Genomic DNA, 140883 nt, shown 5'->3' with positions numbered 1-140883 from the left:
GTTCCATGTCGGGCTCCCTGCATGGAGCCTGCTTCTCCCTTTGCCTGTGTCTCTGCCTCCCTCTCTCTCTCTCTCTCTCTCTCTCTCTGTGTGTGTATGTGCATCTCTCATTAATAAATATATAAAATCTTAAAAAAAAACCACTTAGAATGATTGGCCCACAGAAATACCTTAACTGTTAAGAGTGTTATTTTACAGACGAGAGAAACGAGGGGGAGTTGGATCCCATACCGGGTTCTCGCAGTTGGTGGCGTAGCTGGGACAAGAGCTGGGTTCAGAAACCTCATTCTCCGACCCCCGTCTGACCAGGTAAGGAAGCGTGGGTGCCCCTTCACGAAGTTCTTAGTGACATTTTTTTTTTTAAGGATGGCTAAAGAGATCAGAAAGGACGGCTCAGAGAGCCGGGGTTCCCACTCATGCCGCCCTCGGATCACTTTCCAGGCCCACGAATTAAAAACAAATGGACGTTTTCCCTCTTGTGACCCTAACGCCAAACGCTCTGGATGGCGGTATTTCACCAACTGTGCATTGTGACTTCAGAGCAAAGAATAATGACCAGCAGGTTTTTTAATGGAAAGATTAGAATGGGATAGAATGGAATGGAACCAGAACAGAAGAGAGAGAAGATACCAGAATTCCTGTGCGCAGTACAAATAGTCTCTTGGGAAACTTTTATTTGAGGGATGTGTGCATAGACGTGTGTGTATGTTGTGGGTTCCCCCATAAGGTACTAAAAGATGTGGTTGACATTTAAAAGAAAACCCACTGTCGTAGAAAGATTCTCTCACGCTGTTTGGTGTGGCATCGGGCTAGAAAACAGGGAGCCGATGAGGAATGATACCCTCCTGAGTACTTTTGGAATAAATGGGCTGCGTGGCAAAGGCCCCTTCTGCTCATTCCTTGGCCTGCGTGCCCGCCAATGCTGGCAGAGCCGGGGACACCGGAAGAAGGCAGGAGTGGGCTGCAGAGGGGCTGCTCCTTGTGTCCGTCCTCTGGGAGCCCACCGCAGGCCGGCCCGGCCTTGACCCGACCCTGGACTCTGACCCCAGCCCCCGACCCCAACACAGGCCCCGGTTCCGACCGCGACCCCCACCCCAGACCCGACCCCGAACCTCGGTCCCCAACCCCGACCCATACCCCGGCCCTGGCCCCTGACCCCAGACCCCGACCCCAACCCCGGCCCCCAACCCCAACCCTGACCCCTGGCTCCAACCTCGAACACCGACCCCAGTCCCCAACCTCAGCCCCGGCCCCCAACTCCAACCCCGGCCCCCGACCCTACCCCCCACCCCCAACCCCGACCCACACCCGGGCCCCCAACCCCGACCCTGACCCCTGGCCACGACCCCCAACACCGACCCCAGCCCCCGACCTCAGCCCCAGCCCCAACCCTGACCCCGGCCCCCGACCCCAATCCCTACACCTGGCCCCGACCCCGGACCCTGACCCCAACCCCTGGCCCCCAACCCCGACCTCTACCCTGGCCCCGACCCCCAGCCCCCAACCCTGACCCCTACCCTGGCCTCGGCCCCCAACCCTGACCCCGACCCTGACCCCGACCCCAGACCCTAACCCCTACCCTGGCCCTGGCCCCAGACCCCGACCCCAGTCCCCAAGCCCGACACTGACCCCTGGCCCCGACCCCCGACACCGACCCCAGCCCCCGACCTCAGCCCTGGCCCCCAACTCCAACCCCGACCCCAACCCCCGACCCCTACTCCAATCCCCACCCTTGGCCCCGACCCCAACCCTGGTCCCCGACCCCGGCCCCAACCCCGGCCCCAACCCCGCCCCCGGCTCCCATCCCCAACCCCGACCCCGACCCCGACCCCTAGCCCCCAACCCTGACCCCTACCCTGGCCCCGGCCCCCAACCCCAACCCCAACCCTCAACCCCGACCCCTGGCCCTGACCCCAGCCGCCCGGTGTCCACCAGGACAGGCTGCTCTGGCCACATAGGCCAGGGCCGAAACAGGTGGAACGCACGGCCCAGGTGCAAGAAGGACTAAAGGCTGGGGTCGGTGTCTCCAGGACAGAGGCCCCACGGGAGGCCCTTGAACCAGCTGACGCTCCCTAAGCAGCCGTCTCTGCAAAACCTGTCAAGTGACGTCTGTGGAAGGCCTAGTGCCACCTGCCAGAGTTACCTGGCACAAGTCACCCGCGTTCATCCCCGACCAGCACCGCCCCGTGCTTGTCTTTGTCGCGTGGCTGGAGGTCCAAGAACAGAACAAGACAGAGCAAAACGGGCCAGTGAATTCCAGCTGCCACCATGTCCCCGTGAACAGCCCTGCGTGGCGACTGCTCAGTGTGATTCACCCGAGGCTCCTGGATAGAACCCAGGCGCGTAGGAAGCAGACTCAACCTTATTCCTCCCCCTTCTCCCTCGCTCCCGTCAAATCACAGTTTTGAAATTTCTGGATTTAGAAATACTCAGCCCAGGGCCCCCTTGTCCTCCCGGGACACTAGCGGGCTTCAGAACTGAGCGGTTGAGTATTTATTTATTTATCTTGTGATTCAACAGTTTTTCATTTAAATTCAATTCATTAACATATAACGTATTAGTGGTTTCAGAGGTAGAGGCCAGTGACTCCGCCGTCCTGTGCCCCGGGCCCACCGCATCGCGGGCCCTCCCTGATGTCCCCACCCAGGTACCTCACCCCCCCCTCCCCGCCCACCCCCTCTAGCGACCCTCAGTTTGTTTCCTGTGATTAAGGGTCTCTCGTGGTTTGCCTCCCTCTCTAATTTCATCTTATTTTATTTTCCCCCTATGAGGAGGAAAGGAATTTAAAAGCCCGTGGGAAGCCCCCGTGGAGGGTCTGAGAGATGGGGCGGGACTCCCCACCAGCATCTGGGAGTCAGTGCACCTGCCGTACAGGGCGTCCTTCCCCGCTTTCTCTCACTCCGATACCCTATTTATGCTGAATTCTCCTTGTCCTCCGGCCTCCTGGGATGGTCTCTTGCCTTGCGTATCACCCTTGACCCCGGCTTTCCCAGTGGCTGCCAGGGCTGCCAGGCTGTGCAGGGAAGTCAGTCGGCCACGCGGCCCGGAAGGCGACATGAAGGGCAACACCAGGTGCCTTTGTTCTCCCCGGGTGGACTTTGGGGTCACCCGGAGACCCTCCCGCTGGCCATCTCCACTCGCCGCCCCCTCCCCCTTTCCCCGGATCCCACGTTAGAGCATATGGATCAGCTCACCGCCTGTTTCTGCCCTCCCTGGTGGCGGGGGACGTGGGTGCAGCCTGAGGGTCAACCGCGGCCCGGCCTCCTGCACGGAGCAGCCCGCACACGCGCAGCAGGCGCGTGGGTTTGCTTCCAACCAGACCACATTCCTTGAGCCGGGTGAGGCTTCCTTACCCCGACCTGGCCGCGCGACCCAATCTTTCAAAGCAGAAGCGATACGGCTTTTGCAAGAATTGGCTCCCAACCGCATTTTTCCCCTCCCTGCTATGATGCAACGAGAGGAGCACATCTTCTGTGTTCAGTTTTCTTGACCCAGAAACCGAGCTTCAAAACACGTGACGCTTAGAGTTTGTGCAAACCGACCGCGTTGGGGGGGTGGTTCTGAGCGAGGAAGGACGTGTGCCGACGTGCAGGACCCGCACGGCCCTGGGGCGGGGTGCACAGCCATGGGGGGCAGGCCAGCCCGGTGGGCGGGAGGAGGCTCCCCGAAGTCTCTCCTCACTGTGGGCCGTGTCCCACCTGCGAGCCTCGGCTGCTTGGGGTCAAGCCCTTAGGGCCCCGTCGCTCCAGGCTCTGTGACCTGGTAACGCAGCCGTGCAGCCCTGCGGCTGGCCTGCGCTCACGGCGCCTGGTGCCTACATGGCATGTAACCAATACGCGTGGAGGGAGCACAGGCACCATTCGGGATGGGACCTTGGGACGAGGAGCCTCCTTTAGGCCTCGATAGGTTCACTTCCCATCTTCCGGGGACACCGTTTACACCCCAGTCCTCACCCATGCTACAGCCATGACCTTTATTACATGGACTTTTCTCCCACAAGACAACAAACAGCCCCAGGGCAAAGGGCCACACTGACTTTATCTCCCTGTGGGACACCTTGGGGTACTTTGGGGGACCCGGGGGCAAACGGCTGTAACTCGCTCAGTGATGAATACACAGAGTCTGAATCACTAATACTTTTTCTAAGTTCTATTTTAACTCTAGTTAGTTAACACACAGCGTGATAGTAGTTTCAGGTGCACCCTGGGGCTCACCACGACAGGTGCACTGCTTACGATATACATGTTTTTTAAAATGTGGGGTTTTTTTTATTATTATTTTCAAAACCATAACCATTACCGGTGTTTCCAGCTGAATGCCTGGCTGAGACCATCTTTTATGGCCCCATGAGACTCATTTAAACCTTCAGTGTATTTACACACAACAACAACACAAGCCATGGATTAAAAGCTTGGATCGCGAGCTCCCACCCCCCACCCCAAAATCTTCTCTATAGTTTCACTCGCTTCCCAAACGCTTTCCCCATAAGCCTCCTGTGGCTCGGGCCTGATTCAAAAAGGTGACAAAGTCCCCGTGGAAGGCCCAGGTGGCCGTAAACCATCCCCTATGATGGGCTCCTGGCTGATGGAAGCTCTGGGACCAATAAGGGACCGAGGGTGGCCTGGTGGGAGCTGTGGTTCTACCGAGTGAGAAGGGGGATCAGTCACTTGTTTTATTTATTTATTTTTTTAAAGATTTTTTAATTTATATATTCATGGTAGACAGAGAGAGAGAGAGGCAGAGACACAGGCAGAGGGAGAAGCAGGCTCCATGCAGGGAGCTGGATGCAGGATTTGATCCCAGAACCCCAGGGTCACGGCCTGGGCCCAAGGCAGGCGCTAAACCACTGAGCTCTCCGGGGATCCGCGGCCACTTGGTTTTAGGATAAGTGACGTGCAGGGCCTGGAAGGGCTGCCCCGGGACGTGAGCTGGAGGCCTTCCCACTGCGCACGGTCCCTTACGCGGTGCAGCGTGTCCCTTAGAGTGTCGTCCAAGGGGAAGCCCTCTCCATCCCGCAGAGCGGGCCAGGCTCCTCCGCCCAAGATGTAGGCGTTACCCCAAGCTCGGAATTCCTGGTCCCCTGGAGACCATTAAACTGGAGTTGAGACCTTGGTCACTCTTGTTGAGACAGGGCAGAAAGGAGCTGAGGAGCTTCTGGCCTCCTGGATGGCTGGGGCCGGCCACCTAAAGTCCCGGCAAACCTAAAGTCCTGGCAAACTGCCAACAACTGGCTCTAAAGGACCCGGCTTTGTTTTACCAGGACACACCAGTCGGGTTCTCACTGGGATGGGTGACCCAGGTATTGGGAGAGCGCCTTGAGGTTTCGGCGGCGGGGGGGGGGGGGGGGGGGGGGGGGGGGGGGGGTAGGGGGGGTGGGAGGGGGAAGGAGATGGGGAGACACCATGAGAGCGCAGCGTCTAGGACTGGGTGTGGGGAGGCGGCGCCCCCTGAGGGACCAGGGCGGGCAGCTGCACCTGCACCTGTACCACCTGCCCCGTAGGCACAGCTGCCCCCAGTTCTACCCTCAGGTGCTATAAAAGGATTTTGTTTTTTTTAAGATGTTATTTATTTATCCATGAGACACAGAGAGAGGCAGAGACACAGGCAGAGGGAGAAGCAGGCTCCATGTGGGGAGCCCGATGAGGGACTCAATCCCAGGACCCAGGGTCATGACCTGGGCCAAAGGCAGATGCCCCACCCGAGCCCCCAGGGATGCTCACACTTACTATTCCACTGGATCCTCCCACGTGCTGCCTCCCTTCCTCAGCCATCTTGGAGCTGCACAGACCTCCGTCTGCTGTGACCCTCCCGCCCTTCACCCTGCGCCAGGCTTCCCCAGATGCCCCAGGGAGAGCCCAGGCCCCTTGAGCATCCCAAGGCCTGTCAGGTCTGGTGCCCCACCCCTCCCCCGCCGGTGGATCCCCCTCCTCGCCTCTGGGGTGGGTGCCGCTCCTCCCATGGGCCCCAGGTCCCTGACTGCTGTCCTGTCGCCTGGGCCCAGACCCCTCACCCCCTGCAGGCCATCCACCTTGTGGGATTTCTCCCCCAGGGCTGTCCCCCTCCCTCCTGGAAATCCTGCCTCTACCATTTAGGCAAGAAGAGCCAGTAAACGCCTGCATTTCCTGCGCACCTGCTGCCGCCGTGACCTCCATCGTGTCACCTTACTCTGCACCGAGGTATGTGCTCCATCGTCACCGGCTTCCAGACATTCCCGGGATGACGTGTCTAGCTGGGGAGGCTGGAGAGGCCAAGGAGGCCGGGGAGGCAGAGGCGGCTGGGGAGGCAGAGGAGGCAGAGGAGGCTGGGGAGGCCGGGGAGGCTGCCTTGACTGGAGCCCGCGCCGCAACCCCCAGTCCGAGGCCCCCGGCCCCGCATCCCACACCCTGCACCTGCACCCTGCACCCTGTGCGGGCTCCCGCTCTCCTCTGCCGTGCGCGGGCTGCTGGGCCCAGGCCCACACCTGCCTCCCTCCTAAGCGCTCCCTGCTCAACCCCGAGCTGCGTTGCCCCTGCCCGGGAAGCTGGCCAGGGGCCTGGAGCGGCCGCTGCTTGTGCCCCCGCGTGGCCCAGACCCAGCGCCCGACACTATCCAGTGTGCTCTTCCCTCCCCACCAGCCTGTCCGCTCTCCCCACCTGGGCCTTGATGACAGCAATTCATCCTCCTCTATTAAAACTAACAAAATCCAACAAAATTTAATGCTCTATGCTACCCTTGCTTTACAATCCGCCCAGAATCCTAGGGTTCGCATGTTTTCACTGTTCAGTGGGTTACCGATACCCAATATTAAGCCTTCCGTGTCTTCTGTGTAGACCTGTCCCCCAGGGAGGATTGAGCTTGTCTCCGGGCGTAGGGCGTGCCCACGATCATTTTTTAAATTCTCAAAAACCCTCTTTTCTCTCCAAAGTATCTGTAATCACCGGTCACCGTCCTGACAGACGCCTGACGTCCTACTTCAACAGCCTCCGGGTGACGCTCTTCCCCCACACCGCTCAAGCCCTGGGAAGGGACGAGGAACATCCGACGCCTTTCCATCTGGTCATACGGTGCTGCCGATCGGCTTGGCCGCCCTTTCCAACAGGAAGCCTTGCTGCCTTCCTGTGTTTAGCGGGCTGGAGGAGAGTGCGGAGCGGATGTGGCAGTCCCTGGTCACAGAGTGACAGGGGCAGGGGCAGGGGCGGGGGCAGGAGTGGCTGCAGAGGAAGGCGCACTGGGAAGCAAGAGAGGCAGGAAGTAGTGACTAAAGCGAGGTTGCAACGACTTCACCTGTCCACAGACAAGATCCCAAGGGATCGATGGATTGATGAAGTCACCAGCTCAGCTACCTGAAGTGTCCGGGGTTCCAAGAGGCAAAGGACTGGTGATAGGTGCATAGACAGCCATGATCATCCCTTTACTCCGGTCCCTGCTTCCCTTACAAATGACAGAGGCATGTTGGCCCATGTTATCAGAACTGCTCCCAGACCCTTCCTGCTTCTCCAGCTCCTCTGACCCCCGCCCCCTGCCTTCTCGGCATCACGACACCCGTTCTGGACCCCGCGCCGTGTTTCTTGCTCAGAACCCTGGCCTGGCTCTGCGGGCCCAGCCCAGCTCCCCACTCCTCACAAAGAGACCCACAGCTGTGTCTCTTTTCCGCAGCCTGATGCGTCACTTTGAGACGTGTGCTCGACCTGGTGAGAGCTGGTCCAGCCTCCTGGCCCTCCCCAACTGCGCTGTGCAGCTCTGGTCAGAGGAGGTGGCGGAGGGATAAATCCCAGCACTCTCCGACGGAAGGCCATTGGCTAGATGTGCAGCGGATCTGCTGCCACCTTGCAGCTCAGAGCAACCTCCAGGCTCTCTCAAGGTCATGGTCATCTCCCCCCACAACAGGGTCACATACGGGAGAATCTGAAACTGACTGTGATGATTCCGCTTATACACACACGCGTGCACACACACGTCTTCAGACTCTCGTGGCTGTTCCAGGGTAACACGCTTCTAAGCCTGTGCGGCCCACACATAGGCACACGTTGTGCTTATGGGTTAGCCTCTGACACTTGGGTGCAGGGTTAGGCACCCACAGACAACACGGGCTTGGTGGCTCCCAAGTGAAAACGTAGCCAGGTGCTTGTTTTCTTTCCAGATGCCCAGCACGGAGAACTGAGCTCACATCCGCTAAGACCTGTAAGCGGGGGCCAGGGATGAGACCCCTCTGCTGGCCTTCCTCCATGGGGGCATCAGAGTCTGACCCTGGCTTGCATGGCCCCTGAAGAGCAAGCCAGGAGGGATGCCCCGACCCCGGTTGGTTCTTAACCCTGGACGTACATGAGGATCACCAGGGAGAGTTAATAACATCCCATCACTCAGGGCGCCTCAGTAGCTCAGGGGTTGAGTGTCCACCTTCGGCCCAGAGCATGACCCCAGGGTCCTGGGATCGAGTCCCCCATTGGGCTCCCTGCATGGAGCCTGCTTCTCCCTCTGCCTGTGTCTCTGCCTCTCTCTTTGCATCTCTCATGAATAAATAAGTAAAATCTTTAAAAAAAAAAATCCCATCCCCCAGGCTGCCCTCCAAACCATTTAGTCCGAATCTTTGGGAGTGAAATCCAGGTACTTTCTAAGCTTCCCAGATGATTCCAATATGTGACCTAGCAGCACGAAAGTGCTGCTCTAAAGAAAGCTGTGGTTCAAGTGATCACCGTCACTGCTAACATCATCGTCGTCGTTGTCTCCACCCTCGTTGTTGAACTTCTTGCCCAATCTTTTCCCAAAGCTACATATTTTGACATAATAGAAAAATCACTTGGCTGGGAATAGGGCAACTAGGGACTTTTAAGATTCCAGAACTAACTAGCTGTGCAATCCCTAACTAATACCACAATTGCTAATGTCACAGGTGATGATGATGACGGTGTAACTGCTTATATTTATCGCACCTTTCCTGTGCGCCAGAAACTGTGCTAAGAGCTTTACGTACTTTATTTCCCTGAACCATGCAACCACCCAGTAAAGGAAGGCGTTAGTTTACAGAAGAAGAAACTGAGGTTCAGGGAGGTAAAGGCAATTGTCCAAGATCATAGAATGAGTAGCAGAAACACGATTTAAACTCAAGCTGTCAGACCTAGAGGCCTGTGCTCTTACCCACTCTTCAGTACCACCTCTCTCAATAACTTGCCCTGATCGTAGAACCGATGAAGGAGAGAATACAAGACTCCCTTCCACGCCTGCCCAACCTCAAAGATCACCCTCAGAGGTTGTGTTGCCCTTGTCATCGCCACAAAGTTAAATCAGGTTGGTATCTCTCCTCCTGACTTACTCACTTTCCAGAAAGAAACGTGGATGACCTCGGCGGGGGGGAAAAAATGCTCTCGGCTGGAGGGATTTCAACAATCTAGTCCGGTGAAAGGGGTCTCTGTGTTGAACTGCAATTCAAGAGACAAGCAAGTGAGTCCTTTATTTGAATGTTCGGGGATTTCCATCCGTAAGAAGAAAAACACAATCCGTAGGCAAGATTTAAGACCAGAAACTGCAGGTTTGCAGGCTGGTAAATTTTTCTCGCACTCTGGTCCATATGGCAATAGCAAACGGAGTCTCTGATTTCCTCCATTTCTTTGGAGACCCTGAAAAAGTATACCTTTGCAAAATCAGTATGTGTTTCCTCTTCTGCCATTTCAGATGATAGACAAGCACAGGCCCGGTCTCATAATAGAAATTACGTCGTGCTTTTAGGTCGCCCCAGATATACGCACGTAGCAATGTCCAAACTCATCAGGCAGTTTCATTTCAGAGCGCTCTGGTGTCCAGGGCCGGAGCTCGTGGGAACGCACATTCACATGGTTCCTGGGAAGCTTCGAGGACATCTAGGCAACGTCTGACGTTGATTTGAACACTATATTCCAGGAGAAACGTCCCACAGGACCTTCCTGGAGTAGAGGGTCAGCAAGATGGGATGAGCCCCGGGGAGCCCACAGTAACACAGCTGGCAGCGGGACCGGCTGGTGGCATCGGGCCAGAGGCCCACAGTCAGCCCAGAGGTGCTATCGAGAGATCCGGGTGGGCGAAGAGAGCTTTCAAAGGCCGTGTGCCCGGGAAATTGCATGACACTTGTTCTGAGCAGAGAGAGAGAGAGGAGAGGCAGGAGGGGTCCCTCCGCAGATCCAAACCCCAGGGTCCTGGAGCACATCGGCCAGACCAGAATGAGAGGGGGGCAGGTAGGAAAGCACAAGGGCGGAGAGGTCTGCTACTGGGGCGCTGGAAAGGCCCCCTGGTGCCATGGAAAAGACACATTAAGGCTGTTCTCCCCTGAGGCGGGGACTCAACCTCGGGCTCTGCGCTTGGTTCATTTACACGTCGCCTGGTTTGGAGATTCAGCAGCCAACAGAAGGCGCTGCCCCGTGAAGCCCACAGCCCACGGACGGGGATTCACAGCAAACCCCACTCACCTGGGCCGGCAGGAGGAGACGGGTGTTACGCGATCCGACCAACGGGGAGCAGGGCGGCCCAGAAGGCAGGGGCCTTAGCAGGTGCATCCTCAGGGTGCACCTTCTGAGCTGAGCCCTGGACCCAGTGAGGGAGGGAGGCCGCTGGGGCACGGCAGCCTTGCACAAGCATGCGCTCGGCATGTTGGAGAACACGAGAGACACGGAAGCGGGCACTGCAGGGGAGGTGGAGGGCCAGCTGGTGACAGCCGTGCACCTGGATGTGATCCCAGGCTCTGCTGCGGCTTCTCACCACCGCATCGACGCCGCCCCGATACCCTGGGTACCACCCTGCTCCGCCGACCGCCGCGTCCGAGAGGGTTCCACGGCACAGAAGCATGAGGGACTGCTGCCGGGACCGATGGCCAGCCCGTGAATGTGCACCGCCAGGTCGCGCTGCTTCAGACCCTCTGCACGCTACCCGTCTGCTGCATGTATGCGTTACACACGGTACAGGCCTGCATCGCATGTATGGCGTGGATGCTACGTATGTTTAAAAAGTGCTGAAGGTAGCTAATTCTTGAATTTTAAAGCTAAATTAAAAATCAAAAAGTTACAAATGTTTGACATACCTACACCTGCTCGATAACTTTCAATGCCATTTACTTAAGCAAATTGTGATGTATAAAATCACATACGTGAGTCAGTGACTTATATAAATATATGATAATAATAGCAATGTCATCAAAAAATTTTTTTGATTACTCAATTTTTCAAGAGTCAAGAAAATTATTTTTCAGCAAAAGAAACAATGGGGAAATTAATTTCTTTTTAAAAAAAGATTTTATGTATTTATTTCTTTTAGAGACAGGAAAAGTGAGAGCAGGAGGAGGAACAGAGAAAGAATTTTTTTTAAAATATTTTATTTATTTATTCATGAGAGATACAGAGAGAGAGAGGCAGAGACCCAGGCAGAGGGAGAAGCAGGCTCCATGCAGGGAGCCCGACGAGGGACTTGATCCCGGGTCTCCAGGGTCACGCCCTGGGCCAAAGGCAGGCGTTCAACCGCTGAGCCACCCGGGGATCCCCCAGGGAGAAAGAATCTTAAGCAGACTCCATGAGTGGAGCCTGGAGGCTGATGTGGGGCTCCGTCCCACAACCCAGAGATCGTGACCTAAGCCAAAACTCAGAGTCAGACGCTGAACCAACTGAGCCACTCAGGCACCCCAGGACGTCAAATTAATTTCTCAAAAATTATTTTTGGGGACCCTAAGTTTTCATTTTAATTCAATCTGAGAAAATAATTGTTGCTTTAACTAGCTGCTAGATATATTCATCTGATGTTGTGGACATTTTTTTTTCTCTCCAGCACTGACATAATTTTTTGTGGAATCACTTTTGTAGAGTTTGACGTAAACATGCTTTTATTCACCCAGTTATTTATTCGTTAACATTTTACTTAATTCTTAAAGATAGAGGCTCTGAGGAGTAAACACAAACAGCATTCATGGAGCAGCTGCTGTCAGCCACCACCCAACATGGGACTCTGAGACTGCACGGTCAGCGGGGACACAGACCTCCGAACACACCTGTTCGCCATGGTTTTGCAGCATTTTGTGTAGTTTCCATGAACTTAATGTCAGTGGTGAAATTATTGATGATGGTACAATTTAGGGCAAGACCGCGGGAGTAGGTGGCTAACTGGGCTGCAGGAAAAGTCAGAGGAAGTGATGAAGTCAAGGGATGGGGGTCAGGGCGTTGGGGGAATCGTGTGTGTGGATGCCGAAGCCTCCAAGCGTGGTGACAGGAGTGAAGAAGTGAAGCTCCTTCAGAGCTGCTCGGAGCCAGCCTGTTTGTGCCTTAGTGTGTGTGTGTGTGTGTGTGTGTGTGTGTGTGTGTGTGTGTGGTTCCGGTGATGTTCAGGCTTCTTCATGACAGGAATCCTCATTTCTGGAGCTGCACACAGAGAGTTTCCATTCCTTGTCACCATAAAGCCACGATCAGAGTTCCTAGGAGGCCCTCCTATTTTCTCGTTCAAAAATCAAGTTTCTGTTTTATTTCCACTGAACTCTAGTGAAAGACCCTGGGAGCCGGCACGAGAGATGAGATGAGGTTGGGGGGTTAAGAAGAGGGAAGGCTGCATGTATTTCAGCTGGTTTCTTTTTGGCGGTAGACTGGCCCGGTTTCTCTAACACTGCCCGAGACTCTGCTCCTACATGGTATGTGACATCTCCTCGTTCGCACACTCCAGCCACGGAGGGTACAGGCCATGCTCCACACGGGCAAGTCGGCCCCGCTGCACTTGGTCAATTCTACCTTTAAACTTTGATCCAGGGTGACGGGCACTGAGGTGGACACTTGACGGGATGAGCACTGGGTGTTTTTCTGTATGTTGGTAAATTGAACACCAATAAAAGTTAATTAAAAAAAAAAAAAAACTTTGATCCATGTCCCAGACTCCTAAACATCTTTTTTTTTTTTTTTTAAGATTTTTATTTATTTATTCATGAGAGACCCAGAGAGAGAGGCAGAGACACAGGCAGAGGGAGAAGCAGGCTCCATGCAGGGAGCCCGACGCGGGACTCGATCCTGGGACCCCGGGATCACGCCCTGGGCTGAAGGCGGTGCTAAACCCCTGGGGGGGTCCCCCTAAACATCATCTTTTTGCAGAGAAAGGACCAAGATTTTCAGTCAGATCATGTGTTTTGCTGGACTTTCTTGACTCCAAGACATGATTTATGGTGAGTTAAAACTCAGCTCAATCACCTAGAAAGATTCATTTTCAAAAGAAAGAAAGAACAGAAGGAGGAAGGAAGGAAGGAAGGAAGGAAGGAAGGAAGGAAGGAAGGAAGAAAGAAAGAAAGAAAGAAAGAAAGAAAGAAAGAAAGAAGAAAGAAAGAAAGAAAGAAAGAAAGAAAGAAAGAAAGAAAGAAAGAAAGAAAGAGGGATCCCTGGGTGGCGCAGCGGTTTGGCGCCTGCCTTTGGACCAGGGCGCGATCCTGGAAACCCGGGATCGAATCCCACATCGGGCTCCCGGTGCATGGAGCCTGCTTCTCCCTCTGCCTGTGTCTCTGCCTCTCTCTCTCTCTCTCTCTCTGTGACTATCATAAATAAATAATAATAAAAAAAAATAAATAAAAAAAATAAAATAAAAATTTAAAGAAAGAAAGAAAGAAAGAAAGAAAGAAAGAAAGAAAGAAAGAAAGAAAGAAAGAAAGAAAGAGGGATCCCTGGGTGGCGCAGCGGTTTGGCGCCTGCCTTTGGACCAGGGCGCGATCCTGGAAACCCGGGATCGAATCCCACATCGGGCTCCCGGTGCATGGAGCCTGCTTCTCCCTCTGCCTGTGTCTCTGCCTCTCTCTCTCTCTCTCTCTCTGTGACTATCATAAATAAATAATAATAAAAAAAAATAAATAAAAAAAATAAAATAAAAATTTTAAAAAGAAAGAAAGAAAGAAAGAAAGAAAGAAAGAAAGAAAGAAAGAAGAAAAAGAAGGGAGGGAGGAAGGAAGGAAGGAAGGAACAAATGAAAAAATACCCGAATGGCGTCATTGGACGGATCCTGCAGTCCGGAGACTCCGGCCCACCCCGACAGTGACTGGAGCTTCCCAGGTCCTGGGCTGCCCTCGGGACCACGCGAGCCACCTGGGGACACGGCTGTCCCATCCTACTAAAATGAAGAAACCCCGTTCTCAGAGCGAGGCCCCCCACATGCCTGATGCGTGGCGGATGTGCCCCATCACTGCCCCCCACCCCGTTCCTCCGCAGGACAGCCACGTGGCACCAAGGGCCACAGCAGGTGTATCATCACTGACGTCCTCCAGCTGCCTGCGTGTCCCCACAGGTCGGCCCAGGTAACTCGGAAACCGTTAGGACACGGGGACCAGCGGGACACAAGGAAGAGACCGTGGCCTCAGGGATCCCCAGTTGGCCCATCATGACCATCAGAGGGCCCTTGGCCAGTGGGATTCCTAGTCCCCCCACCATGTGGCAGCAACACCAGGGAGCCGGAGGGGACCCCGGGGCTCCCGTGTGGCATCGCCCTCCCCGAGGAGCCCAGGGCGAACCCGGCCGGGGTCTTCGGTCGGCTGGGGATTCTTGCAGGCCGTGGCTTCATGCCGTGCCGGGTGCGCACACCTGCACTAAGTTCCACGAGGTCCTGAGACTGTGGAGCAGGGAGGAAGGCAAGAAGACCACCGTCCCTCCCTGGGCGAGAAAGACACGAAGCCACGTCCCCGAAGCCCTCAGAGGTCAGCTGGCACCTGGCGGGAGCTCCTGGAGCGCAGCTGGGTCTCCCCTCCCAACCCTCCAGCCTCTGCCACCAACACACCTGCACGTCTGAGGAACGTTTGTTGGAATTAGGTGTGTCATACCTGCGACCCCCCAGGCACCCACCCACACGCTCTTGCGTGACCCTGGAACCACCCCGTTAGACAGAGGTTGCTGCCCCCATTTCACAGACGGGACCAAGGGCTCCAAGAGGGTCGGCGACTGTGCCCAGCTCGCACAGAGTGCACAGAACAGCTTGTAAAGCCAGGTCTGACTCCCCATGTGAGCCGCCTTTGTGATTGTAAATTACTGGCCTCACCCCCCCGCCCCGGCCCCTGCCCGCACCCCCAGCCCGGCTTAATGCAAGCCTTGATGGCAGGACTTCCACAGGGGCTCCTCTGCCATCTTGGCAGCCGGAACCGGGGCTGCATGAGGGCAGGGACGGGCGCAGGCCGTACTTGTAGAAGAGGACACCCTACGCGGGCTGGCGTCTTACCGCCTTTTCCCGGGGGTCTGGCTCAAGCCTGGCGTATCATAGGTCAGCAGGAGAGTAAGAGACCCTAAGTGAGTCCAGAGGCAAATGGAGGGTCAGCCTAAACCACCCACGCGGAGACAACCCTTGCCCCAACGGCCTTCAGGAGCGCCCCGCACGGTGCATGACGGTGGGACTCCCACCGTCGGGGTGCTTCGGCCTCTGGCCCTCCAACAGCGGATCGCGGTGTAGCCATGACTGCAAGGAAGCAGACTCCCTTTGGGGCCCTTGTCAACCTCTCCAGCCCCATCTGCCCAGCTGGCGGCCACCTACTTTGCCATCCTAGATGCCCCCAAGGACCTATGCCCTCTGCCCCCAGCCCCACAAAACCACCACCCCATCTCCCACCTCTTTACCTGTACTTATGATTGCCCCGGATTCCTCCTCCCACTCTTTCCCCGCCTACCCACCCCAACCTCCAGTTGGTATCTTATGACTCCACTTAGATGCCGCCTTGATTTGCCCCCCCCCCCCCCCCCCCCCCCCCCCCCCCCCCCTCCCCTGATCCCCCAGCCCACCGCTGCCGCCTCCGCGTATCTCCGGGGTCACCACATGCCCGCCTCCCACTAGCTGTGGGTTTCTCAAGGACGGAAACCGTATCCTTCATCTTTATGTCGTCATTTCCACGGGAGCTTGGGGAAGGGCAGGGGGAGAGGGGGAGAGGGGCTTCCCACAGATGGCGAGGTTGGGGCAGCAGAAGGCAAGGGAAGATGGTAGCAGTTCCCCAAGCCGGGGACGGCCTCAGGAAAGACTCAGTTGCAAATATTGGAGATAAAGGATATAATTGCAATGGGAGGCGCAGAGGGGGAAAAGCAGGCGAGGGCACAGCGGACTTGGTCCTCGCTGCCGCAGCCAGGGGACAGGCCCCAGCGGGAGCAATTGGATTCTCTAGGTCGGTTGCTGGGGCTTCTCTTTTCACTACATAAGCGATTCGGACGGTACGTGCTGGCCTCTCCCAAGCTCGTACGGCTGCGCCAACTGTGCATAGTGCACATATTCCGGCGAGATGGAATGTTTATGCTGAGCCCCTTGCACAAATACACAACCCGATGAAGTTTCTTCCCACCAAAGCTATCACGCTGAAAGAAACGTCGAACCCACGGTACGCGGGGGTTTGCTGAATGTTCATCCCGGGGCTGTGCCAACGTGGGACTCGCAGTCATTCCGCATCTATCAGGAGGTTAAAAGGCGGTTGCATAAAATCATCACCAGGTATCGTTTTCATAGGGCCCCAGTTCACTCTCACCAAGTAATTCTAGAGGTAGGAACCTTTCCAAAGAATTCCTGCAGAGCTGTCCCGGGATAAAATCTGGCGCATTGTGAATATTAAAATGGCAATTTTATTTAAAGAGTCGTAGCTCCTTGGATCCCTTCTGGCTGACTCGAATGCTGCTCCTTGTCTATGTACTTTGGACACATTTTCACTTTCCCCTAAAAAGAGCTTTACTGCGCTATCATCTTCCTCTTGCCACCCCTCCCGCCAGGGAGCTCCGTGCTGGAACCGACTGCCTGTCGGTGACTCTCAGCACATGTCCCCAAGGCTGGCACGCTGAGCCATGCGCCATTGTCCCAGCCCTAAGACGCAGCCGACGAGTCCTAACACCTCCGGTTTCTTAGCTGCAGAGGGTTGCACGGCTGTCCTACGGTTTCTCCGCCAGCGGGCCTAACAACTTCCAGGGGAAAAGGGCTGCTCTTCGACAAATGTTCCACCCGCATCACTTCTCTGGCAAGCGGGGGGCTGGAAGATGGATGTGGCCTGGAGCAGCTTTAGTAGTTTTGTGCAAGTATTTCGAGTTTACGGCCGTAAAACCGAGCCGACTGTGCAAAGGCCAAACCATCTCACCATCAGACGTGGCAGCATGACTTTGAGCCTCACCCGACGATAGATTACGATTTACTGTTTGATTAGAGGAGGGCACAGATGGATGGATGAAGCCGAGCATTCTTCGGTGTGTAGTATGTGCTTCAGGCGTGCTGAAGCATGTGGAGGCTGTGGGTTGCTCGGTTGGTTAGGTTTTTTTTTTTTTTTTTGGCCCTAGTGGTGGGAATGCACTTGAATGCTGGGCATTGTACTATAAATAAGATTAAATAAGATTTTTAAAAATCTTATTAAAATATTAAATCTTATTAAATCTTATTAAATCTTATTAAAATAAGATTTTTAAAAATAATTTAAAAAAAATTTTTAAAGGAGTGAAACATGAAATGCTTGCAGTCTGCACTGAAGCAGTCTCCGTGGCAGTGGTGCTGGCGTGGGTGCTTCTCAGTGCCCGACAGGATCTGAGCGAGGGCTCTGGCCTGGTTCCCTCTGCCTGGACCACCTGGCGTGGCCACGACTTTGTGCTTTTCTCTACCAACCCTGTGGCCAGAGTGAAGGACCAAAGCACCTCGGTGGGAGGGAGCGACACCCACGGTGGGTGGGGCGCATCACCAGCTGCACCAGCCTCAGCTGAGCTTGCGCCCTTCCCTATCATCTATCCTACAGATTCCCCTCAAGTTATCAGTTTTCCTTCCCTTTGCAGCCAAATGTCTTGAAACAGGAACCCATCTTTGCTGCCTTATTATTTTTTTATAGCTTTGACCCCCCTCCGGTGAGCCCTCAGGGCCGCTCACGCTGAAGACCCACTTGCCTTACCATCCAAAGGGCTTTCCCAGCTTCCGTGGGCGCACCCCAACCAGCGGTGTCTCTCCTCTAAGGAGACGTGTGGCAAGACAGTTAACGCCTGTTGGGAACCTAACAGGTGCCAGGCATCGGCCTAACTGCGCAATAACTCACTCCGCTCTCACAGCCGTGGCGGATCGAGGCAACCATTAGCCCAGTTGACAGATGAGCAAACTAAAGAGGTGGAGTGACTGGCCCAAGGTCACCTGTCTCAGGGAGAAGCCGGAAACTGGGCCCGGAGAGACCTGATTCGCCCGGAGCCGTCAGCACCTGCTGCGTCCCCTGACTTTCCCAGAGGCCCTTGCTCCTCCCCATGTCCCACCTTAGCAGGTGGCTCAGCGCAAGAGGACACGTGGGCATTCCCGGGGATGGGCCCCTCCTTGTAGCTGTCAGGTGGACGGAGGCCTGCTGCCCAGCCCCAGGCAGAGGCCTAGGCACGGTCCAGAGGAGCCAGCCGGGGCCCCGGGGATGCCAGCAGCCGCAGTCCTGTCGCCAGGCCCGGCCCACGGACCCTGGACGTGCCAGAAGGGCCTTCTTCGGGCGGAGGAGACAAGGTGCATCTTTGGATTAATCTCAGCAGGTCCCACTGTCTTCCCCCCCCCACCCCGTGAGCTCCCCACCTTCACCACCACTTCCTGGGAGAGCCCAGCTGCCGTTCCGAGAGCTGCTTGGGCCCCGTGGGCCTTCCACGTGCTGAGCCCGGGCCCTGCAGCTGGCACGCGGCTGGGCTGTCCCACGCAGGGCTCCACGCCCCTGTGCGCGCTGTTCCTGGGTACACAGAGTTCATCTGAGCATCGGCGTCAGGTGCCCCTGGGGGACTCGCTGCAGCCGCAAGCCTAGCTGCCATCTGTCCCCGTCACACCTCGTGTTTTGTTTCATGATCTCAGCAGATGCTCATCCCCTCCAGGCCCAACATCCGTCCCGGCACCCCGCGGAGGCTGAGCCAGGTGGGGGTGCTGGGCTGGGTTCCTGGCTCCGGGGGCCCCATCCTAACGCCAACCCCTGCCCGCTTGCTGGGGCTCTGCACCCTGCAGCGTAGTGATGACACTTGCCCCGGCCCAGCCCTGGAGCTACCGGGGCACGCCTGTCCCCCTCGCCGCCTGGCCCTGCTATCCCTCCAGCCTCACCTCTTCCACTGCCACCCTTTCTACTGCTCCGTCCACACTGACCTCTCACCCGTTTCTCCTCCAAGCACGTTCCCTCCAGGAGCCTTGCAGTTTCTGGGAACTGGCCTGATCCCTCGCACCCTTCGGTCTGCTTCTCTGGGGTCACCTCCGCAGATGGGTGCCCCCAAACACACTGGCAGTCCAGCCCGCATTCTCCAGGGCCCTGGCGCCTGCCTGGCCGACGCCATCGACCTCTCACATGCATGATGACTGTCACGGGACACGTGGCAAGCCCTCGGCTGGCTGCTGAGTGGATGACGCCCCGAGCGACTGGGAGGCCCTCAGGAGCCAGGATGCGTCATTCTTCAAGTCCAGCATCTGGGAGCCATGGAAATAGGACAGAACAGGAGCTCGTTACTTGCTCTACGATGCAAGTGGGAGGTGCGCGCAGGAAGAGAACCGCGGCCCCCGGGGGCCACGCGCCGTCCTTGCGACTCCCGGCGTGGCTGCCACGGCCCCCACGTGAGATGGACGAGACTCGGCGTCACGGGCCCAGGGGCCTTGTCCTGAGGTGCGGCTGGTGTAGGGCAGATTGGGATTCGAGTCTCGGCGTCCCACCAGCTGCCTCTGCGGAGACCCCACCGCCCCGCCCCGTAAACAAGCGGACATTTGGTTCAGGCCACATCCTACGATCAGGACATGCATCTAGGTAGGGAATTTAGAACAGAAAGCTTTCTTCTAAGTAATCACTTTCCGTGATCCTTACGTACACTTTCCCCTAGGTCGGTGATACCTCCAGGGTCCCCCCCAGCGGAGGGAGAAGGGATAATAAACACCACAGGCACCCAATCCCGTGGTGGATGCGAAGGGCCAGGCGAAGCGCAGCAATTAGGAAGCCACGGCCAAGGTCACCCCCAGCTTTCGGACCAGCCGTGTCTCTGTCGGGAAGACGAGGTCGTGTGACATTCGTGAACTTTTCACTTAGAGGAAAACAGTGACAAGGAGGATTTGCAGGTACAGCCCGCAGCCTGCAGGCGGCCGGGCACCAGGCGTGGCTCCCGTTCACCACATTCAGGGAGGGCTGTTTGGAGACCGGCGGGCCTTGCCAGAGAACTGAAGCCTGGGCTCATTGTATAAAATTACTGATTTTTAAATATTTTGCGTTTTCGTCAGCCTGGAGCCGGTGCAGGCGCCAGATGACGCCATTCCCCGGGTGGCTGTGCTCCACGGAGTCAGTCCAGGGCACACGGGGGCCAGAGGCCTGAGTGGACACGGCTGGGGCGGTGGCAGCCAAGGCCACCCGGAGCCAGGCGGCACCTGCCGTCCCCGCAGCCGCGCTCCCCGCCCCCCTGCGGCCCCTGTGCGGCCCCCTTCTCAGCCAGCCTGACCCTCACGCCCACTCGGTGTGTCTGTCCACTGTCCAGCAGGCGTCGGGGGGCGACACAGCCCCAGGGAGCACGTGCCATGGAGCCCGCAGCCCAACCCAGGGACACCGGTTCCTCCTGAACGAGGTGGGGCTGCGTTGTCCAGGGTCACCCTGCAGCGGGCCTCGTAGTGCTCCCAGGTGAGCCCAGCCCTTCGAGGGGCACTCAGCCCCCATCGCCTTTGGGGCCTCTGGAGCAGAGCACCTGGATCCCCGCGGCTGACGGCACCAGGGAGGCACTGGCCCGCTGCTCCGGAGGCTGGCAGTGGAGGTGGAGGTTCAGGCGGCTGCCGACCCTCCAGAGGCCCTGGGACAGCATGCCCCGGCCTGCCCTGGCCTCCCCCCAGCCTGCACCCCGGCCTGAGCCCTGGCCTGACCCCCGGCCTGCCCCCCACCTACCCCGGCCTGAGCCCTGGCCTGCCCCACCACCTGACCTGGCCTGCACCCCCGCCTGTCCCAGCCTGCACCCCTGGCCTGACCCCCAGCCTGTGCCCCAACCTCCCCCTCACCCCCACCTGCCCCAGCCTAACCCCCAGCCTACACCCCAGTTTCCCCCCGGCCTGTGCCCCTGCCTGCCCCAGCCTGTGCCCCTGGCCTGCCCCCGGCCTGCCCCTCACCCGCACCTGCCCCCCCCCGCCCCTCGCTGGCCTCCCCCTGCCTCCCCCGGCCTCTCCCAGCCTCCAGTGCTGCTGGCTGCAGCTTGGGAGCATCTCTCTGCCCTGCCTTCCCACCTTCTCCATGCGCCTGCCTTCCGACAGTATGTGTGGCTGTGTTTAGAGACTCCCTGGGTGATGGGAGGGAGGGTCCACCCCCACACCCCCACACCCCCACGCGTGTTTCCGCCGCAGGACATTATACCGACCACTGCGTGGTCTAAGGGAAGCTTTGCACGTTCCAGGGCTGAAGGTGGACACACGCACTTTAGGGGCTGCCTTCAATCACAGGCCAACCCACCTGCCCCGGCCACCTGTTGGGCCTCACCTCCTGCTCCTCTGACCCTTGCTCTCACTTCCCTGGCTTCCCTGCTGTGCCTCATGTGCACCACGCTCAGTCCTGCCCCAGGGCCTTTGCAGCTGCTGCTTCCCCTGCTGCTCCTCCTTCAGGTCTGGCCTGACTCCCATCCACCTCCTCAGTGAGGCTCTCCCGTGGCCGTGTTCACAACCTCAGCTCGCCCTGCGTCTCAGGTACCCCTTCCCTGCGATACTCTCCTCCTTAGTGCTTACGTCAGACATCCTACCGCTTCGCCAAACAAGCTGCAGCTTTCCCATAAGTGCAGAAGGCAAGCTACCGGAGGGCAGGGCCATTTGTCTGATTCCCTGAAATGTCCCCAGCACCTGGAACGATGCCGGGCCCATCGTCTTTCAGTATTTGTTGAAGAAACAAAGGCGTGGAGCAGTTGGCTCCCTGCAGGCCCCGTGCAAGGGTCCTATGGTCGCTGCCTCACTTTAATGCTTGCGACGATCCAGGTGCAGACCGTTATTCCCGTTTTGCAGGGGGGGAAACTGAGGCTGCCAGGTTGGCTAAATCGCCCAAGGCCACACGGCCAGAAATAAGTGCAGCCCCACTGCCTGCCCCATGCCTGTGTCCACCGTCGTCACAGGTCCCCGTCGTACTGGTCAGCTGGTGCTGTGATGATAAAGCCCCACTGACGGCTTGGGAGGGGGGCGCCTGGAATGACAGACATCTGTTACGCTGTAGTCCCAACGCCTGCAAGTCAAGCCAGAGGCCCACGTGCTGGCCTCCGGAGCCTCTGCTCAGCCGGGAGGCCTTCATACCGGCTCCACGGGGCCTTCCTGCTGGGCGCGCTGACCACCCCAGCCTTGCAAAGATGGCGGCCCTACACCTGGGAGCCTCCCCCGTGACTCACCTGCCCTCACGGTCTCTCTGAAGGCTGGTGGCCGGAGCTCCCGGGACAGGAGGTCCACGCGCGCAAGGCACAGTCAGCCCAGGATGCTATCTCATCGGACAGCAGACAGAGGGGAGAAGGACCCCGTTAAATCGCTGGTCCCTAGCTCACCTTCCCGTCTTCAGTGGCTCCTTCTCTTTGGCCCCACAAACTCAATGATAAACAGAAATCTGTCCAATTAAAACAAACCCCACAGGCTTCCCCCCGGGGGTTCGGGTCGGCTCCCTCTCCTTTCGCCCGGATCCTACAGGGCCGCTCCTGCTCTCGCTCCCTCGCTTGAGACCATCCTCTCCTCCCCACGTCCGCTCGCATCATTTCCAAAACTCCCAAGGCCAAGGCCGTGGCTCCCCACTGCCGTCACCGTCCACCCTCCTGATGTCACCCCACACCCGGGCCTCCTCCGACAACTCTGAAGCTCTTGGCTCGACAAAGGGAGGAAGGAAGCCAGTGGGTGGTTTCGCAGTTGGTGTAAGAACCCGGGTGTCTGTGTAGGGCCTCGGTACCTGAGGCTGGTATGTGGGGTGGCTGGGGAAAACACGGGCTACCGGGCACTACTTGGGCCCTGCTTACACGGAAACAGTCCTCATCGTTTATCTGAAATTCAAACTTAATTGAGCGTCTTCTGCTGCTAAACCTGGCAACCCCGCACGTATCTGGTCTAGGTGAATGGATTCTCTGAGCCCTGAAGCTCCAGTAACGTCTGCTACCCCCAGTCGGTGCTGGTTTGGGGAGTAAGGGGACTAAGAGTTCTGAAGAGGCTAGGGGGTGAGGAGGGGAGGACACCCACAAGACCCTAAATGTAGAGAGCAGAGGAGAGAGGTAAGCCGGGAGACCCCAGAGATGTAGGGAAGGAATATGAGGTAGCCGCCCTACGTGCAAAAATGAAGGAACGTTCAAGCCAACTGATTTCAACATCAAAGGAACGTTCAAACGTGTTTTTTTCAACAGGAAGGCCATTCATTTTGTCTGTGATGTGGCTTAGAACAGGTCGGTGTAGACCCGGGCGACCCTGCTAGACCTAGACTGCAGGGCACCCTCGGAAGGAGACAGCACACGCCCTAGACAGCTGCCGCCCACCTCGACGCCCCAGTGGGTTCTAAGGGAGCGTCAGGGGTGTTCCGAGAATACCCTACAGTGGAAGCGCGTGGGGCCAAGCGGTGGGGACCCGCGGCAAACTTCGGTGGGCACTCTGCATGGCCCGGATGGGGGATGGGGGAGTCCAGCACCTGGGCCCCTTGCAGAGGCCTACAGCGCTCACCCTGTCGGTGAAGGTCGCATTCCAGTCCTGGGGGGAGGGGACAACCCAACGCGTGGTACTGGGACCTGGGCGGTGACCTCGGCGCACGTCCACATGGCCCAGCTCGAGCACCAGGGAAGAGCACGGGCTGTCCCACGGGGCTGCACTCAGGAGAGTGGAGGACGGGGACAGTGGGAGGCAGGCTTTGTAGTACCAGGGGCGGTGGCCCGGGCTCCCCTGGACCGGGAGGGGCCGCAGGGGAAGGTGGGCGGAGCCCCGGCTTCTGCTCCTGGAGGGAGTTGGTCGTGGGAGAGACGGACCAGGGGACCAGCGGGGCGTGGCCACAGCTTGCCGCTGGCTCCTCCGGCGCTGCACACCTGACGCCAGGGGGACCGGTGGGTCAGCTGCATTTAAATAAAGGCTGTGTTTTCTCTTAAAGGGGGAACATCGAATGCGCAGCCTCGCGGGGCTCCAGGACTTCCCGGCACCTGCAGGTGGGGCTGTCTGGCCGCCCGGCCCGCGGACACCCTGGCGGAGCGCCCCGCGGAGCCCGGGCTTCTTCCTACGTCTGGTCCTCGCCGCTGCTCGGGCCCGCGGGCACCTGCGCGAGGCCACAGCGGCCCCGGGTGCCCCGAGGGGAACGCAAGCCCCCCGGGACCTACGCGGCTCACCGTCCCCGGCGGGTCTGCTCCCGGGCTCGAGTCTCGGCTCTGCGGATGGGCCCCCGGGGAGCGCGGGGTCCCGGTCGTCTGTGGGGCTCCGGGCTCCCCCCGACCCCCGCGGGCACCGCCACGTGCTGCCCCGTCACAGGCGCGAGGGTCACGGTGCAAGGCCTCCAGGGCTGAGGCCGACGGCCGCGCACGCACAGTAGGTCTTCACACCTCCGTCCCTACCTGGGCGCTCCTGGTCACGCACCTGCCGGCACCTGACTCAGGCCCCGCCCTCTCGCTCCTCCCAGGGCGCTGCCTCCGCCCGACTCCATCCCAACTGGCCAGGGGAGCCCATCGCAGTTCCTGGGGCGGAAGCAGGTTCATCAGGTGCCCCGAGCTTGCACCCCGGAGGCACCGCCTTAGCATCTCGCTAGTCGCCGCGCAGGGGCCCCTTGACCTAGGCGGTCGCCGCAGACAGCGGAGCTTCGCACTGCGGTGACCTTCGCCCTCTGCCTTTATTTTTTATTTGTTTAAAGATTTTATGTATTTATTCATGAGACACACAGAGAGAGAGAGAGAGGCAGAGACCCAGGTGGAGGGAGAAGCAGGCTCCCCGCAGGGAGCCGACGAGGGGCTCGATCTGGGGACCCCGGGGTCACGCCCTGGGCCGAAGGCGGCGCCAGACAGCTGGGCCCCCAGGGCGCCCGATGCCGCTGTCGCTGTTTAGACGCGTTCCCCGCCGTGAAATCGTTGGCGGAACGCGTAGGAAGCGCTCACGGGGTGCCAGCCGCCGACCTACGTCACCCAGTGATCTCACGTGACCGCCATCCCGGCGGTTCTTCAGGCGCAGGCGCGGGAGCAGAGGCCCAGAGGCCGAGCAGCTGCCCCGGGGGCATGGAGTGTGACGTCAGAGCCCTGACTTGAGCCCCTCCCACGTGGGCCCGCCCCTCCCGTGTGGCCCCGCCCCTCCCGCGTGGCCCCGCCTCTCCCATGTGGCCCCTCCCGCGTGGCCCCGCCCCTGTGGCCCCGCCCCTCCCGCGTGGCCCCCCGCGTGGCCACGCCCCTGTGGCCCCGCCCTCCCGCGTGGCCCCGCCCCCAAGTGGACGCAGGTGGCCGCGGCCCAGCGTCCAGGACGCATCTCCTCGCGGCGGTCTGCAGAGCTAAAGGGCCGAGGAGGGAACCCGCGGAGGGAACCCCCCTCCCCAGCGGCTCGGGGCGGGCAGCACGGCAGGGACGTGCTCTCGGGCAGGCGGGCCTGCGGGGATGAGCCTCGGGGTGGGGGCGCTGAGCCAGCGGCCGGAGCCCGGGCGCACCTGCGGGCCCTTCGGGGCGGCGGCCAAGCCGAGGATGTGCAGCGGCCGCGTGGCCACGGCCTCGTGTGCTCGTGCGCACCGGTGGAGGGCGGAGGGGACGAGCCAGCCCCGCATCTTCGCACCAGGCCCGGGATCCGCCACCGCCGCAGCCTCCGTCCCCAGTACCTTCGGGATGCTCTGACTGCAGAGGCCGTCGCGCCAGGGCGTCGGCGGGGAGCTGGGAGGACGCCCGCCCGCCTTCGTCCCTGGCCAGTGCCTTCTCTAAGGCTCACGGCGCCGTGGAAAACCACAGAGGCCCGCAGAAGCCTGTGCGCCTGGACCAAGCCAGGGCCTGGTTGGTTGGTTGGTTGGTTGTTGGGGTGTTTTTCTAAAGATTTTACTTATTTATTCATGAGAGACACACAGAGAGAGGCAGAGACACAGGCAGAGGGAGAAGCAGGCTCCATGCAGGGAGCCTGGTGCAGGACTCGATCCCAGGACCCCGGGGTCACCACCTGGGCCGAAGGCACACGCTCACTCCTTGAACCCTTAGGGCCCCCCAAGCTCAGAGGTGTAATTGCCCTTCGGTTCCCAAAGGGCTTACTTAGTGTCACGGTGTCACGAGGGCAGACAGCTTGCCTGCCTTGCTCATCACCTGCACCCATCGGCTGTCACCTGCAGCTCAGCTGCTTCCCGAAGGTAAGGCTCTGGTTTCTCTAGATCCCCATGAGACTGACCAGCGTGTGTTGACTCACTGCAGAGATGGGCTCACTTTGTACGATGCCCAACAGTTTCAAAATTCAAAGAAGGTGAAGGTGCGAGAGGAAAGGAAATTGTGGGTCGGGATTAATCTAAAGAACTCCCAGAGTCTGGGAGGGATGCCTCCACCGCTGTTGAACCCGGGCACAAGCCCTGTGCGAAGACCCAGGCTTGCTTGTCCAGTGACAGGTTCCCTTCAGACCCTTGCACGGCTGCCTTCCTGGGTCCCTGCACTCGCACCCCCACCTTAAACCTCCGCTCCAGAGTCCACAGAGCCCTCTCTCCCGAGAACGACGGAGTTACAGTCCGAGGTCGTAAACTCCGTCAAGCCCCGACACCAAGTTCCAACTTGCAGTGTGAAGATGTTGATATTTTGCTTTCTCACGTCAAACTCATAATTTGAAACAGTTGTTCATCAGCAAGTCGGTTTTCCTACTTTCCCTTGCGACCTCCAGATAACAGTCTCAACAGCTAAAAGACGGTTCCGCGTGGGGCAGCAAGCTAAGTGATGTTCTCAGCACTCAGCGCTAACTTACTACATCTTATACCAACGTTTCAATAAGGATTGGAAAGAACAGCACTTTGGGGAGTAAAAAAGAAGGAAATTGAGCCACTGCCCAAAAATGTGTGTTCCTTCTTCTGGCTCGCCCGTTTGTGCTGTAAATATTTGAGTAAGGTAAGGACGCGAGGCACCCTCTCTAGCCCCAGGGACAGAGTCCAGCAAATGGATCAGCATGTTCTTTGCTTGCTCATTCCGTTTCCAGGAGGCAGCTCATCCCCAGGAGGGGCAAAAGCATCTGACTATGTTGCTTATTTATACAAAGTTTTTGTCACCAAGTAAGTGAGTCTTGCAGTTTTCTAACTAAGGATGTTAGGATTTGACCCTCGCTCTGGAGGGCAACTTAGGACTGAGTCTTTATTGCCTTTTTTTTTTTTTTTTTAAGATTTTATTTATTTATTTATTCCTGAGAGACAGAGAGAGAGAGAGAGGGGGGCAGAGACACAGGCAGAGGGAGAAGCAGGCTCCCTGCAGGGAGCCCGACGTGGGACTTGATCCCAGGTCTCCAGGGTCAGGCCCTAGGCTGAAGGCAGGTGCTAAACCGCTGAGCCACCCAGGGATCCCCAGGACTGAGTCTCTCTGCTGCCCACAAACTGCAGCCAGAATGCAAGGATGGGCTGGTGGCTGGTATCTAACATGATTCAAACAGTGGCGAGGCAGCGGCGGCCTGTGGTCCTGGAGGCTCTGCCACATGTTCAACCCACGACACCTTCTAGGTGATGTCGGGGTCACAAGACACATGACAGGTGGGGCATTTCCAGGGAAGAGGTTACCTGGTGCTTCCGGGTAAGATGCATCTATGAAGAAGAGAAAGAGGTAAGAAGGGAGGAGGAGAAGCCTGAAACATCAGCACGTATCTTAGGGAGAAATGGAGAGAGAGGGACAGGGCATCCGTGCTTAGGGAGGTTGGAACTTGCTTTTCCACAGGAGAAACACATACACGTTTGGAATTGGGGATTCTCAGCCGGGAGCACCCACATGATTCCAACGTTTTTTGTTTTTTGTTTTTTGTTTTTAAATTTTCTGCATCCCAGGTCGGGATCTCCAGGGTGGGGAGCATTCTAGAAAAGGCTCCCTGGGAGGTTCTAACACCCGCCCCTAAGAAAATGTGTGCTGTGTACATATTTTTCCTTTTATATTTTCTCCTGATACCACAGCTTACTTTTTCAATGCCATTAATTTTTTTAAATGCTCATAAACACAATTCGCGAAAATCTGAAAAAGTACACCTGAAAAGGCCGAAATCATCTCTAAACTGACGAGCCAAACGTACCGTTTTTTAGTCCAGAGAGTCTACCTCTAGAAGCCCTGGATGGATCTCAAGGGGCCCGAGGCCTCAACCTCTGGAAACTTACAGAAAATTACTGTTGCCTTTTCCCCCTCTTAAAATATTAGGATCGTATGTTTTGTTTTGACAAGACGTGTCTTTAATCTCCTGTCCTCAAGTACTCTGAGCGCGCCGCCTTTGATGGGTGACTATATTGCCGCACCTGGCCCCACAGTTGACCGTAAAATCACCCGTGTGTGTGCACAATAAACCGCATCCTTATACCAAAACCTGCGCATGATTCCTTGTTCCCATCCTGAGCTGCAGAGCTACTGGATCAAATGGTATGTCCTTTGGCGGGCTTTTGGCATCTGTCGCTTTTGAGAAACCTCTTGCCAATCCGCACACCCACCAGGAGTCCATTAAAGCAAGAGATTGGGGGCTTTGGGGGGCTCCAGGGTTGAGCGTCTGCCCTGGGCTCAGGTCGTGGTCCCGGGGCCCTGGGGTCATGTCCCCCATCCGGCTCCCTGCTCAGTGGGGAGCTGCTTCTCCCTCTCCCTCTGCCGCTCCCCCTGCTTGTGCTCTTTTCCTTCCCTCTCTTGGTGTCAAATAAATAAAAATCTTTTTAAAAATAAAAATACTAAAGCAAGAAATGCTAAGGGTTTGTCTGTATGCTTTTAGAACATACTGTGTGTCTCTGATTCCTTTCCAGGTACCTTTTATTAGTATTTGTATTAATCCCCTTTCTTTGGGAAAATGATACCCTGGTCAGGGCCCAGGTGTCCTTACCTGACTGAGCTGCTCTAGCAGCCGTCTCCAGGCCACCAGCCCAAGCAGCTCCGTCCAGGATGACGCCCTGGTGGCTGATTCCTCCCGGGGTGTAGACAGGCTCCTGGGCGGCGGCAGGAGGGCAGCCTCCACTGTGAGTCCCGGGGAAGGTGATGGGCTGCCTCTTGGTGCCAGAGCCTCAGGGGCAGGCTGGCCTCTCGCAGCGGTGAGCCCGGGGTGCCTGAACCGGGTTCCCATGCAGGGCGGCTGCAGATCAGGGTCGTGGGCACAGCGCAGGTGCGGGCGGAGCTGAGAAGCAGGGCCAGCAGGTGTGTCCCTGCCTGGAGGCCTCCCTCTGGCCTTCCGCGGAGGCTGAGTGGCAGCGTCCATCCCCACAGATGCCCTTGGCGGAGTCCTTGGCACCTGCGGCCATGGCCCCTCCTACGGCAGAAGGCACTTAGGCAGGAGTCCGGAGACGGGGGCCGATCCCCATCATCCGGTGGGGCCTGGGCAGGGGCTGACGGGGAGGCAGGGGCCGGGCCCGCAGTGAGCCATCAGAGGGCAGAGGCGCGGCCACACGCCAGGCCGGGCAGCAGCTGGAGGACAATGGAGGGGACCCTCCTGGAGCCTCCAGCACAGAGCAGCCTTGATGACACCTGACTGCTGTTCCCTGACACTTCCTAGGGTTCCTGAACCCTGGGCGATAAACGCGCCTGGGTTCACGCGACCTCCAGGTGATGGGTTCCAGCGACACCGTGGTGTCCTCCCGACTCGGACGACTGCCGACTGCAGCCACGGTCTATTCTGGTGCAGATTAGGTACCGAATGTCGCTCCCTCCACCCCCCGCCCTGGGACTGGCGGGTCCCTACCTTCCATGGGCCCTCCCCACAGACACCGGCTGCCTCCAAGTCCTGACTGCGTGTTCCGGGCTGTCTCCAGGCTCAGCGGTGACAAGGAGCCGGTGACAATTGAGCGCGGCTTGTCTTTGGAACTCAGCACACCTCGCACAGTGTGGAACTAGATATTAGTTAAATGAACACATTAAAACCTATTTGCAGGGAGCACCTGGGGGTCTCAGCGGTTGGGTGTCTGCCTTCCGCTCAGGTCCTGGGATCTAGTCCCACATAGGGCCTGCTTCTCCTGCTTCTCCTGCAGGGAGCCTGCTTCTCCTGCTTCTGCCTCTCTCTCTCTCTCTCTGTGTGTGTCTCACGAACACATAAAATCTTAAAAAAAAAAAAACCTATTTGGACACAAACACATACACAAAAGGTGGAAATGACTTAAGAAATAAAAAAACGTTCTGAGTAGATGTGGAAATGTTTACATGAGGTACCTTTTCTTTAGACCATGGTAATTATTAAAACAACAAACAGTTCACCAATCGACCTTCAAGGAAAAGCCTGCCCTGATTTATGACAGGATTTTAAAGAGCTGACTTTTATGTGGATGTAAAATATGAAACACGCAACGTGTCACCTACATCGCTTGGGGAGAGTGGAAAGCAGAGCAAATGCAACCAATTCACGGCATCATGAAGACCTAAGGGGAGGTGGACCGTCCGTCCCGGCAACGCAGGGCGTGTCCTGTTGCTCACATGTCGGTGTTCCTGGGGGCACCCCAGCGGTGGGCGCTCGGCTGAAGCTGGCTGTGTCCACCCTTGTGGGACACGCACTTGAGCCCCCTGGGCTGAAAAGATCGCTCTCCCCTGCATAGAGGTGGGTTTTCAGGGATTTTCTCCCCGCCCTGCCCACCAGGTCCGAGGTCTAAATTTGTTAAGCCCTTGGAGTCTATCCTACAAAAGTGTGAGAGCGCCAGGGCTGTGGGACGCTGGCCGCAGCTGTCGGCACCAGCGCCGTTGGGCCGCGAGGGCCACAGAGCTCTGCTGCCTCTGGGGAATGAGGGACCTGTGCACACACCGCTTGCAGCCAAATCACACTCCCCTGCTCCCCTTAGCATCCCCGGGCTGCCTGTCGCAGTGACCTAGAACCCCAACACCTTCCCTGGGTCTAACATGTTCCTGCCCGGTGGCCGTGTCTCCTGCTCCTACTTGGGGTTTGTGTGCTCCCCTCCTCTATTCAGTCAGCACGACGGCCTTCCTCACCTGCACATCCCCAGAGGCCCCCAGTGAGCCACCACCATGGGTCCTCTGCATCTGCTATTTTCTCTGCCACGAATGTCCTTCCCGCCTCAGGGGGAACCACTGCTTCTCAGCCGTGGTTTTGTGTCACAACCGTCCGCCTTACAGGCTGCATCCACCTCTCCGGGTGGCTCCCGGGCACCAGCTTGTGCTGCTTTGGGTTGCTAACTGGTGTTTTCACATCCCCTGGTGATTCTCTGCGCATCTCAACCTGAGAATCAGGGTGGCTTCCCCTGGGGTGCATCCCCAACATGCAGGACACAGTCCCAATGTCACCTCCTCGGGGAGATGGTGATTCCCCAGCTTTCAAACTGAAGATTTCATTGGAGTGAGAGAGACTTTCCAGAGGGAGGCCGCCTGCGAAGAAGGAGCACGATCTTGTAGACGCTGCAATGGTAAACGCAGGAGGGCAGACAAGGAGAAGGCCGCATGCTGTTTTGAGGCCGACGGAATTGAAATCTCGGTTGGCTTACTTGCTGCCGTCCTGCGTCAGTCAGCTGATATCTCTGAACCTCCACAGCGACAAGGCCCAGACCCTCCTTGAAGAGTGTTCTGCAGGAACAAGGACAATACTGTGGGCGATGTGGCGGGAACAGTAGGTGGGTCGTCCCAGCTAATTGTAAACAACAGGTGGTTGGTCAAAGCAGCAAGTGCTTCAGAAATTCAAGAAAACAGCCGGCTGCGTCAGGTGCCCTGGGTTCCGGGAGGGCCTGAGTTTCATTGTCATCTGAAAGCAAGGTTGGACCTCGAGCAAATGGGGAGAATGGCACAGTGGTGAGTGGCAGCCCAGAGATGGGAGCAGGGGTGGACCTGAGTCGCATGTTCGGGGAAGAGGGCTGTAAGCCGGGAGGATGGCTTTCCCCGGGAAGCCAGTGCAGCAGCACGTCAGAATGGGCCAACCTTCTGTTTCCCGCCCTGCGACAGCTTCTTAGCATGGGCCTTTCCCTGCATTAAGCCGTGTGGAAGAGTCAGCCCCTGACTAGAAGCAGATCCATGGGGCATGGAGGCCGCGAGGTGGGGGTGCTGGGACAGGGCCTCAGGAGGGGTTCCCACCATAAGAGCATGTGTGGTCGGCCAGCCTGGGAGACACAGGCTTGTCAAGTTCTCCAGATCACTTCCAAGCAGCAGCGCTTGGGGGTCCCCTGGAAAATCCCAACCGCTCTCCAGGGAGCCGGGCAAAGGGACTGCTAACAAAAGGCAGCGGGGTTGGAGGGAAGCCCCGGATTGGGTGGGGAAGATGGCTGCAGGCACCAGGTGGGGGGCAGCACACGGCCCCTTCCCGCCTGCCTCTCCCTGGGCTGACATTGCACTGGCCAGCCTCCCACCAACAGCCAGAAGGCAAAAGGTCGACGGAGGAAGTTCATACGGTCAACGCAGGTCAGCCTCTTGGGCACAAAGCCAGGTGGAGAAGCACAGGGAGTGGATCCGGAGTCTCGAGCACAGCAAGACACCCCACAGCGTGATGGGCTCCCGAGGGAGGGGCCGCTCAGGTTCCCCCCTAAGCATTCCCCTCAGGGTGGCCCCCCGCCTCCCTCACCCAGTCTCGCCAACCAGACCCCCTAGTCTCTCAACAACACACCTCGCTTATACCACATACCTAAGCTCCTTGGAGAGTGAAGGCTCATGGTTTTACATCTTACAGCAAAAAGTACGGGATGAAAACATCCCTGGGTATTTGTACGACCTTGTAGAGGATGGAGGACTCCTCGAAGTGTGACCTCAAAGTGAAACCACAGAGGAAAAGACTGATAGAGTGTGCTACATAAGGACTGGAAACCCGGGCAGCCCCGGTGGCTCAGTGGTTTAGTGCCACCTTCAGCCCAGGGCCTGATCCTGGAGTCCCAGGATTGAGTCTCACATCGGGGTCCCTGCATGGAGCCTGCTTCTCCCTCTGCCTGTGTCTCTGCCTCTCTCTCTCTCTCTCTCTCTCTCTGTCTCTCATGAATAAATAAATAAATTAATTAAAAAAAAAAAAAAGAACTGGAAACTCCCATTTGGCCAAAACCACCATGAACAGAGTTGAAAAGGCGTCAAAAATAACCTAAACAAAACCCAAACAACGAAATAAGAAAATAGCATCCCAGCAGATTCCAGCAAAAGGAGTACTGTCTACATACATAAAGGTCTCACACAGGTAATACGTAAGAACTGGCCCAAACTGGGGAGAGGGACGCTGAGAAAAAAATCCAAACAAAGAAGGAAAAAGCTGTAAAAAAAAAAAAAAAAAAAAAAAATAGAGGCATAGGCAAAAGATGCGAATAAGATTGATTAGGGAGGAAAAACAACTTGATAACAGCATGTGGGAAAGCGTGTAACTACGAAATCCAAGAAATGCACATTTTTGTGTAATATATATATATATATAAAATATGTATTATTGGAGTTCGATTTGCCAACATACAGTATTTTTTATTTTTATTTCTTATTTTTAATTTTTTTATGTCCCTCCGATTAGAAAGCTGTTCACCACCTTCTCGGCTTGGTTGGCCCTTGGGCATCAGCTATGCCGCCAGAGGGCCTTCCCTGATTTCCCTCCAGGTTGAGTGAAAGGTCTCCCTTCCCCCATGCTTCCATAATTCCTGGTCCATATGCTTCTACGGATGACTTGCACACCTGCATATTTGTGTATCTGCTCACGTATCTGTCTCCACCACTTTGGCTCCGTGCTGACGGTTTTCAGCGGGGGCAGTTGGCACGGTCTGGAGATGGTTTTGGGAGCCACGACCAGGGGGCGGGGGGACCAGGGATGCTACTAAACATCCTACACATACAGAAAAGCCCCCACAGCAAAGAATTGCCCAGCCTACAACGTCAGTAGTGCCATGTTGGGACCCTGGTCCGTCCCTAGCTCCCACCTGGTATAAAACACATAAAAAGCACACAGCAAAAAAGTTTTTTATTTTGGCTACATAATAAGCAGTGGTAAAAATGACCTCTTCCAGCCCAATTTCCTCTTCCCCACAGTAGATGTGATAATATGTGCGTCAGCGGCGGGAAGGGAGGATTCAGAGACATGAGTGAACCACACGTGCAAGAAGCTGATGCTCCATGGACGGGAGTTTGTCCCGACAATCAAGCGCATGAGTGATAATCACAGACCCAGGCAGTTTTGGTGCTGAAATGAGTCTTAAGGACCTTGCAGTTAGACCCCTTCATTTTACAGCTGCAAAACCCCAATCCCTACAGGCTCAGGACGTGCCTCGGTGGCTGCCATCAGGTGCGAGCTCTCAGGCTGGCGGCAAGCACGTTTTACATGCGTGCGTAAGAAAGGAATCATAAACTGACTTTTTCGTAAACCAAATAATCGTCTTTTTTTAGGGTTTTGGCTTATAGATATAGTTTTCATATATGGTATAAAATTTTCTTGAAAATCGTCAGAATCCTAACAGAGCAATGACTCAGCCGAATAATGTTACCAGAAGTTTCACAGGGATTTATTCTGAAATTACATTTTTGGCATTTATGCAAAAGTAGGCAAATGTATTAGAATACAAAGTAAAACAAATAATACATACTTTTGACTGTAGGAGAGATACAGTCCGAGAATTCAGAATAACAATTTAAATAGTTTGTCATAATACAGAAACCCCTCAAATATTAACAGACTTTCTGGAATCTATGCTGAAAATGAACGGCCTTGTTAATGATCCCGTTCTTCTTCCCTGCTCAATTAGCTAACACGTACAATGATATTTCCTAGCAAAATATAATTCAGGGGCACCGTCCCATCTGAGATCTCGGATTCTAACACGTTATGACTTTTAATATGAACACCGGTATAACCAGAATTTAAACAAATTATGGCAAATAAATTAAAACATTGATATTTTAACATCTATAGACTTTATTAGGTGTTCCTTATACAGTCATCTGGTATGTTTAAAGAGTGAGCAATCATATAAAAGGAAATATGGTCATAACTGATTGAAGTAATAAAATCCTGAAACTAAATAACATCTCATAATTCATTGCACAGCATATATTAGATTTCATTACATCAGTACATGGCTTAGTTGTAAATTCTCCTGATGGCCATAAACCTCTAAGGTGTTGTCATCCTGAAAAACGAAGGGGAGGGAGCTGGTGGGGCACAGAACGGATAAATCGGATAAATCTTCCACTGGCCACGGTGACCTGGAGGTTGTAAAGCTGGAGTGCGTCGTCACCTAGTGGCGGAGTTTAGTACCGTCTACTAGGAAGGGCCCCTTTCCTTGTATTTCCTGGAGCTCTGGGAGTCCTTCACCCTTCAGCTCCATTCATCCGTGATACCCTGTGATGCCCTCGTTCCTAACATTTCCATCGCCTGCGCAGGGGAACCTCAATTCCCTTCCCCGGCCAGGAGGTCGCGGGTTTGCTTAGCACAGTGTTGATGCTCACCGCACCACACTTTTAAATTCCAAGTACTTGGGTTATTTTCAAGGCCACGCGGCACACAGGATGTCCATGTTAACAGAACCCCACCATGTTTGGGGATGCAAGCGGATTATTATGGCTATAGGAACTTTGGGGCTTTGGCTCAGTTTTTGTTCTTATGAGTGAGCCTTTCGCAAGTCGGGATTAGCGCAGAATTAATGCCTTAAAAGGGAGTCCTGAAGGCAAACATGAAGTCCTTATCAAGATCTGCCCTTGGGATCTTATTACAATTCTAGAGTCTTAAAACCGGCAGTGGTGCTGCCAGGGAGGATTCCTTCACTAACACGTGGGCACCAGTCACAGGACATCACCTGAGTGTTGGGGGCTCGGGAGCTCCATCGGGGCTACGGGCAGACCCTGCCGGCGGCTGGGGGTCAGTACTTGGGGCCTGGGCCCTGTGGCCACTTGCTTGCCTTCCCACCACCAGGAGCTGGTGGGGCCAGTCAGTGGGGCCGGGCTAGCACCGGGAGCCACGCCAGCCGCTGGTGGCCCTGCAGAGCAGGAACACAAAGCAGACCACTTGGGGGTCAGCAAACCCAGCCTAGTTCGAGGTCTGGGAACCGTGTCGTCAAAGCCCAAGCCCACCGCCACCCGGGGGCGGTTACGGATAGCGGGCATTTCCCACTGCACAAAGTGAACCGGCAGGATGGGAGACACCGTCAGTTTAGGAAAGCATTGCCAGTCCGGAGGGCAACAGGGATGCGGGAGACGGGAGGGCCGTAGAGGGGCTCCCCCGCCCCCCATCAAGCTGTCACGCATCCCATTCCTCCTGTCCCGCACCTCGGCCAGGAAAGGACAAGGCCCCGTGGGGGAAGGGGAAGGGAAAGGGGCTCAGCACCCGGGCCTCGGCCGCCCCACCACCGGGCTGGATGGTCCGCAGCACCTCCGGGATGTTTACTGTCCCTGGATTCGCAGAGGAGCCTGGAAGCTGACCCTCCTAGAGTTCACCGCCAGCCCAGCGTCCAGCCAAGTCGGGTAATTTTCACGATATCCTTGTAAAGTAGGTCCCGTCGTGAGCTCCACTTTAGGGCTGAGGAAACTGAGGCAGAGAGAGGTAAAATCATAGTCCTGCAGCTGCACAGTAAGGAGACTCCTGTCTGCATCCCTCTCCTGCGTCCGCCGGATGATGAGCCTCCGTATGGCAGATACTCCCAAGTGGATTTCTCAAACAGTACAGCTTCTGGTAACAAAAAGGCCTTCTCTTCCAAATGAAAGGATTTTGTTGGCCAATTAAGCAGACTCTCACCCCTTCAACTATTCTTTCCAAATATTGTTTCTACTTTCTTATTCTTCATGACAAACAGAACAATACTAGTAATTATCACCAACAGTAAAAACAGTAATAGAGTGTTCTATGGTTTTCAAAGAACTTGCATATCCTCTCCATTTAAAAGAATAAGGTAGGGGTGCCCAGGTGGCTCAGGGGTTTAGCGCCGCCTTCAGCCCAGGGTGTGACCCTGGGGTCCCGGGATCGAATCCCACGTCGGGCTCCCTGCAGGGAGCCTGCGTCTCCCTCTGCTTGTGTCTCTGCCTCTGTGTGTCTCATGAATAAATAAAATACTTTTAAAAGAAACAAAACAAATAAAAAGAGTCCTGGACAGTCCATTTTCTCAACCTTCTTCTGCCAAGCAGGACTTTGTTGAAACCTCCTCCCAGGGTGACCTGGTCTTTTTAAGAACCTCCAGGGAGTCTTGATCTGCCCCTGGGTGGTTTCTAATCCTCGCCATGCAAGTTCACTGGCAACAAGGGAAATACCAGGGCACCGCCGGCCTGTGGTTCTTCATCCAGTCTTCCTTATTCAGCCTGAACATGTTCCAGAATTATCAGGCTTATTGCTAGCTACCGTTTCACCAGTAAGAGTGCCTGGGGCCAGGGGCTCAAGTAATGCCCAAGAGATCCTCTGACCTACAGCTTTTGTGCCAAGAACACCAATACCTGCTATTGCCTTTTCTATTGTAAAGGTGTTTGCTACTCAATTATAACAAGAGAAAAGGAAAGGCTATCAGAGAAAAGGAAAACTACAAAACCACCCTTATTCACTAAAAATATAAACACCGCTGTCTTTCCTTATATAATATCACAAGTTTCCAAGTTTTAAAACTATCCCCATAAATAAACTTTTCCCACTCAGCACAGCTTTCCTAAGCATGCCCTATTACTGAAAACTTACAGTGCTTGGGTTTTCACTGAGAAGCGATGCTGCAAGAAGCATCTTTTTTCATAAAGCAGCACAGCATCACGGTTTTGGAGTCACACGTTACTGTTGTGGACGTGTGACCTTGGGCCAGCTGTAACGTAAGCAAGCCTTGGTTTCCTCATTCACCAAGGAGTGATAATCCTATGTGCCACATCATTGTGGGATCAGTGACCATGAAGTACTTGCACAGTGCCTCACGTGCAGTGATCGTAAGCACTCAACGTAATGGTGGCTGCTACTGCAATTACTTAGATTTTGCAGTTCTTGACACATGTTGCCAAAACGAGATCCAAATGACTCTAGTGCTTCTAATACCTATCAGCAATGTGTGAGCTTCAGATTTATTTGGAAAAGTGTGAAGAAAGAAATTGAATCGCTGCAACATTGGGCGGTCCTTGGTTGTCTGAGAAATTATCTGAGGGGCCTCATTAAGCCCGATAAGGAAGCATGTTGACACAAAAATCTTAATAATCAACTAATCCTACCTATAGTCCGGCACTAAACCATTCCCCGACACTAGCGTCTGTGATACTGTCAAGTGGATTGCAAAGTCAAACCACGAATCTTTTTTGTTTGTTTGTTTGTTTTTTCAAACCACGAATCTTATGTTACAGGAGAACTGCTTTTACCAGGACCAAAACCATTACTAAATGAGGAGCCAGGTAACTTGGACCAGAGCGAAGAAAACTGCCAATGATTAGGTATTTCAGAAAATACTCTGAAAGAGAAGGCTCTGAGAGCTTAATGAGGTTTTCTGATATTTTAACAAAAGATTTAAGACAGTTTTATTCATGTTGTAAAACTCAAATGACTGTCAAATATCATAACACATTTTGTAAACATAGGTGTGTATATATATATTTTAAACGTAACACCAAACTTGCTTTTCACTGTTGTTCTATTCTGAGGGAAGATCCCAATCGGATGGTCTCTTCACACACAGCAGAGGCTCATGGAACTCTGCACAGGCTGCAGGTCCTACACAGCTCCTAATGCTGAAGCATTTTTAATTTTAATTTTATTTTTTAATATTTTATTTGTTCACGAGACACTGAGAGAGGCAGAGACACAGGCAGAGGGGGAAGCAGGCAACCCAAACCCCAGGATGGCACCCTGAGCGGAAGGCAGATGCTCAACTGCTGGCCACTCAGGTGCCCCTGCTAAAGCATTTTAGAATTTAGGGGTGGGAATGACGTTACTGAATGGTTCTAATTTAGTATATTTAAAATTATAACTTTAACACTTTTACTTTGTATTTTTGTCAATTTAATGTCTAGTTTTTGTTTTCTAATACACCCATCAACACAAGAACACACTTATGTAACCTACACAGACCCATACTAGGACCACATACATAATCTTTTAAAAAGGATAGGATGTAAAATCAGTACTATCCAGAGAGCAGTGGTTGGGGAGGGCTGTTTCCCAATCCTGGCAAACTAGGGGGTGAGCCTTCTCTCGTTTCATTGGGTAACTTGTGCAGTCTGAGCCAACCTGCTAGAGTGCGGTTTGCTTCACACACAGTGAAGTCAACGGCACTTGCTCCTTGCTCTCCTCCAGCCCTGCCGAATTAGGTGGCTTCTACTACGTATCCTGCTAATCTACAAAGGAAATACAAAGGCGACTATTCATATCCTTCAATAAATTAAGACGTTATCCAACCAGTGAGGCAAGTTGATTCAAGTGACCTCCCTGAGCTCCAGCAAGCAGTAAAACACTAACTAAAAAATATTTTAGGAGTCTAGAAATAATTTTAATATGTAAATTTAGTGCTTATCCAGAGTAAGATTTAGAATTCAAACACTCCAATAATAACTACAGTAGACATTTATTTAAAGTAATACATTAGCAGCTCAAATAGTTCCAAAATTGTACATTTCAGGTTTACCCAACTTCTTCGAAGTATTTGAGGGCAGCTGCAACCACAGATTTCAACACCATGATTATTTCTTTGCCCATTCTTCTCTCTCTTTTCTTTCTCGAATAACTTCTTTCAGATAAGGTTCAAGGTAGAATTTATCCTAAAGAATGAATAAAATAAAAATATCATATGCCACCACACGCTGATATATCCCACTCAAAAGGTCTTCCACAAATGAAATTTATCAAAATTAATTTTTATTTCTAACTTAAGGAAATATATTTTTAAGCAGACTAAGAATTGTCTGCTTTTCTAAAATGTAAAAACCCACAAAGATACTGTAATTAATTGCTTTGATAGGTTGAGAGGGGCAAGTGGATCAGAGAAGACATGAGAGCAGAAGTGTGTGCAGTTCAAGCGGTGAGGGTTTACATCAGGCCCTTCCTGGGAGCCAGAGGCCACTCCATGGGCTCATCATGTGGATCCCACCACGTTTTCATCAGAGCAGGAAGAGAGTATAGAGTATGGAGGATCTGGGTCTCTACACTAGAGACCTGCTCAGTGATTTTGGAACAGTCACGTCACCTCTAAGTCACAAAGTGTTTCTCTCTAAAGGGAGTTCACATTTGCTCTGTTAACCTGACCGGGCTGCCAGGAGGGTATTTATTGGACACAACTTTAAGAAGTCTAAGGCACTGTACAGATGAATCTGTTTCTGTTTCTAACGCTCGGTGCTCAGCAGCCAACATTGTCAGATACACAAACTCTGAGTTACCTCCTCGTATTTCGTCCACTGCTCCTTAGGCAAGATCTGATGCCTCATGGTCAGGTCCAGCGCCCTCTTAATGCGGAACATCCTGTCATTGTAAAGGTTCTCAGGAAGCCTTCTTATGGCCTCCTTCACATCCTCATTCTCGTATATTGTATCGTCTCGCATTAACCCTGTAACAGAAAACAAGACAGATGGAAAACAATTCTCAAAAATCAAACAGTTTTTAAAAAAATGAGTAAAATATGTTTAGGACATAAAACTTGAGTGAAATATGTATGCATTTCATACATAATACGGGCTACTTTTTTCTTTTTTAAAATTTATTTGAAACAGATTAACATACGGTATATTATTAATTTCAGAGGTAGAGTTTAGTGACTCCTGAGGTGCGTATAACACCCGGTGCTCATCCCATCACGTGCCCTCCTTAGTGCCCATCACCCAGTGACCCCATCCTCCCACCTCCCTCCCCTCCAGCGACCCTGTTTCCTAGAGCTGAGTCTTTTATGGTTTGTTTCCCTCTCTGATTTTGTCTTATTTTTCCTTCCCTTCATAATGGGCTATGTCTTAATTGGTACTGTAGAAACAATATAGGAATCTTGCAAAATCCACTGTCACAGAAATTCACATTTTATCTAAAACAATTTTTTAAATATTTAAAATATGTACTTTATTTTTAAATACACACCAATAAGCCACATCTCTATTTGCTTATACTTTTGAGATCAAGGTACTACAGAATTTTAGATGACAGTGCACTAAGCAACCAGTAACATTAATGATGCTTTGGTAAGGCTTCAATTAAAAAAAGACAAACTAAGAAAGTTCAGGTATCTGATGATTTTAACATTTGACAATCTTAACAATTGAAACATCTTTTACTTTCAGAGTCCATATAACTTAATTTTCAAATGCTAAATGGAGGAGTTGGGAGAGGGAACATATAATAAGGAAAACATACTGCTCCCATATTTCAAGAAGTTATTTCCCCCTCAAATATATGAGGTGATTCTATTACTCTTACTCTTTTCAAAATAGTAAAAAGGAAATAAGTGAACAATAAAATGTGACCTAATCTTAAAGTTTTCTAATGTACACAGGCACCATTAGTTAAATAAACTGTTTTTGGGAATCATGATAAGTCTTGCAAAAAAGCACTACTCTCAGAAAAGCAAAAAAAGAAAACCAAGGGAAAACCGGATACTCACCCAGTTTATTGAACCCTGCAGCATTGTAATACCACTTCCGAATGCCCTCCAGCCACCGGCTTGATGCTGCAACTGATATTGTCACAGTGTTAGTTGCTACGATTCACTTATTATACTACGTGAACGCTTGGATGGGCCAAGAACCAGTGCGATCGGAGCGACCTCGTTAGAAAATTGCAAACATAGGGAGGAATTTCCTTTTGAAAGTGTACATACTGTGTACTGTGGATAAAAATTTCTTTCAGCAAAAGTGATTACAGGTTAAAAAAAACTGGGGAGCAAGTCACGGAAAAAAAAAGTAAAGTCGAGCACATGATGTACAAGAGTAGTTAGCGGCACGCCAGCCTGTGCAAGCCAAGACCCTCGTTTTTAGTGAACCCTGTACCGTCAGAACGGAAGGGGAGGCTGTGGGAAAGGAACCGAGAACTCCTTCATTTTCTGTAGTCTCGGAAATAAAATCCAGGAAGTGTGAACCTTTCTTTTCAAGGGAGTTGGGAGTTCTATGAAAACAAGGGGAGGCTTCAGGGTAGGCTGGCAGGTCCCAGGGACCCGCATCCTCCAGAATCTGTTTTCTGTGTTACCTTTGCTTCACCTGGCTACTGTCTTTAAGAATATATGTATTTCTGGGAGGATTTAAAGAGAGTCATTTAAAATATTATTTTTTTAAGATTCTACTTATTTATTCATTCATGACAGACATAGAGAGAAAGGCAGAGACACAGGCAGAGGGAGAAGCAGGCTCCATGCAGGGAGTCCGACGTGGGACTCGATCCCGGGTCTCCAGGATCAGGCCCTGGGCCACAGGCAGGCGCTGAACTGCTGAGCTACCCAGGGATCCCCCTAAAATTAACATGGATTAATAGAAGCAGCCCATTTTCCTCCTCCCAAGTAGCTAACCTTCCAACCCGGAAATGGGTATTTGAAACAGAGAAGACACAGGGAACGTGCATGCTCTCTGGGCAGCAGGACTGAGCCTGGGGCAAGGCGTTGGTGCCGGAGCTCCCCAGGAAGCATGTAGTAAGGAGGGGAGGTACAAAAGCTTAAATTTCCTTCTAAAATTTCCCCAGCCTTTCATTGCAGGATGCAAGCAAGCTCTTCTTTTCTTCTGACTCCTCCTCCCTACTCTTTAGTAGAGCATGCATTACACAGCTTTGGTAGATCTTGAAGATCAAGCACCATGGAAAAGATCGCTTCTGGGAAAAACAAGTATCGGGATGCCTAGGTGGCTCAGCAGTTGGGCATCTGCCTTTGGCTCAGGCCTTGACCCAGGGTCCTGGGATGGAGTCCCAGGCCCCGCTCCCTGCAGGGAGCCTGCTTCTCCCTCTGCCTGTGTCTCTGCCTTTCTCTGTGTCTCTCATGAATAAAATCTTTAAAAAAAAAAAAAAAAAAGGAAAGAAAAACAAGTAGCAAAGGCAACTGCACAAACGCAGTGGTGGAGGACATACTCAGCAGCAGGCACTACCCGACCTGCTTTCCCCCCTCGCCGGTACTTGCAGCCCGCCCTAGCAGAGGAGCAGCCTTACGAACTTGTCCCACCGAGCCCGGGGCCCAGGAGGCCAGCCCGGAGGCCGTCCCATAGGCGCAGCACAGCGCCTCCCAGGATCTGTCAAATCGACACAGTTCTTAAAGGTCACCTCCCAAAGCTCGACCCCACGGAGACGACGAGCGGGATTTTCATGCGATGGGCAACTAACTAGGAGCTTCACCGCTGCCGGGGGCGGGGGCGCAGGGGGCAGCGAAGAGAATGGAGCCGCTATCATTTAAAAGTCTAAGTCTGCTGGGCACGGGGGCTGCGATCAGGGTGCGCGGCCGCGATCGGGGTGTGATCCGGGTGTACGGGGGATGCGATCAGGGGTGCGGGTGTCGCGATGGGGGTGTGCGGGGGTGCAATCAGGGGTGTGGGGGCCGCTATCGGGGTGTGCGGGGGCGCGGGGGCCGTGATTAGGGTGTGCCGGGTGCGATCGGGGTGTGCAGGTGCTGTGATCGGGGTGTGCGGGCTGTGATCGGGGGGTACGGGTGCCGCGATGGGTGGAGCGGATGCCGCTATCGCGGGGTGCGGGAGCCGCGATCCGGGGTGCGGGGTGTGATCGGGGGTGCGGGCGCCGCGATCGGGGGTGCGGGGTGTGCGGGGGCCGCCATAGGGGGTGCGGGTGCCACTGTCGGGGGTGCGGGGTGTGCGGGGGCCGCTATCAGGGGTGCGGGTGCCACTATCGGGGGTGCAGGGGCCGCGATCGGGGGTGCCGGGGGCCGCTATCCAGGGTGCCGGGCCACTATCGGGGGTGCGGGAGCCGCGATCGGGGGTGCGGGCGCCGCGATCGGGGGGTGCGGGGGCCGCCATCGGGGGTGCGGGTGCCACTATCGGGGGTGCGGGTGCCACTATCGGGGGTGCCGGGGGCCACTATCGGGGGTGCGGGAGCCGCGATCGGGGTGTGCGGGGTGTGATCGGGGGATGCCGGGGGCCGCGGTCGGGGTGCGGGTGCGGCGCGCAGCAGCCGTCTGGGGACCGCGGGGCCCCGGGGCCCGAGCCTGCGCGCCCGCAGCACCCCAGCCCCCAGCAGCGCGGCCGCGCCCTCGCCCAGAGCGGCCACGGCGACCTGCGGCTCCGCCCGCCCGGCCCGGCCCCCGGGGGTTCGCCCGAGGCGCGGCGGCGGGAGAAGCGCGCGGACCCCCCGCCGGGGGCACGGACAGCGCATCCCCGCGGGCACGAGGCCGGGGAGCTGCCGGCCGCGTCGGGGCCTGCTCCGGGGCGCTCCGTTCCTTTCGGTTCCGCGTCCGGGACTAACGGCCTCTGCCCTTGAGCGTCCGGGAATAACGGCGGCCGGCACCGGAGCCCCTCCCCCTCCCGCGAGCCGGACCCGGGGCGGAGCGGCGGGGGCGGGGGCGACCCGGAGGCTGCCGCACGCCCGGCCGCTCGGGGAGGACGCAGAGCGACCCGCTACGAGGCTGAGCGCGGCCGCGCCCGCCCGGGAGGCAGCCGGGGACTCACCCGACCTGCCCGCCATCTTGACCGAGCCTGCCGCGGGGCCTGCTGGGTAAGTCCTGGAGGACGCGCGGGGCCCGGTGCGCAGGCTCCCTGCGACGCGTTGCCGGGCGACGAAGGACGCCCGCGCAGGCGCAGTGTCTGCAGCCGACCTGGGCACCTGCGGGTGACGTGCGCGACGCCGGGGTGGGGGGGCGGAGGGGGCGGGGCGTGCCGGGCACCCAGTTCCGGGAAGCGCGTCGGCTGAGCTTCCGGGAAGAGCGTCAGCCTGGGGCGGAGGCGCTTCGGCAGGGCTGGCGCACGGGGTTCAGGGCACCTGCGCCTTCTCACCTGGACGCTCGCACCTGGTTCTCCGTCCGTAAGGTCAGTGCCTCCGCGGTCCCCGTGGTGCGGAGGAAACGGAGGCGCGGAAGGGCCGCCAGGGAGGGCCCAGGCTCCGGGCGTCCGGGCGCACAGGGGATCCCGTGACCCCGTGACCCCGTGACTCTGTGACCCTGGGCCCGGGAGCGCTGACCCCCGCTGACCTCCGCCGCCCCGGCCCCCGCGCCTTCACGGAGGCCGCCAAAACACTAGATCTAAGACTGGTAACAGAATTTGCGTGCGATTGTATTTATTTTTATTTTTATATTATTTTTAAATTTTTAAAAACATTAAAAAAATTTTTTTGTCTTTTTTTTGTTTTTTTATTGGAGTTCAGTTTGCCAACATACAGCATAACACCCAGTGCGCATCCCGCCAAGTACCCGCCCCTCAGTGCAGGTAACCTTTTTTTTAAATTTTTTATATTTTTTATGTGTGCAATTTTAAGGAGAGGTAAAATCCTTTTTTAAATTTTTAAAATATATTTTATTTATTTATCCATGGAACACAGAGAGAGAGAGAGAGGCAGAGACACTGGCAGAGGGAGAAGCAGGCTCCACGCCCCACGTGGGACTCAATCCCAGGACCCCGGGGTCATGCCCTGGGTCACAGGCAGAGCCCAACCACTGAGCCCCCCAGGGGTCCCCAGATGTAGACAGACTCCCGAGGTCTCAGCCATCAAAATCTAGGCATCAAAATCTAGGCATCAAATCTAGGCATCAAAATCTAAGGCATCAAAATCTAGGGGCGGAAACAATCAGTGCGACCGACCCAGTTACTGGTGAACTTGTACACTGTTCCCGTCAGCTCAGTGGCCGTGACAAAACACCGTAGACTGGATAGCTTACAAAATAAATGTATTTCTCACAGTTCCGGAAGCTGGCAGCCCGGATGGCGGTGCAAGCACGGCCACGGCCACTTTCAGGGCAGAGCTCTTCCTGTGGGTTTCGGAGGACTGCCTTCTCCAGGTGTCCTCACGTGGCAGAGACAGAGCAAGAGCTTTGTCTTCCAAGGGCCCGATTTGCAGTAGGAAGGCCCTGTCCTCCAAAAGTCCTATCATTGGGGGTTAGGGTTTCAACATGCATCCTGGGGGGGACACCGTTCAGGTCATAACAAGTACCCACAAATACCTACTTTTGTTTCCTCCAGGCTCAAGCTGAGAACTGGGACCATATGGAACTCCCATCTCACTGTAAATCCAAAGGTTAGATTTAATGGTCTTAGTCACATGCCAGTTCTGAGCTTTGGTTGCCATCCCCTTTTTTCTTCTTTGTGCCACCAGATGCTCACCTTACTCAGTTCTGTATGCAGCACCAAAAACGGATGAATGTCTGCTCCTAGACTACACAGGCTAAAGTGAAGTCTGAAAGATGTGAAGAAATGCAATGCATTTGAACACTGGCACGTTGCTTTGCAGGAAGTACTCCGTAAACTCTCTTTCCCTTGTTGTCCTTAAGATTCAGCTTGCTGGTTACACAGAGAAGGTGGTTAAGAGGAGGACCTTGTCAGGAGACCAGATACCCAAGACTGTCACGGAATCCAGCTCCTTTAGGTATTGAGCCTAGAGGTCCTGGACTTTTGTTGGCAGTTATTAGTAATTTTTGAAAGATTCTATTTACTTATTTGTGAGAGAGAAAGAGAGGCAGAGGGAGAAGCAGGGAGCCCGATGCAGGATTGGATCCCAGGACACCAGGATCATGACCTGAGCCAAAGGCAGCCACTTAACTGACTGAGCCACCCAGATGCCCCCATCTTTAGTACTGATGCAAAAATTATGTTTGATTTCCATCTAGGCCTGTGGGTAGGATTGCATTTCTCTGCTCGCTTAAAACTAGGCATGGCCCTTTGGCCGAGAATAGTATGGGTAGTTTTTAAGATCAATTCACATTCCTTTTCCCTTTCATAGATTGGCTACACTTACAACGCAGTGGAAGCTCCATTAACCTCTGTCACTAAAGGTGATATGAAGCAGAGCTTTTTTTGGTCCCAAATTGGACATGTATGAGATAAAAACTTCTGTGGTTTAAAAACATTTAAGATACGGGGTGCCTAGGTGGCTCAGTCAGTGAAGCTTTTGCCTTCAGCTCAGGTCATGATCCCAGGGTCCTGGGACTGAGTCCTGGGATCAAGCCCTGGATTGGGCTGCCTGCCTTTCGGGGAGTCTGCTTCTCCCTGTCCCTCTGCTCCTCCTTTACCTTTGTGCTCTAATGAGTAAATAAAACCATAAAAAAAAAAAAAGACCAAAAAACCACGTCAGGCTTTAGGATTGCTCATTATAGCCTATTCTGATACAAGTGGTTTGTTGGTAAAGGCAAAATGAGGTTCTGAGCCATAGAAAGACCAGTTGAGATGGTTCCAGGCTTTGTCTTTTAGCTGAACCTTATTTCCTGTGTATTGATCCCACCCATTAGAGAACTCCACAAAGGCACGTATCTATGCCACACTCTAACACTGCCCTTTAGGAACTCCGATGTCTGTTGGGCACATGAATAAAACCTAACAGGAAGGCCAATATACTTGGCCCTGATCCATGACAAATTTAGTTTCTCATGAGGCTTCTGGACATACAACACACCACAGGACCCTGGTGCACAAGAGTACCCCCAAAATTAGTGTTTCAAACCCCCCCCTTTTTTTTTAAGATTTTATTTATTTATTCATGAGAGAGACACACACACACACAGAGGCAGAGACCGAGGCAGAGGGAGAAACAGGCTCCACGCAGGGAGCCCGACGCGGGACTGGATCCTGGGTCTGCAGGATCACACCCCGGGCTGAAGGTGTTGCTAAACCGCTGAGCCGCTTGGGCTGTCCTCAAAACCCTTTCTTAGCCCAATTCTGAATTCAGCTGGATTGTGCTACTGCACATTGTACCGGCTGAGGCTGAAACGTCTAGGGTGGCATCTTCCCCCACACGTCTGGTGCTGCCTCGGTATGGGCGGAGTAGCTAAGGTTTGGCCGGGCGCCTCCTCTCCACCTCGTTTCTCCAACAGTCACGCAACCTCCTTACATGCTGGCTCCGGGTTCCCAGGACAAATGTTTCAAGAGGACAAGTCCCAGCGTGCAAGTCCTTCTCCAGCCTCTGCCTGATGATGTCTCATTGGCCCAGAGTCCGTGTGGAAGGAGACAAGGAGAACACATACCAGGGGGGTTCACTGGAAGCCACCAGTGTTAACTGTCCGCCCAAGCTTGTGATCCCCAGGCAGACGGCTGAAGCCACAGGCCTGGCTTCACAAGTAACAACCTGACCCAGGCGTTAAATTACTGGCCCAGGATCACATGTCTAAATGATAGATGGGGAAAAGACTATCCTTTCATGCTGCAGATCTTTGCCTACTGGCAGGAAGTCAGAGGTTTGCTGTGGCCTTTTACCAGGTCTCCTTGCCCTTTACTTACCATCACATTACTCCCCCTGCCCCCACCCTTTCTCCTTTCCTGGTTCTCAGTAGCCGATTGTGGGCAAATGTGAGTATCTATGCTCAGGAAGGTGACAGTGCATATCGTCCAAACTGGAATGTGTTTTATCTACACATTTTTATCTACGTGAATAGTAGCTATTAGGTGGATGTGATCTAGCATGTTCCAGAAGCTTGTAACACATCACAGAAAATATAGAGGTCTTGTGATGAAACCACGTTGGAAGGCCTGCCAGTGTCAAAGGGAAGCTTCTGTCCTCGTCCTCACCGGGACAGCCAGCCTATGGGGAAGTGTCTCCTTCCCTCAGCTTGCTGTGCTTTAAGTTCTGTCCTCCTGGAGAAGGAAGGAAATGAGAGTCGAAGAAAAATTAAGTCACTCGAACTTGTGAGAAGGATCTGCCACAGGCGTCCCCACATTCACAGAGTCAAGAAATTGTTTCCAGCATTAATGGAAGCCTGAGGCATTTATTTAAAAATATGTATTATTCACTCATATATACATTCATTTTACATTATTACATCTTAACATTCATCAAAAACTAAAGAGTTTTTAAGAATTTCTCAAAGTCCTGTACTGAGGCTTTGGCAATCTCCTCACAGAATATTTCATCAGGTACAGACACAAACTTGTCCAGAGAGATGTAGTTAGGTTTTGTTGGATCATACTGTGCTCTTCCTAAATAGGTAAGAAACAAATGTCTTTCTTTGACTTTAAACAACCTTGTATTAAACACCTAAAAAAGAAAAAAAAAAGTTTTTAAAAACGACATTGTGCACTGAAAGATGACCTATTAAACTGTTTATTTGGCTGAAAATTTTGATTAGGCTAACAATGATAAAGTATTGACACATGCTCGGTAACTACGATAAATGTCACAGGGCTTAAACCATATATATAGCTTCTGCTAAAAAATGATGATTCAAAAGGGACTCAAAACAAACAGGACAATTATAGAGTAATTAAGGGCTATACTGTAGGCAAAGAACATTGGGTAATCCAGATGGAGGAGATGTTAAAACCGCAAATCCTCCAGCCCTGCCCCCAAAATACTTAACAGCAACTCTTTGTGGGGCCCACCGGTTCCCCAGGTGATTCTGATGACTGCCAAGTTTGAGAACCAAAGTTGGAGATCAAGGTCTATTGGCACCAAAAAGCTTCACAATCTGTGGAGCTTCCTTACTTTTGTGAAATTCCTGCTGCTCCCGCTCTCTGCTTAGTGTTGGAATGAAGGAACCCAGCCTCTGGGGAGCAACTGGGGAAAGCAGTCCTGCCGGTCTTGGGGTTAAAACTCAAGGAGTAGCATGAGCGGCAGCAACTTTAGAAAGGAGTCAGAAACAGGCCAACGAGAACTTGTTTTTTACAAGAGAAAATTGGCTTCATACCACGAAGTTTCTAAAGCACCAGCCAAAGATTTCAAGTCCACCGGTTCCCTCACAGTCCAGTCAGTTAATGTGTATCTTCCTTTTTTTTTTTTTTTTTTAAATGTTAGCCAGATCCCAGACCCCTACAAGTCTGAGAATCTCAATAAGGAAGTCCCAGTTCTGTAACTGGACTTCCCAGAAGCAAGGGTATGAGGTGCCCAAAAGTCTGTGTTTAAACAAGTTATTTTGATGCATCCGGTCAAGTTCATAGTTTCTGTCCACCTCTGCGACACCCCTCTTGTTTTTTTTGTTTTTTTAAGATTTTATTTACTTATTCACGAGAGACACAGACAGGGAGAGGCAGAGACACAGGCAGAGGGAGAAGCAGGCTCCATGCAGGGAGCCCAATGTGGGACTCGATCCCGGGTTTCCAGGATCACGTCCCAGGCTGAAGGCCGCCCTAAACTGCTGAGCCCCCTAAGGGTCCCCTCGCCCCCACTTGTTCTACTGACAACTCAAACGCCAGGTCTTAGATGGTAGCGCACCCTAGTTAAAAGCATGTTTTTATACCTAACTGCCAGAGTTCTAATCTTGGCTCGGCCCCGTTACCCGGGTAACCTTTGGACAGTCCTTTCATGCTTACATTGTCACCTGTGAAATAGGGCTAACAACAGCACCTATCTCAGATGGTGGCTGTGAGGATTAAATGAATGAATACAAGTAAAGCAGTGAAGACAGCTGGCACACAGTGAGCACTCAGTAGCTCTCATTATTTCTATGATTTTCCTATCTCTTCTAAATTAACAGTTCTATATAAGGTACCTGGTTAAGACTCTAACACTATGTAAGTCAATTACACGTTAGGAACTTGTCTTCCACACTAGATTACAGATTCTACAAGAATACAGATCATGTCTGATTGATTTTTGAATCCCCAAATCCGGTTATTAATTATTATTAATTACCTAACAGCCCAGGGGAAAACTAATTGTTTTTGCGTTTTACTTGAAGACCACTTACTTTATGATTGTTCCAATAAGCCAAGTTTGTAGCACTGCATTTTTAATAATGAATACATATACAGTTAATGAAACAAAAATTCTCTATTAAGGGCTCATTTGTAGCGAAGTATGATAGGTAAATAAACATTGCTGTTTGTGAAGGAATTATACCAAATGCAATCTAGTTTTGAGTTATATGAAAGTCCTATTTCCTCCGCCTATTTTTACATCAAGAACACATGTAGCAAACACAGTAGGGAGGTCACTGTAATGAATTTCAACCTTCATTTATCCAGTGAATACGGAGGGTCTGGTCACATGGCAAAAAGGAAAGAAGGATGACTTTGATTTAATTCAGTCATTCATTGGTTCAGCAAATATTTATCCAGTGCCTACTAAAAGTCCTGGTGTAGTTCCAGACGCTGGAAATCCGGCAGTGTATAAATCAGATAGGATCTCTGCCCTTGGAGAGTTAACATTCTTGTGAACAAGCAGATAATGTCACTTGCTAAAGAATAGGGACATCTGATTAGCTTGGAAAATATAAAAATGGCTTTGGCACAACGGTAAACTACAACTGTTTTATACTTTGGTAGGAGATGATTACAATATGGCTTATTAACTAATGGATCTATTTATTTATTTACAAAGGTTTATTTATTTGAGGGGGGGGAGAGGGAGAGAAAGAGAGATCACGCACATATGCGCGGGCACACACACCCTCGACGGGGGGCAGGGAGAAGGAGAGAATCCCAAGTAGGCTCTCCACTGACCACAGAGCCCAACGTGGGTCTCGATTCCAGAATCCATGAGATGATGGCCTGAGCTGAAACTAAAAGTTGGACACTTGAACCAACTGAGCCACCCAGGTGCTCCTAACTGACGGATTAAGATAGACTGTGAATAAAAAGTACACGTAGAACTGAAAGGACCCTTCGGGGAAGTGATCTTATTCCCAATTTAAATGGGAAAAAAACACACTTGGGAATGCGTTAGATTCCAAAAGGCAGGATGAGCAGTAGGTAACAACTCTAGGGAAACAGATTCGTCCCTCTGTCTCCTCCAGAGATGGACATGTGTGCCTAGAAGTTGTATACTTTTCACAAGTGATCCCTCAACTCCATGTGCTAGGTATGTTGTTGATTTACAAGATGGGCAATAGAAATACGACCTTACTACCAGTGTCAATCTCAGAACCAGTCTGTATTGGTCTAATTCCTTCCCAAACAGCAAATACTTTTTGCAGAACACCCGGAGAACAGTTCTGGGCGAAGGGCGATGACAGCTCTGAGAGGGCTGTGTGCTCCTTACCTGGGGGAACCTGACAATGAGGTGGTGGGGAATGCTCATCACATTGTGCACGTAGTCGAAAGTCTCAGTAAGTTTCCTTTTATTTGCAGTTAACATCTTGGGGACTCTGGTGATCATATGTTGAATTTCATTATGTTTAAAACCTAGTTCAAGACGATAAACCTAAAAGAAAGTAGAGTTGCTTGCATCAGGAATGGAAACAGTCATCTTGGTAATATGCCAGAGGACACACTGATTCCTTTAAAATTTGAAACGAGGACACCAGAATCTGGGGACAGCTGTGCCAGGGTCCGTGGCTTCCTGCTCCTGAGGTAACCTGAATTTCAAGCCCCTCTCCTGAGAGGAACTGCTGACAGCCTGGGGATTATCACCAAGATCACCAACAGGAGCTGTCGTCACGATGAGACACAAGGATGGTGGATGTGGAAAGCCTGGTCAGGCTGGCTGTAACAGGCCCTACACCACAGACCAGCTGTTAAGATTTTCAAAGTGTTTTTTGAGTCTCCACTCCCAATCACACTCATTTACATGTTATCTGGAGAAACTACATGCCAAAATGCCACAGATGATAAAACTAACTATCCGAATGTGTGTTAGGTCCTCTGCTCCCCGAGCAACCCGCTGCTCTTACTACTCTGCATGCGCTGCCCTATTGGGTCCTAAGCCCCATGAGAGCAGGGACTGTCACCCCAGCACAGCACATGGGCAGCTGCTCAATAATATTTCAACAAGTGGACATGGAACACTGTAGGTTTTTAAATTTTAAATACTCCTACAGCTTTGTATACTAACTACTCTGTGGCCTTGTTGTCTTGGAGCATCTGGTATGTCCTGTGACAGAGTCAGAGCTGCCAGTGGGCACAGTCTGAGGAGAGCAACATGCTGCCACTGGTCTCTTCACCGATGTCTTTTGGATCCAGCCTCTAAGACTCCTCTCCCACCGAGGTGACATAAACCTGGGGTCTCAGACTGGGCAATAGGTGCAGTTTCCTGGTATCACCCCGCCCCCTAAGGCACTGCTCTGGGATTACTGGTATCAGCGTCTGCAAGGTGATTCACGCCTGTGACACCTGGGAAACGTGAACGTATTATTAACTAAAACTGCCTGCTAGGTATTTATTGTATCATTTCTTTGTCCATCTTTTTAGAAATGACTTTTTTTTTTTTTTTTTTAAGAAATGAGTTCTTTCACAATCTGGTTTTAAGATGACAGAGTGAATTCCATCCTCCTCTTAAGCACGTAGAGAAAGAAGCTGATTTCTGAAAAGCTTAAAGTCGACCTACCTTCATGTTTTCTTTCACGGGCTCTAGGCTTCCAGTTAGTAGCCTTGGGAGACGAACCACCAGATCTCTAGTCTACAGTTATAAAACAATCCATTATTACTATACATGCACATCCAACTAGTTTGGGAAAACAAGGCATTGCTAAGGAACACAAAATGAAAATTTAAAATATGAGCCAATCAGAAAAAATGCTAGGAACCCGGAAAATACATTAACTTAATACTGTTTGAGAAAAAAAACAAATACTGGAAATAAAATTTAAGGCACCAACTTGATGGAATATTATAAAATGATACAGCTATATATTTAACCAGTAGAGTAATTCATTCTTGTACAAAAATACCTGGCATTTATATGGGCCAGCCACTGTGAGAAACGTGAGATTTAAGTTACTAAATGTAGCTCACATGGAAATAGACAAATTCTCTTTTCTTTACCTTCTTCACGCTGAGTTCAAGTTCTTTCTGAAAAAATCCCAATCTGTTATCCAATCTTTCCACTGAAAAACTCAGCAAAAACGGCGCATTTCTGACCATCTGTGCAATCTGTGCCTTACTGAAATTTTTTGATTGTAGATAAGCCACTCTAGAGAAACAAACAAAAAAAAATACACAGTACCTATAATTAACATTTACTAATGTCATGCTACTTTCCACAGTAACAAACAAGAGATAAAAAACATTCCATGATAATGGCTCAAATATGGTTAAAGCAAAACAAGCACCCATCCAATTCTAGAATGGTTTCCCATTTATACTTGGAAACCAAATAATTTTCTAATCTAATAGATTCTCTTTTTAGTTAATCTGACTTATTTTATTACTTGGTAAAAAAAAAATTAAATAGCTTCTATTTAAGAATTTTTTTTTGCTAAGAACAGAAAATCCATAAATTAAATTAAGAGATTTCAAAGACCCTCAAGCATGGTGGAAATTGAAAGAGGAATTTTTTTAGTTTAGCTAATTTACTGAGCATGTATTTTCAAAAGTAATTTTTACTGTGAGATCCCACCTCACACCAGTGAGAATGGGGAAAATTAACAAGGCAGGAAACCACAAATGTTGGAGAGGATGTGGAGAAAGGGGAACCCTCTTGCACTGTTGGTGGGAATGTGAACTGGTGCAGCCACTCTGGAAAACTGTGTGGAGGTTCCTCAAAGAGTTAAAAATAGAGCTACCCTGCAACTCAGCCATTGCACTGCTGGGATTTACCCCAAAGATATAGATGCTATGAAACACGGGGACACCTGCACGCTGATGTTTCTAGCAGCAATGTCCACAATAGTCAAACTGTGGAAGGAGCCTCCGAGTCCATCGAAAGATGAATGGATAAAGAAGATGTGGTTTATGTATACAATGGAATATTCCTCGGCCATCAGAAACGACAAATACCCACCATTTTCTTTGATGTGGATGGAACTTGAGGGTATGATGCTGAGTGAAGTGAGTCAGTCAGAGAAGGACAATCATCATACGGTTTCACTCATACGGGGAATATAAGAAATAGTGAAAGGAATTCAAAGGGAAAGGAGAGAAAATGAGTGGGAAGTATCAGAGAGGGTGATGGAATGTGAGAGACTCCTAACTCTGGGAAATGAACAAGGGGGAGTGGAAAGGGAGGTGGGGGAGAATGGGGTGACTGGGTGACGGGCACTGAGGGGGGCAGTGGATGGGATGAGCACTGGGTGTTATTCTATATGTTGGCAAATCGAAATCCAATAAAAAATTACAAAAAAATTTTTCCTGTGATTTCCATTATGCATTTTGTTAACAGCTAAGAAATTTCCTAAGTTTCTGGGAACCAAAATAAGGTAGTAAAATAAAGAAGGTTTGACTATGAAATAACATTACTGATTCTTAAAAGCTGTTTATAAACATAGTAAAAGGCAGTTTTATTAAATGTTTACAGTATACCAGAACATTATCTTGCTTAATTCTCACCAAAAAAAAAAAACCAAAATGCCTATGATACTTCTATACTGTATACCATCAGAGCTAATGTTTTATAAGTGACTCCTATTCCTTTAAGGGACTCAGACGACACGAGAGAAAAAACTGATAAATTTAACTATATAAAAATTTAAAATGCAGGGGAATCCCCCTAACTATTGACAAAATCAAAGTGGCAAGTATTAAAACATGTCACAGAGAAATAACTAATTTTGTTAAAATATAGAAGAATGCTTACAAAAGAAAAATACTTCATTTTAAAATGGCAGAGGATATATGTGATTTATAGAAGAGGCGACATAAACAGAAATTCAACATAGGAAAAGATCCTCCACACATTTCTGAAACAACAGTGAGGCATGGTTTTAATCTATAAAATGAACTGAAACCATGAAGTTTGATGACCCTGTATTAGGGTAAGAGGGAAACTGGCACTTCCGTATGACGGTGGGAGTGTAAACTGGAAAACCACCCTACAAAGGACAATTTGTCACTATCTATTAAGATTAAAAATGTACATACCTTTTCACCTAGCAATTGCATTTCTAGAAACATATAGCAATTATGTTCCAGGCAGTCGGCAGCTGCAGAGCTGGTTATGTCAGACCAAGTCTCCTAGAATCACTCCTCCTCTCCCCTGTAACAGTTTGTCTCTATTATACCAGAATGTAAGTCCCATGAAGAGAGACGTGTGTATGTTTATCTTTTGTGGCTCAAGTCTAACTTAGTGCCTTGTGTATATAGGAGCTCAACTTGTTCAATGTTAGGGAACCTTTTCCTAACTTAGAGACAAGGCATTGGACTCTGATGGTTCAAGGAACTGCACAGTTCTCTGAAATGCAGTGAGGCTCACCATCAGTGTGAGGATAACCTGGGGGTGAAGACCAGAGGCAGCCAGTAAGGAGACTTACAGCAGTCTTCATGTGAAATGGGAACCCAAGGTGATCTTCACAGTGAAGATTAAGAGAAATGAGTTAACTGATTTGAGAGATAAAAACAGAATTGGTAGGTGATATATTAACGTGGATAGTAAACGAAGAGGAGCCGAGATGCCTATGTGGCTCAGTTGCTTAAGGGTCTGCCTTCCACTCAGGTCATGATCTCAAGGTCCTGGGATCAAGACCCCCGTCAGGCTTCCTGCTCCCTTTGCCCTTCCCCCTGCTTGTGCATGCTCTCTCTCTCTCAAATAACTAAAATATTTTTTTAAAAGTAAGATAAGAGAAGCCAAAGTTAATAGCAATATTTCTGACTTGGGCAACAAGATGAGCAGTGATCCTACTCAGTAAATCTGGGAATACAGGGAAGAACTGACTTAGGTGAGAAGTAGGAAGGATGATCACTTCAAAAGGTGAACTTAGGGACGGTCCCAAAGCCTAGCAGGACTGCTATCTCACAGATCAATGCTATCTCATCTCCCTGTATCGATTCTCACAGGTCTAATCAATTCTTTAAATGCTGAACGGATATAAAGAGGTTTATGGAAGTGCTTTGTAAAGAGGAAAAAAAGAAACCACCAAAATAGCCAACTTACGGAAGTGAGTAAGCAAATTATACAACAATGTGCCAAGAGGATGTCAAAAGTTGCCCAGAAAATTAAAACAATCCACAAAAGTTCAGACTTTCATAACTCTAAGTGCACTCTCAGCCATTTAGCCATTTGTTAATGGCTTAAAATTTTTTTTTATTCTGGTTTCTGAAGAGAAACAGTTAAGTATTGACTCAGCAATAAATTGAACACATAAAAATGAGAAGTTGAACAAAAGAACTATTTTAGATACTTAACCTTGATCAAAGAAAGTCCGTAACAAAAAAATTAACATTCATGTTCATTATCAGCTGATCGTTAGGCAGCTAAATCTTAAAAATAACTTACAGACACATCCCCTTCATAACCACTTCTTGGGTTATGCAAAAATCATTGTAAAAGCCCCACCTGGTCTTAAGATTTTCAAGGTCTTCAGAGAAAATAGCGTAGTTTTTAGTCAGGTATGTTCCCAGCTGGTTATCTTCTATACCCAAATCTTTAAGAAACATGAGTATTTGCTTAATGTCTTTTTCAAAATCCAGTCTCAGAAGGAGGTTGGCTGCTTCTGGATGTTTTTCTATCTTTGAGAGATCCACTCCTATAATAAATTACACATACTGTTTGAAGATGACTAGGTCATTAAACATCATACATAAAAACACAAGGAATTACAGATGAAGATCAACAATCTGTCCAAAAGAGAATTGAGATAGGCCAATAGAAATTTCTAAATATATTTAAACTAAACTGGTTGCAGAAACAAAATTAAATGAAAATGAAGATGTAGTACTTATTTCAAAGTCACATATAAAGGAAAACAGTGCACTTGGGGCTAAATTCCTACCCAGAACAAATTCACTGAGTCATACTGCCCTAGCTAGGATCATCATCTTAATCCATGGTTTCTTGAATATTGTTTGAAGGATGCTTATGAGCCCCTAGTGATCTCCACAGTAATTGCTTAACTCGTAATTCTGCCGTGTAACAAACCCTTTGAATAGTTACTTTCTTTGATGTCTGTCATTTCCTTAGTTATAAGGATTATTTTCAAAATATGCTTCTGATCCCCTCCAGGTGGGGGAATAAAAATAACTCTATATCTTCTCACTATAATCTCCGGGTCTTCAGCATGGAGACATGTACCTTGAAGGAGCTCAAGAAATCCTGTGTGAGAACAGGTGAGCATATACAGCCCTCAAATAGACAACAGAGAAGAAAGTTTACAGTCTTTAGCCTTCAGATATCCTTATAATCTCAGGCAGTCTAAGAATGTGAGATAAAGCACGGGAGAAAGCAAGTTGTAAAAGTATTCTCTGGCAATGTTAATTAGGCAGGGAAACAAAGTAACCGGTAATTAAAAACTCTCATTAAAACCGAGCGTTTTATTCTCTCATTTTTTTCCTCTTTTATCTGATTAAAAGAAAAACCATGAACAGGAAAGGGCTATTCCTTACCTTTAGAGTAAACATTTGAAGATAATGTAAAACCTTAAGGTTAGACTTAAATTTTATAGTCTTAAAAATATTTCTTCAGGTGCAAAATAACTCTCAAACTGATTTCCGGATGCAACTTTAAAGTCTTAAATATAAGAGCAATGAAGTAAAAACATCCTTTCTTTAATGGTATACACAACCAGAAAAATAAATTATAATTTCATATATTATTAGATCCAAACATAATTCTAAACCCAAATTTCTTTTTTTTTTTTTAAATTTTTTTTTTATTTATTTATGATAGTCACAGAGAGAGAGAGAGAGGCAGAGACACAGGCGGAGGGAGAAGCAGGCTCCATGCACCGGGAGCCTGATGTGGGATTCGATCCCGGGTCTCCAGGATCGCGCCCTGGGCCAAAGGCAGGCGCCAAACCGCTGCGCCACCCAGGGATCCCTAAACCCAAATTTCTTGATATTAAACAGGCATTGATATAAGATGATCGTGAACAGAAAAACAGATTACACAAACACACATACAGAATGGAGACTCGAAACAGATCCAGGATCAAGTAAATAAATAAAATAAAAAATTAGCATATGATAATAATGGCACTTCTAATTAATGGTGAAAAGATGTACGATTCATCACGACATAATGGGACCACTACCTATACATTTGAAAAATAAATGTTTCCATTACTACACTTACCATGGTGAGCATGATGTAATGCACAGAACTACTGAATCATTATGTTGTGTATCTGAAACTATATAATGTCAATTATACTTAAACCAAAGAAAAAAATCCTTCCATATCTGATAGAAAATTTTCAGAAAGATTAAGAATCTAACTATGTACTAACTCTAAAACTACTGGAAGAAAACAGTGTTAAAAATATTAAGCTTTAATACATAAAAATATAAAACCCAGGTACGAATTTCTATAATAAATATATTTGCACAGAAAAAGGTGGGGAAAGCTATTCAACAGACTGGTGACAGGGTTACCTTTGGAAAGTGGAAACGGGTATGAAAAGAAGGTGAGAGTTCTTTCTCTTTTAACACTTGCATTATTCACAAGGAGATGGAATTCTGTAATAGTTTAAAAATAATATTAATAACAAGTCAAATTATTGGATGGATAGATAAAGACAGAAACTAGTTCTAAGAATCTGTAATAAATGTGGGAAGGGGTGCTTTAAAAATAACATAAAGGGTTCAGACTTCAAATTTAACTTACTATTACAGCTGACATGTGCTGAAGTGCCTTGCTCAGCATGAGCCGTCACACCCTGACTGTGCTCAAACAGAAATCCTGAAAAGCTGCTTTTTAACAGCAATAGGAGAGCAGAATCTCATCAGGAGAGCACACTGCTGTCAGCACAAATCACATGGGCTTCCAAGATTTCATTAACTTGAAAAAATAGTCACCGAATTCCTACTATGGACCAGGCACTTCTGTCAAGCTCTGGGGATATTAAACAACGAGTAATACACGCCTCTAACTTCTGGGTGACCGCAGTCTAAGTTGCTTTCATCGCTTAACTACAATTATTACCACGGTGTTCGCTTACGGTCACACATATTTCGTGTATCAATCAAGGTCTGGCGGGTGACAGATTCCACCCCGGACCGTGCGAACAAAGAGAACTCTAACGAAGGGACTCGACACAGTCAATGAGAGTTGTGGGAACGAACAAGGGCACCCCTGGTGCTCCAGAGGCAGGGAGCACAAAGTATTACCCGAGCCCAGGGGGCCTGCAAGCCATTAGGAAAGGGCTGCTCAGTGGGAGCCGTTGTCATGGAGCATGGAGCCAGGCAGTGACAGGACCCAAAGCAGGGAGGGAACAGGGGAATAAATACTCCCACCTGCCCTCGCTCCCGTCCTGCAAGGGCCTCCCCCTGGCCGAAGCTGCCCAGAAGCCAGCTGGCAAGGGAGCTCTGGTGCATAGAGGCTGGCCTCCTGGGGTACAGGGGAGGCAGACAAAGGCAGAAAAGACATCTGAGAAGCAGACAGGCAGCAGGACACTTGAGTCCTCACAACTACTCCCTGCCAACGCAACCATGGCTCCTCCAACGTACTGTCACTTAAGTGACTTTCCAGATGTGCTGTTGACGTGTCAACATACAGATGAAGGAGTGGCTGAAACATATTCCCAAACCCTCAAGGATGCTGGAAATTATTTCAAGGCAGGGGCCACGTCTTCTATTTATCTTGTACTGGCCACAGCACCTATCCTAAGGCTGGGGGAAGCTGCTGCAGAAGGAAGGGGACTGCCTCTCCCTTTGCAGCAGGTGTCCTCTTTCTCTCCGCTTTGAAACCACAGAACACTTTGTCTTATGTGGCACTTCCCACTGACCTTTCGTCCTTGCAGCCCAGTTATTCCTTAGTATATTTAGATGCCTCTGAAGACAAAGGCCATTCCCTGCACATCCGGGCAACTCGCGCAGGAGCAGGTCAGTAAACAACCGTAGTACTGTTATTAGGGCTAGAAGGGAACTGAGCCCAGGGTGATGTGAGGCCCAGAGGAGGGTCACCGAGGACATCTCAGAAGTTGCTGGAACTAAGTCTTCCAGTTGTGAGAGCTGGAAAAAGGAGGGAAGGGGCAAGCAGTGAGGTTGAAAAGGGAAGCAGGGGCCAGACTAGATAGAGCTGTGACATCCCGGGAAGGCTCTGAAGGATTTCCAGGAGGTCACTGACAGGGTCAGCCTGGCATTTTAGAAAGAGAACTAATATTCCAGATATCATCTGGACAATGTTGCTGGCAAGACAACTGTCAGGTTCGGAAGCTCCTAACCGTCCAGTGAAAAATGAGAGCCTACAGTGAAGCAGTGCCTGGAGAATGAGAGATAAATTTGAGAAAATCCCTTACCTACCCCGTCCCTCTCAATCCCCAGGGAGAAAGGATGTCAGAGAGTTGGAAGCGCGCCAGAGGCTGCAGTGAGGTGCTGGACGAAACAGGAGAGGACTGAGTACAGGTCTGCAGTGAGATGGTGAGATGGCTTGGCTGCCTTTAGCCACCTGGACCCACGCGCCCCCTCCAGCCCACAGGCTCAAGCAGTCACGGAGTGGGCCTGGACAGAAGAGCCCATCCACGTTAGGGGGTCAGTGGGCTCCAGGAGGAACGGTGGGGGGCAGGCGGGGTGGGGGAGGAAGGAGTTCCTCATCTGGTAGGGCTTACTGCAGGAAAATCTGTCCTGACAGGCAGGCTATTGGAAGTGTAGGAAAATTTGGCCCTAGAAATAAAATGAATCAAAGGAAAACAAGAATTATTAGCGACTATGGAAAACTGAAACGTTGTACAAGGAAGGAAAACAATGCCAGAGAGCAGCAGCAAACAATATTTATAGTCATAATATAAGGCTGGCTGATGATCCATCTAGAAATTGTTACCATAATTAAGTGGGCAAGTTGAAGAGGGGAAAAGTACATGTCTACCTATGAGAGGTCAGCTAAGGTCTAAAACCCATGAACGAAGCAAGGGCACTATGAACAGTTACATAAACAGGGTTAACTACAGACCCGAGGAGCGTAAAAGTTGAGAGCTGCCCGCGGGAATGGCGTGGAGGTCAGGAAGGAGGAAGGGGAGTATGGTTTTTCACGAGAGGCCTCTTCCCACTATGTGACTTCTGTTCATCTTGATAAAAACTACAAATGCTGATTTGAACAAAGGCAAAAAAACAAGAATACACTCGAGCACCCATAGACGGTTCGCACTCACCTAAATGCACTAATTTCTGCAGAGTCTCGGAATGATCCACGTAGTCTCGGAGGGTGAACGTGTCTGGGGGCAACGGAGGGTCTGCGATGATCTGAATGGCCTCCTCCTCAGAGACGGGCTGCAGGGGAGCCAGGGAGGGCAGGTCGTCCAGAGCTGGGCAGGCGCCGGGCGGAAAGACAGAGGCCGTCAGCTCTCAGCCCGCCCTACCATGATGCCTCTTCCCGAGCTCGCCTCTCCTTAAATCTTGGGGTCACTTTAGAATTACATGTCTGACAAGTTCAACATCTGCCTTCTGAGAGGTAAGGTTATGACTCTAGAGAAATCAACCACTGTTGCTCCAAGGTTAGAAATCCAGTGGTAGGTTTCCCCTTGTCAGGAGCAGGTCCTACACAAAATCCCTTTCCACCATCAGGTAAGAATGCTAAAGATCAACTCACCTTCAAGTACATTTTGAGACAGATTCTACTGTAGCTTGTTAAACTGGCCCAAAAGACAACATATTCTACTAGCCAGGTTTGTATGGATTAAAGTCATTACACCCTGAAACATCTTTCAGTGCAATGCCCTCTCCTCCAAGTTACTCTCAAGCTTTTTGGGATGATCTATTTGTGTTCTTTTTGGTTTGCTGATTGTGGAGGCTGTCACGCTACCAGACAGGTTTGGCAAAATTCATAGGACTGTATGCTCAAAAATGACGACTTTTACTTGGATACAATTATATCCTAATCAGGAATACAGTATTAGGATAAATTAGACCCTAAAAAACCTAAATTACCACCTGAAAATTTTTTTAATAGAGAATCTAAGTAATAAAGTATTAAGAAAGCAACTCTTACACATACATCTGTAACAAAATATTATATACATTAATCTATAAACTTTTTTTTTTCTCAAATAAGTGGATAGAACTGGCATTGTTCTCTTACTGGCCTGGTACAAAGTATGCCTTGAAATGGGCTAACACACTATTAAGAGTTAACTTGTTCCAAAGGGGACTTTTCTGGAAGTTCAGAATTACCTTCTAGAGACAGCTCAGAATCAAGGCTGGGTATCTTTTGTGTCTTCGGTGTCTGTTCATTCACAGAAGGAACCAGAGTACTTTGGGCAGAACCAATCTCCTGCCTACTTGGGTTGGCCGACTGGGAACTATTCCGTAAGGAGGAAGTCCTGTAAGCCTTAAATCCCCACTGGAGAAAGCAATTGCCAGAGGACATCTGTGGCTGAGCAGAAACGCCACGCAACAATGTTTTTCCTGCTCTCGGAAAACGTTTTCCCAGTTGCATAGCTGTAACGAAGCTACTCAATTTAACTGAATTGAACCATCTGGGTATCTGTCGGGCTGACAAAGCCATTTTTCTTAAAGTAGCCTATAAAGGAAATACATAACCATCAACGAAGAGAAACTTACTTAAATGTTTAGAACAGTATTCAAACAACAAAATGATAAACTGGAAAATCTCTTTTTTCCAATTAAAAGATGTTTAATAAATTTAGAGGATTAGAATAATTGAATGCTTTTTAAGCACAGGAAAAAAACAAAAACAAGGCAGTCCCAGTTACAAACCAAAAGACAGGAACTTCTGAACTAGAAAGATAAAGATTTCTTTACAATTTAAAGCAGAATCACTAAAACTTGTAAATGTTTAAATTACAGCTGAACCCAATAATCCCTGTTAAATTTAATATTTAAAGGAACTAAGGGGATGCAATTAAGTGTTCTTAAAATTTGGTTTGAAGGGCGGGTGCCTGGGTGGCTCAGTGGTTCAGCGCCTGCCTTGGGTCCAGGGGTGACCCGGGGGTCCTGGGATTGAGTCGCACATTCGGGCTCCCTGCAGGAAGCTTGCTTCTCTCTCTGCCTCTCTCTGTCTCTCATGAGTAAATAAAATCTTAAAAAAAAAAAAAATTTGGCTTGAACAACATTTAAGAAACAGATTGTTGATGAAGACACTGAATTATCCAAATGCATTTTGTTTATACATTACTCATAAAGTAAAAAATCATTCTACTTTGTCCTAAATAATCAGTGTCCTAGGTATTATCACTGTTATCTAGAAGACTGTTTCTTGGTTAATCCTCTGGGCTGAACTGTTGATTATTTCGGATAAAGCTGTTCCTCAAAAGGGAATTAACAAAACCAATTTTGTCGAATTCTGTTTTTTGGCTGTAGAAAAAAAGAAAAAGAAAAGCCTTCAAAAACAAAAGGTCAAAACTAGCAAGCAAAACGAAATGACAGAAATACATAAGCAACGAGCAATGAATACATGAATATTTGGCCAAAAATGCAGTTTTTAAAAAAGATTTTTATAAGGAAAGGCTGTTATGATGTTAAACTCAGGATTTTTTTTTTAAGAATCATTTATTTATTTATTTATGATAGACATAGAGTGAGAGAGAGAGAGGCAAAGTGTGTCACAGGCAGAGGGAGAAGCAGGCTCCATGCTGGGAGCCCGACACGGGACTTGATCCTGGGACTTCAGGATTGTGCCCTGGGCCAAAGGAGGCGCTAAACCGCTGAGCCACCCAGGGATCCCCAAACTCCAGGATTATGAAGAAATTTTATATTTAGCTTAATTAGGAGAGTAGATTTGATGTCATAATTTTATGTTATGTTAAATAAGATAATCCACATAAAACATAGCATGGAGTCCAGCCTATGGAAAATGCTCAACACGTGTTGGCCATTTTTATCATCGTTGACTATACATCCAAATACGAAGGAAGTATTTGCTGCTGAATTAATTGTAGCATACAACGTTTTGATCTGTTTTTCTACTTATTGGAATTCAGCTTGTTTTATGCTCAGAATTAGAGCAGATAATTGAAGGTCTGTCTTCCTGGAGATTTGGAATTTAGGGACGTCTCCAGAAAGATTCCTGAAAGTCAAAGTCTCACTGTCACTCTGGAGTGATTTTAGAAAGGAAGTAAGTTTGCACAACAGCCTCGTGGGGTGGATGCTTCTCGCTAAATCCTGGCAGGAGATGGCAGCCAGGCGTGGGCCTTTCCCGCAGGCCCGCGGCGCGACATCCAGTCTCTGCAAAGTCAAAGGGAGGAAAGTGGAAGCCCGGGGGGCCTCAGCGGCGCGGCGGCCCACGGCCGTGATGGGGCGCGGTTGCCAAGGTCATGGGCGCAACGAGGAGTCCTTGTCCCTGTGCGCTGTAAAACACTGGACTTCTCAGGTTTCAGAGCGGACTTCGGAAATCCGCCACGGACGGCGAAGCCTTGCCGGCTCAGATAGAGCGCCCCGCATCGGCCCGCATCTGCCCGCATCCCGCCCGCCCGCATCCAGGCAAAGGCCTTCGCGGGGGCAGCCCGGGGGCTCCGCGGTTAGTGTCGCCGTCGGCCCAGGGCGTGACCCCGGCTCCCGGGACCGAGTCCCGACGGGCTCCGCGCAGGAGCCTGCTTCTCCCTCGGCCTGGGTCTCGGCCTCTCTCCGTCTTTCTGTGTCTCAGGAATAAATAAATACAGTATCTTTTTAAACAAGTGCTTCACGTGCTTCTCCTGCCCGGATCCCGTCGCATCATCGCTTCGTTGCTGGGTGTGCCCCTTGGTGGATGGACTGTTCGCTCCCCGCCCCCCGGGCCTGGGTCACCCCGTGCCTACGTCACCCGCGGCCTGGGTCACCCCCCGGCCCCCCCGCGACCCCCGCCCCGGGCCCCGAGACTCGCCGGCTGCAGCGTGCGCTGGCTGCAAATGACCCTGCGGCCAGGACACCAGATCGCCGGTCTACGCCGCGGCCACGCGGGCGAGGGGAGGCGAGGCGGCGGCTGAACGCGGTGCAGCGGGCTGGAGGGTGGTCGCGGCGCCGTCGGCCCGGGGCAGGCAGCCGCTCGCCTCGCCGGCCGGGACCCCGCAGGCCCCCCCACGCCCGCCGCCCGTCGCCGGGAACTTCCGCAGGAAGCCCGCCCCCGCCTCCCCCCGCGGCGCCGCTGCAAGCCCCGCCTCGCCGGTCGGAGGAAAGAAACCGGGGCCGGGGCCGGGGCCGGGGCCCGGGCCGGGGCCGAGCCCGAGCCCCCGGGCGGCCCCCGCTCCCCGCCCCCACCCCCACCGCGCTCTACCTGTGGCGACCCCGCTCCGGCTCGGGCTAGGGTGCCCGGCCCCGCCCTCCCGGGGCCCCGCCCTCCCGAGGCCCCGCCCCACCCAAGGCTCCGCCCCCGCGCGCTGCGGCCGGAGTGGGCGAGACCATCCGCGAGGCCGCGCGGGGGGGGGGCGGGCGGCGCGCGGCGGGAGGAGGCGGCCCGGGCCCGCCGCTGCCCCCGCCCGGCTCGCTGCCCCCCGGCGCCCGGCGCCTGCGTTGGGGCGGCCACGGCGGGGCCCGGGAGATGCGGCTGGCGGGGCGGCAGCGGGGGCCCTGCCTGCGGCGCCCCCCGCCCGAGGCCGCGTTGGCGGCGCCCCGACCCCGCCCTCCCGCGCGCGTCCCTCCGGGCCGCCGGCCCCCGCTCGGCGCCAGTCTCGGCCCCGCCGCCCGCCGGCCGCCTGCCCGCCCGCCCCGGGGTCGCGGCCTCCAGAGTCCGGGGCCGCCGCCGCCGCCGCCGCCGCCGCAGGACGGGGAGGCGCGCCATGGCGTCGTGCGTGGGGAGCCGGACCCTGAGCAAAGACGACGTGAACTACAAGATGCATTTCCGGATGATCAACGAGCAGCAGGTGGAGGACATCACCATCGATTTCTTCTACCGGCCGCACACCATCACCCTGCTCAGCTTCACCATCGTCAGCCTCATGTACTTCGCCTTCACGCGGTGAGCCGGGCGCGCCCGGGCGGGGGGGCGGGGGCGGGTCACCACGGGGCGCCCCCAGCCCCGGGACCCCGGGACCCCGGGCCACCTCCCGTGCACCACTGTGAGCACGTCCCGCCGCGCGCTCAAAGCCCCGCGGCCCACGGCGCTTCCACGCGCCTCCCCCAGGCCCAGGTGCCCCCGGGGCCCCGCGCCGTGGGTCCCCCCGCGAGCCCCGCGCCACCAGCCGTGCACAGACGGCACACGTGAGTTGCACGACACCGCCTTGCCCAGGCTGCACCTCCGCTGTGCGTGGCACACCCGCCGCCAGCGCAACCCTGCCCCCAGCCTCAGAAGGCACCGGAACGCAAATGAGGGAGACATGAGTCCAAGCTGACCTTTCCCCTTCCAGCCCAGGCACCTGTCGCCTCTTGGGCTCGTGGCTACACAGACACCGGCCCGCACTACCTGTCGTTCGTGCTGAGATGATGTATCATCAGGCAATTGCAGCAGCGCCTGGCGCGTAGTAAATGCTCTGCAAGTGATAAATAAGACACGTAAGTCTCAGTACAGGACACTCTCTCCTCCCCGGAAACACACACACACCCCGACACGTATAGCCACATGCTCCAAGCCCTCCTGATGTACACTTGCACAGGCCAGCTCTTGATACCGACATCATAGGACTGTACTCACTGAACACGTGGCCCCTCACCCCCAGCCCAGGGAGCCATTCCATCCCAGGAGCATGATGACATGCACACCGTGGGTCCTCCTTACAACGATTTTTTTCTGAAAGAACCTCTTTAAAGAAACGAAAGGTATGCCTTCCACACTCTTAACAGTTTAAAAGATCAATGCACATAGGTGTAGCTTTGGAACCAGGCTGCTGGCTTCAGGTGTGTTTATGTCCACCACGGTGGCGCTCCTTCACCTTTCTTTGAGCCTCAGGATCCCCACTTGTAAAATGGGGATAAAGCACGTGCTTACCTCATACGGGTTTATGAGTAATAAATGAATGTGTGAATGCACGTAGCGGAGTACCTCATTCACAACGCACAATTAACGTCAGTCACTTTTCTCAGTATTTTTATCCAACAATCAGTGGTTCTCATTCCAGGTCAGCAGAAAATGTGCAGAAGTGTACCAAGTGGCCACAGGCATTGGAACTTCTGGTTATTAGTAGGTGGGGATTAAGGTGCTAGGTGTGTTATGACACATAGGACAGCACTGTTTGAGAAAGAATGAACTGTCCCCTAGACAGATGTTTGTGTGTGCACACGTATGTGCAAGATCTATACACGCACATGCACACATGCAATGCCAGTGGTATCTCTGTTGGGAATCGCTGCAGCCTTTCAGATTTTCATAGAACTTAAATATCCTCCTACAGCTCACTCCTTTCTTATTTCCACAATCCTTTTGACTCTTGGTTCTTATTTTGTGTTTATCTATTTGCATAAATCTACCTAAAGCTGTAAAGCATAAGTAACAAGCTTAATGATTGAGGGATACAGCAACTATTATTGTAAAGTCTTCTGCTAACTCTAGTGAATATGACTAGACCTTTCCATGGTATCCAACCAAGAACTTATTTCTAGCCCTGCAGAAAACTCATTCATGTCCCTACTTTTGGTTATTCTCAAATACTTCATTGGTCATGTCATCTGATTTTACCACTCAGTAGCAGTGTGGCCACTTAATTTTGCTAGGCCTCAGTTTCCATATGTATGTACAATGAAGACACCTAATAATACTCCATAGGATTATCTTTCATGAAGGTTCAGTTCGTTTTTTTTAGGTAATCTGTGTTTAGCTCAGTGCTTTCCAGAGTAAATGCTCAGTAAACATTAGCCATAACTATTACATCGTTTCATTGTACGCTAATGCCTTCTACTAAATTACATCTGTCATTGACTGAGGATGAAGAATGCTCTATTATTGAGAAAAAGGATGAAGGCGTTGAGATAGTAGACATTGCTTTGTTTGCATAACAAACATATCTGTTGAGTATTTTGGTTTAACTTCCTCTCCTTTGTGGGTTGACAATGGTGGAATCAGTGTGGGGATTTCTTTGGAAGTAAGACAAGTAATTGTGATATTTTATTCTAAATAATGAGAAGCAAGAATGGGCGGTTCAGTTTTAGTCTTTTATCTTTAATATTATTCTAGGACCTCTAAGAATAGATCTCTCTTCCTCTTTTCTGATACGGAAAGTCACATTGTTCCGTCATTTCCCTGTTTGGCCAAAGCAGTTGATGAATTGCAGCAGAGGTTATGAATTTTAATAGTTTGTCAATAGTCATACAAGTGGAATAATCTGAACCTCAGACTGTGGCCTTTTACAAAAATGATAATCATTTTATTTCTTCCAATAATTTCAGAAAGAGAAACCATATGTTGAAGAACTCATTAATAACAAGTTTTACCTTCTATAAAATCATAAGCACCACTAACGTGCGTGGTACTTATTTTTTGTAATGAGTTGGGCCCCTTTATAAAGCGGAACATCAGTGATCACTCTTTTTCCATAAAGATGGAAGGTAACCACTTCTTATATGAAAATGATTCATTATGATGCTCTTTTGAAATGATTGTCCCTGGTGCCTTATAATTTACTTTATAACAGAATTTTAGTTGGATGACCATTCAGTGCAGTTCCTTCAGTAAAAGTGAAAAAGTTTGTTTTCCAAAGACGAGTGATGTGAGGGGACAGGAGACAATACTTTTGGGGTGCTGTATTACTGGTCGAGGAGAAACCATAGATGGGTCCTGTCACATGCTGTGGAGACACAGCAAGAAGGATCGTGAGGGATTAGATACCACGTGCAGAAGTCTGAAACAGGTTTGGATTTGTCAAGTAGTTCTTTTGTTATATAACAACTAGGCTAAGTCACTGTTAAATCATGGTGTTTAAATCTTCTATCTCTTCCACCATCAATAAAAATAAAGCTGGGGGCGGGGCCGCCTGGGTGGCTCAGGGGTGGATCATCTGCCCTTGGCTCAGGGCGTGACCCTGGGGTCCTGGGATGAGTCCTGCATTGGACTCCTGGCATGGAGCCTGCTTCTCCCTCTGCCTGGGTCTCTGCCTCTCTCTGGGTCTCTCATGAATAAATAACATCTTTTTAAAAATATAAAAATAAAGTCGGGTGCCATTGAGTCTTCTCCCTAAGCTCATTTTGCCACATTTTATAATCAGTATTTTTTTTTTAAGATTTTTATTTGGAGGGGGGTAGAGGGAGAAGCAGACACCCCGCTGAGCAGGGAGCATGATCCGGGCTGGACCCCGGGACTCCAGGATCATGACCTGAGCCGAAGGCAGACACTTACCTGACCTGGCCACCCAGGCGCCCCTAGAAAGTATTCTTACAAGTGCTTCGACAAATGCCCTGGAAGTTTGTTGGGCCAGAATGGAGCAAGGAGAACCTTTGTCTCAGGCTCAGAGTATAGTTACTGGGGTGCTTCGTGTTTACTGTGCTTTCAGAGATTGGGCAAACGTGCACATAGTGAATGGCCCTCATTTCGAAAACAAACGTTAGATGTGAAAACACCAGGATCTGCTAATCCCGTTCCCAGCAGCCCCTCCCCTGAAGAGGCATGTGGCCATTGGAGGGGCCTCCAGCTGAGGGCCTGTTGGTCTCAGTGCCTGTTGGTCTGTGCGTGCTGGCCTTCTCCCTGGCGGGACACAAGGCAGATGCGGGCGAGACGGGCACAGGCCTTTGGCGTATCCGTTCTCACTTACGTATCCATCGTGGCTTTGACTTTGTTTCCCTTCGCCGAATTGGAGCTCTGATCTTCGTCAGCTCTGAGGCTCACTTCTTCTCGCCTACGTTCAGCCTTGCCCCCCCCTCGCGGAGACCCGCCAGCTTTCCTGGGTCTTGCCCTTTTACACCATATGAATACCATTAGGAAATGTCTCCTCGTGCTGCTGATTCCGTTGTCTGGGTTCTGCCTCCTTTATGTACGTTGTGTTCTTCGTCCCCCACTAACACAAGGCCTGGCTGTCCTTGCTCCTGGCACCGGCTCTGTTCGGTGATGTCCACGGCGGCTGCGCACCGGGCGGGCCCCCAGCAGGGGAACGGAGTGTGTGCTAGGTGCTGCCTCCGGAGGGGTCCGGCCAGCAGTGAGCTTCACACTTCTCTTCCCCACTTCCTACTAGAATCATATTTCTCTTTGGATTTAAGTCAGCATCTTCCGTGTCCCTCCCTTACATTTATGTCTGGCGTTTTAGGTCCCTAATAAGGTTGTAAACGTGCTGGAGGGGAAAATGTCCCCTGTATTTCTTTGGGGTCTTCTGTAGGAAGCGGGTTCCGGGGTGACTTTGGATGCTTTTGGTCTTGATACGGCCTTGCCTCCGAGGAACCACGTGCCCGGGACTGCTCCCTGGCGTTCCACACTGCGGGCAGGACTCTTGTTAGCACGGGTAATGCGGTTAGCCTCCGGATACAGCCCCATGGCTTCCCGAGCACCTGGCCTGGGCGCCGCTTCCCGGAGCTCAGCAACTCAGCGGGCCGGCTCCCGGCTCCCGGAGGATGTTAGATACTCCATCGCCTTCTGTTGCCAGCGGCCCGTGGCCCCTGTTGGGGGAGGAATATTGACTAGATCAATTTCCGAGGCAGATCTTACATGTCTTCCTTTTTCAAAGATTTATTCGTGAGAGACCCAGAGAGTGAGGGAGGCAGAGACCCGGCAGAGGGAGAAGCAGGCTGCCGCAGGGAGCCCGACCCGGGGTCACGGCCTGGGCTGGGGCTGCAGGTGGGCCCAGCATGGAGCCCCGGGCCACACGCAGTGAATGCCGAGGGAATCGAAATACAAGCCATGATGTAGCCCGCGAGGCCTTTGGAAGAATACGCTCTGCTCTTCTCCTTCGGCTGAGGCCTCGTCCGGATTCTCCACAAGGATCCTACCGGCTGGGAAACGGCGGAAGCGCCCCTCAGGGGCCGCGCCCGAGCTACCAGGCGCCTTCTCACCTGGATTCCGGTTTCCACATGGAGAGGGCCCTCAGCAGGGCCCGGCCTTCTGCCCGTGACCGCCCGTGTGCGGCGGTCTCAGGGGCTCCTCCTGGGGGGGGAGGGGAGCGGAGCCCGAGGCAGGGCAAGGGCCCGCGGAGCAGGCCTGGCGCCCACGCACGCTCCTGAGCGCACAGTTTGCTTCAGTCCCACCGACGCCCGCCCACCCAGGCGTTTCCGGGTGCGCAGCTTCCCTGCCTCGGGGACGTTCTCTGTTCTCGCGTGGGTGGGCGGGGCGTTCTCTATTGTCGCGTGGGTAGGCCCCTACCCGTTGCAGCGACCTCCGACCTAAATATCCGACCGGCCGCGGGCGGGAGGAGCCGCCATGGTGGGCGCTGGGCGCAGGCCTGCCTCCCCCTCACGGAGCCTCGCCGCAGCCTCAGCGGGGCCTCACCGGGGCCTCACCGGAGCCTCACCGGGCCTCATGGAACCTCACCGGAGCCTCACCGGGGCCTCACTGGGCCTCATGGAGCCTCACCGGGGCCTCACCGGGCCTCATGGAGCCTCACTGGGGCCTCACCGGGCCTCATGGAGCCTCACTGGGACCTACCGGGGCCTCACCAGAGCCTGACCATAGCCTCTTTGGAGCATCGCGAAGCCTCAAGGAGCCTCACCGGGGCCTCACTCAAGCCTCACGGAGCCTCACTGGACTCTCACGGGCCCTCACCGGGGCGTCTCTGGAGCTTCACGCAGCCTTATCGAGGTCTCACCGGGCCCTCAGCAGAGCCTCGTGGAGCCTCAGCCGGGCCACACCGGATCATTGCGAAGCCTCACCAGGGCTCAGCGGAGCCTCAAGGAGCCTCACCGGGGCCTCACCGGGACCTCACTGGAGCCTCACAGAGCCTCAGCGGGGCCTCACCGGAGTCACACCAGGGCCTCGCGGAGTCTCACTGGAGCCTGACCAGAGCCTCACGGAACCTCAGCGGGGCCTCAGCAGGGCCTCGCAGAGCCTCACTGGGGCCTCACCGGATGCTCACGCAGCCTCGCTGGGGCCTCACTGGAGCCTCACGGAGCCTGTCCGGAGCCTCACCAGGGCCTCACTGGAGCCCCACCGAGCCATACCGGGGCCTCACCGGAGCCTCAACCAAGGCCTCACTGGAGCCTCAGTGGGGCCTCAGCAGGGCCTCAAGGAGCATCAACCCGGGCCTCACCGGGACCTCACTGGAGCCTCACAGAGCCTCAGCGGGGCCTCACTGGAGTCACACCAGGGCCTCGCGGAGTCTCACTGGAGCCTGACCAGAGCCTCACGGAACCTCAGCGGGGCCTCACCGGAGTCACACCGGGGCCTCGCGGAGTCTCACCGGGGCCTCACGGAGCCTCACTGGAGCCTGACCAGAGCCTCACGGAACCTCAGTGGGGCCTCAGCGGGGCCTCAGCAGGGCCTCGCAGAGCCTCACTGGGGCCTCACCGGATGCTCACGCAGCCTCGCCGGGGCCTCACCGAGGCCTCACCGGAGTCTCTTTGGTGCCTCACCGGGGCCTCAGCAGAGCCTTGCGGAGCCTCACCGGGGCCTCCCTGGAGCCTCACAGAGCCTCACCGAGGCCTCACAGAGCCTCACCGGAGCCTCACCGGGATCTCGCCGGAGCCTCACCAGAGCCTCACCAAGGCCTCACTGGAGGCTCACAGAGCCTCAGTGGGGCCTCAGCAGGGCCTGGCAGAGCCTCACCGGGCCACACCAGATCCTCATGTAGCCTCACTGGGGCCTCATCGGAGCCTCAAGGAGCGTCACCGGGGCCTCACCGGAGTCTCACGGGGCCTCACTAGAGCCTCACTGGGGCCTCACGGAGCCTCACTGGAGCCTCACAGAGCCTCACCGGGGCCTCACCGGGGCCTTAAGGAGCCTCAAGGAGCCTCACCAGGACCTCCCTGGAGCCTCACAGAGCCTCAGCGGGGCCTCAGCGGGGCCTCGCGGAGCCTCACCAGGGCCTCACGGAGCCTCACTGGAGCCTCACTGGAGCCTCACTGAGACGGACCAGAGCCTCACGGAGCCTCACCGGAGCCTCAGCGGAATGGAGCAGAACCTCAGCGGAGCGTCGTGAAGCCTCACGGAGCCTCACCGGGGACTCACCGGGGCCTCACCAGGGCCTCACCGGGGCCTCACTGGAGCCTCATGGAGTCTGACCGGAACCTCACAGAGCCTCACTGGGGCCTCACCGGAGTCTCAAGGAGCCTCACCGGGGTGTCACCATGACCTCACCGGAGCCTCAGCGGAGCCTCAGCGGGTCTCAGCAGGGCCTCACCGGATCCTCACGGAGCCTCACCGGGGCCTCACCGGGGCCTCACCGGAGCCTCACTGGGGCCTCACTGGGGCCTCACCGGGGCCTCACCGGATCCTCACCGGATCCTTACCGGGGCCTCACTCAAGCCTCACGGAGCTTCACTGGAGCCTGACCGTGGCCTCACGGAGCCTCAGCGGGGCCTCACGGAGCCTCACCGGGGCCTCACCGGGGCCTCGCGGGGTCTCACCGGGGCCTCGCGGAGCCTCACCGGGCATACTGCGCCACCGCCTCAGCCAGTCCTGGGCCCCGGGCCTGAGGGCGCCCACCGTGTGGCAGGAGCTGTGCTGGGCCCCTGCGTGTGCTCGCAGGCCCCCCGCCCCCCCCCCCCCCCGCCCCGGCGGGCTCTGGGGACCCTGCCTTGTTTATGAGCCCGCCGGCCCGTGTGTCCCGCTGCGCCCGCCTCCTCCTCTGGGCCAGACCGAGCCAGGGCTTCCGCCTGGCGCCCCGGGGACGGGCCCGGTGCCAGCTGTAGGGCCTGCGGCTGCGGGGCAGTGGGGACAGCGGGGATAGTGGGGTGGCTGCCGCAGGCCATGTAAGAAGGCGTCCTCCTTCCCTGCAGGCGGCAGGGCACTGGGACCCCGTCCTTGGGCAGTGCCCCGGGCGCCCCCGGCCCTGCGCCTGCGGGTACCCGACCGCGCTGCTGCGTCGTGGAGGCACCGGTTCCCTTCTAATCGGATATAAAGCTGCCGACCTGCAGACCCCGCTGCTACTTTACTCAGGTATGGTCACCCTTTTTTTTCTCCCTGAAACTGAGCCATCCGTTTGATCCTGAAAATCGCTCAAAATTTACAGAAGCGCAGTTTTCTTGGTTTTATGTCCTTGTTGATTACTGACCTTAGGTTTTTTTGAAGGTAACGGTGATACATTTTCAAGCATCTTGACCACAGTAATCTGAAGTAGAGACCGGTTTGCTGGTTCGCGGTAGCTTTTTGTTCGGTAACATCTTAATCAATTCACTGTTTTGGAAAGAATAATGGACGCGCATTGCTTGAAATTCGAGCCACACCAGAGGGCATGGGGGGAGGAGGAAAGCGGCCTTGCCCTCCTCGCTGCGTTTCCAGGCAGAGTGCAGCCACCACGCAGGTGGCAGGTGTGCACAGGTGGCAGGTGTGCACACGTGCCACATGTCCTGTGCTTGCCGCTCTCCGCTTGTCATCGCATGACGTCTCTTGCTCTGTAGCAGCTGCCGTAGAAGGACTTTCTTGTGGTTGCCTCCAACTCCATTACAAGTAAATACATTCGGTAAATTATTTAATCAGTTCCTTCTGGTGGACATCTATTTAGCTGGTTTCCATTCTTCTGCTAAATACAGATAAGGCCACAGTGGAGCACCCTGTGCATACGTGATTTTGTTACGTAAATGAGGGTCGGCTGGCGGGCTAAGTCCTCCTTTGGGAATTGCTGAGTCGCAGGGTGTGTGTCCTGACGAAGTTAACATGTTGCCCCACTGCCCTCCCTGGAGGTGGTTTCAATTTAAGCTGCCCTGGCATCGGGGCAGATGACCTGTTTGGATTTTTCCTCATACCTGCTACACCCCAGTCACTGAACTTTTACCTTTGTGGTGGGGACGTGCCGCATGGTCCCCCAGGGGTGTTCTGATTTGTCTGTCTCTTTCCACCAGCGACACCGAGCATCTTTTCACTTGCCTGAGAGCCACTGCATTTGTTTTTCTTTGTCTATTTGTTGTTCTTGATGTTAATCGGTTTTGCGGGGAGCCCTGCGTACTAGAACGGCAGCTAACTCTGCCTTGATCTAAGTTCCACGGTTATCGCTTGTCCTTTACGGATTTCTGTGTCGTGCGGACTGACCAGTTTTTGTCCTTTATGATTTCTGGGTTGTGTCATATTGTAGAAAGGCCTTCTCCACTCTGAGGTGGTTGTGTTTTGTTTTTGTTTTTTTAACACATGGTTTTTGTTTTTTGGGGGTTTTTTCTGCTTTGTTTCGTTTAACTTTTCTTTCTTTCTTTTTTTTTTTTTTACTTTTCTTCTTTAAGTGGTCCAGAGTCTGTCTTGATATAATGTCAGGGTTACGGAATCGACCTTCTTTCCTGGACAACAGTGACTTATTTCAGCTTTGCTTTTATTCTATTTGTGACTTACAAATGTGTGTGTTTCGGACTCTCGTATACCTTCCCTGTGCATCTAACACGAGTCAGATAGATTTAGGACCACATCATTTTTTTAGGAGCAGCTTGGTGTAGGGGAAAGATCATCCTCTTCAGAGTCGAACAGACCTGGTTTCCGATGTGAACTCCGCAACTTCTTCAATATGTAGGCTTGGGCAAATTAAAATTACATAACCTGTCTGAGCCTCTGTTACCTCATTTCTAAAATATGGTTGATAGTAAGCCATTTCACAGATGGGTTGTGATAATTCGAGATAATGTGTAGAAACTGCTTATTCAGGGGCACCTGGGTGGTTCAATCGGTTGAGCTTCTGCCTTTGGCTCAGGTCATGGTCTTGGGGTCCTGGGATCAAGTCCAGCATGGAGCTCCCTGCTGGGTGGGGCCCCCACCCCTTCTTTCTGTCTCTTTCTCAAACAAATAAATAAAATCTTTTTAAAAATTAAAAAAAAAAAAAAAAGAAACTGCCTGTTGAGTGCCTGGCACACAGTAAATACTTGATAACAGGAGCCATTATTACATCATTGTTGTTACCAATATCAGTAGTGTGGTGTTGGTCTGAATGAGGACACTGTGCCCCCGCCCCAGTCCCTGTGTGAGCCATTCTTCAGTAAAAGCTCGTCCTGGAAGCTAGACAGACGTAGGGCTTCCCTGCCTAAGCCAAAGACCATTGCACGTACCCAGTAACGAAGGGCTAGCATTTTAGGGCCATGCTCGTACCTTCTGGGCAGATGTTAAATTGTTGGGGGTGTACATTAAGATAAGACCACACTTTGCTGCAGGAGGAAGTCTGCCTGGTTGCACAGTTTGGTTTTATAAGCAGATCTGTGAAATTAACAGTTAAGCATTTTGTCCAGCATTAGTGTTAGTGCTGTTTGGCCAGATGATGATTTAAGAAAGGGGATCTCTGTGACCTCCTACCACAGAACTTTATGTGCAGTCCTCTCACAAATCTGGAAAGTAAATTGGTGTGAAAACTCAGCCTGAACAGAAGTTGATATCTAAGTTAACTTCTCTTTTTTAAGTCCAATAGCCCAGGACCTAGTCTTTAATTAGGTGAATTGATCATAGTTTCCCTCCACACTTCTTCCTGTATTCTGGGTACTTGAGTTTTATATGTATATATGGACTTGATTTCCCTGTAGGGTTTTTTGTTTGTTTGTTTGTTTTGACCTCCTTCTTTTCCTTCACTGATGTTTAATCTTAATTTAACATTTGTCTCTTGAAAGCTGCAGTCCTTTCACAGATAAACTCAACTTTCAAAAACCACTTTTGGATTTATTGCTACTAGTCTCATTATGTCTAAACATCTCCTTCCGTTCTGTTCTTCTGTTTCCTGTCTACTCATCCTGCACCTTTTTAAACTGAAATGCTGGACTTCCCCTCTCTCAAGCTTCTTCATATCAATTCAGAAAATCTTAGTGTCTTAGATTTCTGTTTCCCCTCTTTTGTTTGCTCCTCTTGAGCCCCAAAATTATGTGGCTAAACTTTACTTTTACTTGTTTTTTTTTAACATAAACTGTCAGAACCTAATTATTCTCTGCCATCAATTATTTTTTCCTGTCATCAATGTTAAGAAAAGTTCCATTTGGGAAATTTTACTTGGTTTTATACGATAGATTTTCTTCCTAACCAGTAATCAGTCCACAGATAATCTATTGAGGGCTTATCATGTGCCAGCCTTTGAGGATGCAATGAGTGAATAATTCCCTGCCTTCAGGAGTTTACTTTCTGTTTTGTTGGGGGGAGGAGGGGGCGCAAAAGAAGGAGAGAGAAAGAGAGAGAGAGAGAGAGAATCCTAAGCAAGCCCCATGCCCAGCATGGAACCCGATGTGGGGCTGGATCCCAGGACCCTGAGATCATGACTGGAGCTGAAATCAAGAATTGGACACTTACCCGACTGAGCCACCCAGGTGCCCCAGGAGTTCCCTCTCTATACTGAAGACAGACAGCATATCAACCAAGGGATGGAATGCTTTAGTTACCTGGGTTATGGAGGAGATAAATGCAGCAGTGGATGAGAAGTGGCCAGGCTCAGAGGGAGGAAACTCATCCCCTTTCTTTATGGTTCTTTTGCTTCTTGTCTGACTGTAAATCTTGTATTCCATTTTCATGATTTTTCTTTTAATACTGTTTTCTGGTACTTTCTTATTATCCAGTGTTTCACCCTTTCATTCATCCCTTAGATGGCCAACTGCTCGTTTTTGAGAATTGATATATAATCTCATTGCCTTATGTTCTTCTTCCTTATAATCTTATGCTTTCTTTATGAGTTCTCAAAGATTTCTTTGCCACAGTGTATATCGTAAAAGTCATCGTTAGTGCTTCTTGAAATCAAAAAGCATTTCTCCAAAATAAAGCTTACCTTTTGACATTCTGGGCATTTTTGTTTTTTTAAAGGACGGTGCTTCTCTGATGTTTGTCTCAGTGGAATGTGTGTCGGCATGTGAGGTTGCCAGCTGCATTTCTTGTAAGAACTGGACCACTATGAGACTGGGTTATTTTAGGAAATGATAGTGAAGTGTAAGTAGCGTGTGTAGAGACTTTGCTCAGCAAAATGAGTCACTACTTTTCAGAAAATGGAATCTTATGCCTTCGGAGTTGACTGTTTAGGTCCGAAAATGAGTACTCAGTGTTTTCTTTTCTGTTTTCAGGGATGACTCTGTCCCAGAGGACAACATCTGGAGGGGCATCCTCTCTGTCGTGTTCTTCTTCCTTATCATCAGCGTGTTGGCCTTTCCCAATGGTAAGTGGTGTCACATTGGATCACACCTCCCCTATGTGTTGTGCCCTTTTGGTGTTCTGGGAGGTACATGCCATCTAGAAGATGAAACCAGAAAGTGAGAGTAAGAGAAACGAATCTGTGGTGGTTAGGGCACAGGTGCCCGATCTGCCACGTGCTTGTGATCTTCCTGCCCTGGGAAGTGCCCCAGCTGCTTCACAGGTGCTTGAGTCTCTCGCTTTTGCAAACAAGGGATTGGCAGGTAGGTGCCATTGAAAGAGTTAACTAAATTAATACGTGTTAACATCTCTGAATAGTGACTGACAAATTGTAAGCTCTGAGTGTCAGCTGTTCTTGTTGCTATTTTTGCTCTATCAGCTGAGTCATAAAATACTCAATTATTTGTTTTGTACTTCTTGCTAAGGACAGGGTCACTGCAATATGATTATTACTGAAATAATGTGTTGTCCCAGGTGATCTTTAATCACAGTAAACTTTGCTGATCATGCATTTGGGATATGTATTTTAATCATCAGGTGAAAAAAACCATTATTACTGTGAATTTTATTATCCCCATCATAATTATGGAGTGAAGAAAAGTCTTTAAAAAGGGGGGGAGGGTCGCCTGGTGGCTCTGTGGTGAGCATCTTCCTTTGGCTCAGGGGATGATCCTGGGATCGAGTCCTGCATCAGGCTTCTGCTTCTCCCTCTGCCTGTGTTTCTGCCTCTCTCTGTGTCTCTCGTGAATAAATAAAATCTTCAAAAAAATGAGAAGCCCATTGTGAATGCTACTCATTGCTGTTTGGAAATCTACCATGGTAATAGAGTTCTAATCCTAATTCTGATGTGTATGTGTTCAGGAGAGGAAGCAGCAGGGAAGGGGGTGTTCCTCCACTAAGGAGCAATTTTTGGACACAAGCTGGTTACCCTACAGTTGAACTAGATTCTGACACCATCTACCCAGAGTTAGAGTCCCTCCCACAGGGGAAGGGCTCAGCCCCACAGGACTGCCTCCCCTTCCAATGCCAACTGCGAGTCCAGGGTTTCACCTTTGCTTCCGACCAAATGGTTCTAAGTCAGACGTTCCCATGACCCCACCTTGGGTCCGATTAACTTGCTAGAGTGGCTCACAGGATGCAGGAAGTGAGGTTGCTTGTTAGATTGCAGTACCTGTTTATTACAAAGAATATCCACCAACAGCCAGATGAAGAGATGTGTAGGATATGGTACGTGGGAGGGGACTAGGAGCTTCCATGCCCTCTCCAGGTGGGCCACTCTTTTGGCATCAGATAAATGTCCACCAACATAGAAGCTGCATGAACCCCATCCTTTTTGGAGTTTTTTTTTGGAGGCCTCACCTACAGAGGCATGGGAACCAGTGGCCACTGGGAATTGCAGTCAGCCTCCAACCTCTCACCCTTCCCTGGAGGTCTTGGGGACAGGACTGCAAGTTCTCACCCTCTAATCACATGTTTGGCTCCACTGGCAATCGGCCCTGTTCTTGGGCACTTTCCTAAGGCCTCATTAACATAGCAGAAAGTATTCATCATCCTTATCACTTGGAGTTCCTAGGGCTTGAGGAGCTCTGTGCCAGAAAAGGGCACAAAGACCAAATACATATTTCTTATTATAAATCACAGTGTCGCACACATGCCAAGGTGTCTTTCCAGGATGGTGGCAATGCCATCATGTTCTGTAGTTTTGCTTCGTCGTGTGTCACACTGTGTGGTTTTGCTGGTGGTGTAATGATCCAGCCCGTGGAGCCATGACTGAATCCTGCGGAGGATGAACCGTCTCAGGTAACCGTGTCATTTGACAGCTGGGTTTAACTCCCCTCTGCTCTGCCCCTTAGCCGTTCCTGTGAGTCTGCTGCTTACTCCGAGGTCATCAGACAGGACCATGGCCATTATTGCTCTGTGTGCTTTCTTCTTATTTCTTACCTAGTCTGTCCCTGTCCTACTACCTTTTGTTTTAAACATCAGTCGGCACATGGTAGATGCTGAGGGAACTGGTCAGTCCAGAGGTGCCAAGTCTGTTCTTCAAGCTTTCAGCTTCTCTGTGTTCATTGTCGCTTAGTTCTCGAAGGTCACTTCTTTGCGGCTTGAAGGTTTCTTTCCTGCCTTTGTCTTTATCTTTTTTAGACTTGCTTTTTCTGAGTCCAGGGCCATTTTGGAAGTCTGAGCATCCTCAAAGATTGATGTCCCGAGAGCCATGATTTTACAGCCATCCCTTCCATGAGGTGTTAGCAGGAGCTGGGTCAGGGGTTTCATCGCGAGGGCTTTTCTGTAGGTAGCAAGGGCCCAGGAGGCCGGGGGATGACGGCCGCTTGACGTCAGCCTAGTGGTGGGCGGTAGGGCCTGGCTCCAGCATCTTCCTTTTAGTTGGTCTTACTCTGGTTCTTTCTCTTATTAGGTCCCTGGTGATGTGTTTTTATCTCCATCTTCCCATGTTTCCCTCTCCCTTTACTCCTGTTCTCTCTACCAGGGTCTGGCTTTTCTTTTTTCTCCAGGAATATGGCCCTAGGGTCTTAGTTGGTCTGTACCCCGTGGCTTTGGATCCTGTGGAAGTTGGCTGCTGGTTGTGCCCAGGTGTCCTCTGTGACCAGAGGGGCTAGCAGACCGCCTGGAGCCGGCCTCCTCTCTCTCTTACCTCGTCTGTTCCCTCCACATCCTCCCCCTACCATCTCCGTGTAGTGTGTGTGTGTGTGTGTGTGTGTGCGCGCGCGTGCGCATGCACACCACTCCTCTGGGCAGAAAGTGCCACAGGGAAGGTTTTTAGGTGGATCCAGGAAAGGACGATTCTAGGTGGATCCAGGAAAGGACGATTCTAGGTAGAGAAAGATAGGACATAGGCAGCACATATTCAGAGGGATTCTCTGGGGCCATGTGTGCACAGCGGACACGATGTTTGTGCTAAAGGTCCACCTGTCCACACGTTACCTTTGATTAGTAAAACTACGTTTTCCACATTAAAGATCGTTCCCATTGAATATTTAAAAGTTGGAAGGCTTTAGAAGGTGCCGGTGTTGATGACAGGGGAGCTGGCCAGGCGGCTGGGAGGGGTGCTCTCAGGCTCGGTGGCTGTCCCCTCGGGCCTTCCCCAGGGCCCTGGTGCTGGGTGGCTGCTTCTCTGAGCAGAACGCATGAGCCTCTTCTTGCTCCGGTCTTGTCACCTTATTTTCTGTCCTCCCACCCTTGGCACAAGTTCTCAAGTTAAGCAATGAAAATTAATGGGAAAGCTGGAGCCCAACAGCAGCTGCCTCCCCGAAAGGCAGTTTTGGGGGCATGCCTGGGCAGTGGCGTTGCCCGGGCGGCTGTGTTCTAGTGACTGGGAACAGGTTCGTCCCTGACCCAGCAAGGTCTGCCCTGCACCTTTGAGCGGAGGCCTCAACCTGATGGCGTCCATGGTCCCGCATGCGTGAGCTCCTCCGCGCTGTGCAGGAGCATCAGTCAGCAACCTTGGGACGGGGCCCTGGGATGCTTGTGGCATCCAAGTAACCCAGGAAGCCCTGGACTGGCTCACGAGGCTCTCGTAACCGTCAGGATGCTTCTGGCCCCTGAAGAGAATGCCTGCTTCAAAACGGCCTGAAGAATAAAGGGAACATCTGCTTTCCTGCGTTTCAGGAGGTTCCGAGGCTGACGGTGCCCTGCTGTCCTTTTGGTCCCACAGGGGCTGCCGGGCCCACGGTCACGGGCAGCATCCCGAGGGAGAGGGTGCCGCCCGCATGCCTTTGCAAGGCTGAAGAAGCCCTTTCTAGAGACCCTCTGGCAGTTGTCACTTCTCCTTGACTAGAGTTGGGCCCTGAACCTCTGCTCCCTGCACCCCCGAGGCCGGGAGTTTACCAGGGCCTGGAGGGGTGGGCTCGTGATGGGTCGTCAGGGACCACAGGGACAAGACAGACTGAGGATTGCTTCTGTTGGCCCACATTTTACCCCTGATTTACCTGGGGCAGGAGTGGACACTCAGGGCGGGTGGGGGGTAGGTTCTAGAATCCCTTCCCTCTGGCCCGTGAACTGGAGACCCCGAGGGGAGGCCGGGGAAGGCGGATCTCATGTCTACGTCACGCTTCCTCTTTCCTGCCCTCTTCCCTCTCAGTTCCCTTAAAAATCGAAGTGCTGCCTGCGTCTCATGATAGCAACTGGCCGTGGAGCGGAGCAAGACTAACCATGGCCACCATGTCCTCAGCGCGTGGTTGTAGCTGTCGCTTCATCACCGCAGGGCAATCGGGAAACCTGTTTGGCCGGGAGGTTTCTTTCAGCAGGTGGCTCAGGGCTTCGGGGATCCCCGGCCTTCCCTGCACCCCCAGGGCCTGGCCCACGGGGATTGAGTCCCAAGGCTGCTGGGAAGACAGGTCACAGAATCCCCCCCTTTCCAATCCTCCTCTGTGAGAGGAACGCCTTCTGTCGGGGTCTCTGCCTTTCTGTGTGTCTCTCATGAATCGGTAAATAAAATCTTAAAAAAAAAAAAAAAAAGGTATTTTGAGGAGAGTGGAATGCTAGCGTTTCTTGATTTTCCTGAGTTTATCCTTTGGTTTGTCCTTTGGCCTCATGTGACTTCTCTGAGCTAAGATGCTCTTGTGTCTCCCTGAGGTTTGAAGCTTCAGAAGCTTCACCGGCCCCTGAATTTGAAACAAAAATCCTGTCCCCCCCCACCCCACCCCACCCCCGTTCTGCTTCCTGCTCCACCACTTTTTCTTAAAAAAAAAAAAAAAATTCTTCCTTAATTTTGAAATTCTCTTAAAGGTAATCTTATTCACCTCTTAGTTTTTCCTAGAGGAATTCAAACTTTCAGATAATCTTTGTCGCTCACGCCTCATTCAAGCAGAGAACCAGCGGTAACGGAAGAAACAGACGCGGGGGGCACAGGCCTGTGGCTCTAGGGAGGCACCCAGTCCCCGGTTACTCCTGGGAATAGCAGCAGGCTGCTGGCCAGGCAGCTGTGCTGCGATTGTCTTTTCAGTATTTTCCTCACCCTTCTCTTGTGGGTGTGATCCATTCTCTAATTGCTGAGGCCACCTTTGAGGCCTCGCTTCTCCTAGCAAAGTCGTCTGATTTCCGTTTCTCTTGAAATCAAACTCCATCTCGGTATGTGGTTGAGACCCCTGTTCTAGTTGGAGGGACTGGGAAGAGCCAGGCCGCGCCAGTGCGAGCGTGTCCCCAGAGACAGCCCTGCTGGCACCGGGCGGACAACCTGGGGCCGAGCGTGGACTGGCCCACGGGAGACCGCGGGCTGTGGGTGTCCGTGCCAGGCGCTGGGATAGCACTGCCATACAGGCGACCCGGTGCGCAGAGAGTTGGGGCTGACAACTGGCGACGCCACCGCCCTGGCCTCCACTTTGGGAAGCACTGACCGCCGCATTCAGCAGCACCACCGCCTCTGCTGGCTGGTTGGTCGCGGTCGTAGCACCGGCGGTGCCCACTCCCTCGGGCTCCTTGGAACACGGGGCCTCTCCTGGGGAGCAGGCGGGCGCACCAGTGCCTGAAGCGGAGCCGTACCCCATGGCACGGGGACCCCAGCGACACCCTCTGTGCACCGCCGCGGCCCAGACCCAGCGCAGCAGCTGCCCGAGGCCTCCAGTCCACGGGACGTTCTGGCGTGTGAGCTGAATGGCCGCTTGTAAAGACCCTATGCCTTTGGGAATGTGATGTAACTGCGCCGCGTGAGCGGGGAATCTGGACACGAAAGGGAAAGACTCGACGGGGAGAAGTCAGGACGGGGCTTAGCCAACTGCAGGAAGGTGAAGATCCTCATGCAGCTTCGGGAGCAACATGTGCCCGTTGCAGGAATCTGGGCCGGCGGAGAGAGATACCCGAGGCCCCAGCAGCCGGGTCAGGGTAGGGAAGGGCTGCGGGCCCGTACCCCCATGTCCCTGCACCACCGACCCTCGGATGTGTGCTGCACGGGGTGACAAGGCAGCACTGGGGGCACCCAGGGGCTCAGCGGTGGAGCGTGAGTCCGCAGGGTCCCTGCTCGGGGTGGGGGTCCTACACCTCCCCCTCCCTGTCCCTGTCGCTCGCCCTGCTTGTGCATGTGCGCGCGCTCTCTCTAATAAATAAAATCTTAGAGAGAGAGAGGGCAGAGTTGTGTTTTCAAAAGGCTGCTCTTGGAGCACCTGGGCGAGGCCCTGGTGGCCCTGATGTAAGGACCCCACAGCAGCCCTGTCCCTGCTTGTCACCACTGGTTCCACATGGCAGCACGTCTCCCTGCCACCCGCTGGCCCAGAGGCCGCCTGGCCCGGCCGCCGATGAAGCGGGGAAGCACTGCGGGTTGGGCGGTGGCCTGCGGGCTGTGGGGCTGCGTGCACTGAGCCTGGGCATCCTCGGGCGGCTGGCCGTGGCACCCTCTCAGCGCTCTCGCGGCATCTGCCGGCTTGACAACCAGGAGGCGCAGCGCGAAGTCCCAGCGCTGTCCATGGCTGCAGGGTCGCTCTCCGCCATGCCCGTCCTCAGGCCTGGGGAGTGTGGATCGGGCAGGACTCTGCTTCCAGCCAAGTGGCCCTGCCCTAGGCAGTGTCGACACGCGAGAAGTCGCAGGGAAGCCAGGCCTGCGTGACGCCCCGAGGCTGGGGCTGCGGTTTGGGTGAAGCAGCTCGTAAGGCAGCAGCTGCCCGGCTGCAGAAGTGCCCCCCCGGTGAGCGCCCGGCCGTGGGGACAGCGCTTGGAAGAGGACGTCAGGAGGTGACCGGGTCAGCCCTCTGCTTCTCTGGGACCTGTTGTCACGTGGAAGGGGGCCCGGTTCCTGTGCGTGGCTGCGCCTTCTGGGGAGAACCGCAGCTGCCGGAAAGGATGCAATGTTCCTCGGTGTCTGAGCCTTCGGCAGCGGCACTCAGAAGGCCGGCAGCTCCGGGAGCCTCTCACCACCTCCGTCGAGCCGAGCTCTCACCACCTGCCGTCCCGAAGCTCAGGCCCTCCCGACTTGCATAAGCCAAGGACCCCGGTCCTCACCCACCGTCTGGACTGCCCCGCTCCAGGCTGAGGAACGGGCTGCACGTTGGTGGCAGGGACGCTTGCCGCCGGTTTTTCTAACGCGAACCCGATCCCTCAAGAGAAAGCAGTTAAAATGTTTCAGCGTCATCTTTTTTAAGATGAGGTGAGTGATCGAAGAGGAGTTCCAGAATAAAAATTATGATGTGATACTTCCCCTCAGACGGGATTCCGGGTTGCCAGCAATGGAAACTGCTGAGTCAAAGGACCTCCGGGGGGGCGCCCAGGGGTTCAGCGGTGGAGCGGCTGCCCTCGGCCCAGCTCGTGACCCCGGGGTCCTAGGATTGAGTCCCGTGTCAGGCTCCCCGCAGGGAGTCTGCTTCTCCCTCTGCCTGAGTCTCTGCCTCTCTCTCTGTGTGTCTCATGGATAAATAAATAAAATCTTAAAAATTAAAAAGCAAAATAAAAAGACTAACTGGATGTTGGCTGCAGGCCTCCTGGGAAGCCTGGAAGGCTGGGTCGCAGGCTGAGCTGGGGACTGGCTGGTCACCCAGAACTGACGAAGGAGGAGAGCACACCGAGCTCCGAGTGGCCTGTCCCCATCAGCAAGCTCCCTCGGCCCCACTGTGCACGCTGGCTGCTGACGCAGGCAGAGGGAGAGGCTGAGGATGGCACACCTGGCTTGGTCTCACCAGCCCGAGCCCCCGTGTGGTGCGGGGTAGCTGGAGGACACAGCCCGGTGATGCGGCGGGCCAGGCCACCCCCTTGCTGAAGACCCTCGGGGCATGCGGGCAGGCTGTCCCAGGGGCGCGCAGCCCCAAGACGATCCCGCGCCACCAGAGCAGGGCTCCATATTTGTGACCTGTACCCCTTCCGCTGATGACGGTAGGTCCGTTGAGTCCGTCGAGGCCTGGCGGGCGTCCACTTGTTTTTAAGGAGATAAAGCAGGAGGGGAAGTGCTGCGCGGCCCTGTGGGCAGAGGGAGTCCATCCAGTGAAGCCCGTATGCGCCCTGCTGAGGCCGCATCTGCCTCCCACTTGCTCACAGGTGTCTTGTCACCCCAGTCCCCTCTGGGGCCGGGTGCTCAAGCTCCAGCTGCATGGGTTTGTTCCCGAGTCCTGTCCCCCATGATGTCCAGACACCGCCCGTCCTGTTGCACGCCCACGGGGGTGGCCCAGGGGATGTCACCTGCTAAGCCGCCGCGTGTCCGCGCTCTTACGGGCCATGGCCTGCAAACCTCGCTGCCCTGATCCCGTTTCCAGGGGAAATTAGGGCTTGAGTTCAGAGACAAAGCTCTAAAAACAAACTGCCGTTGTGGAGACTTGTACCGGCGACAGTTGTGGTGATGGGTGCTACAGTGAGAATTAAACATTTCAACCTAGAATTTGACCTCAAAATATTTATGTAGAAAAAAATCTTTGACAGCGGAGACCTGTTTAGTTTAGTTTTGCTTTAAATCTCCATAGAGGTCAGCACTTTGGTTTTAGTTTGTGTTTGAAAGCAGTTTCCTCTAACCTTGCGTTTTCTGTCTGCAGGCCCATTTACTCGACCCCATCCGGCCTTATGGAGAATGGTTTTCGGTGAGTTACCCATCAGTAGATTTGGAATGTGTCCTACTTAAGTCCGTTTTCTGTATGTCATCGTAGCAATTTGACGTGCTGCTCGGCAGTAAAACTTCACAGTGTTTAGCTCTTTGGTGTTCCTCGTATCCATCTTTGTGGAAATTCCTCGGGGCCACACAGACACACCGGTGGTGACCTTAGATTCCCACACGTGGCCGCCGCTGCACCTCCGCTCACCCCCCACCTGCGCTGTTGTCTCTTAGCGTGCATGGCTCTGACTTCGGGAACGTGGCTTGTTTTTCTCCCTACATGTTCATGTGGCTCCTCCCTCACGGGTCCTGTGAGCACGTCTGCCTTGTCAATATCCAGAAGGGACTGGAGACCCCACTGTCTCCGGAGCTGGAAGCGCCTGGGAAGGAAGCAGTCCTTAGCCCTGATTTGAATTAAGGCTTGGTGCTCAGCATCTCTAGAAATACTGGATTTCTAGTCCGTCGGTCATCAAATCCCCTGAATGGACCTCAAACACATATTTCAGATGTTGGCTCTTGGGTCTGTCTTGCCTATGTAAGACATCAGATAAATTATTTTAGGGTGAGAACATGTAATGTCATGAAAAGGACCCTAAAAATGGATATTTTCCCTCACGATCACCTTTTTTCTTTCAACCTTCAGAGGTGGTCAGTGAATCTCTGAATGGAGTGGCCTTAACCCTACAGCAGGTGTTCACTGAATGCCTCCTTGTGGCAGGGCTGCTGCGGCCCTGAGGCTGCCTGAGAGGGAGGCAGGACAGCTGTCCCAGATAAGCTATTTAAATCAGGAATCCAAAAACATCATATGCTGCCAGGAGTTAGGAGGTTAATTAAAACCATGTGGGGTGACGGTGACCAAGTGGCTGCTATGACTTGCAGGTACAAGGAAGGATGCGTGCTGGAAACGTGCACGCACAGTGGGATCCTGCAAGGACTGGGGTCACTGGAAGCTAGGAAGGGCAAGGCTGCCAGAGTGGCCCTCGCCAGGAGGAGCGCGGTGTGTGGCAGGCTGGGCCGGCGGGGCAGAGCAGGCCCCAGGGAAGTAGTAGGAGGGGGCCAGGGTTGGCCTGGGTGGGATCCCAGGGGCTTGTGGCCAGGAAGAGTCAGATGGGAAGGGTGGCGGGGAGTCCAGGACAACTTCCTGCAGAGGACGGATGCGATTCACGGCCATTTTCAACTAGATTGTCCTGGTGGCATCATACGTAGGTCTCACGAATGCGGTAGTGCTGTGTGGACAGATGAGGCGTGTTCAGCCGCGTGGCCGGACCTGAGCTTGTCCTATTGCAGATGACCCATTGTGGGTGATTAGCTACTTATTTCTTCCCTGAGGTCTTTTTGGGGTCATGGAGCCCTTTGATAATCTCATGAGAGCTCACCCTTTCTCAGCACACACGCACACACGTGTACGCACACATGCATACACTCAAGTACGTGCACGTGTGTACACATAGATGCGCACACACATACATACACACAAGGGCACGCACGAGCATTACACATGCCACATGTGTGCACACACATGCATACACATACGTGCACACATGCACATACATAAGCATGTGTGCACACATACGTCCATACACGTGCACACATACACACATGCACATGCGCACACACATGCACACACACGTGCATGTTACATCTGGGGCTCCATGAACTTTGCAGCTCAACCATGAATTCCAGTTTGAGAAGCTCTGCTCCATCCATGCAGATGGTTTTTTTTTTTTATCTTAAAATAATTATTTTGAAAGGATTTCAGTAAAGTGTGTAGTGTGAGGCACACGAGATGAAAACCTGTAAAGCAGCTGGTAAGAAGGCCAAGGAGGTCCGCGCACGGCAGGCCAGCTCTGCCGCGCGCCTGTGCCCTGAACTCCCGAGACTGGGCAGAGGCCCCATGGCAGGGCCTGGCGCCGCACACGGTCCAGGGCACTCGTCCCAGCCGCGGACGTTGTCTCCTCTGGAGCAGCTCGCGGGAGCGGAGGCTGAGCCAAGTTCACACGGAATGCTGTGATCCAAGGTCATTCGTATCTCGGTGTCTGGGTGCCCTGCACACAGGTTTTAATTCCAGCAGGTTCTGGAGAAAAAGACATGATAAGCCACTGGCGTTGGGTTTCCACATCCTCTAAGAGGCTTTTGCTGTTTAAAGAGCAGATTATTAAGTTTATTTTTCAATGACGTGCGGTGAGTATTAGGACACCAGTTAAGAGGTGACAGGGACGTGATGCCCATGAGGGTGGACATGGGGCGTAGGGTGTAGGTGTGTGGCCCTGGGCCACCTCCGGGCGCCCCTGCATGGGCTGTCCACACCTGATTTGCCCACCTCCATCCACTGTCCACACAGCAGCCAGCGTCTGCTTCGTACAGTGTTGCCCGGGTCATCTTCCTTCTCCCATTCAAGCCTGTCCTGGGCTCCTTCCTCACACATGGTAGAACCTGGAATCTCTGCCACAGCCCCCGAGCCTCATCATGGCAGTGCCGCCTAGCTCCCTTCCCTTTGGTGCTGACACCTCTTGGCCTTACCCCCCCCCCCATGGCCTTACCCACCCCCCGGCCTTAACTGTCCCCTCCCTGTGGCCTTACCTCCCCTGACCTTACCCCCCTTGTGGCCTTACCCTCCCGTGGCCTTACCCACCCCCCCGGCCTTCCCCGGCACCGTGGCCTTACCTCCCCCCCCCACCCCCGCCTTACCCTCCCCCTGGCCTTACCCCACACCCAGCCTTACCCCCCCCCCCCCCCATAGCCTGGGCTTACCCGGAGGCCATTTCTCTACCTACACGCCACCTGTCCTTGGAGACCCAACCCGAGTGTCCCTTCTTCAGAGAGTTGCCAGCCCTCTGGGTGTAAACCAGGATGGCCTACCTGCCTTGCTCCTCGGAGGGTGTGCCAGTTGTCACGAAGACCCCGACCCGCTGCGTTGCCATGTCTGTGTCTGCCTGGCCCTGAGAACTTGGTCTGCAGCGTGCCGCATGTCTGGCCCAGAGCTGCCCGAAACGTGAGAATGTTCTTGTTTCCCTCAGGACTCAGTGTGCTCTACTTCCTGTTCCTGGTATTTCTCCTCTTCCTCAACTTCGACCAGGTTAAGTCCCTCATGTACTGGCTAGATCCGAATCTTCGATATGCCACAAGGGAAGCAGATATCATGGTATGTACCTGTCGGGGTCAGGAGTCTCCTAGGGACTCAGTCGACACGTGGGAGGAGGACACAGTTGGCCTCACGTCCTCGCCTTTTGCTTCTGTTTCCTGTGCAGGCCATGTAACAGCCAGGTCTCTGGGGAGGTGAGCGGTGTGGTTTGCATGAGTGATAGGGTCCAGGGGAAGGACATCTCTCTCAGAGTAAAGGGGATGCTGGGAGGCGTGTGACCGTCATGGTCAGACTTCCACCACTGCCACCTGGTCGCTGTAAGACTCTGGGCAGCGTACTTGTTAGCCAGCACCTTCCTTTCTTGGAAGCTGAGGGAATAGTCCATATTTGGAAGTTTTATTGTGAGCGAAGCAGAGTAGCATTATCTACGTTGAGGCCTTGCACACTCCAGGTCCTCAGTGGTGGTGGTTGCGGCTCTTCTAGCAGGTGCGACCCTCAACACCACTGCTTTCTGCTTTAGCCCTGACACCGTGATCCTTCGAGATCTCGAAGGATCCAGGCCAGAAGGGGCCAGTTTTAATGATCCAGGCCATTTTGTTCATTATTATTATTACTTTTTTACTCACAAAAATAATTTCATTCTTGGGTACAGCTACTCTGTACTTCAGCCTTTAAGGGAAAGACTATTTTATACATGAATGCTCTTTCTTTCCTTTTTTATTTTTATGTTTCTTAACAATACCTAACACTTGGTACAGACTGAGGGAAGAACCTAATGGTGCTTAGAAAAGGAGAACAGGCATCCGGGCTGTACGCAGGCCTTGCTTAAGAGACGATACCAAGGGACTCGATGAAAGGTCCAAGAAGTGATTGTTCCACTGGACTTGAGGTTGGACAGTGTTCCAAGATTTTATCTTTGACTTCACAGAGGACATGTTAAAGGAAGGGAGAGGATGCCAAAAATGACCTAAAGTCTCAGGATGGAAAGTCTGTTTGGGGGTTTCTTGCTTGGAGGAGCAGAGTAGCTTGGGGTGACGTGGAGCTTTTCCTGATGACAGAAAAGGCAGTGACGGGTATGGAGGCCGGGGCGAGACTGACTGTGGGCTGTCGGTCCCGCCAGGCCCCGCATCTGTTCTCTGTGTGCCTCACGCATGCATGCTAGGCCTTAATGTCCCCCATTATATCAAGAAGGGAATGAATAAATATCTCATTGAAATCACAGAGCTGGTAAGAGCCCTCTAACTTCAGGACCTGATGGTGCCCTGGGTGTATCGTTATCACATCAGCAGCGTGTTCACACCCACGGGGGCCTTATGAAGTAGAGATTGGAGGAAATAAATCCCACATCAGGCTCCCGGTGCATGGAGCCTGCTTCTCCCTCCGCCTGTGTCTCTGCCTCTCTCTCTCTGTGACTATCATAAATAAATAAAAAAATTAAAAAAAAAAAAAATTTTAAAAAAAAAGGGATCCCTGGGTGGCGCAGCGGTTTGGTGCCTGCCTTTGGCCCAGGGCGCGATCCTGGAGACCCGGGATCGAATCCCACATCAGGCTCCCGGTGCATGGAGCCTGCTTCTCCCTCCGCCTGTGTCTCTGCCTCTCTCTCTCTGTGACTATCATAAATAAATAAAAAAATTAAAAAAAAAAAAAAAAATTTTAGAGATTGGAGGAAATAGGACTTATTCCAGATAGGATCATATCCCCCATGATTTTCTTGAGTTTTTGACCAAAATGGGTTACATCACGAAGTAAAATTACCTGCAGCGTGACTAGAACTTGGTATTTGGTCAAGTGTCCCTGGCTTTGGGACGCCCTCTCCCTCCTGCTGCCCAGAGTTGTGCCTGTACCCGCTCCCACGTCCCTCCCACAACCAGGACCTCGAGGCCTACCTGATGGGATTGATCGTTGGCAAGTCTTCATGGATAATTATGATGCCAGTAGTTACATTTGGCCCCTTACGACTCTCGAAGTGCCTCTGCACATGTTGAAGCGCAGAAATAGTCCCACAAAGGGTAGAAAGGCCTCCAGAGTCATCTTCAACTCTCAGTGACTTGAAGAGCAGCCTTCTGAGCAGCCTCTCTCGTCAGCCTGTGCAGCAGGTGCAGCACACATACGAGGGTCGGTGGTGCAGGAACCACCTCGGGCCCCCGTGGCCCTGCCCTACCCTGACCCCACTGCTTGGGCCTCGGGGTATTTCTCTCCGCCATGTGCCGTGACTCCTGTGACGTTCCAGAAGCTGGATGAGGATTTTCACCTTCCTGCAGTCAGCTAAGCCCCATCCTAACTTCTCCCCATCGAATCTTTCCCAGTTATCTCCAGATTTCCCGCTTACACGTCATAATATCACAGTGTTTCTGGAAAAAAAAAAAAGTTTTTTAAAATGTCCTATTACCTTTGCAAACTGGAATGACCTGGATGGATCCAGGAAAGGCCTCAGGAACCTGCTGTGGTGGGTTTTGGAAGAGAGAGACAAGTACCAAAGTGTTCTTTCACTCCCTTGGGAGGTGTCGTTTCTAGAATTTGGAAATATCAATACTTCACAGGAATTCCTTCCACTGGCTGATGACAGGTGGCTGTTTTCCAAATCTTGCTTCATCCTATCACATTAATTTTGGGAAGAAAGAATGTCAAACATAGAGGTCCCTGAGAAATGTTCTCTTCTCAGGTGATAATTGGTTTCCTAATAAATACAAACATATAAGGATGTAGGCTTAATATTTCTTTAAAATATGTCATTTAAAAACAAAGATATTAGAAACAAAACCAAAAATTTTAAAAGTTCTGTCATTTTTGAATATTTAAATCACATAGCATCTGATAACATTTTGGGGGATGGGAGGTTTATTTCGTTTCCGTCTAATTTCTGAAATTGGATGCTTCAGCTTTTCCTCTTGCATAAATATTCAAGGCTTTAGGTTTTCCTCGGAGTTCTACTTGGGCTCATCTCATCGTTCTCAGACGTAATATGTTCATTGCCATTTGATGCTGACTATATTTCACATTTCTATTCTGATTCCCTCTTTACGCCATAGTATTTAGATGCGTTTTTAAGTTTCCCAAACTTCCTGTTTATCGACAGGGATTCTCTTTATGTTTTCATCACCAGCAAGGTAATCTCGCGGAGGCTTACTAGCAAAGAGCACAGCAGTTCCGATTCATGAGCTGTAGTGTTTGTCCATCTTCCTGAAGGGTGTTGAGTCACTGAAACTTTTGGGGGGCGGGGGGTGGGGGAACACAGGTGTTAGTTGTCCAGATCAGGTGAGTTCTGCATGTGTGGTCAGCATCTTGGAAGGGCGTCCATGTCAAGAGGATGCACCAATCGTTTCCCTTTGCCCTCCGAATAGGAGTACGCTGTCAACTGCCACGTTATCACCTGGGAGAGGATTATCAGCCATTTCGACATATTTGCGTTCGGACATTTCTGGGGCTGGGCCATGAAGGCCCTGCTGATCCGCAGCTATGGCCTGTGCTGGACAATCAGCATCACCTGGGAGCTGACCGAGGTAAGCGGGCTGCCCGCACTGGCTGGCCTGGGCGGAGGTGGCCTGGCGGTAACTGGCCCCTGCTGCTCCTGCGGCGCTGTGCCGCTGATCGAGTACCCCACCGACCAAGTATCCCACCGACCAAGTATCCCACCGACCGAGTACCCCACCGACCGAGTACCCTGCTGACCGAGTACCCTGCTTACCGAGTACCCCGCCGATTGAGTACCCCGCCCAGGGACGCTGTGGGCTGGCCTGCGCGGGGGCTTGGCTCTGGCTCCCTGCCCCCCTGACGGGTCTCCTGTCTGTCAAGTCTTAAGGGCAAAAGTAGCGAAAACAGTGAGGTTAGCATCCCTGAGGGGAACGCATGGTGCTGAGAGCCGCTGGAAGCAAACAGGCCTGGCTCGTCTGCAGCTGGAGAGGGACTGGCCCTGCGGTGCAGTGGTCACAGGAGTGTCCGGGGACCTGTGTGGGGTGTGACCTCCCGACGTGGTGCCGGCACTGCCCACGCTCAGAGAGGCAACAGACTTGACAACCTGTTAGGAAAGTGAGGTTCAGGGACTTAATTGTGCCGGCCCGCTCACTCGCTGGCGCAGGGCGGCGTAGCTCTGGGTGGAGCGGCCGTGTGGGACAGAGGTTGGGAGCACCGGCCACACAGGCCTCCGCCGGTGGCCTCCCACAGGACTCTGAGGCCTGGCCTGGCGCCCCCCCGCTCTGCCTGCGTGGGTCTGCGCCGGGGGACGGTCAGGTGATGGCCCGCCTCAGCCTCAGCCGCAGGAGGGCGGGTGACAGCCCACCTCAGCCACAGGGCGGCCAGGTGACAACTGGTGACGGGCCACCTCAGCCACGGGGAAGCCGGGTGACAGCTGGGTGAAGGGCCCACTTCAGCCGCAGGACGGCGGATGACGGTCCATTTCAGCCACAGGGCAGCCAGGTGATGGCCGGGTGACGGGCCCACCTCAGCCGCAGGGCGGCTGGGGAGCCAGCGCGGGAGGCTGCAGACCGGATGGTCCGTGGGAGGCTTCTGAGGGGACGCCATCGGCACCCTTCCCCCCGCCGGGAGCCCAAGGAAGTGTCTGCTGCTGGGCGCGGACAGGGTGCTCGGCCTGGCTGCCCGCATGAGCCTGAAGTGAGCCAGGGGTCCGGGACGCCCTCCCCTCCCTGCCCACAGGGCTGTGCTGCGGGCCACCCCCTGGGCCTGTGCGGCGGGCGCCTCGCTTGCCCTCCCTCGGTCTCACAGCACCTGCTGACAGCCACGCCGTCCATCTGAAGAGCAAGTCCAGGGCCCGGGGGCTCAGCGGTGAGCAGCCGCCTCGGGCCAGACGTGCCCCCAGGTCCCGGGATGGAGTCTGCGGCGGTCGGCGGGTCCGCAGGGAGCCTGCCTCTCCCTCTGTGGCGTCCCCGCCTCCCTCCGCATCTACGTAAATCAGTCTTTACATCGGAACGTGTGGACAGCGCGCCCGATGCCGCTGGGCCCCGCCTGCCCACCCACCGGGCCTACCGGCCTGTGCGGCCGTCTGTGCATCTCCTGTGGCGCCCAGCCGCGGCGCCCTCCTCCTGCCCCCTGTGCTGGCTGCGGCCATTTGTCCCTGGAGGTAGGGCAGTGGGCCCTCGTCCCCTGAGTGCTCCTCATGGAGCAGGAACCCGGAGCGTCCCCTCCTTGCTACATGCTGTGCCTGCCCATCCTGGTGCCACGGTGGCAGGTGCGCCCACCTAGCTGGCGAGTCACGGCCGGCCCTCCCAGCTCCTGCCCAGGGCCCGACATAAGACGGCCGGGAGCCCAGCACCCTGCTCTGTCAGGTGGCCCAGCCGGGCCCAGGTGTGTCCCCCCACCCAGGCTCCCCGCGGCCAGCCTCGCCCCCAGAACCCAGGACCCTTGAGAAGCCCCAAGGCCAAGGCGCATCCTCCACCTGCCACTCCCCTGCGGAGGCCCGTTTGAACCAGTTCGCGTCCTCGGCTGCCGCCGTCAGGTCCCTGTGCCCTGTGCTGGGCACCAGGCCAAGTTCTGGACATGCGTGCGTGAATGGCTTGGTCTTATAGGCCCTGTCCCGTCGCCGCCCGGGCTCCTTGTGCAGCCTTGCCTCCTTCCAGGGGATGCCCTGGCGCTGTCTTTGTGATTTCTGAGCCCTCGACGTGGGCCTTCCCGGCCCCTGCACGCGGCTGGTGCCCTCGCACTTGGCCTTGGACGAGGCGGCGACCGTGGGACACTTACCCCCTTTCCCCCCTTCCCCTTTCTGGAATGTGCTCAGTCCACTCCTCACCGCCCTTCATGGGCCGCCCACCATATCTCTCTGCTCAGCGGCTGTCAGGGCCGCTCTCTGTCCCCACCGTTCGCGTCGCCGTGGTAAGGCTGCCAGGCCTACCGTACTCTGCAGTTCTCGTGAACGTGTGACCCCTGCCCTTGAGACGGGAGCCTGGACTGGCGTCTGCCCCCTCCCCGCACACCAAGAGCCCTGAGTGAGTGATGACGATGGTGAATCGGTTGTCGGAGGTTTCCTGTCCATCTCCTGAAACATATCATCAGAACATAACCTCGCTACTTCCGCAGCATCCCTGCTGTGGCACCTAATGTCCCTAGGGTGGCGCAGCTCGGCGCCCAGGCTGCTGGCTTTGAGGGCTGTGGCAGCACTCTGCGGTGGGCGTCGGGGCTCTTCTCCTCCTCCTCCCCCCCACATCCTGGTCTCCTCGCTAGCCTGGGTCAGTCATCGTCAGCAGCAGTCGTTGGGGCGGTTACCGTCTCCCCACATCAAGGCAAGAACGGCTTGGAGTCCTAGTATTTGTAAACCATCGCCAGCATGGCAGAACAAACCTGATTACAGACCTCGCTCTGTTCGTACGTTAGGAGATCTTGACACGTCAACAGCTCCTCCCGGAAGAGTGTCTGGTTATGGGGGAGTCGCTCTTTCTGCAAAGTCTTGTCCCTAAAACCATGATCTCTTGTGCTCCTCAGCTCTTCTTCATGCACCTGCTGCCCAACTTCGCCGAGTGCTGGTGGGATCAGGTCATCCTGGATATTTTGCTGTGCAATGGCGGTGGCATCTGGCTGGGCATGGTTGTCTGCCGGTTTCTGGAGATGAGGACCTACCACTGGGCCAGCTTCAAGTGAGTGGCCTTGCTCCTGGAGGGGTCACCGCCTGTGCACCTCACCGTGGTAGTCGCTTGCGGCCGCGGCACAGCTTTGGGTGATAGGAAGTAGATCACACGTCAGTAATTGATGAGAAACCTGATTTGGGGCATTTATCCAGAAAATGCTAAACCATTCATGGTTTCCTTACGTGCACCGTATTCTTATTGCGATGGCTTCTCGTGGTCTGTAGGACAGAGTGCACATAGTGGGCCAGGCAGGGGCCCCTTCTCCATGCCCTCTGGGGCACCCAGCATTCTGAGCTCGTGCAGATGCCCCCTCTCTGCCCAGCTCTGACCCATGTCCCCATGTGCCAGGGAGATGGGTCCTCCCCTTCCTGCCTCGACTCCCTTCCTACCCCATCAGGTAGTCGTTTCTGACTCGGATTCAAGTCGCATGTCCCTCTGTGCCACCCCGGGGGACAGCGCCCACCTCCGCACTCCCTTACCCTATTCCCCTGAACTCGCTCCTCAAGTTGACGGTCAGAGGAACCGTGCTGTTAGTAAGGAGGAAGGGAACAGCAGGAGTGGTGGTGTTTACAGTGTCAGTTATTTATCAAACAATATGAACGTTTCCTACCTCATCAATAAATCACAATCTAAATTGTGATTTTAAAGGCTGCTTCATATCCCAACGTATGATGAGATCGTGAGGCATTTAACCAGTTCCCTTTTGTGGTCACTTAGTTGTTTTAAAGTTTTCAGTTTTGTGAAAAAAGCTAGGGTGAACATTTTTTTTTTTTTTTTTTTTTAAGATTTTATGTGTTTATTCATGAGAGACCTGGAGAGAGGCAGAGACATAGAGGGAGAAGCAGGCTTCCTGTGGGGACCCGATGTGGGACTCGATGCCGGGACCCTGGGATCACGCCCTGGGCCCAAGGCAGACGCTCAACCTCTGAGCCACCCGGGTGCTCCAAGAACAAACATTCTTGAACATATATCTTTGTGTAAATTTCTCACTTTTTTTTTCTGTAAATAAATTCTTGAATTTATTTGTTTATACCCATTTATATTCTCACCCACATTCACTGATGTGTATAATGTGTCCATTTAACTGTTTCTTTGAATTTTACTTTTAATCCTTCTTTAATGTGATCACACATCGTGTGATACTGTATTTCTAGCTTACGTGTATTAGGCTTTCCCTCTTTTTATTAGTGCTTTTCATAGGTGAACGATATTAACACTCTGTCATAAATGTGACTTTATTTTTCATCGTGTCGCCCAGGTTTGATTCTCTTTGTGGTAGGTACTCCACTTAAACTTTAAAAGCTTTTTAGTCTTTCTGTTTAGGTAACTATTAGCCGGTATTTTCTTCCAGTTCTTTGATGGTTTGGTGTTTTTCCATTATGCGTAACTTATTTACTGTGTCTCGAACTTAATTTGGTATATGGTGTGAGGGAGAGATTCCTCACAGTTTTTCCGATTGATTTCCTCACTCCTTTCCAAATAGTTTTCCCAGTTCTTTTCTAAATAATCCTTTCTTTGGATATTGACTTGCAAGCACACTTTTTCGTATATTTTGAACAAAACCTGTTCAACTAGGGACAGATGGGTGTCATGGAACAAAACCTGTAGCTGTGCCTCATGTTGCTGCAAAGAGCAAGCTTTATAAGCAGTATCTCGTTTGAGCCTGACATCCACCCTGGAGGCCGACACTCCGTCCTCCCCGGGGACTGATGCTCCCTCCACCCCAGGGGCCGACACTATTTCTCTCTTCCTTCCAGAGATGGTGACTGTGAGAATTAGGTTTAGAACTTTGCCCGAGAACACTCTGCTAGCAAGCAGCTGAGTCTGAATTTACGTCAGGCTGTCCGGCCCTTTACGCGCTGCCATCACGCTTCCCCATTGTCATACATTCATGCTTTCGATTTAACTTGAGAACCATTTTGTCAAGTTATGAAAACACATGCCCAACCACTAAGCAGAAATATATAAATGAATGGAAAGTCTAATTAACCCCTTCCCTGTACAGATGGTCCTGACGTACAGTGGTTTAACTCAATGATTCTTTGACTTCACCTAGTGTGAAAGTGACACAGATTCAGTAGAAATACTTTGCATCCCGAATGTGGATCTTTGTTCGGGCTAGTAATGTACATAGGACCGTCTCTCTCGGTCGGGAGAGGCTTGGGCAGGCTCGGCCCAGTGCTGGTCAGCCAGGCCATCACGCCTGCAGACCTCCGATAGGTCCTCACACCCGTTCTGCGCCCAGAAAGCCACTGCTCCTCACCTTCGTACGGTGCTCCATAAGTGCCGTGAGATACTCAACACTTTATCATAAAAGGGGCTTTGTGTCAGAAGATTTTGCTCGACCCCCATAGACGAATGCAAGGGTTCAGAGCAGGTTCAACGTGGGCTGGACTAATCTGTGACGTTTGGTAGGTTAGGTGTATTAAATGCATTTCCATCCTGTGATATTTCCAATTTATGACGGATTTATCAGGATGGAACCCCATCTGTCAAAAGTGGAGGGAGATTTATACTGAGCCCTCTAATACGTGGTCACTCTGTGTCACTCTCTTTATGCCTGTTTCTCTACCTCTTTCCATATAGTTGGGTATTTTTTTTTTAATACAGGTCCTTCATAATTTTTGTTCATTTTTGGATGATCTATTTTTTTGTTACTCATGGGCCTCACGTCGTCTTGCTATGAGACTTCACCAATACACACTTGTTGATGGGTTTGGGTGGATGAATGAAGGAACAGACCTTCACGTCTTCCCCCAAGAATAAAAGGCCCGACCTGTTCGCTTTTACGCCTTCCGCACTTCGCAGTGTCTGACATATGGGCCAGCGTGAGGGGCCAGCGTGAGGGGCCAGCGCATCCTCGTGGCTGTGATGCTCACGAGGGGAGCAGTCATGGGCCAGTTGAGCTGAGCTTGAATGTTCTCATTTGTCGTGCATGGGAATCTTCTTCCTTTCTGTCATGGGAGGGTGACATTTTTAACCGAGTGATCTCTAGGATTAAAACTAAGGGAAGGTTAAAAATCAGCCTGTCCTCCGCAACTGTTCAGTTAGGGACAGATGGGATGAAGAAATGGTGTGGGTGACCTCAGAATACAAGTGCTTGCTCTATTTTACAAAAGTGCCCTGACTTGGGAGACATGCAGCGGGTGGGATCGTGTCCTTGCTGGCATCATCCTGGTGCTCCCTGGCCTGGTTCCAGGCGGATCTCGTTAGTGCCTCTGCCCCTGGCCTGGTTCCAGGCGGATCTCGTTAGTGCCTCTGCCCCTTTTGTCACTGTTTGGGGAGTTCAGGCCTCTCCTGGCTCTGCGGTGACCTGACCTCTGCCCTGTGCCTGTCGCCACTGGGATTCCCCATCGAGTAGACCCCTCTCCATGCTTCATGGGAATAGAGAGATCGTTGTTGGAGAGCTGGTTCAACTAGGAAGGAACCTTTTTGTTCTGAGGCTTGTCGTAAAATTGTCAGCCGGTTTTTTTTTTTTTTCCTCAACTTTGTTTTTCTTCTTTCCCCTTCCTTATCTCTCTGGATTTTCACTGGAGCCGTTCTCTTCTTACAGAGACATCCATACCACCACCGGGAAGATCAAAAGAGCTGTGCTCCAGTTCACTCCTGCCAGCTGGACCTACGTGCGATGGTTTGACCCCAAATCTTCATTTCAGAGAGTGGCTGGAATATACCTTTTCATGATCATCTGGCAGGTATTCTTTCAGATGCTCAGAACTTTGGTGGGGGGATGGGGGGAAAACCAAAACCAAACCAAAATAAAAACCATCGAACAATTTAGAGTTAACACTAGTTGGCACTGCCTACCAGCTGGCGGCTGGTTTGGAAGGTATAAAATCCTACAGCTGACATAGAGAATAATTCAACAGAACACTGTTGTCACGCCTACGGTCTTGCTTCCTGGTGTAGACATTTTCCAGTTTCTTTCTTTGAATTGCAAATTAGAAACAGCTTAAAATTCCCCGAAAGACGCTTTTGGTCAGCAGCTGTCACCCAAAGCATCAGGCATTGGGTAGCTTTTCAGAGTGATCATTTTCAGGACCAAAGGAACAAAACACAAAGGTTTTTTCTTATGTTCCAAACTTAACGTTTGATTTACCGAGCTGTTACCACTCTGGGTAATTGGTGAAGAGCTTAGTGAAGCAGCCGTCTGCCATCAGTGGGGGACTGGAGCCCTCTGGGAACCCGGGTCCTCCGGGATGGTGCTGTCAGTGGACGGAAGGTCTCTTTCCAAGCCGCCCGCTGCGTGACTGAAGCAATTCAGACAGCCACGGGTCTTGGAAGAGGATTACCAAACATCTCTGTTTTTTAGAGATAGCCTTTAGTGTCGATCCTCCTGTGCCCACGTTAATTATTTTACAACTTTGGGAGACTAGCTTTTGCCTGAAGAGTCTTTTGGAATCAAGAGAAATTATATTTTGAACACAGGCAGGAAATACTCCCATCATAAGAAAAAATAAGCGTGCATCACCTTTAAGACAAGCGTCCTTGCGCACATGCGGGGAATGATAATGCTCATCTCCGTAAATGGAGTTTAGGGCTACGGAAGTGTAGGTGAAGAGTTAAACAGTCACCATGGTTTGGGGAAGCCAGTTTGTATAAAAATGGGACTTCAAATGGATGGGGATTAAGTTTTACCTTATCAGAGCAGTACCCAGGAAGGCGTACTGTTTCCTTGACTACAAAAACCGAGGAGGAGTTTGGATTTGTCTGGGAGAGAGAGCAAGACATGCCCCCAGAACAGTAGCATCACAGAGCATGCCACTCCTGTGAGTGGTGATCAGCTTTCCACCTGTGTTAATTAGGGGACCATTTTATATCCTCGAAATCCGTGCTATGGGAAGAGAAGCATGTCTTCTGTCACTGAAGTGAACGTGCTGATCCGTGTGGGTTCAAAGCAGTGCCCTTCCCCAATCTCCACTCCTTGCTGGACCTGGAGGGGCAGTGCAGGAGGCGGGCCTGGCATGGAGCTCATCCCCGGGGCCGCCTCACGCGATGAGCTGTCCCGGGATGCTAACCTCGGGGGCAGGTACCACAGGCTGCAGGGGAATCCTTGAGCCAACCCTTACACCCACCTCTCAGAGCTTGCCTTTGGCCGTGGCAGGTGCTTGAGCAGTTCACAGTCATTTCTCGTCCTCAGGCTTCTCACCTTCCTGCAGCTGTACATCTTAGAGATCTGGCCCGATTTCTGTAAGGCTGCTTGGGTGTCCCACGGCGAATACTTGTTTTCATGACTTTTACTGTTGTCCACGCATGTCTTTCCCAACTGCACCTGCAGATCCCACACGTGACCCAAGTGGCAGCCGCACGCCGGGAAACGTGACAAAGAGCTGATGCCACCTTGGACCCCTTCCCCCGCCCCAGCTCCTCCCCCGTAACCCCCAGTTGGTTGGTGCCAGTATTGTACTGGCCATTAGTTTACATAGCACCTGTTCCACTAGCCACTTGGAAGACCCCATACATTTTCTGAAAACACTTTGAACGTCCTCATCATGTTTAGATGTCCATAACAAGGAATATGCTACTGTGACTCCGCATGCAGCATCACGTTGACTAATGCTTCCTTCTTTTTCAGCTAACTGAGTTGAATACCTTCTTCTTGAAACATATCTTTGTGTTCCAAGCCAGTCATCCATTAAGTTGGTGTAGAATTCTCTTTATTGGTGGCATCACGGCTCCCACAGTGAGGTAATTCTATACACGCCTGTCATTTGAGCACATGAACCTGCTGTGTGTGCTCCTGTTCAGCGTGAGGAAAGTCATGTAGAGTTGCAGATTTCACATGAAAATATTAAAGAATTAGACATCAGAAATATAAAGACAATGTTTTGCTTTCAGGCCCCAATGACATGAAGTGAGAACAGCACACCCACCATTTTTTTCAAACCTTTTTATAATGTTCTGCTGTTGTTGCTTTTTACCTCCCTTTAACATCCTTTAAAGAAAATAGGGGTAGCAGTGGTGCTGACTTTTTTCTGAAATGAGATGATTGAAAATGCAGGAGTTTTAATGGTGACTCGGAAGTCATAAATGATGGTATTTTTAGAATGATACTTTGTTAGCTCCTTTAGAGCCAGTTACTTTCAAGTATCCTTCCTGTCATCCTCCAGGACAACCGAGAGAAGCTTGAATATCTGTGCTGTTATTCCCCCTATTGGGGTAGGGCCCAAGACTGGAGGCGTTCTTCGGGGACTGCCCCTCATGTAGACTAATCCCACTGAATATCAGACACTGTTTCATCTGTCGCATCTTTCCTGTTTAGAGCTAGTGGCATTTGGGTTTTACAGTTAACGTGAAGCTCCAGCATTGACCAGTAATGACACCAGCAATATCTGCACAGTTGATGAAAATATAAACTAAGCAGTTACAAGGGTTAGTGTTTCCGAAGCTGTAGGATGACTTAATTCACTATTTTTAATGTGCATGCAAACCACACAAGCAGAGCCCTTGCCAAGAAGAGTGGGTATTCTTGGTCCAACAAACCTCCTCCCTCCAGCCAGCACCTCTTCTGGTTTTCATTAATTATTACAAAAAGTAAATAAGCATCTATCTATCTCCCAATATACCTGTATATATGTATTCCCCACCCCTCCCCTCCCCAGATCCTGGATTGAACAAACCAAGTAAGATACAACTGAGTCCTGGGGAGTTAAGGCCCAAAATTCTCTCTCTGGTTTTCATTATAAACCAAACAGGAAACCAACGGTTGGTAGGCAGGTGGCGTCCTAACCCGTCACAGACTAGTGGTCTGCTGAAGTAGTTTTCTTGTAAATATGCCATTTTCCTTAGTGGATTGGAACCTTCTTCTCTTATTTCAAATTTAATTTAATTCGAAGCTCACAATTATCTTCAAGAAAGATTAGCACAGCTTCTTCATAAAATTAGAAATGATCAAAAAAATCAGTCAGTGGGGAAAGAACTCTCTCATAAAACAGAATCGCAAATCACATCTGATTGTGAAATTCCAGTTTCATTAAATAAACATTTCAAAGCAAAAACTGGAGACTGTCCCGTTTTGAGTTTTGAGAGCTTAAAATTTTTGCCAAATCCTGTGTATGGATTTTTACGTGATTCTTTCTTGTTTAAAACTCAGCCACTTTTTTCTATGCTTTTATACCAACCTGAGGCATTTCCTATGTAAGAAGCTGCTTGGAAGGATGGAGGAGCTCTAGTGGGTTTTAGCACAGCCACTCCAGCTAGCAAGTGCCAGGCCCTAAAAGGAGAGAAAGCTTACAGGGTTCGGGTTAAACCATACAGACCACATCTCCATTTTCTTCCTTTTTGATTGGCCTCTCTTGCTTGGAGAGGATGTTTGACTGAACATTCTTCTAATCTGATAATATGAAGTGCAGTCTTTTTGAAGTGCAGTCTAAAGGGAGGGATATGGTTGGACAGTAGAGTAGCTAAGCTGGTAAAAGCATATTAGGTCATAAAAATATAAAGTGAGAGACGGACCTGAAATCTTGAATTGACTAGAATTCTCCACTCGGGCCTTTGCAGGTGAGGTGGTAGTTTGTGGATGACCTTTAGGTATCCACGAATCCCCTGAGGCTTAATGCAAAGTTTATAGCATGTGTGTTCGTGTGCATTTATCATAGGTGTCATTAAATCCTCAAAGGAGTCTGTGACCCCAAAAAGATGATGACTCCTGCTTCAGGTGCTACTTCTGAAGGGATATATTGAGTTTGGGGGGGTAGTTATGAGGGTCTAAGCTTGCGCTGTCCTAAACAGCGGCCACTCACCCCTGGTGGTGGTCGAGCACTGGAGATGTGACTGGTTTGCGTTAAAATGTGCTACACGTGTAAAATACACACCTATGTAGACTTAGTGCAAAAACAGTAAAAATACCTCATTATAGTTTTCGATATGTTGGATCAAATAACTTATGTTACGAGAATGAATGTTACCTGTTCCCTTTTACTTCTGTAACATGGCCCCTGGAAGATTTTACATTGCACTTGTGGCTTGTGTTATATACCTGTGAGGATGATGCTGCTCTAAGCCTTTCAACCCCATACCATCGCCTGTTTTTTTCCTATCTTGTCAGTAACATTCAAAGTCATTGGTATTCAGTGTACAGTGGACGGTAGCCAGGGCCCCATTCCAGTTCCCGAGAGCCAGGAATTTGTGTCCATCCTGCCTGGTTACAATCCGCAACCTTTGTCCTGGAGAGTGCCAGAGGGGACCGTTGATGACAGTGTACGTGACCTCCAGAATCACTTCCATGCACAGAGGCTTGAAGCACCCACTCTGTCCCCAAACCCAAACAGCCTTTGCAAATAATTGGCACTTTATTTTTTTTTATTTTTTTTTTTTTTTATGATAGTCACAGAGAGAGAGAGAGAGAGGCAGAGACACAGGCAGAGGAAGAAGCAGGCTCCATGCACTGGGAGCCTGATGTGGGATTCGATCCGGGGTCTCCAGGATCGCGCCCTGGGCCAAAGGCAGGCGCCAAACCGCTGCGCCACCCAGGGATCCCAAATAATTGGCACTTTAAACCATGCTCTCCTCCTTCTAAACCCAGCCCAAACTCTTAACCTTTGCAGGAATGTTTCTGCAGAGGCTCCGGCTTCCTACCCCCTCTTTGACTAGCAGTAGACCAGGCAGCCCAGAGTATGTAGATCCAGGCCGAACATCTTTTGTATTTACTCTGTCAAAGTGATTTAATGCTATTCTGACCCCTTGGTCTTCCAGAAGCTCTCAGTGAATTCCACCTTTGTTCTTTCAGGCAGTACTATGCTTACCTCACTGACACACAGTGCAAACGCGTAGGAACACAGTGCTGGGTGTTCGGGTGAGTAATCTGTTTCTGTGGACACTTCAGAACCACTTAAGCCTTTAAATCTCCTTGGTTATTTCTTGACCCTAAAGTAAGGGTCAGCCTTTTGGTACAATTTGCCTGTGAAGGCTCACTGCTGTTTTCTCATATGTCTTTTCATTTTTAACACTTTCTGATTGAAGTTTAGAATATTATAGTTGATTGGCAAATTGTAGAAAGAGGATATTATATAAACTGCTTTAAAAAAAAAAAAAAAAAGGAAATCGAAAGATCTTTCCTGCACAGAACTTGGGAGACCTTATTTTATGAAATCAATAGACAATGGATTATTCAAATTCCCTCTAAATTCAGTAACAAGTTTGTGACATCATTTTATGATAGGTTTACCAATGCTTGCTTGTTACTTTCACATTCAAAAGGGCCCTCAAAACAGATGCTTGCTCCCTACCAAGGTATAACTTTATTGTTCCAAAGAGAACTAACACAAATGGTTACAATTCATGGTCTTGTTATATATATCAATGCAATCTTAATATATTCTTATTTAAATGCTTTGAAAGACCGTAAGAGACTCTTAACTCTAGGAAGCAAACGTAGGGTCGCTGGAAGGGAGCTGGGGGGCAGGATGGAGTATGTGGGTGATGAGCTTTAAGGAGGGCACATGTTTTAATGAGCACTGGGTGTTCTGTGCAACTGATGAATACTAAACTCTGTGCCTGAAACTACTACTACACTATATCGTAATTAACTTCAATTTAAAGAAAATCTTGAAAGAAAAAAAATAATAAAAAATAAATATCTTAGAGAAACCATAGGCTATATAGTTTAACCCCACAGGGTTCAATGTGAGACCATCTTCAGTGTCTCAGGTAAGTGATTCTTTGGCTTAAAGATCACCAACAGTTTACCATTCTGTTTAGCAGGCAAGGGTCCAGAGATGTCCCACACATCTGTGTGTGACCTTCAGTCCCTAAAGCAGTTAGATTCAAGACCCTAATCTAGGTTCTAGGTGGAGTGTGATGGCATAAAGAAAATTTGATGAAACCCATAGGTGGGAAGAAGTTACTACTATCAACAGATTTTTAAACAGTTAAAACAGTTTATTTTTCCCGGTTAAAAAGGTAATACAGGGCAGCCCTGGTGGCCCAGAGGTTTAGTGCCGCCTTCGCCCTGAGGTGTGATCCTGGGGTTCCGGGATCGAGTCCCATGTTGGGCTCCCTGTGTGGAGCCTGCTCCTCCCTCTGCCTGTGTCTCTGCCTCTCTCTCTCTCTCTCTCTCTCTCTCTCTCTCTCTCTCTCTCTTTGTGTGTCTGTCATGAATAAATAAAATCTTTTTTTAAAAAAAAGTAATACATATGTGTAGATTTAAAAAGTGGCAAAAGAAGAAACTAAAGAACATCCAGAGAAGAGAACCTGCTCAGAGATGATTGCTGTTAACATTTCTGTTATTCCTTCTAAACATTTTTCTGTGTGTATATGTGTGTGTATGTGTGTGTGGGTATATATGTGTGTGTACACGTGTCCAGCTCTTAGAGTCTGAGGGGTTACCCAGGTTACCTTAGGCAGCCTTTTCACCACCTAGAACACACAGGGTCATTGTCCTTATTTCTCAAACCTTCTGTGATGTAAGCTGTCATACCCATAGTAGTTTAATGGGTGATCACGTGGATTAGCTTTCCATTGTTGAGTGATCTAACGGGAGACAGAACTACAGATTGAGCAGAGGCCAGGTGAGAGCACAGTTGTTGAGTCATGAAAAGGAGGTAGGAGGACTCTATTTCCTGTCCTGCCCAAGGAGCATGAAAGCCATGGGTTTTGCATCTCCATGTCCACAGAGCGGTTGAGTCCTCCTCCCTGGTGAATGGGAGTCCACGTACAGTTTGCTCTCCATGTGCAGAAGTCCTTGCTAGAGTCTTACTCCACTGCAGGTGGACGTACTCTCCGCATAACCACCTCCGTTGACCCGTTGGGGGAAAGGAAGGCCAATCAGAGAGAGAGGTACTGTCACCAAGAAATGGTTTCTCCTCAAACAGCAAAAGTACAATCCAAGGTGCTAGGAGAAATGGAAAGATAAAGAGGGATGGAATGGAAAAAAACACAGTGCTGCGGAACATCCCTATCACGTCCAGAGTGATCAAGGAAGGCAAAGTGCAGGGAGAGATCCTGGGCTTAGTGCGCTTCGCTAGGATGGAGAGCCCCAGGGGTGGTTAGTGCGCTTCTCTAGGATGGAGAGCCCCGGGGGTGGTTAGTGTGCTTCTCTGGGACGGAGAGCCCCGGGGGTGGTTAGTACGCTTCTCTGGGACAGAGAGCCCCGGGGGTGGTTAGTATGCTTCTCTGGGACAGAGAGCCCCGGGGGTGGTTAGTGCACTTCTCTGGGATGGAGAGCCTCAGGGTTGGTTAGTGTGCTTCTCTAGGACAGAGAGCCCCGGGGGTGGTTAGTGTGCTTCTCTGGGACGGAGAGCGCTGGAGTGATCCTCAGAGACTCAGGCCGGCCACTCCTCAGCCTTACCTTGCTGGAACTGGGTTGGAAAGAGCCCCAAACTCTCTAACAATACATTAAGGAAATTTTGCACTTTGGTTCAGGTTCAAGATGTTGAGTTGTTAACAGCCTAGAACCCTCTCTACCCCTGTGGATGGCAAGGACCTTGCGCCTGCCCAGGGGTATGGGGACCGACGCCTCCTGGGTCCCTTCTCTCCTTTTGAGGGAGTGTCTGTGCAGCTACACCAACCCCTGACTGACGCCCCTCCACCTTGAGTAAGGAACACCCGTGGAGCTGTCTGAAGTCCGCATTCTGGCGTAGTCTTGGGATCGCACGGCTGGCTCTGTCCTCAGGTCATCCGTTCTTGCCACCAAGTTCTGAACCTTCGTAAAGGTCTGGTCTTTATAAGGTCTGATCATAAATGAAGATGCAGAACAAGAGTGGGTTTTTTTTTTTTTCTTTACTCCTTTATTTTTAACAGAAGAGTAAAATGACATTTTTTTTGACTCTTTTATATTTAGAAAATAAAGGATTATTTCTATGGTCAGCAAGAACGGGGAACAGGAGATATTGAATGTGGAAGTGCTTAGAAGTCTGGGAGGGAACGGAACTGCTGCCTTCAGGTTATTGAAAGACTTGCATGAAAGGCTTCAACTCAACTGTAGAACTAGAGGACGGGGTTAGGGCCCACGGGCAGAGAGAGGGCGATGCCAGCCCGAGAGGAGGAAGGCTTGCCAACAGCTAACGAGACTGAGTGACAGAGTAAGTGGGCTCCAGCAGAGGTGATGACAGTTCACCCTGATGGTAACAAGCTGACTTGGAGGCTTCCAGCGGTTAAAACGTATGAGTTGAGGTCTTGAGCTGGGAGAAAGAAAAAGTGAACAATGCTTTATTATTTCTGGGAGGCTGTGGAGAGACTGATAGGCAGAACACGGGCTTCTCGGGGCGGTGTAGCAAACCATTCTGCATGATCCCGTAAGGGCAGACGCACATCCCCGTCCGTTAGTCCAGACCCACAGAGTGTACAGCCCCAAAGGAATTGTCACGTGAACTCTGGTCCCTGGGCCCTGATGGTGTGTCCTGTAGCTTCATCAGGTGTAACAAATGGAGTGCTCTGGGGAGACAGCAACGAGCAGGGAGCTCTGCGGGACATCTCTGTACCTTGTCCACAGTTGACTGTGAACTCGAAACTGCTCTAAAAAGAAAATCAAGTCTTAGGAAAAATAACAGCAAAATAAACTTAGTGTTAAACTCTAAATATAGGTGTTATTTCTGAAGAAGCTGCAGTGGAACAGAACAAGTGGATCATTTTGTGGGGAACCTGTTACCAGCGTATAGTGATGGAGTCCTGCATATTCCTAGTAACGTATATGCTCGGATGAGAATTAATATTTGATCTCTCATTCTGTCTAACTAGGGTCATCGGTTTCCTGGAGGCTATCGTGTGCATAAAATTCGGACAAGATCTCTTCTCTAAGACCCAAATACTCTATGTTGTGCTTTGGCTTCTCTGTGTGGTGAGTCATCACTTTTTTACCCAAAAGTGTTAGCAGAACTCCCCCCCCCCCCCCCCGACGGCTCTTAAGAAAAACAGAACAACAAAACTGTTGTGCACCAAGTTCTCTTAGAAATTTGTAGACAGTACCTTGTACTTGTAATAACCCCAAACTGGCCAGTAGTCTGTGAAGGTCGAGGTTAAACAAGTGAGACCACCCAGCATCCAGACTGGGTCACTGTGGCGGGTTCTGGGCACAGGTGCTCAGCAGGTGCGCCATATGTGCGCTTATTTCACTTCTGGGAATTCACGCCCCTGAAGGGATGAGGACAGTTACTGTGCCCTGTAGCGTATGGACCGCGGTGCGCACACAGTTTGTGTACGAAATGACGGACTGTGGTCTGTAGGTCAGGTGAGATGTTCTTGAAGGTAATCAGACCAGCTTCCGCCCCACAGGCTGACTTCACGGGCCCAGGCCCGATGAGATGAGCTTCCCCTCAGAAGGGAAGAGCCCTTGGGGGCCTCTAGCTCCACTGTCCTCGGACTTCCTCTCTTCCTTCAGTGAAGTAAGATCTTCCCTTGTGGTCCTCCACCTCGTTTCTTAAATTCCACCTATGAATGAGATTGTATGATAATTGTCTTTCTCTGAAAGGGGAAGGGAGGGGAAAAGAAAATAAGATTAAATCAGAGAGGGAGACAAACCATAAGAGGTGATTAGCTCTAGGAAACAAACAGGGTTGCTGGGGAGGAGTGGGTGGGAGGTGGGGTACCTAGGTGACGGGCATCAAGGAGAGCATGTGATGGGCTGAGCACTGGGTGTTGTACGCAATTGATCAATCACTGGCCTCTACCTTGGGAACTAATAATACACTCTATGTCAATTGAATTTAAATCTTTAAAAAAATGAAGATCTTAACCTACTATTCTATGTCTTCCCTTTTTAATTCGTTTTATTATTTTGGAGAAAAGTCTTACTTTTTAAACTTAAGATTCCCCACTTTTACTTACTTGGTCCAGAAAATTGACTCAGGTTTGTTTTATAATCATAGAACATTTCTTTTTTTTTTTTTTTTTTTAAAGATTTATTTATTCGTGAGAGACACAGAGAGAGAGAGAGGCAGAGACCCAAGCAGAGGGAGAAGCAGGCTCCATGCTGGGAGCCCGATGCAGGACTTGATCCCCGGTCTCCAGGATCATGCCCTGGGCCAAAGGCGGAGCTAAACTGCTGAGCCACTGAGGCTGCCCTAAAATCATAAAACATTTCAAACTAATTGGAAGTAGGGTAGACGACCCCTCGTGTACTCACGCATTATCCAGTGTCCACAGCAACCACCTCACAGGCATCCAGTTCCCTTATATTCTCTACCTCCCATCCCCATGCTGAATTATTTTGAAACAGATCTACCTTTAAGAGTTCTGCATGCGTCTCTAAAAGAAGAATGCTTTTTTTTTTTTTTAATACAACCACCGTCCAATTATCACATCCGCAAAGGAATGATTTTGAAATACTAGCAAATATCTAATTGATGTTCAGACTTCTAATATTTTTTAAAACCTAGTATTTTTTAACGCTTTATTTGAATCAATATCTACCTGTTGCGATTGGTTGGCATGCCTTTTAAGTCTCTTACTGTATAGTTTTCCCTGTGTTTGTAGCTCTCTGTCCTTCATGATTTATTTGTTGAAGGACCCAGCTTTTTTGTCCTGTAGATTTTCCCACAGTCTGGATTTTACTGGTTTTATAGAGTACCCTACTTTAATAGAGGTCTTTGTCCTTTATTTTTTTGTGCAAATTGGGAGGTGAATCTAGAGGCTTAATCAGATTCAGGTCTAATTCTTTTTTTCTTTTTCCTTTCTTGCCTTTTTTTTTTTTTTTTGGCAAGACTAATCTTTGTATTTTTAAGGGTTTTTCTTATTGCCTTTCACAGCATGTATTTTTAGGGTTACTTGTTAGACATCTGAACTGTGCCAGAGCACCTTGAGCCTGTTCTGTCCTGTTTCACGGTGAACAATGAAAGGGAATAATGATCTCCTTTGTACCCGTTCTCCAGAACTAATGTTCAAGTGTATTTTTTCCATCCCAGGGGGACCAGAGGTAAGAATTGGTTAGGGGAGCGCGTCAGATGCTCCTGGAGACTTTAACCGTGTGCTTATCATGTGTCTCTGCACGTGCACCAGGTACGTGAACTGTAGCATGGCCGGCTGCAGAGGGCGGGCAGAGTGGGTGCTGCCCTCGCCTGGTGCCTGGGCCCTGGGGACCGCAGAGAGGCTGAGGTGGGAGGCAGCATCCCTTCTCCACATGCCTGCAGACGCCCCAGCCTGGAGTATCAGTGGCCAGAAGGGTCTTCCCGAGGCCGCGTCCAGGAAGCCCTCTGATCGCTGGTCCTGCAGCAGCTCCTCCAGCCTCTCTTGAAGTTTCAGAGACCTTTCTCTGTTGTGCTTATTTGACGCTTACGCACGCTCCCCTACGTGGGTGACGTCTGGCCTGCCCTGGTGCCTTGTGTCGTCACCTCGTGGAGCACGTGAGCCACTTCTTGCCCAGCGCTGGCTTCTCCTCCACCTGCCGTGGTCCCTGTAGGTCTGTTGTCTGTTCACACAACGCCCACTGAGTGTTCATTAAAGCGGCCCTGGACGCTGGATGCGCTCAGATAGGTGACGGTGATGGCGGGGCTCAGGGTGCTTACCAGGGGCCAGGCGCTAGGCTCAGTGCTCCTCATGAACGTCTGAGGATTACTTCGAGGGGGGACTTCCTCAGCCCTCTTCTGTAGGTGAGATGCAGGCACAGAAGGTTCACTGCGTGGCCCAAGGCCACACAGCAGCAGAGCGAGGGCCTGCACCCAGATGGCCTGGCACGGGAGCTCCTGTGGGCCTGCGCAGGTGCCCTCTGCCCGGGATCTCCAGGCGCAGGTGGGGTCGCCCCTGCACACTGGTCACATCCACGTGGTAGACATCATGAGGGGCGCACGCAGAGCTCTGGGGGCACTAGAGGGCACCCCACGCACTGGGAGCTGCCCAAGTCTGCCTGGACGTGACCTGTGGGTAGGATTTTTAAGGGCAGCGGTGGGTGCTCTGCCCCTTGGGGCCACTGTCTACACGGCTGCCAGACTGTCCTCCAGGACTCAGGTCTCTGTCTCCGTCCCTGCTCGGAACCATTTCCTATTGTTGGGCCTGGATGGGCCCAATAATGCCCCGCTTCTCGGTGCAGAAGAGTCCGAGCAGAAGGTGAAAGGAGGATGCGGAGGTAGCATCGCCTCTCTTCTGGGGATGCACACTTGGCGGCGTCAGCTCTAGAAGGAGGGCACCAAGGGCTCCTGAAGGCTGAGGCCCAGCACGCGACCTGCCTCCACACCCAGACACGGGCCTCGGTGCCCAAAGGACAGGAACCGTCCAGCTTCTTACTTTGGGCTCACCAGGGGTGAGGAGACAACGCCTCTCCAGGGACAGGAATGAGGGCTGCAGGGAAGTGGGGGCACCACACCAGCAAAGCTCCGTCCTGCGGGAGGAAGGATCCACAAGGAAGACGGGTCCTGCCACCAGGCCTACCCGTGACCTCTGGCTTGTGTGTGAGGACGGTCAGCGTCCGTAGCGCCCGCCGCGCCCACCCTCCAGGACTTCATTCTCTGCCTGCCCTGTGCTCATCTCAGTCACTCAGCCAGCGCTCCCTCCACACGTCCCTTGTGGCTCTCCCTGCTGCATCCGAATGCCTTCCCCTGCTCTTTCCACTGAGTGACTCAACATCAAGACCAAACTGGATTCCGGCCCTGACCCACCAGGCAGGCTAGTTAAGTCCCCAGGGGGCTGCTCGCCCCTAGCATGCATTCCTGAGTTCCGGTAACCTCAGCGCAGCGAAACAGGTGATGTGTGCACACTTGTCTCCTCCGCGTTGTACCTCTTGCTCAAGAGGACGTTTGTTGTCCTTTTGTCCCCCCCGCGAGTCGAACACAGCCCCTGATGTGTGGGACTCAGGCAGCAAATGCAGGAGAATAAAGGAGTCCGTAGAAGAGCCGGAGCCTGGGGGACCCCTGGGCGGTGGAGACAGGTGCTTCAGTGCCCAGCGTCTCAGGAGGACGGCAGCCCGCTGCCAAGGTGGGGGACAAGGAGCGGCTGTGTCAGAAGGACCCTTGTGTGTCTGCAGGTGGAGAACCGAGGACGGCCGCCCTGGGGACCTGGTTCACCGGCAGGGCTGCATAGGGTAGAGCAGTCTGGAGGGGAGAGGTGCTCTCTGGGGCTGCCGAGGCAGTGTGGGGTCGGCCCAGCAGGACACCACCCCGGTGATGGTGGGCAGGCAGGCGACTGCAGGGTTTCTAGTTTGTGCCCCTGGGTGGCTGTTGGTGGTTTCCCTCAAGGGAAGCCCATTGAGGGAAAGGAGCTGCTCCTGATTAGGGCGTCAGGGCTTGAGGGCCCTTAGAGCTCCCAGGGGAGGATGTGCTGTACCTCTGGGAGCTCCAGTCCGCCCAGTGACGCTGGAACGCTCGGCCAGCCGTGCAGCTGGGAGGGTTGAGGGCCGCTGCATCAGCGGTGGGGAAGGGCGGAGCGTGGACCTCTCGAAGCAGCTGCGTGCTCGAGGAGGTGGGGCCGGAGCGCGGGCCCGGAGCGCAGCAGGACGCCCTGGGGAGGGCCGTCGTGTGGTGCCGGAGGGCCTGGGCTGAAGGGAGGCCGCTGGCCGGGATGCTGAGGTGCCCCCCTGCCCGTGCTCATGACCTCGGGATCGACCTCAGTCAGGGAGGAGAGCATCATTCAGCAAGGCAGCGTGGCCCGGCCCCTCCCCGCTGGTGCAGTCGAGGGCCCTGACCACCCTGACCTGGTCGCCGGACGCCTCCCCACCCCGAGCGAGACTGGTGCCGAGGCACAGATGCCGTGGGCTGCTCGCGGTTGGCCCTCAGCTGCTGTCTGATGGGTTGTCACTCACCTGGAGGCCCTCCGGTCATGCGCCCCGCTGCCCACGGCCCTGTGCAGCGCTGCCTCGGTCTCCCTGCGCGTCTCCTCCCTGTCCCTCAACGCTATCTGTACCCCTGCTAAGTCCAGGCCTTGACATTTTAGAGGGATACGCGCCTAGATTTTCCCAGTGTGATTGCCAACCTGTGGCCTACAAGCCTTTGTCCCCTGGGATGCCCACGACCTGGGCCCTCAGTTCCCAGGGAAGGGGTGGCCCCACGCAGGCCTGTGTGTGGTGATGCTGTGACGAGCACCTGTCGCTGCCGCCTGCCAGCGCCTGCTGCAGGTTGCAGAGCCCACTGTGCCCCGGCCGCCCCCAGAGTGCCCCCGCCACCCCCACCCGCCGTCCGAGGGCCCCACACCGTGGAAGCAGCCCCTGGTGGCTGTGCATGATGGGAACCAGAGCGAGTCCCAGGACACGCGTGTGAAGGGCCAGAGGTGGTTTTCGTGTTACAATCATAACACATCCATTCACGGTGTGACTTTGACAGGGGGCCGGGGGGGGGGGGCCTGAGCTCGTCCCCAGTCCCTCACCAGCTTCCGTGCAGCTTTAGAATCAAGTGAACCGGTGGCTGCTGTATCTCGTGTTGTCTCCAGCACGTGCCACCCCCGCTTTACTGATGTCGGAGACGGCCGCCAAGCACAGGCTCCTGCCCTGAGCGCACGGAGGTGATGCCGAGCACCTGCAGGGCGTATCAGTGGATGGTGGTGATGGCCGAGAAGTGGGCCAGGGCGCGCTGTGCCAGCCCCTCTTCCCACAGCCGTGGCTCCTCCCTGGAGTCAGGGCTGCTCCCAGGAGGCCCGTCTTCCTCCAGGGGTGGGTGAGTGGATGGAAGGATGGAAGTACATGGACCTGGAGACAAGGCACCAGTACTTCTCCACGTCCACAGCCACCCTTACAACATTGGGAGAGCTGGGTCCAGGCCCCGTTGCCACGTGCTGGCCGGGTGCTGCCGGGGCCATGCCCTCCGCATGTTTGTTCCTGTCTGTGACGTGAGGACTGGGAGGATGCTTGAAGCCACCCTTTTGTGTGTAAAGTTAGGACTCTTGGAAAGAATTATAATCATTCAAGAAGAGGAGTTTCCACGACGACCTCACAGTTGCACGGGCGGTGGTTCAAGGTGACAGCGTCTCACTGGATGTGCTGGTGCTTGGGCGTCAGCAAGCCCCTGGGGCAAGGAATCCTGGACACAGGATGGGCGTTGGGCTTGGCTTTGCTTTGGTGATTCGGTCACAGTTGGACGGTCAGGCCGGGCTGCGGGGCCTAGCGGGGACTCCCCCATCCCCACTCCCGCTGCGTCCCTTAGGGCTGCGGCAAGGCCACCAGAAAGCTGCATGATGCTTGGGGCCCTGGCGCGCCTGGAGCATGGGATCCCTGTAGGTGCCCTTCCTTGCTTAGCGTGTCACCCAGGGCGTGGGGAGGACATGAGGTTACCCCGGCCGTGCGGACCACAGCCTTCCCATGCTGCGCAGGGGCCCGCTGACAGCACTATCCTCTGTAGGCTCCCGTCCACTTACAGAAGGGAAACAGAGGCAGCCAGAAGTGGGCCAGGGTGGGGCTGACACTGGGCATCAGGCCCCTGTGACCCCAGGGACGAAGCCCCTTTCTCAGCCAGACTCCTCTTCCCACAGAAGCTGATGTCACGTCCCTGTGATGTCCCAGAGGTGGGGGCAGTGGGGCGGCCACGAGAGCCAGACTCGGAGCATCCAACGTCCGGGGTGTCCTCCCAGGGAGCATCGGCAGGGCCATGCCGGGAACACGTTCCCCTTACGCTCTGTCTAAAGTGCCCTTGCCTGCCGACTGTCGGCGTCCCACGTGGTGCCTCGGGTCTCCTGGTGATGCTCATGCAGCGCGCGGGGGTGGAGGGGCACCCGGCTCACACCCCCAGATCCATGTCTGCCCTCCGTACCGGTGCCTGGGACACAGGGCTACACTGCGCCGAGCCCTCATGGGCGCCGTCCTGCTGGAGTCGGGGAAGGGGATTCAGTGCCTGTCACTGATGGAGCGTGGGGGCTTGTGTCTTCCAGGCCTTCACCACCTTCCTGTGTCTGTACGGCATGGTGTGGTACGCAGAGCACTATGGCCACCGGGAGAAGGTAGGGGCAGGGGCGGACGGGGCCGCTTCCTGCTGGCAGCTTTGGCATGGCCCCTGGAGCGCCGTGGCCACCCCAGACTCGCCCCCCAGCTGCCCCCTCGGAGCCCTGAGCTCCACCCTCCTTTGGAAGGGGTGCGAAACCCAATTGTGTGTCTGTTTACAAGTGAAACTGCCTCGAGAGCCCTGGGCCAGGTTCATGAGGCTGGGCCTCGCTGCCCCCTGAGTCCACCTGGGCCCCTCGTGGGATGTGCAGGGGTGGATGGGAGCGGGCTGGCCACGCTGCCTTCGTGGTTGCCGCACAGCATCATGGCTAGGTGATCACGGCCCTCATCCTGACTCACCCCACGCCCGAGGGGCTGGTGGCCCCTTCTAGAACACGAGTCCTGTCCCCGGGAGACCCCGTGGGCTTGTAGCAAGGAGGCTGGGTCCCATGTGGGGGACGTGGGCGATGCAGCCTCACCTGCTGGGCGGCCACCCAGTGCCTGGCACCTGTCCTGACCTGTGCCTCTGTCTCCCTTAGACGTACTCAGAATGCGACGATGGCACCTACGGTCCGGAAATCTGGTCTCATGCGAAAGGTTCAAAAGGTATGTCCTTCTCAGCCTGTGTTGAGCCCCCTGCTGGGCCCTGCTTGCCTCGAGGCCCAGTGCGGAGATCTGGATCTGGGTTCATCCCCTGGTGTTGGCAAGCGTTCGCCTGAGGCCCCAGACTGCCCGTCATGCGTCCTCACTACGCGCCCCCGGGGCCTGCACAGTCGTGGCCGGACCCCGTGGGGACCTGGCTTCCTGAGGAGAGGCGCCCCATGGGTCTGCGCCTTGTGACGGGAGGACGTTGGGGGGCCTGGAGCCCGCAGCATCCTGAGGGCCGTCCTGACTGCCAAGGCCCAGGAGCGACGTGCTGGGAGGAGAGCTGCTGGCCGTAGCCAGGGTCTCCACTGGCCTCTGCAGGGCCTTGGGGAGCTGTGGGCCCGGCGGCATCGGTGGGCAGGCTCGGGCCCGATGCCAGGGAGGTGCCCCTGTGCAGTCGCCCCCCGCGGGCTCTCAGGGCCACCCGGGGCCTAGACTGAGGGGACAGTGGCAGCACAGGAGGCCGTGAGGCCGCGGAGGGGCGGGCCTGTGGGGTGGCTGTCCAGGCTAACCTGGGCCGCGCGATTCACACTTCTTCCTGCGGGGGGCGCCCTGCAAGACCTGGGTCAGGAGCGGGTGGACACCTGTTTGCGAGCCGGTGCAGGGGGGCGGGGGTCCCACGCAGGGCGGTCCTGGCTCCTGGCCCGCCGAGCCCTGCTCCCCAAGAGGCGGCAACAAGCAGGCAGTGCCGCACACGCGTCCCTGTGACAGGGAGGCGTAGCAGTTACAGAAATAGCCCTGCAGCTGGTGCCCTGCCCCGGAGGCCAGAGCTCGCGCTTCTCTGGGGTTCCCGTAGCGGCAGCCCTGGGGTCGGTCCAGGCCTGAGCCCCAGACTTGAGCCCCGGCGCAGAGAACCCTGTCCGCAGACCCACTCGCGTCCCCGGCCCCCCGCGCACTCCCCCACCCCCTGTCCTGGGAGGCCTGTCCTGCGAGCTCTCGGCCCACCACAGTGTGACTGGCGATGCCCCGGGGACTGAGCATCCTGGGGATTGGCATCCCCCGTGGGAGGCTCCGGGGCTACCCTGAGCAGTAAGAGGCCCACTTTTCAAAGTGTGCTCTGGACCCCGATAGAGGGCAGGAGATCTTTAGTCCTGTGAAGTCCGGAACCTTCCAGTGTAGGGAGGTAGAGACCCTGGGGCTTGTGGGTCAAGGCGGTACCTCGGGTGATGCCTCCTTGGTTGGGAGAGGCCCCTAGACGCCCGGCGGCTTCATCATTCTGCCTTGTGCTAGGATTTGATCTGTGTTCCCCCCACCCCCCACCCCCGCCCCAGCACGGGGAGCATAAGGCCTCCCACCCCCACCCGGTGAGGGCCTAGGGCACACAAGTTCTTCAGGACGCCCCCTCCCCTCACCCTTCCCGGGGTGCCTGCGTGCTTGCCTGCGAGGTTTGCAGCTGGCCCTGGTGCCTCCACCAGCCGCCACAAGCCACTAGATGGAGTGCAAGGATCAGCGGCGGGTGGCCTGGGTGGAGAGCGGCCATCTGAGGCCCCGCCCACAGGCCCTGCAGCCCTGAAGGCGTGTTCTCCTTCCTTCCTCCGCCAGGTTCTGAAGACAGCCCACCCAAGCACCCAGGCAACCACGAGAGCCACTCTTCCAGAAGAAGGAATCGGCATTCCAAGTCGAAAGTCACCAACGGACTTGGAAAGAAATGAAGGAGCCTGGTTCACGCGGACGTCCTGGAGAGTGCCTAGAACTGGGAGGGTGGACAGATGGTGTGGCCCTCCCTGTGCTGAGGGCAAACAGGTGGTGCCATCCGGATGAGCACAGGGGCCTGGGGTCATCACTGGACAGCGTGAGTCTTGTTTCCCGCAGACCCGGTCACGCCCGGCAGGTCCTCGCCTGGGATCCTTTGCCAATGCGGGGTCTCATCCAGCTTTGGCACTTGGCATGCGGTCCCTGGTAGGGGCACAGAGCTCCACAGGAAGGGACGGCCCTGGCGCCCGGCCATCCAGGCTGCAGCGTGCGTGGGTGTCCTGTGGTTGCGGGTCGTCGACACACCTTCCTTCCAATGTTCAAGCTAGTGACGGGTTTTTGTTGTTAGGGACCTGCCTCTCCCATCCCACGGATTGGTTTCGGGTCAGGCTGCTGTTCTGTCTCGTGTTATCGTCGTGCTTCTTTGGTTTTAAGTGAGAGGCCACTGCTGAAGCTGCACTGGGGAGGGCGCGCCCCTCGCCTGCAGATGAGACGGGGAGAGTGTGTTCCCTCCAGCACATGCCCCCCTCCTTAGGACGCGGTGGGTGGAAACCTATGTGAGGACAAGTCAGCCACCCACCCAGGACGCCAGGCTTCAGATCAGAACCTTTCATGTCCGTTCCAAATGTCGTTTGTCCCGACATGTCCACAGTGCGCAGAAGTGAACCTGCTGCAGAGGCAGCGCCTGCCATGGCTCCTCTCCCAGCCAGGTGCCTTTGACATTCTGTTTTCCTTCCTGGTGTGTGGCTGACATTGTCCTTTAGTCCTATGTCAGGTGCTGGTGAGTATTACCTTTCACGTGTGCCATGCTCTAGAACCTTTGCCCTGGTAGTTCACCACCTCGGATGGATTCCTGTTTTAAATAAAATAACTCACGTTAAAGTCCATCAAAGATGAGTCTCTGCGGAATGCTCATTTCTTTGCATCTTACTGGTACTTTGCACCACCTGTCAGCAGTCACTGTCCTGTTCAGGTGACCTCAGGGTAATCCGCATGCCTACGTGCTTTATGAGGGGAGAAGGAGGGAGGCAGATATTTCAGGGGGCTCATGGACGTGTGTCCTATTTCCTCAGCTCCCCAAGTGACCAGTAGGAGGCGAACAAGATCGTCATTGTGTTTTCACGTGGCTGCGTGAACCCAGTGGGATTTTCCCCTCCTACAAACGGCCAATACTCAGCTGATTAGCAGACGGACAGAAACTGGCCGAAAGAAATCCTCTAGTTCCTTCACAGAGCAGAGTTTTCCATGTCTTTCCCCCCAAAATGACACCTTTCACCATAGGACTGTCATGTTTTTCTTTTCCTGCATAGAAATTCGGGGTAAAGGGGTTAAATGAACCTGTGGAGCTGGGGTCACACGCTGCACCCCTGGGCCTGCTCTGACCGCTGGGTTCAGAGCCTCGTGCAGACTTGCTCCAGCGGCCGGGCGCATTGCTGCCGGAGGAGCAGAGAGGCAGTTTGTAGGCCCGGACACAGCGAGAACCTCTGCAAGCAGGTGCACTTGTTTCATCCCCCGCTGCATTCTGCTTTTCTGTGCACTGAGTCCTGAGTTTGTCACGGGATTATGTCCATGGTCTACCTCGACGCTCCTTCCTGGGCCTGGCCTACACTGTCGAGCGTTTCCAAGCTCTTGACCATGCCTCTGACTCCGCTTGTTCCTTGCTGCAAGGCTGGCATAGATGGAGGCCCCGTTGCACACAAGGCGGCCGACTTTCCTGGGGGCCATTCGAAAAGCACCGTGCACAGGAGACCGTTTTTCCTCCATGCCTTTGTGTGACATCCCAGCAAAGTCCCCAGACACTGTGCCTGCTCTTTGAGTCGGAACTTTCTTTTTTCCCCTCCCAGTAAAAGCTCTCGACACAGTAGTCAGAAAACCAGCACTTTCGGTGACTGGCTGAGCCTCGGCCGCCATTCTTCCTGGAAACCATACTCCTGGGTTTGCCCTACTTTTTTCACCCGTTTCTATGGAAATGGACCTCGCATTGATGGAAATAGACCAGAGGCCTCATTTCATACCAGAAATGATTTGATTGCCGATGATCTCACATTTGCCATTTGCAGACTGCCCTGCTAGCAGACACCACTGTATGGGACATAACGCGTGAGGAATGTTTCATGGGTCTTTCTCCGTAAGTAGCGTGGTACCGAGTATTGGGCACTTTTCCCTTCTTGTCATTCTTGGTCTTGGCATGGCCTTCCCCGGCTTGCCTTACGTCTGCTTTCACCACTTGCGGAAGCCGTGGCCAAACCGCTCCCGCCGTGATGCTAGGACATTTCATTGACCTGTGAAGCATCTTGATAAAAGACATCCCATAAATGCCAACCTTATTTTCACTAGCACCTCTTCTTTGAGCTTGTGCATAAAGTTCTCACCCAGGAAAAATAAAATTCTTCACCAAACTTGGCAGGCTCGGCCCTGTTGGTCGGCCCCTCCGAAGCTGCATCCCAAAGTGACAGGTATTTTTGTCAGGGGTCTCCCTCTGGAAGTGGACACTGGATTGTTTGATGTGTTTCTAAGAGCGCACTTGGTCAGGGCCATACGGGGTGGGAGAGGCTAAATGCCCAGTAGAATGGAAGCACCCATTCACTGTGGAAAACCAGACCTTGCGCACAGGGGGCTTGATTCATGTGCTCCGCACGTCCTGCGGATTCACTGGGCCCGCCGCGATGCTCGCCAGGTGGGCTTCATCTACGGCGTCCTAATTGTCGGGGGCACCAGGGCTCCTAGGCAGGCCATCGCAATCCTCAATATACGTCCCACATACAGGATCGAAATCAAGATGCGAGACTTCTGTCCGTCGCTGAGCGTTTCGCCGTAAATGCATGTCTTCCCATTGTACATGCATGTGCGCTGGCAAGGCTCGTCCTTGAGATTTGGTTTTTCGCAAGGGTCGGCTTGAGTAATGGCTCAGACCAGTGGGCTGCACGGTCGCATTTGCTAGCCCATAACGATTCACTTTTTACGATATTTCTCTAGGTTGCATTTCATTCTACACCTGATGCTAGGACTATCATCACAGGTGAAGGTCACCAAAAATGTCAAGTGGAACTTTGGTATCATTTTTGATGCAATAAATACAGTTTGTTTTTTTTTTCACTTTCCTATCTTCTGTGAATTCAGAGGAATTATTTATTAAGGTCTACCTATGAAGGAGGAAAATGGTTGCAGGTGATTTTTTTATTTATATTTTTGGTTTGTCAGAATGCTGACTCGTAACAATCTCCCTTGTCTCCTGTGTTTACGGAAAGCTGCCTTTAGTCCATTTCAGAAATCCATCGGTGACTTTATCCTGACATCCCTTCCTTGCAGCTCTGTCGGGTAGATTTGGAAACCACTTGCTGCGTAAGAAAATATTGGTGGTTACAGTCTCACCCCGTGAAGGGTCTGTAACAGGTCCAGGCAGCTCCAAGGCCTCCCACAGCTAAGCTTGGTTTCTGTGATGTGTCCTGGGACTCTGGCTGAGAACTGGCATGTGCATAGAGCCCGCCTGGCTGGCTGGAGGGACGGGGAAGGTAGGCTTCCTGCCTCCGGGCTGGCAAAACAGACTCCCAAGTCCCCTTATCCTCGTCCCGCTGAAGCAAGGTGAAGAGTATCGGCAGACCCATCCCCTTGTCATAAACGCAGCGAGGACAGCAACTTCGTGGGAGAGAACCACGCGTGCCCACGAGTTTAGCCTGCAGGGCTGGTGCAGCCCACCACCGGCCTCCACAGCCATCCTGGGCGCACGCTCCAGCCGCTGTCCCCAGGAGGTTGATTATTTTTTCTTTGTTACTGGAAGGCTCTGAAGACACATGCAGAGCGCCTGCGAGTGGTGGGCACCGATGGCGCCCCACAGTGTCTGGTGTCTGCCCGGCGTCCCGCCCCCGGCCCCTGCGGTCTCCCCAGCGCCCAGATGCCGGCGCTCCTGCTCCTACGCAGGCCGTGTCCCGTTCTGGACACTCAGGAACCTGGACGCTCAGGAACAGCGACTTTGCAGTTTTACAAACCACAGGAAGTAAGGTCTGTTTGCCTTTGAAAGACAAGTAGAAGCATCTGAGACTAAAAGGTTGCATTTCCACATCTGGAGAACACAGGGAAGAGCCTTAATCACAGGGTCAGACCTCAGGCAGGGTTTCTGGCCATCTAGAGGAGCGTCGGGCTGCAAACCCTGACTGCCCCCGCGCCGCACAGGGGCCACTTCGGCTGCTGCCATCCACGTGACTGCAGGCGTCCTGGAGTGAGCACGTGTCTCACGGTCGTAGCCCCGGGAAGGAGGATCCCCAGCTCCCTGTCTAGAGTCCTCTCCCTTTCGGAGCGGACGGAACCCGGGCCAGGAGCGGAGCACGGACTCCATGTGCCACCGCCAACATCCATAGACCGGCTCCCAGAGCACTGAGAACCCTGGGAGACCTCCGGGTGGCCCTGGGGACCCTGTGTCCCCACTGCGCCTAACAGCACTCCGCACATGGGGGCCTAGCACCCGGGTGGCATTTTCCATTCCAGGGGAGGGGGCATCCCTGCCGCCGCCACCACCTGCCCCACAGGTCCAGCACTGTGTGTGTGTCATGCGTGTGCTCCGGGTCCCGCAAGTTTGGTGGCTTTACCCGCACTCCCTGGGGTCAAGCTGGGGGAGGGTGAGTCGGCTCACCCCAGGGCCTCAGGCTCTGTCTTCGCCTCCAGGCTCCCTGACGCGCAGCTCCAGCGCCCGTGGCCAGACCAGAGCCCCCGCCTTGCTTCCCGCCCGCGGTGGTGGCCAAGGCTGGGACAGCGAGAAGCCTGCCCACGGCACCCTGTGGGTGGCAGCCTGACCCCGTCAGGTGCCCGCTGCCAGCGAGGCCCAAAGCCCAAGGCCTGGCTGCGCAGCTAGCTCCTGTGCCCCGGACGGACTGCGTGCCCGAGGAGGGGCCGGCGGCCTCATCAGCCCGTCGTTCTGCGGCCCCGGTGAGTCCAGAGTCGGTCCGTGAAGCGGGCCCACGTCCGATTGGGTTCTTTTCCTGATGCTTTGATGCCTCCTGCAAACGGCCGGAAGGCCGTGCCTCAGCCGGCGGCAGCTTCCCTCTGCCCTCAGGAATCTGATTTATGGTCTGGGGAGGCCAGAAACCTCTGCTCTTCACTTCTGAAAAACAGCGAAGTATGGGAAAGAATTAAATTATAAATACCGAATTCCTACGGTCAGCAATAACGGAGTGGCCTGGGTTTTGTTTTGGTTTGTTTTTATGGCTTTTTTAAAAATATGGTATACATATGGCTTTAATTTCTGAGGGCCCGGGCCCCCCTGCCGCCGCCACCGTATTGCCGGGGGAGCAGATAGCAGTGAAACTCCCGCTGAGATGTGAACGAGAGACCACTGGCCGGCCGTTGCTCAGAGGGACGGGATCGTAGGTGACAGCCACACGGCCATGGCCGCCCTGCTGACCAGGCCTCCCCACCCACCGAGCCCTGGTGTCTCAGCGAGCCCCAGCCTTCACCCCAGGAGGGGTTCCCTGCCCGCTCCTCGGCTGGCCAGGCTGAGCGCCGCCACGGGGATGGCCTCTGCGCTGCGGCCATAAGCAGGCACAGCGCCCAGCGGCGCCATGGGTGTGAGTGTTCCTTCCGGAGGTGGGTCGGCCCCTACTCAGGTTCCCTGGCCGGGTGGAAACGGCCCTGCTCCATGCTGGCGACAGGGAACCAGGCCGTGTGACCTCGGGACGCGGCTTGTGATATTGGGGACGGCCGTGAAGCTGGTCAGCACGTCCCCCGAAGCCGGCGTTGGCGCAGCCCACAGGGATGGCGAGGCTGAGCACACAGCCAGTTGCCGTCCCCCACGGCCCGGGTGCCCCAGCTCTGTGGCCGCCCAGGGGCTGCGTCTCCATGTCTGGTGGGCAGACCCACATCAGGGGCAGCGCAGGAGGGGGCGGTGCAGACACCCCATGTGGGTCCCCACGGGCCCGTTCATCACCCCCGTGAGGTGCTGACCCCCTATGATTCACACCAGGCCAGGCTCGGCGCGAGTGGGGGGCTACTGGGACAGCACGCTGGGCTAGAGCTGCAGTGGACGTGCTGGCCACACAGATGAGCTCCGCCACGGGCCACACACCAGGTCTGGGTACGGAACTCAAGTACCCTCCATGGAAACGGGCAAGGCCCACAGCGCTGGCCAGAGGACACGTCCATGTTGGTGGGGTAGCCACCTGCAACCTGGCCGGCAGGGGGAGGCCCAGACGGTGAGGGACAGAGAGCCCCGCCCGGGTAGAGGCCTGAGGGATGAAAAGGAGAAGGAAGGGCGACTTCGCTCTCCCCGATAGAGCCCAGAGCGATCTTCTCCCACCTTATGGTTTCTAGTCCTGGAGCTTTCACGCGGACCCTGTGACAACCCTGACTGAGCCACACGCTCCACCTCAGGCCTCTATCCAGCCCGGGCTCTCCCACACCCACCCCACCTAAGGCCTCTACCTGGGCTGGGCTCTCCTACACACCCTCCACCTCAGGCCTCTACTCATGTTGGGCTCTCCCACATATGCCCCACCTCAGGCCTCTACCTGGCCCGGGGTCCCCCACACACCTGCCACCTCAGGCCTCTCCGCGGGCCAGGCTCTCCCACACCCTCCACCTCAGGCCTCTACCTGGGCTGGCCTCTCCCTCACCCACCTCACCTCAGACCTCTACCCATGTTGGGCTCTCCCACACACCCTCTACCCTAGGCCTCTATCTGAGCTGGGCTTTCCCACATACCCTCCACCTCAGACCTCTACTGGGCCAGTATCACCCACACAGGATTCAACCCAGTCCTCTACCCGGGTCTGGCTCTCCCACATATGCCCCACCTCAGGCCTCTACCCGGGTGGGGCTCTCTCACACATGCCCCACTTCAGGCCTCTACCTGGGCCGGGCTCTCCCACACACCCTACACCTCAGCCTCTACCCGGGCCAGGCTCTCCCTCACACCCTTCACCTTAGGCTTTACCCGGGCCGGGTTTTCCCACACACGCTCCATCTCAGAGCTCTGCCTAGGATGGTCTCTCCCAAACCCTCTACCTCAGGCCTCTATCAGGGCCAGGCTGTCCCACACACCCTCGATCTCAGGCCTCTACCCAGTGGCCCGTCCCACACACCCTCCACCTCATTCTCTACTCGGGCCGGGGTCCCCCACACACTCTCCAACTCAGGCCTCTACCCGGGTTGGGCTCTCCCACACACGCCACACCTCAGGCATCTACCCGGGCGGGCTTTCCCATCCATGCCCCACCTCAGGCCTCTACCCGGGCCGGACTCTACTATACACTCTCCACCTCAGGCCTCTATCCATGCTGGACTCTCCCACACATCCTCCACCTCAGGTCTCTACCTGGGCCGGGGTCTCCCACTTGCCCCACGTCATCCCTCTTCCCCGGGCCGGGCTCTCCCACTTGCCCCACCTCAGGCCTCTACCCAGGCCGGCCTCTCCCCCTCACGCTTAACCTGAAGCCTCTTCCTGGGCCGGGCCACTCCACTCACTAGCCCTCTGGCTCTCCAGCCTTCAGTAGTGGGCCTTGGGACCTGTCTGCCTGCAGACCCATGTTAGCAATTCCTGGTACGTCTCATTTAGATAGATACAGATATGGGTACAGATATAGACATAGACACAGGTGTAGGCACAGGTACTGGGGTAGGTACAGTTTCAGGTATAGAGACAGTGAGATATAAACATATAGGTATCTATAGATACAGGTGCAGATACAGATACGGATATGGGGTAGATACGGCTACAGACATAGGCGCAGATCTAGACCTAGGCGCTCCGTTTGGCCTGTTTCTCCGCAGGACCTTGACTGATACAGGCAGCCTTGTATTTGGAGTGGGGTTTGTAACTTAACCTTCTCAAGGGAAATGAGAAAATCCCGGTAGAGCTCAGATCACCAGCCAGGCACCTCCTGCCTTCAGGACAGGTCTCCCTTTGGGGCCTCAGTATCCATCGCTGCAGGGGACCAGCTAATCCATCCAGGAGGTTCCCATAAGCATGACGCCAAAAGGGCAGAGTGAAGCTTTACCTCCCCCAGGCTCTCTGTCACCTGCCTGGGACAGCTTGCCGACGGCACGTGCTGCAAGTGGGTGCCAGGTCACAAAAGCAGGAGGGCAAAGTCCTGCTGCCACAGCTTCCTCATTTCCTAGTGTTCTGCTTCTCTCCCTATAAGGAGCTCGCTTGGATGTGCTTCATTGGATCTGACAGTTTACAGAGGAGTTCCTGCTCCCACGTAAGCCGCTTCCTTCCTGACGAGACCTACAGCCCCTCTGGTTTTCAGATGGTGACAGCAGTGTTCTTGGGGGCTCGTTCCAGAGCCACAGGGGCTGGGCTGACAGGCACTGTGTCCACCGGGAGCCCAGGGAAGATGTTCTTTCCATATCTTGCAAGGTCTGGTTACTGCTTTGGTGAGAAAAGAGCCCCAAAGGAAAGGCGCTTCCATTGGTGGTTCTCCCCAAAGTGAAATAATTCTCTTTCATCGTGCTAACTTCATCCTGCTGTGACTGGTTTAGTTTGGGGAATTATTTTTGCTTTTGAACGCAAATGTTCTTCCTCTCTGCATCTGCTTACCACAAGCTTTCCAAACAGGCAATGACAGACCATTGAGTAAAATGCTTTATCCCCTGGATCAAGCACTTACGTGTTTCCTCACGAAAGCCATGTGCTCTTCCGAGCAAGTGTCTCTGTGAATCGGACTTCTCTCTGGGGTTAACAGAGCCAAAAATAAATCATTCCCTTGGCTGCAGGGAGCAGCTGGCCTGCCATTCTGCAGGATTACAATCCCCTAATCAGCCTACCGAGCCCTCCTGCTGATTGAAGCCAGAAGACTGGGCTGCATTAAAGGATGGCTGAGGAAATGACACAGAATAGCACATTTTCACCTCCTTCCCAATCCAAAGAGAGTTGCTACCAGATGCTGTTTCTGCAGTCCAACTCCGACTCCAGGCTGTTCAGGGAGGTTGTGGATGGCAAAGAGCCCATGTGACCGAACCTTCATGTTGTGACACACACACATGCGGACAGAGGAAACCAGGAGACCTTCGGAGAAGGGGCTCAGGGTCAGCCTCTGGCGAAACCCCTGTGGTTCACAGGTCGGGTCAAGAAACCAGGGTGCCCCTCCCCCCATCAGGGTGGCTACCATCCAGAACAGCAAACAATAGAATGTGTCAGCCAGGAGGTGGAGAAATTGGAAGCCTTGTGTGACATTGATGGGAGCATGCAATGGGGTCACCTCTGTGGAAAACAGTAGGTGGTTCTTCAAAAATTAAAAATAGAGCTACCAGATGATCCAGGAATCCCACTTCCAGGTCTACATCCAAAAGAATCGAAAGCAGAGTCTTGAAGAGATATTTGTACACCCGTGTTCCCAGCAGCACTATCCCCAGTAGCTGAGACGTGGAAGCAACCCAAGCGTCTACGGATAGAAGACTGGATAAAGAAAATGTGGTGCATATGTACAGTGGAATACGGTTCAGCCATACAAGAGGAAGAAAATTCTGCAGTATGCTGCGACATGGAAGAACCTGGAGGACGTCATGCTGAGTGAAATCAGCCAGTCGGAGAAGGAGAAATACTCCAAGATTCCACGGATAGGAAGCACTTAGACTGGTCGGAAGCACAGACAGACGCATACTGGTGGTTGCTGCCGCGGAGAAGGGGGAAATGGAGAGATGTTATTGAATGGGTACAGAGTTTCAGTTTTATAAGGTAAAAAGAGTCTTGGAGATGGATGGGGATGATGATGGGACAACATCATGAATATATTTAAAACCACTGCACACTTAAAATGGTTAAAGTGTTTTATGTATGTTTTACAATTACAAAGAAATTGGGAAGAAAAGGAAAGGAAAGGAGAGAGGAGAGGGGAGGGGAGGGGAGGGGAGGGGAGGGGACGGGAGGAAAGGATACAGAGGCCCAGAGTAGTCACATACCTTGGCCAGAGTCACCAGCGGGCCGCACCAGAGCGAGGGCTTTGCCTGATCCCGGATCCCTGCTCCAGTGCTCGTGCCCTGGTCCACCGCGTCCTCCTAAGGCTCCTGTAGTAAACGACCTGTGTGTTGCTTGTGCCGCTGCCAAGGCTTCCTGCATGTAAGGTATTCATCCTTTCAACCAAATTTCTTACCACCCCCCCCTCCCCCCAGCCAGCACCATATATTTCTCACTTTCAGAAGCGGTTCCAAGCTCAGAAGCCTCTATCACTAACAAGTTCAGAATGTTAAAAGGCATCCACAAAAACAGAAAGCACATAGCTAAGGATGCTCATAAAAGAGGGACAAAACCCATGTAAAAGTAGAGTTTCAGAAGTGGGCAAACCCTGCGTGGTATTTGGAAAGTGCTAAGGACAATTTGTTGAAAGGAGGTAGGGAGTGTTTCTGCAAGTCACATACAGGACAAGAAAGGAAAACAAAATATAGGTGCCCACGATTTGAAAAGAAGCGTTCAATCTGATTACATTTTATTATGTAGTATTTCCCTTCTGCAGATCCTTCTGTGATTTCTCTTTGCTCTTTACTGTGACCCACGAGTCAAGTTCTGGGCCTCCTGTGTACCGTCTCCCGCCCCCATCCCTGTACTCCAGCCATCCGGGCCTGCTTTTATTGGTTAAATATCCACCAGGGCCTTTCCCATCACATCCTGCCCTCACTATTCCCCTAGTAAACTCTCCACATCCTTTCATTCTCAATGAGATCACCACTTTGATAGGAAGACCTTCATCAACACCCAGACTAGCTTACCACCCCCACAGCACCATCCACCGCCCGTTGTAACTCTCAGTTCCTGTGCAACATCTGTCTTCCCTGCCAGATTATGGACTCCAAGACCATTTTTGGCGTTTCCACTCTCAGATACCCAACATCTAACATGGGAGATATATTTGTTGGACGAATGAATTCTTGAATGAAAGGACGGTAGGGTAAATAGGATGAGTCAATACATGCACAACAAAGGAATAGAGGAAGGGAGGGATGTGGTTAGTCAAGAAAAACATGAATTAAGTGAGAGATTGTCCAGCTGGTTCTAGAAGGGAATGAACATGAATTAGCAAAGAGGAGGTATGACATCCATGGGAAGCGGTGGGAGGAACAAGCAAGTCCAACACAGAGTCAGTGAGGACCCTGCCTTGAGCACGAGTGAGTTATTTTAAAGATTTCCTTTGTGTGTTTCCCATCAATAGTATATGCTATACAACCCAGAAAAAGGCAGGACATGCTTTGGTAGAAGGGAATCGGAGCCCAAGATAGCACCTAACTGTATGAAAGATGTCAAGTCCAGGTAAACATAGGGTTGACATGGTGCTGAATTCTAGAGCTGTTGTTGGTTAAACCCTAAGAAACAGGAAAGTGTCATCAGGAGAGAGGAGGAAAGAGGTAGATTTTGAAAACTATAGATCGTCATGCTTGGTATTAATGCACAGTAAAATTCCAGAACAAGTTATTAGGTGGTCTGTAACCATCCTTATATAACGCGTTAATCACTGAGCATTAGCAGAGGTTCACTAAGAACAAACCATGCAAGGCTAATGTGTCCTTTTTCACAGGATTACCAGACTGGGAGATCAAATCTTTTGAGTACAAATCCCATCTAAGCTAAAAAATTATATTATTAAAAAAACTACCAGGGCAGCTCGGGTGGCTCAGCGGTTTAGCACTGCCTTCAGTCCAGGGCCTGATCCTGGAGATCTGGGATCGAGTCCCACGTCAGGCTCTCTGCATGGAGCCTGCTTCTCCCTCTGCCTGTGTCTCTGCATCTCTCTCTCTCTCTCTCTCTGTGTGTGTGTGTGCGTCTTTCATGAATAAATAAATAAAATCTTAAAAAAAACAACCCACCTCAACTTTGAGAACCCCAGTATGCTAGTATACCTCTTCCTAGTCATGGTGCATATTAGCACATTAAAGGTTCTGAGAAGTCCCGTACCAAAGAAACCTATTTAAAATACTCCACTGAGCAAATGTTTCACAGAACACACTTGCAGAAAGGATGGCTTGGGCAAATTTCAGCAAGGCTTTTTACAAAGTCTTTTATTACATAGACTGTGAAGGAGGTGAAGAAATGAGTTAAAAATAGCTCATTGGAATCACAACTGGATAGACAACTGTCTAATCAAGGAGGGTAGCCCTTCTATGGGAGGTCTCTAGAAGAATGTCTTGAGGCTTTGCCCTTGGTCTTGGCATGTTCAACATTCTTACAGTGACTTGTATCACGACATTGAAGACCAGGCCTACTTTAAGAGATTTCCAATGACCTAAAATGAGAGGGGCGGCTAATACGCTAGGTAACGTATTGAAATACTATCTCAAAACAAACCAGGAGAGGAATCCAACAGAATGCCATCAAAATTTGTTAGAATCAATAGTACAAGTAAAGGATACATGAACTCTGACGTGGAACCAGCTCATATGAAAAACACAGGGTTGTAGCTACATCAGGCAGATGTGTGATGGGGCTACCGTGCTTCTGAAGTCAGTGCAGCCACCCTGACAGGTAAGGTGGCTTGCCGTGCAAGCAAGGCAGGCAAGATGGTCTGGCCACTCTGGGAATGGCATTCCAGTCTTATGTTGCATTTTGAGAGGGACATTGACAAATTGGAGCACCTTTAGAGAATGACCGCCATCAGGAAAGTTCTGGAGAACGTGTGCTCTAAGGAGGAAAGTCTGAAGAAACCAAGGACATTTAGGTGGTCTGTAGAAGAGCTAAGGAGCATGTTGATAACTGACTTGGGAGGCAAGGTAGTAGAGAAGAGGTGAGTATGGGCTCAGACCTCTGCTCTCGGGTGCTTCTAGGCTGTGTGTCCTTGGACCAGTATCTTAACATCTCTTACTTCCAAGCCCACAGATAAGAAATCATCATCCCTATTTAATGAGGATATCGTGATGTCCTGGAGCAGATTAGAGGTCAGTGTGTGCTGCTCTTTCCTTTCTCTGTGCAAAGAAGGGCAATCCTAGCAATCAGGAAGGGGATTTAGTTAATGTAGATCCCCTGGGACCAACAGGAGAATTCCCCTAAGGAAGGCACACTTGGCTGATAAAAAATAGAAACTTTGGGGGAATCAAACCTTGGACAACAAAGGAACTGGCTTCGTTGCCTTTAAGTTGACAGTGGAACTACCAGATTCTGTAGAAGAGATCCCTGCTTTGGGTAGGAGGTGGCATTAGATGGCCCGTAGCTCTCTTCCAATTCTGAGATCCTGTGATTCGAGGGCTCAGACTCAAAGATTCGGTCAGCTAGGCTGTTGATCATTCTTTTCCACATGTGGTCAACTCATATATGTTCAACACCCACTCATTTATATTGAGGAGATACTTAGATGTACTTTCTTTAAATTGTTCTTTGGCCATTTCCTAGTTATTGGTGCTTTCTCTCCAATGTTAGGGCTCCATGACAGCCTACTTCAGGGATTTGTTTTCAACAGGGCCTTGATAAATGTTCATTTGTTCAAATCCTGGCTCTACATGTTGGCCATGTGACCTTGGGCAAGTTGCTCTTTGGGCCTCTGTTCCCCATCTGTAACATAGAGACAGAGCTAACATTTTATGAGATAAAATGAATAGGATATTTTAAGTCCTTAGAAAAATAGTGAGTTTACAATAAATGTTAGAGATCATTATCTTTGTAGTTGCTGTCAGTGAAATTAAATCTACAGGAGTTTCCTGACTACACAGTAAGAGTCTTAGGGATGAATTTGTCCTTCCTGTGCCATCTTTCCTGGACCAAATATTTTCTCTTACAGAGTGTTCTTGGTTATCATGCCCCAAAGCCCACTTAAGTCTATTACCCTAGTTCCTGCAGCATTCACAATTGGGACAAAGAGGAATCAACTGGAAATAAGCGAAAGTGGAAACACTGAAGTGGGGGCAATTTAGCCTTGGCCAGAAAAGCTATGACAAGGCCAGTCTCCTGGGGAATGCCTGGCATGCAGTCAGTCCATGCTGGAGACTAAGCTAGCCTCTGGCTGTGGCCCTGCCTTTTGTGGATGTGCTCTTCAGAAGAGGGGGTGTTCATCGGGAGGTGCCGAGGGGACTGTGAGCATCTCCGGACAGAGCCTGCCCCTTGGTTAGTGCCTAGCCCAGCACAGGCCATGGCCTAGACCTAGAGATATTTGCCCAGGAAGGGAGGGAGGGACCGAAGGAGGAAGGAAAAGAAGGAGAATGATGTAGAGATGGTTTTTAAAGGAAATTTTGGGGGGTTCCGGGTGGCTTAGTTGGTTAAGCATCTGCCTTTGGCTTGGGTCATGATCCCAGGGTCACGTCTGGCTCCCTGCTCAGTGGGGAACCTGCTTCTCCCTCTCCCTGCCTGCTGCTCCCCCTGCTTGTGCTCTCTCTCTCTCTCTCTCTCTCCCTCTCTCAAAAAAAATTTAAAAAGTGTTTTTAATTGTAGTACAAAGAAAAAACAAAACTTAACATCATAACCATTTTTAGCCGTACAGTTTTGTAACTCACATTGTTGTATATTCACATTGTTGTATATTCACATTGTTGTACAACAGATCTCCAAAATTTTTTCATCTTGCAAAACTAAGACTCACTAAACAGCTCCCACTTACTCCTCACTCCAGCTCCTGGCAGCCACCCCTCTACTTTTTGTTTCTATGAATTTAACTACTTAGGTATTTCGTGTAAGTGGTCATACAGTATATGTCTTTTCATGACTGGCTTATTTTAATTAGCATAATGTCCTGTAGCATGTGACAGGACTTCCTTCTTAGGGATGAATAATACTCCACTGAAGACAGAGATAGAGGGCAGGTAGGTAGGTAGAGATCAGGTGATCACATTTTGTTTGCCCAGTCGCCCGGTGGTGGTCACTCGGGTGCTTCCAACTCTTGGCTCTTGTAAATGACGCTGCCACGAGCGTGACTGCGCAAATGCGGACATGCTTTTAAAGGAACACAGAAGTCAAGGTTTGGGGAAGGTAGGAGAGGATTTAGGAAAATAAATTTGTAGGGACAGACTCCAAAAGCAGTTCATGCCCCACAATGGCAATTCTGAAAGAATACCTGTGAGCAGTTGGCAAAAAAGTCATTAGTCAAGGGTTGCTGAGTTGTGAGAAACGGAACCCACTCGTACTAGTTGAAGAGCAGAGAAGTGCTTATCACGGGAATGTAGGGGTGGCTCATGGTCCCAAGGTGGGGCCTCAGGAAGGGCCGGACCCGGAAACTGGAGTTAAAATCCAAGCTCCTCTCTGCATCTCTCAGAACTCACCATTGTTCTCTCAACCGCAGACACCACTATTCTAGGATTTGAGGATTGGTGTAAATAAAACCAACTTTACACTGGGGAAGAGGAGTAACGAGCAACTGCAAAAACAAGAAATTCCAAATTCTGTAAATTTTTGAGAGAGGGAGAGAGAGAGAGAGCGCACAAGCAGAGGGAGCAGCAGGCAGGGAGAGGGAGAAGCAGGTTCCCCACTGAGCAGGGAGCCAGACGTGACCCTGGGATCATGACCCAAGCCAAAGGCAGATGCTTAACCAACTAAGCCACCCGGCACCCTCCAAAATTTCCTTTAAAAACCATCTCTACATCATTCTCCTTCTTTTCCTTCCTCCTTCGGTCCCTCCCTCCCTTCCTGGGCAAATATCTCTAGGTCTAGGCCATGGCCTAGACTAGTAAATTGTGTGAAGAACAAAGCAAAGGCCGTGAGGAAGCCAAGTGGGGAGGTGGGGGGCAGTGAGGGGCCTGACCTCATCCCAGCTCATCCCTGGCTGCTGAAGGCAGGGCTGGAGGGACAGGAGGTGGCAGCCACGGGCAGGCGGCAGCAGAGATGTGGTTTGAGGAGTAGGGAAAGGGGGGAACGGGGAGGTGAGCGAGGGACAGTGTCGCGGCGGGCGCAGTTCCCGCAGGGCCTCGCTGGCCGCGCGCTGACTCAGTTCTGCTGCGATGGAAACCACTGACCCGTATGGGGGGGGCGGCAATAGCGGGTTGTCGTTTCTAGAAGATTCTCCTGGGAGTGGGGTGGAGGGTGGGTGCGAGAGGGGGACAGGGAGGCGGGAGGGGTGGGGACGAATCTCCCAGCCGGTGGCCCATGCCCAGACCAGGGACGTGGAGAGGAGGGCCTGGCAGCCACCCCGGCACACGGGCACCCCTAGTTGTCCACGGGCCGGAGGGAGGCCGCCCGAGTGCCGCCGACAGATGAATGGACGGGCGAGTGGCGGTGCCCACCAGGGGCTATTGCGCGCCCGGGGAGGGAGGAGGGGGAGGTGGGGGAGGGAGGGGCCCCCACGGGGTGCAACATGGATAAACCGGAGAAAACTGCCAATTGGAAGCAGTCAGTCCCCAACCCCACAGCTCTTTGATTCCATCCTTGTGTCAGCGCAGGACGGGGAAGTGTGCAGACACGAGGACCAGTGGCTGCCTAGGACGGGAGGAGGGGGGGCGGGGGTGACACCTAGGGGTGGGGCTCTCTCTGAGTGACCAAAACCTAAAACTGCCCGGGTGGCGGGTGCCAGCCAATGCATGAAAGTCCTGGCGGCGCGCTGCCACTGTCACTCGTGAGGTCCGTGGATCTGGCTCAGGAACGCTTGAGAGACAGAGAGAGACCCCTGGGGGCCGGGGTGCGGCCTGTCCCCCCGCCGTCCCCCCATGTGGCCTGTCCCCCTGCTGTCCCCCCATGTGGCCTGTCCCCCTGTGGCCTCTTCCCCCAATGCGGCCCGTCCCCTTGCCGTCCCCCCGTGCGGCCTGTCCCCCTGTCGTCCCCTGTGCGGCCTGTCCTCCCGCCGTCCCCCTGTGTGGCCTGTCCCCCCGCCATCCCCCCATGTGGCCTGTCCCCCGCTGTCCCCCCGTGCGGCCTGTCCACCTGTGGCTTCTTCCCCCAATGCGGCCTGTCCCCTTGCCATCCCCCCATGCGGCCTGTCCTCTTGCCGTCCCCCGTGCAGCCTGTGCCCCTGTGGCCTGTCCCCCCCATGTGGCCTGTCCCCCTGCCGTCCCCCCATGCGGCCTGTCCCCCCGCCGTCCCCCCATGCGGCCTGTCCCCCCCACCGCCCCCGTTGCAGAGAGCCCTTTGTGTCTGGACCACTGGTCGTGCAGCACGGCCCCTCCTTGCGGGCCAAGGTCTGCGCAGGCAGCACATGCCGAGCCCCCCCATCCTGCGTGGCCCCCCGGCGCGGGCACAAGCAGGAGCGATGTGGGCTCGGGGGGTGCAGCTGGCGGGCAGGCCCCACGGGCCCTCGAGGCTGCCACTGGCCCAGCCCGCGGCCCAGGCCAGGCGGGGCCTCCTTGCGATGGAGCCAGGCCCGCAGTCAGGCCTCGGGTCCCTCTGGCGAGTAGCTCTGGGCGGCAGGCAGATGCGTCTGGACGAGGCGCTGAGAGCAGCCGCAGGCAGAGGGTCCGTGGCAGGGACGCGGGGCCGCCCCCACCCGCGACACGCAGGCTCCCCGCAACGCCCCGGGCCCCTGGCCGGCCGCCACTCTGGAGGCTGGTGGCACACGCCGGAGGCCCAAGGTGCAGAGCGAGGCCCCGGGAAATCCATATTCCTCAGCCAGGTGGGCTCTGTGATGGAGGCAGAACCCAAATGCAGACCATATTTTCCAAAAAGACTTCCCGTCTTAATTCTTAAATCCCTGTGTGTTATGTGAGAAATGTGATCCATGTGTTTCTTACTCATTTACACTTAACTCATCAAAGCACTTCCTCTGAGGAGCTATTTGATGTCCAAGGAGACTTGAGAGCCTTTTCTTTCTTTTTAACAAGCCTTTGTTCTTAAAAATAAAGAAGCTGCTGAAGTTGTTACATGCAAAGAACAAATGAACTTGAACCCCAGAAAGGTTGAGCTTTGTTTCAGGGAGGTTCTATATTGGGAAGAAACTTTCGGAATGAGCTCTTTTTCTTTTAAAAAAATTTTTAGGCGGGGCCTCCAAATGGGTGCTCGGACTTTCATGCCAAAACGATTTGCTCTTCAGGTGTTGCTGGTGGGCACTGCCGATAGAGAAAGCCCGCCTCCTGGACGCCTTCCTAGGTGGTCTTCAGCTTTCAGTCAGGAGAAACCACAGCTGATTTTTACCTCTATCTGATTATTTGAGGCAAAAATCTGCCGAAGGCAAGATGCATCCTCCTGAGATTCCCAAGATGTATGTTGGAAAGAACGAAGCTCCCTTGATGAAAGGGGGGGCGTGGAACCCTAGGGCTGGCCACCTCCCATGCCCTGAATGGGGACCATCCCAAACCCCTGCAGAGTGTCGACTCCTAGCCCCTTCCTCTCCCACTCCAAAACTTTTTCTTAATTTGCTAACCTTTATCTTTATGCTTCATTCATGTCACATTTTATTGTGCATCTCTTAGGATAGCTGTGTCCCGGGATGGAGGGAGGGGAAGAAGGAGGAGGCGCTGTTCTGGGGTATCTTACGGAGATTCGACTCTTGAACACTCCAAACAATAAGTCATTTTCTTGACTTTCTCTCAAACTCCGTGTTTGCTCCATTGGGCCAATCACATCAGCTCTACTCTTGCGGTCCGCCCTCACTAAATTGAAACGTTGAAATCTTAATCCCCAAGGCAATGGTGTTGGGAGGTGTGGCTCTGGGATGTGGTTATGTCGTGAGTGTGGAGTCTCAGGAATAACATCAGAGCCCCACAGAGCTCCCTCACCCCTTCCTCCAGGTGGGGGTACAGCCAGGGGTACAGCCAGGGGTACAGCCTCTGTCCCTGAGGGGTTCACCCTTGGGAGACAAGTAATCTGAGTGGGAAGTCTAGCAGGGATGCGCTTGGGGGCACTCCAGGACCGCCAAGAAGGGAAGGAGGGCCTAGGACAGAGTAGCAGAGGCTTCCCAGTGCGGATGTGGCCATACCCGATGGAGATGCCAGCTGCCGGGCGGGCCCCAGTTGGACACTCCTTCCAACTGATGTGTTAAAAATATCTGCTCAGTGTTTCTTGGAAGAGAAACAGGAGTGACCGTGTAAGGCGCGCAGGCCCGGAGGTGGCGGGATCACAGTGTCTGTCCCCTCTGCCGTTCCACTCTGCCCCGCACCCCCCACCCCCAGCAAACCCAAGCCATGCGGTCGGCTCCTGGCCTGTCGGGGGCCATGGGCTGTGCCTGTTCATGCCCTTGGGAATCTTGCAGCCCGTTGAACGCTCCCTGCATTCTAGTAAACACAGATCTCTGCACCTGTACCATCCCTTTGCCTTAGCAACCCTTATGGACTGCTTCTGGACAACTGCCTGCCTGGGATGATACGAGCTGTGGGCCAATATGTGGCTCATAGAGAAAAGGAATAAGATTAAGAGAAAATAAGGTCTAAGGAACCAGCATTGTTTGTTTTCTTGTGTGTTCCAGGCTAGTGCTTGGTATCATACAAACGTGCTCTTATTTATTCTCCATCTCAGCGCTAAGGCAGGCCCTGTGATCTCATTTAGTAGGGGAGGCTAACACGCTTGCCTGTAGGCAGCTAACAAGGAGTGAAGCTTGCGCACAAACCCAATATAAGGTTAGGATAGATGGGCAGCAGGGGAGGAGGGTGGTTGGATGAAGATCAGAGTCAGGAAGAGCAATGAGGAGCCACCGGGAAACCTCCTGAGGATAAAAGGAAGGGGTCAGGGAGCTAGAAACAGGACACTTAGTGACTGCCACATTTGATGGTTGGGCATGGGTTTGGAGGGAGAAGAACAGTTTCTGGTCCTAAAAAAGCATTGGTGACATTAAAGTCTGGGAGGGCATGGGTTTGAAGGGAACCATGCTGAGCTGTTGTGTTTGAGGTTCTGGAAGAACTGCGGTCTAGGTTTCTGGTCTGTGCTGGAGAGTGATCAGGGATGGACTGGAGAACTAGGCTTGGGTAGATGTCCCAAAGGCCACAGATGGACGCCAGGCAAGGAACAGAGCAGCCCACTGCACACTGAACCTCTGGGACCACCATACTGTGTTTTCTCATGACACGATGCCTCGTGTCAGTGGGGACGCTGACACGATGCCTTCTCATTGGGGACGCTGCTACCCCTGATGCAGAACATTGAAAAATGGGGGGTGGGTGTTGCTTTGGTTGTCCCAGTGGTTGGAGGGTGCTACTGGTCTTCAGTAGGCATATGGGGTGCACAGGGACAGAAGAAGTCCTACAATGCACAGTGAAAAATCACCCTGGGGTCCTCATGATTTCTAAATATCCCATTGGACATTCATTTAGGTGAAAATGCTTTATAAGACTCTCAGCGTAGACTCTAAGTTTCCATATATACATGTATATTATGCCCCACTTAAATTTATACTGTTCCGTAAGAATGGAACCATGTAAACAAAAAATTGTACTTGGATTTATTGGAACTTGACTGAATTGTCGAATTTCAGAAGATCACATCTCTGCTGGTAATATAATTCCTAGAATCTGCGTTATTACTCTGCATTAGTACCTATCCCACTAATGATGATTTTGCATATGCATTCAAGCACGATTATTTTGTCTTCAAGTACTCATAATCTCACCATAAGTTAAAATATATTTTTTCTTATGGATTCCTTTCCTTTCATTTACCCTTCACATTATGGTTGGGCCAACTTTCATTTCAGGAGAGTGAACGGGGTGTTACAAGTTGATCATTGTAAGGGAGGGTAGAGGCTAATGGAGTGGAGGGCTACTGGCTCTAGACTAGCGCCATCCTCTAGAAATATAATGCAAACCACAAATAAAATTTTAGGTTTTCTAGTAGCCACCTTAAAGTAAGAGGATGGACTATCACAATGCAGCCTTTAAAAGGAAAGGAATCCTGTCACATGCTATATAGCATGGATGAAACTTGAGGATATTGTGCTAAGTGAAATAAGCCAGTCACAAGAAGACAAATACTGCATGATTCCACTTATATGAGGCATCTAAAGTAGTCAAATTCTTAGAAAATACAGTAGTGGTTGCCAGGAGTTCAGGGAGAGGGGTAAGAGGAGAGTTACTTAATGGGTATAAAGCTCCATATCGATAAGATGACAAAGTCCTTGAGATCTGTATCACACAAAGTGAATATACTTAACACCACTGAACTGTCCACTTAAAAATGGTTAAGATGAGAAATTTGTGTTATGTATTTTTTAACCAAGTTTTTTCAAAAGGAGCATGTGAACTTAATTTTAATACTATATATTTATTTCATCTAACATGTCCAAAATGCTATCACCACAACCTATAATCAATATAATGACTATTGATGCGATATTATATATTCTTTTTCTTGAAGTCTTTGAAATCTGTGTATTTTATACCTATAGCACCTGTCAACCCAGACTGGACACCTTTCTGGTGCTCAATAGCCACATGTGGTTAGTGGTTACTGTCCTGGACAGCCAAGGTCTAGATTATAAAATAATCACAGTAGAACACTGCTGAGTAGGCTTTAAGTGCCAACCACTGTTGTGCATCCTTCACACAGAATGACTCATTTAATCCTCATAACAGCCCTATGAGATTGGCACAATTATTGCCCCTGTCACACTTGAAGAAACCAAAGCCCAGAAAGCTTGAGTAGCTTGCCTGAGGTCACACCCCATCGTGTCCGTGAATAGAAAGCTGAACCCGGGTGTTCTGGCTCCAGAACCCTGCCTTAACCACTGTGCCTCTGTAGGTGCCTCTGTAGATCTTTCCCTAGGATTCCCTTTCTGGCCCTCGGGGAGTCTGCATGGACCTGGTGGGTCTTAGGGCAGCAGGGACATGGCTGAGCCACCAGGGAGCCAGTGTGGCTTGTCTTTCTCTGCCATTCCCGAGAAGCATAGCAGAGGCGCTGGCTGGCCGTTCTGAGAAGCAGAAAGAAAACCTGTGCTTGCTTCACAACCCCCAGCACTGTCTTCCAATCTTCTCTGCATTTCCATTAAAAGAGGCGATGGGTCTGGGCAAATCAAGATGAAACACAGATAGGAGAGAAAGGCTGTCCCGACTCATGCATCTAATAAGGACTTGCTGCCAGGACCTCACTGGTGAGTGGTCTGCATTCCAATAACTTTCTCCTGGGTTCTCCTTAAGAAAGACAGATTTCTTCGTTTCCTGGGACTTCACGGAGATTATGCTGACAACTTTCCCATTAATTATTAAATTATGCACTATCACAAAATGATTGCGTTTGCTTCCTATCTAGACACTCCGCGTCATTGATGAAAAC

At 52.5% G+C, this 140883-nt stretch overlaps 3 protein-coding genes and 1 long non-coding RNA gene across 11 annotated transcripts; 2 read left to right on the top strand and 2 right to left on the bottom strand.

Annotated features, from left to right (window-relative positions):
• Positions 1-34366: 34366 nt before the first annotated feature.
• Positions 34367-44568, bottom strand: UQCRB (ubiquinol-cytochrome c reductase binding protein). Of its 2 annotated transcripts, none has more exons than XM_072734280.1 (4): positions 44397-44568; positions 41411-41482; positions 40206-40372; positions 34367-39590 (listed from the first exon to the last, which is right to left on the bottom strand). In XM_072734280.1, the coding sequence occupies exons 1-4, from the start codon at positions 44410-44412 to the stop codon at positions 39513-39515; spliced, it is 333 nt and encodes a 110-aa protein (XP_072590381.1). In that variant the 5' UTR covers positions 44413-44568; the 3' UTR covers positions 34367-39512. The 2 variants fall into 2 exon arrangements, with proteins under 2 accessions (XP_072590381.1, XP_072590379.1); XM_072734278.1 differs by having other exon boundaries at positions 44402-44426.
• A 37-nt stretch (positions 44569-44605) lies between these two features.
• Positions 44606-48516, top strand: LOC112932135 (uncharacterized). The gene is made up of 3 exons (XR_003237429.2): positions 44606-44753; positions 45088-45149; positions 45900-48516. It is a non-coding gene; the product is annotated as an uncharacterized lncRNA (long non-coding RNA).
• Positions 48517-48611: 95 nt separating this feature from the next.
• MTERF3 (mitochondrial transcription termination factor 3) lies at positions 48612-65877 on the bottom strand. Of its 5 annotated transcripts, none has more exons than XM_072734273.1 (9): positions 65809-65877; positions 62772-63120; positions 61754-61906; positions 59040-59123; positions 57007-57196; positions 53562-53709; positions 53125-53196; positions 51841-52002; positions 48612-48900 (listed from the first exon to the last, which is right to left on the bottom strand). In XM_072734273.1, the coding sequence occupies exons 2-9, from the start codon at positions 63103-63105 to the stop codon at positions 48706-48708; spliced, it is 1338 nt and encodes a 445-aa protein (XP_072590374.1). In that variant the 5' UTR covers positions 63106-63120; positions 65809-65877; the 3' UTR covers positions 48612-48705. The 5 variants fall into 5 exon arrangements, with proteins under 5 accessions (XP_072590374.1, XP_072590377.1, XP_072590376.1 ...); XM_072734276.1 differs by lacking the exon at positions 65809-65877 and adding an exon at positions 65419-65630; XM_072734275.1 differs by lacking the exon at positions 59040-59123.
• A 137-nt stretch (positions 65878-66014) lies between these two features.
• On the top strand, positions 66015-119760 carry PTDSS1 (phosphatidylserine synthase 1). 3 transcript variants are annotated; one of them, XM_026013955.2, is made up of 13 exons: positions 66188-66489; positions 78531-78622; positions 87057-87101; positions 90130-90254; positions 93536-93694; positions 96624-96775; positions 100320-100461; positions 102342-102454; positions 105495-105560; positions 109442-109541; positions 116483-116551; positions 117071-117137; positions 118719-119760. In XM_026013955.2, exons 1-13 carry the CDS (start codon positions 66311-66313, stop codon positions 118826-118828), a joined length of 1419 nt encoding a protein of 472 aa, XP_025869740.1. In that variant the 5' UTR covers positions 66188-66310; the 3' UTR covers positions 118829-119760. The 3 variants fall into 3 exon arrangements, with proteins under 3 accessions (XP_072590373.1, XP_025869740.1, XP_025869750.1); XM_026013965.2 differs by lacking the exon at positions 66188-66489 and adding an exon at positions 67018-67022; XM_072734272.1 differs by lacking the exon at positions 105495-105560 and having other exon boundaries at positions 66015-66489.
• The last annotated feature ends 21123 nt before the right edge of the window (positions 119761-140883 follow it).

Source organism: Vulpes vulpes, chromosome 13 (assembly GCF_048418805.1).
Source record: "Vulpes vulpes isolate BD-2025 chromosome 13, VulVul3, whole genome shotgun sequence".
In the NCBI taxonomy this organism is placed as follows: Eukaryota; Metazoa; Chordata; class Mammalia; order Carnivora; family Canidae; genus Vulpes; species Vulpes vulpes.
Note: the sequence above shows the minus strand (reverse complement) of the source record. Positions and strands in the feature narration are given on the sequence as shown.

Coding starts and splice junctions, on each gene's coding strand:
- UQCRB (XM_072734280.1), bottom strand. Junction 40,373..41,410: donor TGCAGGGTTCAATAAACTGG/GTGAGTATCCGG, acceptor TTTCTGTTACAG/GGTTAATGCGAGACGATACA. Junction 39,591..40,205: donor AGTGGACGAAATACGAGGAG/GTAACTCAGAGT, acceptor TTCATTCTTTAG/GATAAATTCTACCTTGAACC.
- MTERF3 (XM_072734273.1), bottom strand. CDS start 63,105: ATGGCTTTGTCAGCCCGACAGATACCCAGATGGTTCAATTCAGTTAAA. Junction 57,197..59,039: donor CCCGTTTCCACTTTCCAAAG/GTAACCCTGTCA, acceptor AATTTATTATAG/GAGTGGATCTCTCAAAGATA. Junction 53,710..57,006: donor CTTGAAAATCTTAAGACCAG/GTGGGGCTTTTA, acceptor TTGTTTCTCTAG/AGTGGCTTATCTACAATCAA.
- PTDSS1 (XM_026013955.2), top strand. CDS start 66,311: ATGGCGTCGTGCGTGGGGAGCCGGACCCTGAGCAAAGACGACGTGAAC. Junction 96,776..100,319: donor TACCACTGGGCCAGCTTCAA/GTGAGTGGCCTT, acceptor CTCTTCTTACAG/AGACATCCATACCACCACCG. Junction 102,455..105,494: donor ATCACGGCTCCCACAGTGAG/GTAATTCTATAC, acceptor TTGTTCTTTCAG/GCAGTACTATGCTTACCTCA.